Source organism: Falco peregrinus, chromosome 20, assembly GCF_023634155.1.
Source record: "Falco peregrinus isolate bFalPer1 chromosome 20, bFalPer1.pri, whole genome shotgun sequence".
NCBI lineage: Eukaryota > Metazoa > Chordata > Aves > Falconiformes > Falconidae > Falco > Falco peregrinus.
The window spans coordinates 1-142,293 of record NC_073741.1 but is presented as its reverse complement, the minus strand read 5'-3'; the positions used below and the strand labels follow the sequence as shown (position 1 = coordinate 142,293).

The 142,293-nt window shown below is 50.1% G+C and overlaps 2 protein-coding genes across 4 annotated transcripts; one reads left to right on the top strand and one right to left on the bottom strand.

The window, feature by feature from the left end:
* The first annotated feature begins 72,774 nt into the window (after positions 1-72,774).
* Positions 72,775-126,268, top strand: LOC101921310 (leucine-rich repeat and fibronectin type III domain-containing protein 1-like protein). Of its 3 annotated transcripts, XM_055792487.1 has the most exons (4): positions 72,775-72,957; positions 103,099-103,265; positions 114,520-115,914; positions 125,186-126,268. In XM_055792487.1, exons 3-4 carry the CDS (start codon positions 114,539-114,541, stop codon positions 125,694-125,696), a joined length of 1,887 nt encoding a protein of 628 aa, XP_055648462.1. In that variant the 5' UTR covers positions 72,775-72,957; positions 103,099-103,265; positions 114,520-114,538; the 3' UTR covers positions 125,697-126,268. The 3 variants fall into 3 exon arrangements, with proteins under 3 accessions (XP_055648462.1, XP_055648461.1, XP_055648463.1); XM_055792486.1 differs by lacking the exon at positions 103,099-103,265; XM_055792488.1 differs by lacking the exon at positions 103,099-103,265 and having other exon boundaries at positions 125,236-125,346.
* A 4,424-nt stretch (positions 126,269-130,692) lies between these two features.
* On the bottom strand, positions 130,693-142,072 carry PPP1R13L (protein phosphatase 1 regulatory subunit 13 like; the record flags this gene model as incomplete). The annotated part of the gene is given in 11 exon segments (XM_055792473.1): positions 130,693-130,993; positions 133,519-133,536; positions 133,538-133,651; positions 133,653-133,723; positions 136,952-137,081; positions 137,083-137,119; positions 137,798-137,922; positions 137,924-137,932; positions 139,597-139,734; positions 141,617-141,892; positions 141,894-142,072. Coding segments are annotated over 11 exon segments (1,136 nt in total), but the record flags the coding sequence as incomplete, so codon positions are not given.
* Positions 142,073-142,293: the final 221 nt, after the last annotated feature.

Here is a 142,293-nt window from a genome sequence, read left to right as displayed (position 1 = left end):
GGCAGCCAGGCGGGATGGGAGATGCTTCTGCCATGGCAACGGGCATCAGATGGGTTTGGCTTTGCTGTTTTCGGCTACAGGAGCCCCAGTTCTTTGCCCTCCCCAGTAGGTCGAGCGATGGAGGGTGATTTAAATCCCAGCTGATGTTTCTGGAAGCCAAATGTCTGCAACAGTCCGGCTCCACGTGCCTGAGATGCTCTGAAAATATATATATATTTTTTTTTTAACCCCCCCCGAAAGCTGGGCTTTGCTTTCCAGGATGCCAACGGCCGTTTGGTCCCCAGTTCCTGGGCCAGGGGGCTACTTCAGCTTCATTCTGGGCCACCTGACCCTACTAAATGCCACCCCCAACCCACCCGGACCCCCTCCTCCGGTTTCATTTAACCAAATTTAATATTCTCGCCTTTGTGAGAACCCAGCAGCAATAATCGTTGGGGATCGTAAAGCACAGACCTGCTCTGGCTGTTGACCACCCTCTTGGGAAAAAAAAAAACCCAAAAACAAAAACAAACAAAAAAACCACCCACAATTTAATTTTTTCCTTTAATGTAAAGCCTTATTGCTTTTAAACCGAGCTTGGAGCAAGTTTGCATAACAGAAAATGAAATAAGGTCGCCACGGCCATAAAAATGGGATTAATTTACTTGGGGGCCAGCTAATAAATGCTACAAATTCATCTAACATGAGAAAGAAGTTGGATTTTTAAAGGAATTTATCCATGTTTCCATCCCTGCGGTGGCCGTGGGCTGTTTGTGCCCTGGGGTTTGCTCCCAGGTGTTGTAAAACTGGAGGTTGGTGTAAGCGCAGGAGGGTCAGTCCTGGGGCTGATCCTCGTCAACGCCGTCGTTAACGACCTGGGTGACCTCATCAGGTGCTCCCAAGGAAAGCTTAATGCTTAAATAATTAAAAAAAACCCCCATAATTATATATATAATTAAAAAAAAGTATATAAAATAATAATAATAATTTTTTTTCCTTTACAAATGAGGGCTTCTTCCCAGCAACAGCGAGCAGAGAGTTGGGTGGTTTTTGGTTTTTGGAGTTTTTTTTGTTTTTTGTTTTTTTTTTTTTTTAAATTTAATCTCAATTTGCACACACTGAGCAATTACCCAGCCGCCCTCTTCAACCCTAGCGAACGGCCTAATTTGTCCTTGGCAGTTATTAATATTATTATTATTTATTTTCCCAGAGGTTGAGGTAAAACGCGTGAGCCTCTAGATGAAACCGATGGCGCGTTGTTTGGGAATAATTAATGTTAATTGTTCCAGAGGTCAAGAGCTCTTCACCGCGCGGTGATGCTCTCCGGTGCAGCTCCATCCCAGCAAACCTCCTCCTGCCTCGGCACGTTTTTTGATTCCTGAGGATCTGATTTATCGGGAAGAATCCCATTTTTTTCTCCAGCCTTGAAGTTCGTAGCCAGATTTATCAGCAGAAATCCATCTTTTCCAACCTTAACACTGATCTATTCGCCCCGCTGCCCTTTAGGTTGTGCACGCTGGGGAATCATATCCGTAATTAGGAAATAATTAACCACGGAGCCAGGGAGGAGTGGGAATGCTGACTCAGCATCCACTGGAGATCGGTGGTTGCACGGTAAGCCCAGCGTGGGATTTCTCCCCCTGGATCCAACGTGCAATCAACCTCAGGTGGAGTACTGAAAATGGAAAAAACCCTTTTCCAACTGAATTCCACCAGCTTTGTGCTGGAAAAAAGGATTTATTTTTTTTTTATTTTTAATTTTTTTCCCCCTCTTTTTTCCCCAAAGAAACGGGATTTTAACTCACGTGCCCATGGAAGATGCTCTTAATAGGAAACCTATTGAGAACCTATCCTATGAATAGGAACCTATCGTTCTTATACAATACTTGAAATTTATAAGGTGTGAGATGCGATTATAAGGGGGGGACAGGAGGCAAATAAATGTCGCGTCCATCCTGGACTTCTTGATGCCACCACCGTGGCAAAGGGGTGGTCCCAACCCCTCCCCCAAACATTCCAGACCCAGGAATCTTGCTGTTCCCACCACCCAAATCCACCATTTGATTTCTGTATTCCAATAGAGTTTCTGACTTTTGGAGTTTTTTGGGTCGTTGTTGATTAAAATATATACGATACTAAAAAAAAAAAATTAAAAAATTATTGATTAACCCCTCTTCTTGAGGGGTCGTTTGGATTGGGGCTTTTGGATGTTGTGTGAGATCCACGCCGAGCGTCTTGCAGCCTGCAGAGAGCAGCCTTTCCCTCCTCGAACGCTCCCAGCTCTCCGCTTTTTATTAAAATACTGAAAATTGGCCAAAGCCCGAGCATCCTGCTCCCTCCCGTCTGCTGTCACCCACGACGGCGAGATGAAGATCCCTAAAGGCTCCCCAAAAGTCCCAAGTTGCCTCACCAAGCAGGAGATGAGAATTTCCTTCTTTCTTCTTCGGATTCAAGTGTCACGTTGGGTGGGGTGGGAAGAAAAATCCAGGTTTTTAGGGGAAAGATGTTCATCTTCTCGTGTGAATGCAGAACTTGGGACTTTATGAAGCATCCTGAGACCTACAATAAAACGAGGTTTGGTTCCTGCTCGTGATCTGCACATCAAGACTTGCGTGAGTGAGCCAAAATTGGGTGAAACGCGGTGGTTTGAGGTATTTGTGCTACTTGCTCGCGAGCCGTTCCTGCTGCCGCTGCCTGGATAACTTTTCAGGATCATCTTCTGCTACTGGAGTCCTTCCTACCCCATCGACCCCACTGCGTCAACCACCAGCCACCTCCTCCCTGCCCGGCACCCTGCAGCCAACGCAGCATCGCGTGAGCAACCCCGATGATGGAAGAAGGCTCCGAGAAGCTGGATGAGGACAACGTGCTCACAAAGCTCGGAAAAGCAAATAGGAGGTGACCACAGCTACCTCCAAGGAGCTGAACTTACCCCAGCGCTAGGAGGACCACGAGTGACCTTCATCGTCATCAAATGGCTCTATCAGTTGAGTTGGCCAACTGGCCTTTCCTAAAATAAGCTGAAGAAAGAAAGAGCGCCCTGGTGTAACGTCACGGTGGAAGGTTACGTGTGGCTCTGCCCCACACAGAATATAAAAATTAATGAGTAAAATGAGCTTCAACCCAGGGCTGCCTCCCCGTTGACTTGGGACACCAACCTGGTGAGCATCCAGAAACGGGACTCGTGCTGCGGTTCAGCCAGATATTGCAATTGCAATATTATACTTGTGATTATTTTTTTTTTCCAGTCGGCTGCTGACTCGCTTTTCTAAACTGACCGCCCCCCCTGGTGATGTCAAATATTTTCAAATAAATAAATTTGGCTTAAAATATTAAACCCGCCTTGGGGGGAGTATCTAGAGGAACCCAGTTGAGGAGCTCTAGGCTTCGACAATGTGGTTGTTTGGCTCCAATCCCAGAAAATGAAGATCCTGGGCAGTTTGTGGTGGGGGTCCCCACGCTCCTGCCCATCCCTGCTCCAGGAACATCCCCCCCCCCCGCCAATCCCATTTCCCCCCCCCCCCGCGGTCCTGGCAAGTCATGCTGCTGGGGCTGGCGGGTGGCGAGGCGATGCCGGCGTGTCAGGTGGTAATTTTATTCCCATTTTTTTTTCTGCGTGACACAGACTGTCTGCCTCCTTGACAGCTCAGCTGTCTCCGAAGCGCCTGTTTATGCAGCTGGAGAAGGAAGGAAGACGGGCAGGTGGGGGAGCAGTGGCTGCTGGAGCCAGAAAGAGCCATATTTTATATATATATATATAAAATCTGTGCCTCTGTCCACGCAGACACCTTGTTGCATCCTCCAAAGGTTTTCCACTGGCTCCTAGCATCACCTTTGCAAAGCAAAAAAAAAATAATATCTGCTTGATCCCCACCCCCTGGCAAAAAAAAAAAAAAAAAAAAAAGGGTCTGGGTTTGCCAAAACATCTTGTCCCCAAACCCAGAAGTGCCACCTCCAAATTAATTGCTAATTACTCATTTGGTGGGTGGGCTGGACCTTTGGTTGATGGCCCTGCTCTGCGTACGGGGAGATGCAGGGATGGTGGGTAGAGGGAACAAAACCTTGACGGAGGACGTGGACATCCCGGAGGTCCCTGTCCCACCAGGGTGGGGATAATGTCATTTCTTGGGGGTGGCATCATCATCGAGCAATTATTTCCTCTGGGTGGGACGTTGAGGGGGGCTGGTGACCAGAGGGGACGAGGATGCTCCAGCCTGTATTTCATCCTGCACCCCAGCACGGGGCTGTGCAGCCACAGGACCCCTACCCTGAGCAAGGGAACCCCAGTTCCTCTGCTGACCATGAGCCGGAGGGGACCTGGGGGGCACCAAGGGTCTCGCTGGGATCATTTCCAGCTCTAGAGAGGAGCTTCTCCTATTCAAAGAGCTGGGATACAGCCAAGAATCAGCTTTACAAGCTCCAAACTGCTGCTGGAACCGAGTTTTCTTGTTTTTCCAAGATCCTTCACGGCTCGCTTGCTCCTCAAACCCCCTCTAGAAGCTGTTTTTTGGAAGGCTGGCTCCTGCTCTCTGCATCTCGCAGGATTTGCACTCCCCCCCGCCTTATGCCAGCTGCCTGTAACTCAGCGGAGAATCACTTCCCAGGTCAACACTGAACAATCGTGAAGCCTCGTTAGCTTTAATTTTCCTTCTCTTGATTTTGGGTCATTGTCCGGGTAGGAAACCAACACCTCCGGGTGATGGAGAGTCTCTGCATTCCCTCTCCGGACCAGGTTCAGCATCTCCCAAAGCAAAGTGGGTGGAGAGCATCCTTGGATGGAGGAGGCAGCACGAGAACATCCAGGAAGGTCATGAAGGACTCAGAAATTAATTAAAATGTGGCTCCCCAAAGCGTCGCAGCCTTGACGTGAGGCCGTTCTCCCGCATCGCATTGGCCGCTATGAGCCCTTTGCGTGCTTCCTCCTCTCCTGAAAACATTCCGAGCTTTCCTACGGGATAAATCAACCTGTGCTGGCTGGTTTCCCAAAGTTTTTAACCGGAGACAACCCAAGTGGCGTGGCTGCATAATTAATGCCACTAATGAATAATGGAGCGAGGCTAATGTTGCATGCATTTTTCATGCTGGTGGTCGGGGAGGTTGGCTTTGAAATGACTCCTCCGGCCAAGCAGCGGTCGGGGATCAACCGCGGGAGATGAAGGCTGCTAACGGCAGCAATGACCCTACGGATGCTCATCCCGGAGGAAAAATGGTTGGGAAAGATGGAGCTCGTTGGAAAAAAAAACACCCAACCAACCAAAAAACCCCACCTCCTGCAGATGAGCAGCCGGGCTGAAATGAGATTACTCGGAATTATGCTGTGGAAAACGAATTTTCTTCCTCTAGGTGATGGAGAGACACCAAACGGATGCTTCAGCCGGTGGATGTGCCGGCGGTTTTTGGTTTTATTTTTCTCTTTTCCCTTTTCCTTCCTATAATCCGTCCGCTCGATGCCTCGTCAGAGAGGAGCCTGCGGTATCGCGTGAACTTGGCCTGATGCGCCGTGTGGCCGGGCTTGCCAAGGCGATGGGGGCACCGGGGGGGGGGGGATGCTTCCTTGGGAAAAGCTCATGGATCTTGCTGGGAGAGCCTGGGGATGCTGCCACCCCTGCTCCTCTTGCTGCACCCTCTGCCCTCAATGCCCGGGGGTGTCCCCCTCCCTTGCTGTTGCACAGCACCCCTTCTTCTAAACCCTGCTTCGCCTCTTGCAGGTGCAAAACGCTTTTGCTGTCCCCTTTGCTGAGCCAAAGGGGCTCCGACGGTGCAAAATAATCCTGGGCATCCCCGATTATTATTTTCCTGACATTGCAGAATAAATAATTTTCTTCTGCCTTAGCCCCGCTCACCCAAAATGATGATTTTTACTGGTGCGTATCCTGTAGTTTGCAGGAGCACAACTCTTTTCCCAAGATGTGACCTTCTCCCTGCCCCCACAAGCTCCGGGCGATGTTTTCCTCCTCCCGACTCCGAGATGCGCCGCCGCTATCGATCGCGCCGCCTGCCTCGGGGATTTATTTTTGCAGCCTGGTGTCGGCGGGCGAATGTGATTGACGGGCTGGAGCTGGCTCCTCTGCGCTTACGAAGGAAAACAGAGGCAAACAGCGTTTTTCCCTTCCTCGGATTTCAAGGACAAGGAAATTTCCTCCTCCAAGGTGTCAAGGCTGCTCCTGGAGGAGAGGACGCAGATCCCAGGGCTCTCTCCATCACCTCACTCTGGGACAGTCAGGCTATTTACGGGTTCTTGGCACCATCCAGCCGCTTCCCCAGGAATTAAAGGAGGGGGAGGATGTAGTAGGGATGAAGGGATTGTCCTCAGGGTCGTGCTGGGTCCATGGAGGAAGGACTTTCTCATCACCCCCAAGAGCCCAGCAGGTCATCAGTAGGAGTCATTATCACTTTGATTCATGGACGTGAGATATTTGTGGACTTTCTTTACAAGATGTGCTGCTTCTCACTGCTCTCATCTAGTCCTCTTCTCTCTCTGATGGCCCCTCTCCTCTGCTCCATCCCCGTAGGGTGAGGGCAGTCCACCCATCTTCTCCTCTGCTCCATCTGTGCAGGATGAAGATGAGGATGAGGACAGACCACCCACGAGGATGAGGATGAGGATGAGGATGAGGATGAGGATGAGGATGAGGATGAGGATGAGGATGAGGGCAGCCCACCCACCTTCTCCTCGGCTCCATCTGTGTAGGATGAGGATGAGGATGAGGATGAGGATGAGGATGAGGATGAGGATGAGGATGAGGATGAGGATGAGGACAGCCCACCCACCTTCTCCTCGGCTCCATCTGTGTAGGATGAGGATGAGGATGAGGATGAGGATGAGGATGAGGATGAGGATGAGGATGAGGATGAGGATGAGGATGAGGACAGCCCACCCACCTTCTCCTCTGCTCCATCCACGTACAATGAGGTTGAGGACAGCCCACCCACCTTCTCCATCCATGTAGGATGAGGACAGCCCACCCACCTTCTCCTCTGCTTCATCCGTGTAGGATGAGGATGAGGATGAGGGCAGCCCACTCACCTTCTCCTCTGCTCCATCCATGTAGGATGAGGATGAGGACAGCCCACCCACCTTCTCCATCCGTGTAGGATGAGGACAGCCCACCCAGCAGACCAAACCCCAGGGTGGGGTGATCCTGCCGATCCTGCCTCATCTATTCCATTTGTATTCTCCTGATGGTTTCGTGGAGCCTGGCCGCTGTCTGAATTTCCATGACGGTGGAAATAAGGTAAGAGGAGGAACCAAGCCTGGGCTCCGAGCCACCAAGAGCAGGCAGAGATTTTTCATCTCTCTGAATTTTGTATTTGTGGGTTGGTTTTTTTTTTTTGGAGGCAAAACCAGGAGAGCTCACACACAGCAGCAGCCACCAGGCTTTTCCCTACCTTTCATCAAAAACCTCTTTTTAAAATTTTTAAATTTTTTTTTATCCTTCCCCCAGCTTAACAAAAGCACCTTCTCCTACAAAAGGTCACGTAGCTTCTGCAGCTGGGCACCACCACGGCGCAAGGCGCATGAGAGCAATCCAGTTTTCCCTGCCACACGTACAAAGCCAGGGTTGACGGCCTCCTCCGTGAGCTCTGCGGCATTTCTGCTCCTCTCCTTCTAGTGCTTTTGCACCTCAAACCCATCCAGCTCAGGGAGGTGACCCAGGACAACAAATCCCTGGCTCGGGCATTTATCTGTTTGCACAGCAGAGTCAAGCATCATCCTGCTCCAGTAAAAGGTCAAATACCAAGATTAAAATCCTACAGTCTTATTTTTTTTCCCACTAAAACCGCAAAAATCAAGTTCTTCGGGTCCTTTTACATCCCGTTTCTTTGGGAGAAACTCCTCTCCACCTCCTCCTCAGTGTTATTACACCAGGAAGGTGATACGGCAGGATTGTGTGCCACAGATACAGCCGACGAGAACATCAAGTTGAAAACTGGATGTGAACCTCACGTGGTTCAACAAGGAGAAGTGCAAAGTCCTGTCCTTAGGGAGAAAGAACCCCATAGCACCAGTCTACGCTGGGGGCCACCTGGCCGGAAAGCAGCTTGGCAGAGAAGGACCTGGGGGTGCTGGTGGACACCAAGTTGACCATGAGCCAATGACGTGCCCCTGGGGTGTGTTAGGCAAAGTATTGGCAGAAGGTCAAGGGAGGTGGTTCTTCTCTGTTCAGCACTGGTGAGGGCACGTCTGGAGTACCGCGTCCAGTTCTGGGCTCCCCAGTAGGAGAGATATGGGCATGCTGGAGAGTCTGGAGTACCGTGTCCAGTTCTGGGCTCCCCAGTAGGAGAGATATGGGCATACTGGAGAGTCTGGAGTACCGTGTCCAGTTCTGGGCTCCCCAGTAGGAGAGATATGGGCATGCTGGAGAGTCTGGAGTACCGTGTCCAGTTCTGGGCTCCCCAGTAGGAGAGATATGGGCATACTGGAGAGTCTGGAGTACCGTGTCCAGTTCTGGGCTCCCCAGTAGGAGAGATATGGGCATACTGGAGAGAGTCCAACAAGGGGCCATGGAGGTGATGAAGGGACTGGAGCATCTCTCCTGTGAGGAGCAGGGACTGTCCATCCTGGAGAAGGGATGATCTCATCAATGTATATAAACCTCCCGGTGGTGCCCAGTGATGGTCCCAGCGATGGGACCAAGAGCTGATGTCCAAACTAAAACACAGGATGTTCCCTCTGAACATCAAGAAACACTTTTTTTTTTTTACTGTGAGGGTGACCAAGCCCTGGCACAGGTTGCCCAAAGAGGTGGTGGACTCTCCATCCTTGGAGACATCCATCTGGACACGGTCCTGGGAACCAACTCTAGGTGGCCCTGGTTGAACCAGGTGTCCTCCAGAGGTCCCTTCCCACCTCAACCATGTCCTAATTTTGGATATAGCGGGCAGATTTTCAGAGGACCAAGGGTCATATGCGACCCACCATGCGAGACCAGAGATCTTGCACCTCCTGCACAGCACCAACCTTGGCTCCAAAGCTCCTCTTAATAAAACCTGAGCATCCTCTAAGTCTGACCTCAAAAAAACCCCCAAACCCACCCAAGGTCATCTCCAGCAGCGCTGTAGCTCACGGCTGGTGGATTGTTCTGTTCAGGAGGAAGAGACAGGGCATCATTAACCACCTTCCACCTCAACGCCGAGGAGGAAATATATGTCTTGACGTATGGCAGGCCATAAATTCGGCGGTGCGGCTCTGTTGTGATATACATCACCTCCTCCAGAGACCATCAGTCACCCTCTGCTGGCGCGTTTCTTTTTATTAGGTGACCAAAAAAAAAAAAAAAAAACCAAGCAAAAACGTTGGGTTGGTAAAACCCAATGTCTTCACCCCTCGTTGACCTCCAGCATCCGAGTGACCTAACGCGATTATTACTGCAGCTGCACCGACATTTTTGGGATAACGCTTACAGTTCCCCCCTGTAATTGAAAGCTCCACATGTCTGAAATAATTTTTTTTTTTTTTTTCTGGACTAAATAAGTCATCCAGCAGCAGGCAGGGGTGTCTTTTCATGTCATATACTGCTGAGACCCAAAAAATGCATGTAAAAAATCTGATGTCATCATAGAGATGACGTGATTGCTGTTACCGTTCCCCAAACCGTCACCTTCTTAGGGGCTCGCTGCACCTCCTGCAACACGGTGAAGGCTGCCCACCTGCAAGCAGAAGCCTTTGGTCTTCAGACAGTGCTTCCACACCAGGAACCACTCTCTTATGTTTTTTAAAAATGCACCTATATTCGTAATTAGGTGCCCAAGCGCGCAAATACCACCTGCAGAAGCTGCCCCAAAGAACCTTCTCCATCCTCAACGGAGTATGAGGGATCAAAGCCATAGGAGAAAGCTGACTGTGATCCCTCAGGATCCCAGAGAAAGGTTTCCTTGGTGGGTTGGGGCACCAGGATGTCTATTTTCTTTGGAGCAAACCTTCTGAGCTCACCTGCAATGAACTGGGGGGAATGGGCTTGGGTTTGGGTCATGCTGAGTTGTGTTTGCTCAGTAGCCAGGACCCTTGGCTCAGGATTCATGTCTGAGAGCTCAGGGAAGGTCCCAACCTCAAAAATATCTCATCATTCACATAAATATAATTTAATTGGCTTCTTGGATGAGTTGGAAAGTGCCGTCCTCCTGCAGCCGGTGGAGGTAAGCAAGAGAGGTGCTGAGCAGACCCTGGTTCCACCCTTCCGTGTCCCCAGGGCAGATGGGAGGAAAAAAAAAAAAAAAAGGGATGGGAAAAGTTTACGTTTGGCCTGGATCAGCTGTTTTCCTAGTGGATCTGTTGATAAAAACAGGAGCACCCCCCTGGAAAATGCCCGGGCGGGGGGTTTCTCCAGCCAGCCAAGGGCTGCGGGAGAGACTCCGCGCTCTCCATCACCCACGAGGGACGTCGCTGGCTTTTTCTACCCTGTGTAAGCAAACCAGCAGCCAGAGAGGAGCTTATTTAAATAGACGAAGCATCACATTTATCTTGTTGCTCGGCTCTCTGCCGGCGGCTTAATTGAAAGGGCTTTGCAGAGCTGAAAGCGTCTTAAGCGGTCGGAGAAGGGGTTTGTTACGCCGAGTGAAGCGTGGAAAGGAAAAGCAACCGTGCATCTGTCTTTTAATGAGAGAAGAAAAAAAAAAAAAAGTCCAAAACCAATTCCCAGTGAGAGCTGGGGGCTGCTTGGCAAAAACCTCACCTGGATTTTTGAAGGGTTCACGGGCGCAATCCCAACGCAGTTGCCTCAACTCAACCGCGCCAGCGCCGCCGGCTTTGCAACGCCGTTCCGTTCCTGATTTGCTTTGAACCCCCGCTCCCCCTTGGAGATGGATTCCCTGAAAAATGTCACTCGGGCTACGGCAGATTCCTGCCTGCAGCTGTGAGGCAGCTGCTGAGCATCACCAAACCCAGGGCTGCGCTCCACCGTGCTGCGCGAGACGGGGATGGAGATTCCTCCCATTGTCACCCCGTGCGCCGCGAGGCGCCTGCAAAAACCTGTTTCGGGTCAGGCTTTTCATCTGGCGTGACTTCCCCATCCTCAGCCATTGGGAGAGCCTGTAATTACGTGACCCGTTGGCTCAAGGCTCCCCAGAGCTTCTCGTCTTCCCCCCAACGCCGGGGACCACCCTGACATGAACGTTTCACGCGAACATGCAGCACTTCTTCACCCTGATGGCAGCAATTTGTCCTGATGATTTATCACCCGAGCTGGGAAGGACCGAGGGTAGGAAAAGCCACTGGCAGGTTTGTACCTACGTCCCCCCAAAGCATCCAGCACCACCAGAGCAAGCCAAGCCACCAACGCCTTTTGTTCATCACCCTCTCTCACGCAACAATTACCATGGGTGCTTTGCTCCCCGATTTTTTGCAAAAGCCCTCCCTCCCCCCCCTATGCCTTGCACCCCATGGGCACGAAAAGCCCCACGGGTTGGACCAAACGGAAGATCAGAGGTGGTTTCCATCCGGAGATGTCACTGTAGGGTCTTCTCTGCCCTGTGCAAGGCGAGAGCTGAGAAGAAGTGTGATGGAGCTGGGGGGCAGGGGCAGGGATGGGGGAGCCTCCTCGGTGGGAACATGCAGGAGCATCCAAAACCCTGTGGAAAAGCACGTGTCCTTGCTCACACACCCTTCCCGCTTCGGGACAGGTACGTTCTCTCCCTCCCTGTACTTGGAAGTTGATCAGAATGGCTTGGGAATAATTGCAATTAGTAATAAACCAGGGTTTTTTCCTCCCCGTCTTCCTGGATTTGGGGCTAAAATCCACCAACCTCCGCATGGCCCTGCCCGTTTGCTTTGCCTGGTGCTCCTCAGGTGTCTGCAGGCGCAGACCTGTCTGGGGCTTTGCAAGCACCTTCCCTCCAGCTCCGTTCGCCTCAACGGCCCAGAGGGTTTTGTGGCGTCAGGTCGTGTTTTGCAGCTTAGGAATCGATTAGATACACAAGACAGGCTGAGATCTCCATCAAAACCACCCTGCGGACGCTCCTCCAGCAGCCTCGTAGGAGGATGATGGATACCCACCAAGACAGGTAATAAAGCTGGGGTTTCACTGAACTTTTCTTCCACGGTGACTGCTACTTGGTGGATGCTTCAGGAGGCAGCAAGAGATGGAACTTGAAGCAAAGAGATGGAAATGAAGCTTCTTGCTTGGAGGGGCCAAGTCATCTCCTGGGATTTCCCAATCCAGAAGGGAGAAACTTCTTGCAATTTCTTCTTGCAGTTTCTTCTCGCAAAAGCCAACATCCCAGCCGATAAACCTGGACAACCTCCCTGCGGTGCAGAACACGAAGCACAACATTTTGCTAACAAAAAACCCACAACCTTCCTTAGATCCCAGCTATTTTCCAGAGGGTGAAAAAGTGCAATTAGAAACCACCCTGGGGCAAACACCCCTGGTACTTAGACGTGATGGGACGATAGATTTTAGCTAACAAGTGCGTAAGGATATGGCTTTTTGCTAATGAGTACATGAAATTAGAGTTTTTTAGCTAAAAGCAGCCATCTCCCCGACTCTACGGTCTTTCCCAATCCACGGAGAGCAGGGATATTTTTCCAGGACCTCCGCTTCTTGTTACCGATTTACTCCGATCCCATCACACTGATGGGGAAAAAAATACTAAAAATTATGATGATTTAGGGGAAAAAAATAAAAAATCAATAGGCAGCCGGATAATCCTCCCATAAATACATCCTCATCCAATCTTCCCGTCCCCTCGATAAGGCAACAGGATTTGATCTGGGCAGCGCAAGCAGAATGACAAAGCAAAAGAAAGAGCAAATCCCTCAGGTAGGTGAAGACCACAAGCAAAGAAACGAAAAAAAACCCCCTCCAACAACCTGGGGCAGACACGTGTGGTCAGAACAGATGGAGCGTCACCACCTTGCTCTGAGCCATTGTGCAATTTTTGTTTCTTTTTTTCCATTTCATGCAGGTATGCAGGGTTAATTACCTATCTGCAGAGCCCTTGCCCTTAATGAGGGTATTTAAAATGCACAGAAAGGGGAGATGAGTCCTTCTGTTCTCAGATACTTTCTTTCCTAAGGAAAGAGGATGGATCAGTGAGCTGGCGCAGCCAGATCAAAAACTAGCCTTGCCCCTCAAAAACATCATGTGGTATGAAAGAAGAACACAACTGGCATCCCAAAAACACCGTTTTCCATCCCAAACACACACAGCCAGTGCCCCTACTGCCTCTGGCTTGCAAGATCAGGCTTTCCTCCCATGCATCAGGGTCCTGCAACCAACTGGAGGCTTCAAAGATGCAATGAAAAGCCCCAGGTGGAAAATAGGACGAGTTTTGTCCTGGTCAGCTCAAGCCAACATGAGTTTTGGAAATGACAGTTGGTCCTACAGCCAACTGGAGGCCTTGAAGATGCAATGAAAAGCTCCAGGTTGGGAAATAGGACGAGTTTTGTCCTGGTCAGCTCAAGCCTACAAGGGTTTTGGAAATGACTGGGTTTTAATGGGGCAAAAGCAGACGAAGGAGCGACGCGACCAGCTGTAGTCACCTACAGCCACTTCACAAGGGCTTGGGCACCCCAAAAGCATCACTACTGGATGCACAAACAAAACACTTGGCTCTTCTCTATCCCCTTCTTTTTGAGGAGCCCAAAGTGCTTTTTAGTGCCAACCCAAGGTTGACGGGACAGCTGGCAGTGGTGTAGACCCTGATGGGGGTGGCATTGGCCCCTGATGGGGTGGCATTGGCACCTGACGGGACAGCTTGCAGTGGTGTAGACCCTGATGGGGTGGCATTGGCCCCTGATGGGGTGGCATTGGCACCTGACGGGACAGCTTGCAGTGGTGTAGACCCTGATGGGGTGGCATTGGCACCTGATGGGTGGCATTGGCACCTGATGGGACAGCTGGAAGTGATGTAGACCCTGGAACTCAAGAGATGGAAGAGTACAATGGGAAGAGAGCACCAGGATCCCAAAGGACGCTCATTCACAGCACGGTGGAGGTGGAGGTCATCTGGTCCAACCAGGGCCACCTATGGCTGGCTGCCCAGGACCACATCCAGATGGCTTTTGGATGTTTGGATGGAGACTCTACTCAGCTCTTTGCTTCAACCACTGGGCTGGACCCACTGGAACGAAGAATCAAACCCCCAACGTGGAGTCAGACCCCTCTGCTCTTTGCCAAGATGCTCATTGCTCTGGACCAGATTCTTGTGGGATGTGGTATTTTTTGAAGCATCCCAGGCTTGTAGGGCCTCTATCCGTGTGGATTTCTGGGTACCGCGCAGAAACGCTGCTTCGGGAAAAAAAAAAAAAAAAAAAAAAAGTAATTAGATATTCTGCAGCCTGCCCTGAAGGTCAATAACTCAGTCTGTTTATGTCTTAAAAAAAAAAAAACAACCACCCACAAACCCACAGCCCACCCCTCTATCATCTCCTAACGTGAAAGATGAGGCTGCTCCCTCTGCCACGTGGTAATTTATAGCTCCTGGCCCGCACCCTCCGCGGCTTCTCCAACCCTGTTTACTTTACGTCTTCAGAAGACAAATTGGAAATCTGCTCCAAATTAAAGATCAATGAAGAATTTAACTCCTTCCCCCCACCCCAGTTCTTGTTCTGTTCGGTTCTATTCTTTTTATTTTTTAATTTTTTTTTTTTTTGAAGCTGAGCACGAATTAAAAAAGGTGGGGGGAAAAAAAAAAGCTTTCTGTTTTGTTTTTCCCCCCCCCCCCCCCAGGAATATCAGCGTTTTCAGGTGTTGGGAATTATCAGAATTTTGGAATTCATTATCTGACACCCCACAAGCAGCCCCTAAATCCCCCCTGTCGCAAAACCTGCCCCCCCCCCCCCCCCCCCCCCCCCCAGGGATAATAGGGGGAACAAACCCCCTGCTGCCACGCAGCATCGCTCCGCTCCAGCCCGTTCCCCACAGGCAGCGGTGAGAGGAGCATCAGGAGACGAAAGGGATGGGGAGGGAGGTCCTTTTAAGGGTCACTGCACCCATAAATCAAGTTTTTTCTTCCCTGTCGCTCCAGCGGCGTCTTTGGTCCGAAAGTCCTGGCGCTGGCGCATCTGACGGATGTTGGCGGTGTGGGTGTTTGGGGGTCTTTGCTGGGTGGTCCTTGGTGGTGTCAAGTATTTCTGGGTGTAGAACAGATAGAAAAAAGCCTCTATAAATGAATAAATAAATAAACAAACAAACAAACAAATAAATAAATAACTGACTGAAAAAAAATTGTTATTATGGGTGTAGAACAGATAGAAAAAAGCCTTTATAAATATATTATAATAATAAAATTCTGGGTGTAGAACAGTAGTATTTAATAATGATAATAATGATAAAGATAATGATAATAATGATAAAGATAATGATAATAATAATGATAATAATGATGATTAATAATAATAATAATAATAATAATAATAATAATAATAATTCTGGGTGTAGAACAGATAGAAAAAAGCCTTTATAAATATTTAATAATAACAACAACAACATTAATAATAACAATAACAATAGCAATAATAATGATGATGATGATGATGATGATAACCATGATGATAATAACCATGGTGTTAATAATAACGCTGTTGTTGTCAGCGCTGATGCTAATAACAGCAACTACAATTACAATAGCAATAATTTTTAAGCGATCATAAAAATCAAATAACACTAATAATAATAAAAATTCCCAGTTGGGCCCCCAAAGCCCTTTTTCTTCCTTCCGAAGGTCTCACCTTTTCCACTTTATGGAGCACCTCCACTCTCAGCGGGGCCGCTCATTAACCCGAGCATAAAAATATAATAATTATTGGAGCTCTTTAACACGTGCGTCCATAAAACTCCACACTAAAAGCCACAGCTCTGCCTGTAATGCCAAAGCCATTATCTTTTATTATCCGTTTAAACAGCCCCACAGCTTCGACGCTCTGCATCTGTCGTCTCGTTAAGAGGCGAGAAGACAGGGAAGGCAACGAGGAGAGGTTCTGGGGGGGTGGGGGATGGGTTTCTGCAGTCCCCCATCAACTATTTAGCGCGGGAAGGACATCAAACCTAGAACGCTTAATGAACTTGACAATAAGAAAGTGTAATCCTGAGAACAGTGCTTCTAAAAACCAGGGATGTCCAGTTTCATTAGCTTTGCCCGGATGGTTGCAGAGCATGAGAGGAGGGAAAGGGCTGTAGCCTGGGGCTTTGTCTCCACTTGGGTTAATTTGTATTAAAAGTGTGTGTGGGGTCGTTTTAAGGAACTTCACTATTTCTAAACAGTGTCCAAAATTGAAATGATTCAGGAAAAGCTGCTCTGGAAAGAAAAAAACCCAAAGCTCCTGCCTGGACCATCCTGTGCTGCTGCTGATGGATGAGGAGAAACATCTCCAGAACCTGCCACGACAGAGCTCCGAGCCCCGAGATGCTCCTCTGGGAGAACAGCCACAGACGGGATTTAGGGATGTGGCCTGGAAAAGGTGGTTTTTGGATCTGGAGCAGATCCTGCTCCAGAAGCCGCTGGGAATTGCGTGATCCTTTATACAAGAGCTTTTCCAAACGTACCCGGTTAAAACTCTGACAGAGCCTGGAGGGTCATTTTTATCCCTCTGCATCTTGTGAGCTACGTGCAGCACTTAAATATTTATAGTTATGTATGTTTAAATGTTAAGAGATACAAAAATAAATATATACGGGTGTATATATATATATATTTATATATACACACACCTATGGCTTTCCTGCTTCCCTCCATTCACAAACCTGCGAACCCATCACCACCCACCTGGTCTCACCATCCAAACCGTGGGTAAACGAGGGTGAGGGGGGAGTAAATTTGAGGTGTCGAAGGTAAATGCTCAACCTCGGTGCTGGTACGCAGGTGACAGCAGCGGAAGGCTTCGAAGTGGCTCCATGGACTGTATTTACCGCGGGGCGATGATCACCCGCCCACACCGATGGATGCAGCTACATCCCTCCATCGGGTGACCTTGGTGTCATGCTGTAACCGCTGTGCAAGCAAAAAAGGAGAGGTGGCTTCTGCAGGGGGCAACGGGAGCCTGCTGGGGGAAAAATATTAAAAATAATAATAATAATAAATCACACGCAAAAGAACACTGCCAATACCAGCATCTCCATGAACCCGAGGGCAAGCCTTGGGAGAGACGTGCTTGGCGTGAAGATCCCAAACCCATGTCAAGGTGCCCAGATCCACCAGGGATTTTGCAATTAGTATTGATTTTGCGGGCTCTGGCTGCTCTGGCGATAGGCAGCTGCATAAAATCTCGACGCTGATTGACACGCAGCTCGTTAGGTTGGTGATGAGTCCTGGATCATCCTGCTTAACCTCCTGGGTGTTGCATGGAAGAGCATCTCACCCATTTACCACCAGACTTAGGAGCTCAGACTAATTTTGAGGTAAGCTTCGCTACAAGCTCAACTAAAGGGAAGATTTAGAGCTTTGGGGGCAGCCATGATTCTCCATAATTCCTGGCAGCTAACCAATTCTGAAGTTAATTAACCAATTCCACTCAAGAATTCTCAAGAAACCACCCAGCTCCTCCTGGAGAGGTTCAACCAACCATCTGAAGGGTCAAGACAAGGAGGAGTCAACTGGGGCATCTTGCACCCAAATTTTCTCATCGTTAAAGACCAACTCAGGAGAACATGGAAGGGCGATGGGCAACCAGCCTGGGAAGCTGTAGGTGAGACCAGCCAGGCTTCAGGAATGGCTGATGCTCACGGTGTGGTCGAGGGACCTGCAGAGCACCCCTGAAAAATCAGATCCTGCCGCTCCAAGGAGCACGATTTGCTCTTGAGATTCAGACTTCGTGTTTTCCAGGTTTCTTAGGTGCTTCTCAAGCCATCCATAGTTCAGCCAAAGGCCTGGAAACAGATGAGTGACAGCCTGGTGTCCTCTGAAGGGCGAGGAATTAACTCTGCAGGAAGAAAGAACACAGTTTAGCAGCAAACATCTTATTAAAAGCCATCCAAGAAAAGCATCGTATAATTCCCAGCACCGCAGGAAACGCCGGGCGAGGTGTCACAGCCCCAGGTTTGCAGGGAGATCTTCACAACCATGCCACGGGCAGGAAAAAAGCAGGTGGGACTGCTTTTCCGATGGCTCTTTGCAGTAAAATATAAGACCACGTTCAACAGCGGATCCACGAAGCATCTTCCTAGCTGGAGGACCAACACCAGGCTGAGCATTTTCATACCAATGCTGGTGATCTCGCTTGTGCACGTTGGATTTTAGGTCCCACCGGTCCAGCTGGACACACCACCTACTCTTGCAGCCTTGGCGTGGACCGTTGGCGCAGCTACCTCAAGAAAAGCAGATTAACTCAACATCTGGAAATGCAACGTGAAAGCTGGTGGAAACCAACCCTCGGAGCGATGAACGGTTGGGTGTTTTGTCATCCTTCCAGCAGCTCTTTGCTAAAAAGATCTCCGGATTTCTAAAGGTTACAAAGGCCAAGAGGAACCCATGTGCGTTGTGGGCGTTGAGGACGTTGAGGATGGGGATGCACGTGCGTCAAAAAAATGTGTGTGTTTGATTCTTCAGCATCTTGGTCCCCTTTCTCTGGCAAGTTCAAGGATGAAAACCACGGGAGGCTCCTCATAGATGCCTCCTGCCCTTTGCTGTCAACCCCCTGCATGGGGCGATGACAAATTGTTGCTAATGAGCGCATCCTCGTACAGGCTCTGAAAACTGGCTCTAGACCTTGAATTTCTAAGCATCTTCATGCTTTCCATGATTCCTTTCCCCCTCCCCCCCAGTCTTTATTATCCTTCTTGGCATCTGGCCATCAACTTTTCCATGTGGCGCCCCAGCTTCGGCTTTTGCTGCTCAGGTCTCATCCTGCTTCGCACTAATTTAGCGTCGACGGGAGGAGCACAGCGATGCCCACGTGCGCTGGGAAGAGGAGTGAAGGGAAACTCAAGGTTTCTACTCCAGCTGGGAGTAAAAAACCCACCCTGGGAGATGCTGGGGTTAAAAAGGGTGGTTGGAAGGATGGACTCAACTTGGGAAAGCCATAGTGGGGGGGGGGGGGAAAGAAAATTCCAGGGAAATTTCAACTTTGAGGAGGGGAACCTGGTGGCCTCCCGGGGAGCTGAGCTGGGTTCAGCATCCCAGCCCTTTTCTTAGCAAGGAGACAGACAAGGACCACAAGGAGTAGAGCATCACAGCTTGTCCAGATCCCATTGCCGCAGAGACTCTGATGGATGCACCCACTTACTTTTTTCCCCCCCCCTCATTCTTCCGCAATGCTATTTTCTCCTCCCTCTCTCTCCACCTAACCCTTTCTACTCCTTTAATGGTCTTTTAAATACTTTATAGCGCATTTAATGACCCATTTAGCTTATACACAGCTGATCTTTTCATCAGATGATAAAGGAGCTTTTACCTCTGGAGATCAAGGGCTAGAAACGCACGATATTTTCCCTTCGCTGTAGCTATTAATTGCGCCTTTTCGTTTCAAAGGTATGATAAATCAGCCAAGTTACAGCTGCCCAGAGAAATGTTTTTCTCGATACCTTGCCTGGCACAGCCCATTCTGCAGAAAACCACCCAGCCCAGGCTAGGGAAGAAGGAGCCCAGGCCTGAAGACAGGGGAAAAAAAAAAACCAACCCAAAAACGCACCAGCATGGCAGATTTCTACTAAACAGCCTGAAAAATGAGATTTTCTTTCTGCTGCCAGTTGTTCCCAGGATGCCACTAAATCTTCCAGGTCCAAAATTAGGGAGCGTGCGGACAACAGGAGCTTTGCAAAAGCCAGGAGGACCCAGACTGCTGGATGACACGTGGGTTTTTCTTGCTGAGCTGTTTCTGCTTTTATAATAATAATAAATCTCCTTTACTGAAGCAAGGGCAGGGCAGGACTCCCACCTCCCCATCCAGCATCCTTTCGGCTCACCGTAACTCCGGGGGCTGCTCCTTCACCTGGGGTGAAACCCCCCAAGCCCCTAGAACACCGATGCAGTGGGTGCGTGCTGGCTGAGCACCACCTTTTTTTTTAAAAAAAAATAAATATTTTTTAGTGTGTTTCACCCCCTCCCCAGCATTGCTGGAGGTCTTCAGGAAGCCTAACCCACAGGCGCCGTGGATTTGAGGTAATTAACGCTAAAACCACGGCTCTTCGCTAAGCACAGAAGAGCCTCGTGCATAATTAAGCGAGCAATAATCAAATCTGGTATGAGAGAAGTAAAAACGACCCTCCCTGTCATTTTTTTTTTTTTTTTTGCAAGTCGTCCTTGCAAGTCATCCACATGTACCACTGGTGGGGGGTTCAAGCTGTGGACGCTTAATTAGTGATGCTCAGTGATCATTTGTGGCGCCGGTGTGACCAGCCTGGTTTAGCTGAAGCCACCCTGGCTCCCCCACACAGACAGGAGACGCTGATGGGATGGGGAGGGTGAGCATCACCCACAAATCTCCTGGAACTGGGGGAAAAAAAGGTGGGTTTTGGGTCTTTTTGGTTTTTTTAAAAAGTTTTTTTTTTTAATCCCTATCTTGCCCTATGCTTTAGAGGAAAGAAATGTGCATTTCAGAGTTGAAACTGCGAATTTTCAGGTGTGCTGCCAGCAATTTAAGACTATATGGACAAAAAAAAAATTAAAAATTAAACAATAACGACACCGAGGGGAGGACAACACGCCCCCTGCTCCCGTGTCCCACTTTCCCAGCTTTCACACAGCCTTCATGCACTTCTTTTGCAAAAAACATAACGCTAAAAATTGATATTAAACTTTGCAAGCAGACCAGAAACAGCAGCGACGCCGAGGGGAGGTGGAAGGGACGTGGTGGGCTTCATCCTGGAGCACTGTCTTGCATTGCCCGGGGCGCGGCACTTGCTTTACTTTGCAAATTATTTTTTTTTTTTTTGTGTGCAATTATGTGAAAATATAAATGGCACAAATTTAAATTGCGCCATGCAAAATCCTCCTCGCGGGCCGTTTTTCAGGCGTGTTTTACATCAGGTGTTGTGGCAAGGGAAGACACAGAGGCCATTTCTTTTTTTTTTATTATTTATTTTTTTTGTCCCCCTATTTTTCTTGTAATATTGATGCAAGGCCAGGCAGGAGATGCTACATCAGTGGGGTGAAGGAACAAGAAACATCTACCTGCATTTGATGCTAAATTCACTATTTTAGCCTAACCAGCTGGTAAAACCAGTCTAAACACGTGGCTTGAGCTGGAAAATCCCCTCTTTTCCCACTGCCAAGACAAAACGCTCTGACCAGAGCTCAAGCCCCCTTTGCTGCTTCTCCAATTCATTAAAAACTAATTTTTCAGGTATCTGAGAGCTTTTCAAGGTCTCGGTTCAAGGAACAGCCTCCCAGAAGCCTGGCTCGTCCTTTACTTAGATTTATTTACTTCAATTTATTACTTAAATCTGCTTTTAAGAGCGGTGGTGCTGGGCAAGGAGCAGAATGGCGCTTGCCAACAGCAGAAAGGGAAATTCCTGGAGAAAAAAAAGAATAAAAAAATTAAAATTAAAGATTACTGGAGGTGAATTTTCTACTGGTATTGTGGCTGAAGAAATAAGGTATGTAGAAGGGATTCTCAACCGGCACGTGAAAAACTCTGATAGAGAAATATGAGGGATCTGAATGATCCCACATCTCTAATTTTTTTTATTTACTTTATTTTTGGGCACCAAAATCTGCGACAGAAGAACTTAGTCAGGGGAGAGGAGCGTACGGGGAGTAAAAAGGGAAGGAAAACTCCCCCCAAACCAGTGCTTCGTGGTGCTGGTTTGCCTGGAAGAAGTGGGTTGAGCCAGGAATTTTTTTGGGTTGGGTTTTTAAGGAAAAATTAAAGCCAGCAAGGTACGGATAAGGCGCATTGTCCGGGGTGGATGGGGGGAAAAGGGGATTCAGGTCTGCTGGGAATCATCCGCTGCGTGGAAACTCTGAATTTCTACTTTTAAACCCTCATCCAGCTGTAATTCTTTATATTTTACTGACAGCACCTTCCAGACACTGGGGGTTGTATGTTCTTTTTATCATTTTTTTTTTTTTTTTATGGGAGGGTGTGCACGTGTTTCTTTGGTTAGTTTGTTTGGGTTTTGTGGTTTTTTTGATTATTTTTTTCTCAGAAAACCTTCCTGCACAGACATTTCTTTTCTGCTGTCCCAGCTGCAGCACCCTGGGCAATTCACACCGATTTTTAATTATTTTTTTTTTCTTTTTTCCCTCCACCGCTTTGAAGTTTAGCACCAGCCATGATTCTGCAAAGTTATAAACCCAACTTGTTACGGCTGGGTTAGAAAACCCGTTTTCTAAACTGAATGACCCAGAAAACATAACGTTTGGTGAGAACAACTGGAACATCAAATAATAATGGAAATTCACACGCCCAGGGAAAGGCAGCGCCAGGTGGGGAGGTTTCAAATGCAATTCCCACCTTGCTAAAGCCTCAACTCTCAAAAAAAGCAGCAAGACCACCAGAATACGCAAATACAAAAATTTATAAATTTTTTTAAAAATAAAATAAAATACATGCTGCTCTTGAGTTCACTCATTTCTCCAGTTTTTCACCCCAGAATGCATTTCTGGTGGACATGCAGGACCTCAAAGCGTGCGGCGGATGCAACGCGATGAGGGCAAGGGGAAGGAGCGTCTGCAAGACAATCACGCTTGGAGTTGCATGAAAATTTACCGTTTTCAGAATGTTTTCTGAAATTTTCAGAATGATGGGCAGTTTGAAGAACAGCTTCATTCCAGTTTTAAGCCTGTGCAGAATGGGATGTTCACCACATCACTCCGGTTGTTCCCTTAGATCGCACAGGAGCAAGCGATGCAACAGATGCAGCAGGTTCATTATTGCCCTTCTCCATGCAAACTGGAAAAAAAAAAAAAAAGAATTTGAGGGATAGAGGCACCCAAGAGACGGCTGGTATCTCATAGCCGAGCGGATAAGAGTGGAACAAGACGAGTTGTTGGAGATACAAAGCAGATAGACCCACACATGAGGTGACAAAGTGACGAGCGCAATCAAGCCAGAGTCACTTTGAACTGGTGCAGGCGGCGGCGAGCGCGTCAGGGCGCGTCACGGCACAGAAGCCCTTGTCGGATTTCTGACGGGATTTCAATAAAACATGAAAAGAATCATTTTTAACATGTTTTTTTTTCAAAGCAATCCTTGTACCCAACCCAGATCTGTCCTTTTAACAGCTCTCACACCGTAAAAGGTCCTGAGTCATTCCTCGTTTTTAAGTAATTCCTTGAAAATGGCAAAAGCGTGGAAGGAATGTGGAGGGCTGGAAATGACACATATCCAACTTCAAAAAAAAAAAAAAAATTGAAATAAATTATTTCAATTAGGAAAGGTACAGGGGGAAAAAGAAGAGCACCCCAAACCATTCACAATATCCCAGCATATTATCATTATATATATATATATGTAATGATAATGTACTGGGATATTGTGAATTATATTTTAATATCTTTATATATATATATAAAGATATAATTTTTATATATATAATTGTGAATTATATATAATGATATTATATAATCATTATATATATATAATCATTATATATATATATATATATATATATAATGATGATATTATCATATCATCATTACAATATCCCACAATATATTCCCAGCATGCGGATGAGGGAAAAGTGTCTTTTTTCTACTTCATTGCCTTGCCTGGGTTTCCTTAGTTTGAGCAGTAAAATTGGGAGAACATGTGGGGCGTGCGCCAATTCTATCCCGTTGGACGGAATTAAGAGCCTAAATCAATTTCCCTCCCCCCCCCCCCCCCGCTTTCCTTTGACCCAGAGCTCCTCCTGAACAAAACCCTGCATTTAACGTGGTTCAAATCCCAGTTACCCCAGCGAGAGCCACCGGCCAGACGCTGCGGTGGGCAGTGGAAGGGGGGAGCTCAGCCTGTGGTGAGAGCACCGTTACTTGGAGAACACGTTTGCTCACGTCTTCTTGACGTTTTGAGTGTAATTTGGGGGGATTTCAGGTCTTTCGTGCTCTGCCACGGAGCTACAGCTTGGGCTACAGCCCAGCTGAAGGAGCTGCAGAGATCTGCACCACGTTTTTAGTTCCTCCCATCGCTCCCCAATTAATACCCGGCTCCAGCCCCGCGATTAACCACAGGCACCATATTTCTGCTCACTCTCAGCATTTGCATGCGCGGCGCTTCACCTGCCATTTCTTGAGGAGATTTTTTTTTTTTTTTTTTTTCCCTCCCCACCTTCAACCTCTCATTAATGTGTCTTTGCAGGGTTAGCAGAAAGGTCATGTTTATTACCATCTCCTCGCTGACTTTCCCTAGAGAAAGCGCCAGCGGGCGCGCAACCTCGTGAATGTATCTGCCCACTTTAGCAGATCACCCCTGCCAGAGCCATTACCATGCGCCCCGTCGTTATCCTGCAGCCCGAATCATTTGACCGATTCATCTGCAGAAGGTAAATAAAGAGCGTGAGACAGATGTTTCCATTTTGTCTCTGCTGCGGCTGGGAACGGCCAGCAAAATTGCAAGCTCAGGTGGCGACTGCCGCGTAAGTTTGCAGCCCTACGCTACTTTGCATAATTATTTTCTTTTGCTTTTTTTTTTTTTTTCATTTAAGAAATTTAAGCAATAATAAAATAAAATACTTTGCATAACTTATATGCATTTAAGCAAGTTCACGGGCTAACGCTACCTCTTACAGACTCAGTTTGCTTTTATTTGGACAAATGTCCTCTCCTTTCATGACTTTTCTTGCATCACCCCTTTATTTTCTCTCTGGGAAGAGCAGGAGGCACACAATTAACCCAGGCTTTCCTTCCGAAATAAAGCAAAAAACAAACAAACCAAACCCGGAGCGGATTTATGCATTATTTGTGCAGTTTTGTTTGTTTTTTGTTTGTTTTTTTTTTTTTAAAGTAAACAAAACGAGCAGCCTGTGAGGTTGTGTGATCACCAACATGTGTCTACAACCGACTTTGCAGCTGGCTGGGCACCCTCCAGCCCCGCATGTCATGGACGAGCAGTGGTCCCAGCAGTTTGCTTGAGGTGACCAAGAGAATTGGGTCTGAGAAGAAGACAGACCTGATTCAGAATCGCACGGTAATTGGGTTTTTCCCCTCCCTGCGCTCAAGCAAAAGGCTGCAAAGCCCCAGAGCCGCGCTCACGCTTGCAATCCATCCTTGGGAGACGACAGATGGATTAGTGCAATCGCGCTCATCACGCGGCCGGCAACACCGTGCCCCACAGACATCCTCGTTCCCACCAGCGCATCCCATTCCAAATCCCTTATGCAACCCAGCTTCTTCCCGTGCAACCGGGCATCCATGACTGGTACCCAGTGGCAGGTGACAGCATCCGCATCTGCATCATGGCATCTGAAGGACGCAGTCAGCATCGGACGACGCGTGCACGGTGTCCTGCGAACAGCAGCTCAGCAGGGAGGGCCAAGCAGTAAGTTATTACTGGTGGCACCACCAGTCTGCGGTTTAACCGGAGCCTCATTAAGACTAGACAGGACCCAGAGTCATAGGATCATTTGGGTTGGAAAAGACCTTTAAGACCACCAAGTCCAACCATTAACCCAAGTCCACCATGTCTCTAAGTGCCGTGTCTACGTGTCTTTTGTAAGTATTTCCAGGGACGGGGACACCACCGCTTCCCTGGGCAGCATGTTCCAGACCACCAAGTCCAACCATTAACCCAAGTCCACTGTGTCTCTAAGTGCCAAGTCTACGTGTCTTTTGTAAGTATTTCCAGGGATGGGGACACCACCACTTCCCTGGGCAGCCTGTTCCAGTGCTTGGCAACCCTTTGGGTGAAGAAGTTTTTCCTAATCTTCGATCTAAACCTCCTCTGGTGAAACTTGAGGCCATTTCCTCTTCTCCTATCGTTGGTTAATTGGGAAAAGAGACCGACCCCACCTGCCCACGACCTCCTTTCAGGTATTTGCAGGGAGGGAGAAGGTCCCTCCTGAGCCTCCTTTTCTCCAGACAACCACAGTTCCCTCGGCCGCTCCTCATCAGACGTTCTCTAGATCCTGGAAAAAGGTTCTTTAGACCATGGAAAACCAGCCATGTGCAATTACCACTGACAGAGGAGCTCGGAAAACTCAAACTGCAGGTTGCATCTCAGCAAAAGGGTCTCAAAAGGATTTGTTCCTCTCCTTTTCCCCAGGAAAGCAGGAACAGAGGAAAATCCTATTTATACGTTGCTTCTGAGGCAGCGATAGCTGCCCAAGAAAATAGAAATCTCACTCTAGCTCGTTAAAACACCACGAGCAATTACTGTCTCAGCGGGTGTGATTCTGTAGTAAGGCACATTCAAATCGAAATATAATATAATGTTCTCAGCTTTCACATCGAAGGGCTTTTTTTTGCCGTTAAGAGTCTCACGCAGGCATGAGCTACAACCTGAGCCAAGGGGGAAAACAAACAGTTGGTTTGGGGGAAAACAAGGGGATTCTGCAGAAGAGCAAGGATCAACGTTGCAGAAAGCAGGCGGAGTGTGGAGGATTCTTCTCAGAAATACAGCACTGGCCTTCAAATTAAATCTTCCAAACCCCAGGCAAAAAAACCCACCAAACCAACAAAAAAACAACAACAAAAAAATTAACCAAAATTTATGAAAATCATGGGATGAGTCAACGATTTAGGTTGGAGGTGCCCAACTCAACCTCGAAGCGGGGCCAGATCCAAAGGCGGAGCTGGTAGCCCTGTTGCATCGGGCTCTGCATCAATGCTATGATAACTCCATGTCCTGGCCCTAAAAACTTCTCCAGGACAGACTGCCTTGGGCTGATGAAGTGCACAGGCTCGTCCTGGAAAAAAAAACAATACAAAAAACCCCCCAAAAACCAAATGGGAGCGTGTTGCAAAGACATTAATCCCTTTCCTGCCCCTTCGCTTGACAGCTGCGAGTAGCCCTGGGCTTACACAGGCTAAACGTGTCCTTTAATAAAAATTTATAAAGGAAAAAGCTTTGTCTGGACGTTGTCTGAAGTGCTTGGATCTCCTTACTCATCACCCGCGATCCGCAGCATCCAACTCATCCCCCTTAATTCCCATATGTATGAGAGCCGCCTGTATCTGACGGATTATTTTTTATTATGCATCATTAGCTACGGTATTTACAGAAGAGCCAAAGTGACAATGAAGATCATTGTTTGAAACACCCAAATCCTGCAGAGAGAGCGAGCATCTTTTGTTTGCTCCTGGCGTAGCCGCGATAATTGAAACGCAAGCAGCCCGGGAACGTAACGCCGTCGGGGAACGCGGCTCGCAGCCTTGCAGACGTCGTTCCTTAGGGTGATGCCAGAGCTGGAAATGGTAGAGCCGCTCCTCACCCCAGCTTTCCTGGCTGGACCATCGCTTTGAGTGGGGCAAGGGGAGGATGAAGTCCATTAGGATGAGGTTTGAAGGGATGATGACGGATTCCCTGCTGAGCTCTTGACGGCTTCACGGGGGAGCGGAGCATGGCTGCCTATCACGGTGGCCTCAGCAAGGCTGAGAGCATCTTGAGGGCATCGAGCCCTGGTTTAACTGGGGAGAACATCTATGGGGAGATAAGGTGCCAAAGGTCTTATCCATGCCTGGGCCAGCAGGAGCATCCCCTGGGACAACAACCAGTGCCCATCCCCCTCGATTCCCGCTCACCCATCAGCTCAGCCAAGGCACGCGGGAGATTTGCTGAGCCGCACACCACGGGCAGAGCAGCTTTTATAGGGCAGAGGGTTGGGAAAAAAACAGAAAGAGGGGCAACCCCCCCTTGCAAGCACTCGGCATCCCCCCCACCCCCTCTTCCAGCTTTCTTCCCCACCCCCACCCGCTCCGAAAGGGAGCGTTTCCACATATGCTGTGGTCTGGCAGCCGCCCAACGGTGCTCATTGAGCAAGAGCTACGGCTCCCATAAATCAAGGAGCTGGCAGCTTGTTCAGTGCAGGGAGCTGGGCTATGTTTAGCTGTCGAGCTCCCAGAAATAGCATCTGTTCCCAGGTACGGACCGCGGGCTCGGAGGCTGCCTCTTTGGGAGATGCCTGCAGGACCAACAGCATCCTCTCGGGCTGGATTCTCCCCCTCCCGCAGTCCTCAAAATCACATTCATCGCAGGCTCAGCCATGGGCATCGCGCTGCAAAAACCTTGAGGGGGCCACGGAGGCGGCCGGCTGTGACAAAAAGCTGCCCGTTACAGCAGAACGGTTTTCCAGCGTCATCCAAACTCCCGCTTTTGGGCTCAACGCTTCCTGCTCCTGCAGGAGGAAATAAAAAAATAATAACCATAAAAAGTCCATGTACTGAGATGGGGGGGGGGGGGCGCGGAATAAATCCCTACCAAAGCAAAACACCGCTACGCGTCGCCCCTGGGGGAGGCAACAAGAGAGCAAACAAACATCGTGCAGCACACGGCTTGCTGTCGTGGGAAGGGGCTCAAAGCCACAAAGAACGGCATTGCCAAGCCAGGAATGTCGCTTTATTTATTTATTTATTTATTTATTTATTTATTTATTTATTTATTTATTTATTTATTTATTTATTCTGAGCTGCATTTCTGTCCCGAACCACGAACACGGCAAGGACCTCCATAACAAAACGGTGACCCAGATTCCCAGCACACTCCTGCTCCTTGCAGGCAGGAGAGGCGAGGTGACACCCAACGGTGCAGAAATCCAGGGGTTCGGGGTCTTTTCCCCCCCCTGTTTCTCAGCAAAGCTTCAGGAAACGCGGAAAGCCGTTGTTGCAGATCCCAGTGCCGTACCAGCCATTGCAATTATTGCTTTCTTTCCTGGGTTAGTTACCCAACTCCAACGATTCAGAGCAGTGTTCCCCTTCAAGACGGCGAGGTATTTCACGCCCTAGGTGCACAGATGCAGAAAGGCCGGGTGATGCTTCCAGCAAAGCAGCCCGGTGGTTTGCTCAGCGCACCGGAAAGCTCCTCAAATCGCTGAACCCTTTTTATTTCTGAAATACCGAGAGGGAAGGTAAAACCACCTGGGCTATGGTTAACCCCGGGCGGTTTCTGCTTGCTCAGCGTTTCTCTCAGCTGTGCCGTGCCCTCCAGGAGCTTCTGGGCTCAGCACCAGAAAAATGTGCGGACAAGCCCCCCTGCTTTTCTGCTAATGAGGCAAGACACATGCAAGCAGGTAAATTTAGCAGCACGGGTCAGCGGGATTTGCCTTCTTTTCCTTAATAAACACACTTCTGGCAAAGAGCACAGCCTGTGCTTAAAAGCACGATGCAGCAGGTAAGATGGTGGCCAAAGAAAGGACCAAGCAGCGGGGGAGAACATGCCCTACACTTTTGTAGCTTGAAAGCCTGACCGCAGAGTGGCTGGAAGCAGTTTTTCCATAAACCTCCTAATTTCAGTGCAGGGTGATGCCAAATCTGAGGGCACAGACCCGTGCTAGCCTGCAGCTGTGGTGTCATGTCCAAAAATTTAGTTCTGCTGCTCTTCATGCACAGATGCTGCAGCAGATTTAGGGTTTGGGCTCCTCGTCCACCAAGCCTGACCTGCGCCGACCGCTCCTTCACAATTGGGGATGCACTGCCGCTGCATCAGCAGGCAAGAAGGATGCAAAGATGGGAAACGTCTCTGCTGAGGATGCGTCCACCCCTGAGGTCCTTGCTGGGGTTTGTGCTTGGTGAGATGTCGGTGAGATGATGGGTCTGGCATCTTTTTTCAATGCATCTCTCAGTCTTCCCCAGTGCTGACTGAGAAATGCCTCCGACTGCAGCTGGGAAGGGCAGGATCTCCTCCAAAAACCACTGTGGGGGGCCAATCAAGTGGGAGCTCCAGCTTGGAGATGAGAGGAGAACGCCTGGCCAGCATGGCAGCCATCCAGAGCTGCTCCACACCACCAGCCCCACCAGAGGTCACGCTCTGGGGGACGTTCCGATGCTCGTAGGGTATCCCAAAAGCATCCCAGGGTGCAACAGCTCCTGTGCTGCTGACAACTCCCGGAGCCCCAAGGTGGTCCAGGACACGATAGGTCAAGCACGACACCTGGAGTTTAACACAAGACCTAAAACTCTTCAGACCCAAATTCTAGCGTTTTCCTCCTCTCCTCAGCGGAGCGTTAAGGGATGCTGCTGAATTAGCAAAGGCTGTTATCTCCACGGATTTGGATGCTCTGTGCTCCTCACAGCTCCTGTCACCTCCTCCAGACAGGACAAACGCGCTGAAGCATAAACCAGCGACGAGGATTAACCGTCAAGCAAAGGCAAAAGCTTCCAGCAAGGGAGGAGAGGGAAAAACTCGAACAAGATGCCAACTCCTCCAGCACCGCGACACCATCCAGCATCTTTCCCTCCCTGCTGCCAGATGGTTTTTGGCCAGGTTGGCACCACGCTCCAGAAGCCTGATTTGCATCGGCTGATCCACCTCCCTGCTCCCATCTGCGCAAAGCCCCGGGAACCAGACCGGGTTTGCTGCACCGCGAGTCCCCTCCTAGACCAGCAAGATGTTTGCCAACCGAAATAGAATTTATTTAAGCCAAATTACCTTGAAAACACACGGATCCCCAGCCCAGCCAGTGCTGCAGGATCTTGAACCTGGCAGGTCCTCCTCCTCGCACAGCTGAGCACCGTTGGTGGAGGTCCTCTAGGCATTTCTCTTCATAATCCAAATAATTTATTTCTTCCAAGAGCATGAGCTTTTGGCAGCCAAGGAGCGAGCGTGGGAACAGGACAGAAAGGTCAAAGCATTTTAAAATCAATGAATAAACAAAATGTCAGGGCAGAAACAGGAGTTGTGGTCTTGGCTTCCCCAGGTTGGCGTGCGTCTCCCTAACCTTGAGCATCCGGGTCTGCTTGTCCAGCACAGTTTGCTCTCCATTAACGACATCCTCACTCCTGTCACTAATTACTTACAGCCTCAAAGCTGCAGACCCCATAACCGCAACCGGAGCTCGATAGTCACCTCTGCCACCACTTAACGCAGCCCAGGATCTCACCCGGCTCCAAGATGTGGTTCACCAGCGGGTGGATGAGACAACACGGAGCCATCAGGCTCCCATGGGATCATCCCCCACCTCCCAGTGGCACCAGCCCAGCCCAACGAAGCATGCCGTCCCCCCCCAGCTCCGCGCAAGCTGAATGTCTCCACTGCCACAGAGCATCCCGTATGTCAAGCGGGAGGGCAAGGGATCCAGGTTCAGCTAACAAAGAAGGATGAGTTATTACTGGCATGCACCCTGATAAAAAAGAAAGCAAATAGAGCAGAAACAAGCCAGCTCACTTAGGGAATGGAAAATTCACAGGGCAATGCTTCCATTTAAGTTTTCAATTTAGGATTTAATTTGCTTCTCGTACACGGGAGCGGCAAATTAGTTGCTGTGATGGAAAATTTGCTTATAGCAACAAACCGTGCGGTCTTATTTCCCTCCTAAACATCTTACTAAAAGGGATGATTGACTTGGACATTTCTCCATCTGAAGCCTGCCTGCACCTGAGTCACTTTTGCATATATGGTGGGGTGGGGATGAAATTTTAAGATATAACAGGTGGTTTGTTGCTCTGGCAGGTGAGGTTGTGCCATTCCCAACCTCACCCCCCCACCACCACTACCACAGCAAGCAGCCCGAGACCTAAAAACTCAATTCAGCGTTGCCCAACGTGGCAAGCAACGAGCTCCATGTGCTCACCCAAAACTAACACGCAGCTTAGAAGGGGCTCCACAACCAACTGGCTTTATTAATTATTTAATTATTAGCTAGCCCATGCTGCCGTTGCCACCTGCTAGCCTGGGACTCTGCTCAGCCCAGCCAGGTTGGGTTTTAGCACCGGTAGCGGTACGTGATGTCAGCCTACAGCACGGCATTTTTAAAAACACATGCCTCCGAAGCGTAGGCTGCAACCAAAACCATCCCCCTCATCCATAAGACGTTCCTATGCAACCTGTGAAGTCCATCTAAGCAAGCCCAGGGATAAGGTTCCTGCTCTCCTTGCCCCTAAACCCCTCTCACCATGGGGTGAAGTCCACATGGCTGGCAAAGAGCTGCCTGTGAGCGCGTCCCAAAGCACCTACAAGAGGTTCCCGTCTCACCGCAGCATGAGACAAGGATCTCTCCATCTCTTCTTCTGGCTGAGCCGAAAGCGGAGCATGAGGTCTGCAGCCCCGCGCTGGACCCAGAGACATCCCAGTATCCAGAAGGGATGGCAACAAGAGCAGGAATGCCAAGAACATCCACCAAAGTCTCTATCCAGGATTGATCCCCAAAGAGAAATCTTCTCCAGCGCAGCTCTTCTAAGGCAACTACAAGAGTCATGGAAAAGTCTTCTTCATCCTCCTTTTGTGCTGTGCCTGCAAGCGTCCCATCACTCAGGCAATGACAATTCAAGGGGACCCCAAGGACACGGTTTTTAAGCAACACACCTCCCCCTGAAGCTGCCCACAGTATCTCCTAGACCTTCACCAGTCCTTAGAGCAGCTGCGGACACCGGTAGCGCCTTCCAGGTGATGGAAACAAGGAGGAGAGCACGGGAACCCTTGCACGCTTGTGTACCGCCGCTGCTAATTGCTTCGTTAAATGCAAGTGAAACCACAATTATAGCTCCTGGTATTCCTGCAAGTCCAGCCCTCGAATCCATAATCACCTGTCAGCTTCCAGAACAAAATCCTGGATTTTTTTTTCCCTCCCAATACAAAATAACGTTTCATTATTTCACTGAAAGGGTTTTAATTTCTTATAATAATCGCTGCAGCAATCCAGCCAAGAATTTTTCCCCTTTTTCTGTAACCTGAGCTGATGGAAAATTGCTTTCATTTAATTTAATTACAGCTGTGGAATAACGCATTAAATATGCGCTCCCTTTGTGTTTACTCTTACATTCAAGAGCTAGAATTAATTAGTCCTTAACTTTGAAAAATATCTGCAGCTAGCCACTATGTAAACAGCACAAACACTTCAGCAACGACGTGTTGAGGGCTCAACCAGCCACAATTTTTCCTCCTCTTGACTCCAAGGGAGAAAGAAATAATATCGTCAAAGTATTCTGCCTCAGAAACCATCGCGTCAAACACGGGCAGTGCAATAGCACAGGCCCACAGATGCTCTCCTCCAGCCCACTGACTGAAATCATACAATAATAATTAAAAAATCATGGGCTGAATACAGAAAAAGGAGGTTTTCCAGCTTTTCGAACGGATGTTTGCGGGTCCTTTGATTACCAACGAGACCGAAGAATTTTCCACTTGCGTTACGCTAGCACCTGGTAAGAGGTAGACATTGCACATGCAACATCATCAAAAAAAACCACCCCAGGACCAGTTGTCAAGGTCAGAGGCAGCTTTTGATGGAGACACCAACTCAACCCTAGGCACTGTGCTGCTGCTCTGCACCGAGCGTTGGGTTGCTGAAGTTGCTGTGCTACAAAAAAGCCAAGAAGATGCCACCAAGAAGGTGGCCAACCCGTGACCTTTCCTGCTGGGAAATTGGGGTTTTGGAGGGTGTGGAGATGACCAAGTGGCTCAGAGAGACTCAGCTCCTACGTCGGTATTAATGGGGCAACAAGTCCAATGTTGGGCTTGGACAACCCGTGCTCACCGAGCTACATCTGGCATGCGCGCAAGACGGCACGAGACCGTCTAACCTCTCCTAGAGCTTTGATGATTGACAGCACCGCAGCTATTGGATTAATTAATGCAATTAATTTTCCATTTCCTCAGCGCCGTGCCCAAAGGCATGTACTTGGATGTCTTCTAGAAGATACTTTGTTGGATCTCTCAAGCTCCTGAGCTTTTCAAACCGAGCTGGCTGTCCCTTTGGGCAGTCCCAGCTCCATTAAAAAACACCTTTTTCCTTTCAAAATTGTCTTTATTTATTTTCCAAACTGTCAGATCCTGCTGTGCTTTACTACAGTGGGTCAGAGGGCTTTTTATACAATATTTCCCCACCTTCAACTTCAAGCCATCGTGTATTTTTCTTTCTTTTTTTTTTTTTTTTTGATTAAACAGATGGCATTTCTCCAGTCCGTCTCTCCAGCCATTTCTGAAAGCCACCATGTCATTCTGGTGTTTCTTCCTCGCACCGCTTCCAATTTTTCCCCAGTTTTGTTCTAAAAAACGTCACTTACTGCCCTTCTTCCAGCACAAGAGGAGGAGAAAGGAGAAAGCCAGTCTAGGAAAAATCTGGTTTTGGTAGAAATCGACCCTACTTCAAATTCTCTACCTTAGCACATGCCAGGAACATGGAAGGCAGTCATACATTATTGCTTAATTACTTACAAATGTCTGCAGATACTTTCTATTAACTCCCTGCACAATTTAGCCAAAGGCAATAAGATTTTGAAGGCAGGCAAGATACTAAACTCTTCCAATTAAAACCATCCTTTAGCAAAGCCCCAAAAAACTTTGTAATTTGGATACCGCTCTACTATTACTAGATACGACCTACTGGCCGCTAAAAGAGGGAGGAAATAAAACACTTTTTTTTTTTTTTTAAATGCATACTATATTAACTCAGCCCACAGACAATTTTTTTCCCTTCACCAGCAATTTGCAGATGAAACAGCAGCTAGCAGGGGGTTTATTGCGCAAGAACTGCATACGCGGCGGCTCATTAATCTAATCAAAAGAGGAAACAGCAAAATATCTACTCGAATGCATCTGGAAAAATAAAAAATAAAGTGGTCCAACAAGCCCCAAAAGGCTGAATACACCAGAGTAATTCTGCAGTGCTCAAAGCCGCGTTGGGTTCACTGCTCTAAGCTACCAGGAGGCAACCTCTTGGCCCTGTGGCAACATGATGATATTTTAAGTGCTTCTAATTGTGGCTTTGCAGAGGCTGCTAATTCAGTTGACTTCTGGGGCACTCTCAACCAGGCTCGGTTTCAAAGTCAGACTCAGAATTTTCCCCTTAGCCGACGTGATGACGCGCTGTGTCTACATTGGCAAGTCGATAGGAGCAAGTCTGTAGAGCAAGATACACCCAACGCTGCACCATTGACTACGCCAATCCCATCTGGATCCATGAACTTGATGTCCACCAGCACTGAGGAGTGCATCTTGTGTTCTAGTTTCACCTTGAAGGACCCTTTCCTCCTGCACTAGGAAAAGACACAAACCCAAGGATGCACCTCTGGTTTCTCAGACTTTCCCCATTCACTCTTAAAACAGGACGAGAAAGACCAAGTAATGGGTCTGTTGTGGTAGAAGCAGCTCTTGGCACAGCAAAGGCATCGCTGCTACGTTTATCAAACTCACGACCACAGCAACGTGGCCGCTGCTTGAAGTTCATGGCAGCAAGAAGTTTACTGCCCAAAGACAGTGGGTCCTCACCCAAAGACAGTGGGTCCTCACCCAAAGGCGGTGGGTCCTTGCCCAAAGATGATGGGTCCTCGCCCAAAGATGGTGAGTCCTCACCCAAAGATGGTGGGTCCTTGTCCAAAGATGGTGCATTCTTGCCCAAAGATGATGGGTCCTTGCCCAAAGACAGTGGGTCCTTGTCCAAAGATGGTGCATTCTTGCCCAAAGATGATGGGTCCTTGCCCAAAGACAGTGGGTCCTCGCCCAAAGACAGTGGGTCCTCGCCCAAAGACGGTGGGTCCTCGCCCAAAGATGGTGAGTCCTCACCCAAAGACGGTTGGTCCTTGCCCAAAGATGGTGGGTCCTTGCCCAAAGATGGTGTGTTCTTGCCCAAAGACGGTGGGTCCTCGCCCAAAGACGGTGGGTCCTCGCCCAAAGATGGTGAGTCCTCACCCAAAGACGGTTGGTCCTCGCCCAAAGATGGTGGGTCCTTGTCCAAAGATGGTGCATTCTTGCCCAAAGATGATGGGTCCTTGCCCAAAGACAGTGGGTCCTTGTCCAAAGATGGTGCATTCTTGCCCAAAGATGATGGGTCCTTGCCCAAAGACGGTGGGTCCTTGCCCAAAGACGGTGCATTCTTGCCCAAAGATGATGGGTCCTTGCCCAAAGACAGTGGGTCCTTGTCCAAAGATGGTGCATTCTTGCCCAAAGATGATGGGTCCTTGCCCAAAGACGGTGGGTCCTTGTCCAAAGATGGTGCATTCTTGCCCAAAGATGATGGGTCCTTGCCCAAAGACAGTGGGTCCTCGCCCAAAGACAGTGGGTCCTCGCCCAAAGACGGTGGGTCCTCGCCCAAAGATGGCGAGTCCTCACCCAAAGACGGTGGGTCCTTGCCCAAAGATGGTGGGTCCTTGTCCAAAGATGGTGCATTCTTGCCCAAAGATGATGGGTCCTTGCCCAAAGACGGTGGGTTCTTGCCCAAAGACGGTGGGTCCTTGCCCAAAGACAGTGGGTCCTCGCCCAAAGATGGTGGGTCCTTGCCCAAAGACAGTGGGTCCTCGCCCAAAGATGGTGAGTCCTCACCCAAAGACGGTTGGTCCTTGCCCAAAGATGGTGGGTCCTTGCCCAAAGATGGTGGGTCCTTGCCCAAAGATGGCGGGTCCTCATCCGAAGTTGATGGGTCCTTACCCTTGACCCCTCCTTGGGGGTCACCTTGCAGGTTCTGTGGCATTGCAGCCTTCACCCTGAAGGTCTGATGTTAGCGTGGCATTCGCAGCCATGTCTTTCCAACCCTTTGTGGCTGGTGGGGACAGGGGGCAACAGGTGGGTCACCTAAAACAGTTGTGGGACGCGGTGGCGACAGGGAGAGAAGCTAGCGCTCCCCAGGATACCGCCAGAACCCTAACGAGAGGGCATATAATTAGCCCACTTGGAAGAAGTTCAGTTGGGAGGATGAGACGCCGAAGGACGAAATTAATTGCTTCGAGATCAAACAGAAAGGAGCCGGGATGGGAAGGCATCAGGCGCATTCGAATGAGTTTGAGGTCAGCAGCACGTACCCTGGAGAGCGCGGGAGCTGCGCGTTGGCTGAGAGAAGCTTGCGTGCCAAGAACAAACACGAAGCAGGCCTCCACCTCTAGCTGTCCCCTGGGAGAGGATCCTCGATGCTGCCGGCGATCTGGCGGAGGCTGCGCAGCGGTGGGAAGAAGGAGGAAAGGCTCTGCAGCGGAGCTGGTAAACATCCCCCCGTGTCCCACAGCACCCGAGTTCAAGGGGAGAACCGGCCACCCGGTCACTGAGATGATGTGCCTGCACACGGCAGAGCTTCAACCCCCTCCCCAAAGCATTTTTTTTTTTTTTTTTTAATTCTGCTTTCCATAATATTTTATTCTGCTTGTTGGTTCCAAAGAAACTGCTCGACAAAGCCAAAGAACAGAAAAAAAAATCAGTGGCCCATAGCACAGATGCTCACAGATGCAAATCCAGGGAGCAAAATCCATCCCAAACGCAGGGGACGGCTCCTGGCATCTTTTCCCAAGGCTGGTGTACCCCCTTGACCCCAGCCAAGCCCAGGCGTGTCCACAGAGGATGGGAGAAAGAAACCCACCCAATCTATATCCGTTTTTTTTTTTGTTTTTTGGGGTTTTTTTTGGTTTTTTGGGGGGTTTTTTTTGGTTTTTTGTATTTTTTTGTTTTTTTGTTTTTTTAATTTTTATTTTTTGCTTTGCAAATAGGCTTTTGTCTTGCATCCCAGAGGTGGCCGGCCGAGCAGGAAATGTCTTTGTCCACTCACAGAACCCTGCCCAGCCTGGCACCCTTAGCACTATGGGGTGTTGAGTTTTATACCCCAAATTCAACCACAGCTCTCCCTAAAGCATGGGAAAAAAAAGGATTAAAATGTAAAGGTCTGCAGCTTCCTTGGAGGAAGAAGAGAATCTACACGTGCACATCCAGTTCAGGGCACGCTACCCAAAACGTGGAGCTAGGCGAGCCAGAATTCATCTCAGACACGTCAGAAGACGACCTTTCTTCACCTTCCTCATGCCGTTGTGTCTTCAGGCAGCAAAGCCTGAAGCGGAGCTACGCTTTGTGCTGGAGCAAACCTTCAAGAGATCCACCAGCCATCAACACTGGAGCTGCTGGGGAGGACGATACAACTTGTATCATTCAAGGGAGCTGCAAGTACATCCAGCTTCTTGCAAACCGTTACGCTCCCTTCGTGGATGCTAGAAAAGTCCTTGGGTCAAGGTCAGGGTGCGCTAAGACGCAGGTTCTAAAGAGGCAGCGTTTATAGGACTGCCTGAAATGCCATTGCAATAAGCGATCACCTTCAAGGCAATTAACCACGAGGTGACCCTTGGGATAACAGCTGAGACTTGATGAACACGGAGTTGCATGGAACAGCGATGCTGATTTTCTTGAAACCGGTTAGGCTGCAACTCCTTGTGCTGACGCACGATTTGTTGTCGCCTTAAAAATCAACGATGACAACAAAGAGAACACCTCAAATAAGAGAAGCAAATACGTGCTTAGAAATTCCAGCCCTTTTTGGCACGACTTCACCCAAGGTCCTCATCACCTTGAGGGAACACAGGACCAGACAATGAATAAGCAGAAAGGGTTGGTTGTTTTTTATTTTGGATGGGTTTTTTTGTTTTTTTTTTTTTTCCCTCCAGCCACTTTCCTGTGTGCCTTGAAATGCCCACAAAAATACAGATTGATTCCATTTCTGGCTGCAGCTCACCTATTCCTGGCTGATTTCAAGATGAAAGGTAACATCTCAGAGGGGAAAAAAACAACATCAACAACAACAACAAAAAAAAAATAGAAGAAGAAAAAAAATCGATGAGGACCACAGCAGGTACAAGAGGCAGCCTTGCAGCTTCGGAGCAGATTCGGGCAGAATGAAGCTTTTTCATTACCTGATTGACACACACTGAGTGGTGCCATAGGCCAACAAACTGATTTATTTTCAGTGGCTTGGAGCACCCAGATGGCAAGAGGCAGCTTCTCATCCCAAGGGAAAAAAAATCGAGCGCTACCGTCATCCCCTCTCCGTCGCACCCACCACCGCCAATGAAGACGTGGCATGTCCTGGTGCAAGCTGGTGTAATTTTGCACAGCTGTGTTGGTGCAAAATGCCTTTCTACCACATGCAGATCAGGAACCTGCCCCCCCGGGACCTCTGTGTTGCACTTGCACGGAGCTGGTGTAAATTGCGTACGGAGCCAAGAGGGTGGTGGATATTACCCTATAAACACCAGGCGAAGCAGCACGTAAAGAAGCGATTTGGAGGAGGCACGATGCTGAGCTCTTATCTAGATGCCATTTCCTTTGATGATCAGGATTTTACTCTCTTGGTATCACCTTGCACTTGCAAGAGTCCCCAGGCTCTCGGTAGAGTTTTGCTAAGCGCATCGCCGTGCTTCCTTGGGAGCAATAAAAGCGGCACAGCGCGTGCCTAGAAAAAATGAAAACCTTCCCATTAAATTATGAAAAACATACTGTTTGGACCCCCCCCCCAAAAAAAGAACAAACTACCCTGTGATGCTGACAGACGCATTGTTAACCTCGTTTTACAGCTTGGGAGCAGGAGCAGAAAGCAAACCCAGGACTCCCAAAATCCCCAGCGTGTTCAAAAGCTTCGAGGAATTATTTTGGAGAGCCTGGGTCTTTGAACTGCCAGTGGCAACAGACAGTCTGACACGCAAAACACTAGAAAAGCCTCCTTCAAAACATCTCTCTGCTTTGATACCCCCCCAAAAAAACCCCACCTTGCCCCCCATCTGGGCCCTCCTATAGCAACTCCTATAGCTAAAGGGTTGGGGAGGTGGACAGACCCTCCAGAACACCTTCAAGGAGGGGTCTGGAAAGATCATCACCCAGCCCAGGCTGCCAACGGCTTCTGCACAATCTGCTGTTAATACAGTCTCGCCTTTCATATGCTAGCTAAAATGCTGGCTTTTTTCTTTTCTTTTCTTTTTTTTTTTTTTAAATCTACCCATTAAAATGGTGTAACAAACAGGCACTGAAGACCAGAAAATTATATCAGCGTCTCTGCTGAGCCTTGTTATAATCGTTCCTTCTTTAAATGTGCTCCTGAGGACAATATTTATTTTGAATTAAAAGCCAGCAGTACATATTTCTCAGGGCTTTTTTTTTATTATTATTATTATTATTATTTTTTTGCAGTATTGATTCAAGGCCTGTGTTTAAGCTGAAATGGGAGGGGTACCACCTTCTGCAGGCAAAAGCACCAAACTCCATTAGCACCAGTAGAAATGAAGCAACTTGGAGACTCCAAGACGTCTCCCAACACATAACAAGCGTGGCATTTCTCATCCCAGCAGCTCACCTCGAAGCTGGCACAGAGTGGTCAAGGTGGGACGGGACCTCTGGACCTCATCTGGTCCAACCCCTGGTTGCCCAGGACCATGTCCAGGCACTTTGAATGTTCTCCAAGGCTGGAGACTCCACAACCTCAGCACTGGCCTTACTGGTGTTGGAAAGGACAACTTCAACCTGCCAGCAACACCCCTAATAGCCCAGTTGTCCTTCAAAGCAGGGACACCTTCGTGGCTCATGGTCAACTTGGTGTCCACCAGGACCTTTCCTTGAAAGCTGCTTTCCAGCTGGTCGCCCCCAGCACATCCTGGTGCGTGGGGCTGTTCCTCCCCGGATGGAAGAGGAGGAACGTCTTCATAACATTTGACTTTCGTCCCAAATGGAATTCACCACAGCAGCTTTTCCACAAGCCTGGTTCTGAGAACCTCAGAGAAGGTGATTTAATCCTTTTTAATTTTTTTTTTCCCTCTAACCCTGTGGGAGTTCATCATTGTTTACAATAGATTCTCTACATTAAAGATTATTTTAATCTGAATCTTAGAAAGAACAATAAAAAAGGCTGTTAGAACCCCACCAGAAATTTAGAGATGCATTTAATTAATTTGTTGGGAGTGAGTACTGTCACCGTGTCAAGAGGCGGACTTGGCGATGCTAGGCTGACGGCTGGACTCGCCGATCCTGAAAGTCTTTTCCAACCTAAATGATTCCATGACTCTCTAATTCCAAGTACGATCAGTGTTCTGCAGAAATACGCACAGAACTTGCTGGAAACACTCCAGAGGAGATTTAAAATCAGATTTAAAACAAATACATCAGCACTAAAAGCTGAAGAAACCGTTGTAAGCACAGCTTTCCCCTCCTGCAGACCAACTCTGTAAACCTCACACAGTCGTGTTGCCTTCCGACAAAAACTCTGCCTGTGGAAGATACCCTCCTGGCTTTTGGGGGAGGAAATAATGTCCCCTCAAAGCACTGAACAGGTGGGGTGGTCCCACCAGGAGGGTGAATCTGAAGTCTTTCTTGCTTCCACTTGGTTCTTACGTTTCCAGGAGCATCGACTGGTTTACGACTCCTTGCTGTCTTTTGGAAATGTTGCCGGCGGGCACGCTCAGTGCCTTCATGTATTTGTTATTGGTCTTGCTCTGTTCCTCACCTCTCCTGGATAAATGCAGGAGAGCAGGGAAGGCAGAGCATTAGGCAAATGGACCAGCTGCTAAAGGGTGTCGAGCTCTGTTTGGGTTTAATTACCGTGATTCTGCATGCAAATTCTGGCGCGCTGCGGGTAGGTCTGCAGTTTGCACAGCCCAGAGAGGGAAGGTGGCGAAGGGCAAGGGTGGGAGCACCTGCTTTTGGAAGAAAGCCTTGCATGCAAAAGGTACTGGTGTTATTCAGCATGCATACCCAACAAGCACTCGGCAGAAAAAAAAAAACAAGTGAGCCACGGGTCACGCTTTGATAATTCTCGCTCTCCTTTCTGCTGTACCGTGTTGCCTCCAGCCCTCAGCAATAAGCGAACACATAGAGTTGTTAAGAGTGAAAAGCCCATTACCTGCTCTATCGGTAGCAGCTATAATAAGCAACTAGAGATCCATGGCAACCAAATATCCAAAAAACTCAGTGTCACGCACGTAGGTGCTGTCATTACCAGACAGCACCCACAGCTGCAAACAAGCGGCGTGACTCACGTGCGAGTGGATGCGTTCATCAAGGTTGCCACGCATCGTTTTCAACAGTGACCTACATATGCCCTGAACTTGGGCAAAACCATCCTGCTCCCTGAGGGATTTTGGGAAGCGTGACATGCCATGCCTGTTTCGCAGTGGGTGGGTCTCCCAGGTACTGCAGTCCTGGCAGAGACACAACCCACCTGTGCATCCAGCACGCGTTTCCAGCGGCCCCCCACCCCCCAGACCCCAGCGCCTGCTCATCCATCTGTCCTCTGCCAATTTATTTCAGACAACTCACCGTTCATTTTGTCCCGTCTGCGTTGCAGCAGGTTGTCAGCTCCACCTTTGCAAGAAGATCTCGTTTAGGCATCCAAAAAACTCCCAGAACTTCTTCTACGTTCAAAAATACATCGAGGAGGCATCCAGTGTCCTTCGCTAAAGGACCCAGTTTGATTGCACTGGGAAGTTGGAACAAAACCCAACAGCAACACTCGCCCCATAGCAAGAGAAGAGTTTTGGGTAGCTCCAGTCCTGGAATTTTTAAAAAGCCATGACCACACAAACAATTCTTCTCATTGAATCTCCGAGCAGAAAGGCTTGGACATAGCCCACGTCCACCTTTAGAGGCGAGGGCGGGCATCACAAGAAGCCATGCAAATCTGCGGCATCGCGAGTGCCAAGGTGACTTCCAGTCTCACCGGGCAGGGCGAGTGTCCTGCAGCATCCAGACTGTGACAGCCAGCTCCACGCTTAATGAAGATAAATGACATTATTAATTTAAAGTGCACGAATGGGATGCATCTGCAGTTTGATTCAACCGAATAGGTCTCCTGTCACAGTCAGTATGAATCCTTCTCTAAATGATTCTGTAGTTTCACATACAGAATGATTCATTTTATTTTTTTTTTTAAAAAAAAAAACAACAAACCAACCCACAACACCCAAGACTTGGCAATTAGCATTGTCTCCTTGTCTGGAAGAAGGCTTTACTTGGTAGAAGCAAGCAGACTAGAGAAACACAGGAAAGTCTTTAACCCAGGTGCCTGAGCAAAAACAAGAGCTTACCTGAAGCACTGCAGCGTCGTGGATGCTCAAGCTGTAGCATCAGACCTCGAGGGTCTGATTCACCAAGAAAATTAAAATTCCAAGATAAGGCAAAGCAAAGAAGGTTATTTACACTCATGACGCCAAAGGTACGACAAGCAGCACAGGAAAACCAAAGAACAGTTAGACCTGACCACCGTCTACCACGCTGGATGCACCTACAACCCAAGCCACCCCAGATGCACCCTCCCAACCCACCCTAATGTTTAGATGAGCAGAAGATGACCCAGACCAAGGGTGCAGCTCCAGCACCTCCTGTACGACACGGCCACACAGCAGCAGGCAGAAGGGTCAGCAGGTTTTTTATTTGAGAGGTACCTACCAACACCCACAGGTCATCAGCGGGTGATGAACCTCACCATCCATCAGCAGAAGATGTTGAGAAGCGACACGAGGAGCCAGGGCCAGTGTTTCTCTTGGCCCCCATCAAGGAGAGGACTAGGAGAGCTTGTAGTCACCAAAAGGCACAGTCAAAGAGGCAGCCTCCACCTTCGTTAGTATTCCAGGTGCACGCTTGCACTGTTTATACTAAACACTAATTATTTCATTTATTCGAGGATGGCTGTGTAATTAATAGGGAAAGGATGGGCTCGAGAGAAAGGTAGCAGGGAGAGCTGGCACAATGATAAGATGAAGAACAAGCAGCACGTACTGACCCCGACCTTCTTAGCCCGAAACGGGGCACCCAGGAAGAGCAGCAGATGAACGCAGCACACCAGGCTATGGGAATCGGCGGCCAGAAGAAGACACATCACACCTATGTGGAGGCAGAAAGGGAACAGACAGCCATCCCCGGACCATGTCCCTAAGGACACATCTGACACCTGGTTCGTGGTCAAAGGAGCTGAATGGCAACCTTCTCTCCTTCCATGACCCTACAGACCCCTGGAAAACCAGTTAGGGAGGTCTCCACCTGCTTGATGGCCAAGCATCCTGAACTTCAGCAGCCCTCAGGATCCAGCTGGCCTTTCAGCTGGGCAAGTCATCCTGGAAACCAGATGAACCTGATGGCCATGCTCTTGCTAGACCAATGCAAAGCCCAAACTGCTGCACTTGCACCACTTGCTGCTGCCCTCCTGCCCCCAGGGCTGGTAACGGGCACTGCGGAGGGCACGGTGCAAGGCTGGTAGTGCCACCACCATCCCTGAGTATCTGTTGGGGCTTCTTGGTCTTGCACTGTGGCAGGTGCTTGGCTTCACCATGCGTTAAAGGGGGAGGAGAGGCTGCTGCTTGCTTGCTGTTCGCTGCTCTGACTGCATTGGCTCTTGCAACTAAAAATGGTCAGGAAATGGGAGATGAGGAGAAAGTGGCTTCAAGGTAGGCTGGAGGGGGAAAAAAACCAAGCCGACCCATCCATCAGGCAACAAAAATGCGGGTGGAACGATATAACTCCCTTTATTCCCAGCCCTTTTTGCATATCTAACACCAAATCAGTCACCTCACCCACGAGCGCTTCTGCAACAGCAGATGTGGCTCCTTTTAAGATCTGCAAGCAGAGGGGAAAGTAGGTCAGCGTTACTTGAAGCTCCATCCCCAGCTGCATCGCTCGCGATTGCGGAGACATAGGGATTTGTTAGCATTCCTGTTTTACGCACCCGAAACATGAAAGCCTGATGCTGCTCGTTACAGAGCAAGTCGGAGGCTGATGCTGCTCAGCACGGCTCAGGAGAAAACCACGTTTCCAGCGGAGATAAACTGCAGTCTAGTGCCCCAAGGAACGGAAACAACGTGATAAAGTCTCCAATAACATCGGTGTGGGTGAACACTGGCTCTTTATGCTTCTTACCGGCCACGGTGAAGCCCTTGACCCACGCGAGTCAACTGACGGTCAGGTTTATTCCCATTGCCAATGCCGGCAGTAGCCACAGCAAGAGCTCGGGGTTTCAAACCGGCCATAAACACCCAAACAACACCCAGGAGCTTTGGGTTTTAAATTAGCTTCTTCCTCATGTTTAAAGGATGTGCTGGGGTGGCTGAACGAGTAATCTTTCCTATATCCCTGCATAGGGGAACTCTGCAGAGAGGGCAAACACTCCAGTTGTTGCAGCTCTTCCAGCAGCTGGTGGAAGTCCAGTTCAGGTTCTGCCCGGGTCAAGGATGAACCTTTCCTGCACATTCCCTAATTCCCAGGGTGCTCGCAGCAAGCCTGCTGCTTTCTCCGACTTTTTCCCCATTTACACTTTACCCAAGTGCCTTCTCCCTTCTCTCTCCTTTGTCCCTGCAAGACCCCTGTGCCTGTGGCAAAAAAAAACCCAAAAAACCCACCTCCTCTGCACTTTTCAGGCAGAAAAAGGTGAAAGAGCACCTGAAAACCACACACCCAAGAGATCTGATTTATAGCCATGGTTATCAGAGCAGAAGGTGCAGCCAGGTGGAAAAAAAGGAAGAAAAAGTAAAAGCACTTGGCAAAGCAGGTTCAAGAAGTCTGGAAGTTACCCTGTAACTTTTTTTACACCGCAGGTTGGGAGGGAAAGGTCTGATTTTGCAGAGGGAGCGAGGAGGAAGGCAGAGTGGCCAAGATCCCCGTAACACCCCCATAAACATCTGGAAATCTCCAAGAAGTGATTCCAGGTTTTGACCTGGTCTGCAGTGCAGAGCTGCGCAAGGAAAGACAACCTCCATGTAAATAATCCAAACGCAAATCAACCAAGATGAACTAATTCAATTGTCAAAAAAAAAAGAAAAAAAGTTTTTTCTGGAATGTCACGAGCTCTCAGCAGGAAGGTAGCAGAAAAAAAGGACCAGCCGGTGGAAAAAAAATGCACCAACCCACCCAACCCCAAAATCGCAACAAAACCAAAAAAGATGCTGCCAGTGAAGCACCGATCTGAGAGAAATAAGATTCCCCAAATTTATAGGTGTATGAGTGCCGCTATATGTACCACGCCGAGCCCAGATTGCACGAATGCGCTGCAGGCACCGCTGGAATTGCATGTGTGCAACGCAACCTGATGGACTATGGACAGGGTGTAAGGTGGACATCATGGTGGACAGGCTAAGGAGGCAACCTAAGCTCCTTTGGAAAGCCCCGAGCCCCGAACCATGCCCTCATCAATGATGGATGTGTAAGCAGAAGGACACTGAGGAAGGACCATCGTGGAGATGACCAAGGCCAACCCAGCACCTCTTCTAGCACGCACGGGCAGAAGCTCAGAGCACCACATGAGAGACGTGACAAAGTTCTTTTGCTCCATCACAGCACCGAGGTGAAGCCCCAGGAAATGCATAGATATATTAGGGGCCCATTGAAAGGGTCAACCAGTCAAAAAAATGGACAAAATATATACCAGAAGTAGCCAGAATTGGGGGCAGAGGGTCAGGACTTCCTCCATGAAATGGCTCATTGCTGCCTTCTCCTGCTCTGGAGGGTCAAGGTAGGGTTTGGGGTAGTGGGGATTCCTCAAATCTCTTTTGTGGCAGAGGGTCTGCATCCATGGAAGACGCCCTGAAGGAAAAAAAGAAGGAAAAAGAAAAAAGAAAAGAAAAAAAAAAAAGGAAAAAAAGAGAAAAGAAAAAAATAAGAAAAAAAGAAAAGAAAAAAGAAAAAAGAAGAAAGGAAAAAGAAAAAAGAAAAGAAAAAAAAGAAAAAAGAAAAGAAAAAAAAGAAAAAAGAAAAGAAAAATGTTAAGGAAAAAAAAAAGTATTTAATTTGAAAATTGGAGCTTTATGGGGAGGACAAAATCCTGCTTCAGACCCACGTTCAGTTCTTTCTCCGCTGAGCATGATTGCTGGGCTGAGTTCTCGTTCCAAAGGCATTACCGAAATAGTAACGCCTCTTCGGGTTGTATCTCAGCTTTCCCCTTCCTCGGCGGAGTAAAGCCAGCGTAACGCTGAGAATTTGACCTACCATAGCAGAGAGCCTAGCGAGGGGCTTTAGCTTCTGCTGTGAACTTGCTGTGCTAATTTTAGCACAGGATCCAGGAGGGGGAAAAAAAAAATTAAATTAAAAAAAAAATAATAATCAATGAACTTGAGCCAAACGCGTACTTCTGGGCAAACTGCTCTGTGTTGTGAAGTCACCACCGAGTTGCAAATATCACTGCCTGGCATGGAGGTACCGCCATCTGCCACTTTGCTGAGGAGGACCCTTTGCTGAACGCGGGGAGGGAGGCGGCGCAGGAACGTGCCTACTCACCCATGAGCGCGAGGACCATGCCAGCGCGGCAGGAGGCAAGCTCCAGACTGACAGCCAGCTCCAAGAGACATTTAATAGCCTGGCCTCCCTTGCTGGAAAGCGACCACCCGGTCTCAGCGCATCTCCCTGTTCACCCCGAGGTGCCGATGAAAGAATTAAAGGTTCGCGAGATGAGCACCAAGGTCAACAGCGAGAGCGGTCGTGTTGAAGCACGCATATAACGACGTTGTCCTCAGGCCTTTTTTTTAAGAAACCAGTGATTAAGCCAAGCGGCAATTCCTCGTCACTGCCAAGCATGCCTCACTGCAGCGAGAGCCGTGACAAACACCAACACGTGCACGGGGAACAAACAGATGGCAGCGTCCCAAGGAACAGCAGCCCACGATGAACGTTGGAGTGCACCAACACGGATGAGGATCATCACACAGGGGCCGGACGGAGTTTTTCCCACTTTGCTACAGCCCCAGGGTTGTTCATGGGATGTTGTTCAAAGTTCATGGGATGGTTGAGGTTGGAAGGGACCTCTGGGGGTCACCTGGTCCAAACACCCTGCTGAGGCACTGCCACCCTAAGCCAGTTGGCCGGGACCATGTCTGGACAGCTTTTGAGTATCTCCAAGGACGGAGACCACCCCCCAACCTCTTTGCAAAAGCTCAGGTCAACAGGGCTGGGGTCAGCACCTACAGATGGGTCCGGTGCTGGAAAACAAGAGCCCAGTTACATTAATTTAATTCCCATCCACTGTCACTATTATGAGATGCATCCTCAACACCTTGCACATCATCTTGCTGTCCCAAAAGCCAGGAGAAGTGCATTACCACCCTCCCCAGCTCCTTCACGTGTTCGTTAGGTGCCAGGTTTGCTCGATACGGCTCCGCTGCTCTGGCCGTACCAATGTCACACCAGCACCTCGTGCCACCAGCTCACCTCAGAACTGTCCTGCACCCTCCACTGCCTTCTCCTGTCCCCACTCCAAAGCCTCCCAGCAAAACCACCTCCACCAGCTACCCACTCCGTCGCATCATTTTCTGACACCAAATGCTGCAGCAGATCCCTCCGTGGGAACCTTCTCCCAAGGAGGTCCCCACAGCACGCTACCCGTCACAACCCGATGTTCTCCCCACCCCATCACCCAAGGGAGGACACCTCCTTGGCTTCCCCCACCTCGATCAACACCGTCTGCTTGCTAAATATGAGTCGGGTGGACTCAAAATTGGGGATCCCCTTGGACATCGTGGCTTGGGACAGGTTTTGGGTGAGCTGCCGGATGACTAAGACCAAAAAAATCCAAGGAAGAAGACCAAATTTCTCCTGGTACATTAGGAAACCACAGGATTACTTATCTGTTCATGCAGCCATGGGACGAGCATCTCAGTCTCTGTTGAGCTACTTCAGATTCACGCTATACGTCACCCCTATACGCTTTACGTCGTGAGGAACTGCACCCTGGGACTAGAAGTTCAGCATCTACATAGGAGGGACATATAGACCAACAGCTGCTTTTTGAGGGGAGGGAAGCTGAAGCACCACGGTGGTGCCCCGACTGCGGAGAGGCGGCTGGAGGCAAATGAAAATTTCACAGGTACCCACGACATGACCGATGTTTTTTTTCCCCCAAAGTTAATGCAATTTTTCTCTTGAAGCTTCAGATGAAAGCAGGCTTTCCTTGCCTCGGGCAGAAGCCGGTCAGGTGGAAACAGACAGCGGGAACAAACCGATAGAGCAGAACAGGGTTTGGAAAGAAGTTCAGGATTTGGAATATGGAAAGAAAACAGAAAAAAAAGTTTCTTCTCACTGACAGCAGACAGATACAAGCTGTTAGGCTTGCTGTGCTAGCCCAGCCCTGCAGAAAAGTCCTCCTCGCCCGCGCATTTGGCCTCGTGTTTATCAAAGATATCAAAAAAGACAGGATGTGAGAGCTTAGTCCTCTTGCCCATCCAAGCAGGCAATGCCTGCTTTGCCCTACAATTCACCAAAGCCAAGCCCCACACACATAAACTTTCTATCGCTCAAGTCACTTCTACGAGCTGGGGACCATGAGCCAAAGCAGCAGAAAGAATCTTCTTCATGAATCCCGCACGCAAGGGTGACTTCAGAGGAACGGTTGCATTTGAGATGGCTGTTGGTCAGGCTGGTGGAAACCTCAGCTTCTAGAGCAGTTCCGCAGTGCAACTAGCATCAAGCAGAGCCACAAGCTCGCCTGTGCCAGTTACACCCTGGTATCCCAACCACTGGTACGGTTGACCCTCAAGGAGAAGAGATGGTGATCAACCTTCTTTCGGTCTTGCTAACCGGCTTTGGCCAACGTGCTTGAAGACCGTGGTCAACATAGTCTTCCTAGACCAAATCCCACCCCTGGAAACATTCAGGGTTGGGTTGGACGGGGCTCTGAGCAACCTCATCTGGTGGAAGACATCTCTGCTCATGGCGGGGAGGTTGGACTAGACCTTTGAAGGTCCATTCCAGTCCAAACCATTCTGTGGTTAGACATCGTCTCCAGCTTACACCTAAAACATTGCAGCTGGAACAACCGAAAGCTGAGAACCAGTAAATAAAACGGAGAATGGAGGAGGGGGAAAAGGGAGGAAGACACACCAAGGGACATTAGTGAAAGACATATTGCTAGTTAGTAGGAACAGCAGTAACAACTTGCCTATGCCATCATTCATGTTTCAGAGTTCTAGCCTTCTCTTGAAATTTTTTTAATTAAAAGTGTGACTAAGTCCCTAGCTGCTACAAAAAAAAAAAAAAAAAAAAAAAAAAAAAGTAATAAAAAAATAAGGCTGTTGCTGGTAAATATGATTCTATGAGATGCTACAGCAAGCAGGAGTTGCTGTGAGGTCCTGTGACCTCCAGCAGGTAAAGGTGGGGATCACCGTGATGCTGCTGCCCTGAAATACACCCACAGAGTTACGAACACCGCTCATTTTCCCTTTTCTTCCTTTTCTCCTTCCTCCTGGTCAGCTACATTTGTTCAGCAGCAGCTGAGCCCACTGCCCTGCAACAACCCCACCCCACCCCGGCAGCTTTCCTCCCCCCCGTCTCCGGCTTCCAAGTCCCTCCTCCGAGAAGAGGGAAAAATCCTTTCGTGGCCAAGGAAAATCATCCCCAAAGCTCGTTGCAGGCTGGCAGGGAGCAGATGAATCATGCAAGGGGCCCCGAGCAACGACAGCAGGAGCCAGCTAGTGTTTGAGAAAAGAGTGCTGCGGGGCCACGGCCACTTCGCACAGCGAGTGCATCTCATGTGGCTCTGGCACCAAGTCCTTCTCATTCCAAAAAAGAATTTTTTTTTTTTTTTTTTTTTTTTTTTTTACACAAAATACTCCTAAAAACAAACATCTCGTTACTAAAGTAGATGATGGGTGGCTCTCCAGAAAGCTTCTCTGTACCACAGGCATGTTTTAGTGAAAACTCCGTAGCTCCATAAAACGCGATGTTATAAAAGCGCCATCTGTTTCTTTACATTTTCCTTCCATCTGGGTATTTTATAGAGATTTTATAGTCTTTTGCACTTTTATATACCTCTTTCCCCCCAAAAAATAAATGCTAAATGGGCAGGGTATCCATTCAGAGCTAGGGGTGGGAAGGTGGGGAGCATGAGAAGGGATAAAGAACTTGAAGGATATCCTCGAGAGATTTCAATTAACAAAGATCTACACTCCAGCGGTGCTGGATTCCTTCTTTTTTTTTTTCTTTTTTTTTTTTTTTTTTTTTTTTAAATTTAACTTTTTCTTTTTTGCAAATGGCAGGTGACTTTCCAATGAAATACAATTTGTTCCTTCTGTTTAATACACCGTCTCCCTCCAGCTGGGAGAAAGAAGTAATAAAAGAAGAGGAGGCTGTTTAGGATTTAAAGGAGCATTTGAAAACTCGGAAGCCTGCCAGAGAGGGCAGAGAGGGGCTCTCGTTTCACGGCGCAGCAAGAGCACCACAACTACGACATTCTTCCCACCACCAGACCAAAAGATGAAATCATAAACAAGACAAAAGGACAGCAAGTCTTCTTTGTACCGACATTGCGCTGTGCCGGCGCACCTCCAGAAAAGATTATGGGCTTGCAATGCAGTCGTACTCATTTTTTTTTCCTGGAATTTTTCTCTATTTCTTCCTGGAATTGCAAGAGAGAGAGAAAAAAAAATTAAAAAAAAAAAAAAAATCACTGCATGTTATTTAAATCCTTAATATCGCAAGTGCTCCAGGGCAGGCACCGTTAATGTCACGACGAGACGCAGAGGAAACCATCCTACTGCTCTTCCCCATGTGCAAAATAAAACTTCACGTAACTATTTCAAAGTTGACCACCCCCCTCCCCAGCTCGTACAAGGATTCGTTAAAAGAACTCGGTCCTTCGGTGAGCTGCACACACAGGTATCAGCAATAAATGATGCCTCTCGTTTCGGTCCCCGCGCTGGCGTCGTGATCAATATTCCAGGCGTCGTGTTCCTAGTCCGTGCTCAGACGCATGAAATCCTTGATGCAGAGGCTTTTCTCCCATGTTCCTTCTGGTTGGAAATAGAAAATAGGGGGCAACAGCTGGAAATAGGGGGGCAACAGCTGAGAACTGGGGGCGACATCTGAGAACTGGGTGAAACTGCTGGAAATTGGGGGCAACAGATGAGAACTGGGGGCAACAGCTGGAAATAGGGGGCAACAGCTGAGAACTGGGGGCGACATCTGAGAACTGGGGGAAACTGCTGGAAATTGGGGGCAACAGCTGAGAATTGGGGGCAACAGCTGGAAACGGGGCAATAGCTGAGAATTGGGGGCAACAGATGAGAACTGGGGGCAACAGCTGGAAATGGGGGGCAAAAGCTGAGAACTGGGGGCAACAGCTGAGAATTGGGGGCAACAGCTGGAAGCAGGGGGCAATAGCTGAGAATTGTGGGCAACAGATGAGAACTGGAGGCAACGGCTGAGAACTGGGGGCAACGGCTGAGATCTGGGGGCAATGGCTGGGAATTGGGGGCAAGAGCTGAAAACTGGAGGTAACAGCTGGAAACAGGGGGCAACAGCTAAAAACAGGAGACAACAGCTAAAAATAGGGGGAAACAGCTGAGAATGGGGGGCGACAGCTGGAAATAGGGGGCAACAGCTGAAAACTGGGGGCAACAGCTAAAAATAGGGGGCAACAGCTGAGAATGGGGGGCAACAGGTGAAAATGGGGGTCGACAGCTGAAAATGGGGGGCAACAACTGAAAACTGGGGGCAACAGCTGAAAACTGGGGGCAACAGCTGAAAACAGGGGGCAACAGCTGGAAACAGGGTGCAACAGCTGGAAACAGGGGGCAACAGCTGAGAATTGGGGGCAACGGCTGAGAAATGGGGGCAACGGCTGAGAAATGGGGGAAACAGCTGGAAATAGGGGGCAACAGCTGGAAACAGGGTGCAACAGCTGGAAACAGGGGGCAACGGCTGAGAATTGGGGGCAACGGCTGAGAAATGGGGGCAACGGCTGAGAAATGGGGGAAACAGCTGGAAATAGGGGGCAACAGCTGGAAATAGGGGGCAACGGCTGGAAACAGGGGGCAACGGCTGGAAATGCCACAAGATATTACACAAGGAAGAAGTTGTCTTAAGGCAACGTGGGGCTGGATCCCAAGAGACAGCAACAGCAGGATGGGGCGTCAATGATTGACAGCTGTCACTATGAGCGGCAGGATTTCCTGCAGGACAACACTACAAAAAACAGCTAAAAAAAAAAAAAGAAAAAAGAAAAAACAAGCACTTCTTCAAAAGCTGAGTCCTGGCTTCCCAGCAGGGTCTATAGAGCTTTTTTTTTTTTTTTAATTATTAATTTTTTTATTAATTTTTTTTAGGTTCCCGTCTACGGTATACCTATACCTAAGCAAAGCCAACATCCAGGTGGAGCATCCCGCTCGTGGCACACGGGGAGAGGGGCTGACGAGGGGGAATAAAGCCACATCTACATACCAGCCGTACGGAAAGCCTTTTGCACCGGGATGCGAAGAACATCACCTGCACCATTTATCATACAGACAACCCGGAGACGACTTGATTACAGCACATCATATCTTAAAGAGGAGAAAATACCAGGTTTTAAAGGATCTTTAAAACCAGAGGAAGGAGCTGTATTGCAAATCAATGGCTAGGAGCTGCAGTCGGCAATTCAAATTAGTACCAAAGCTCACACTCTTAACAGTAAGTAGGATTGAGCTTTGAAGAAAAACCACCGTGGGAGGTAGAGGATTTGCCACTTGTGTCTTGATACCAAGACTGGATATTTCTGGAAGAGATACTGTACTCCCATTTATTTTTTTTACTTTTTTTTTTTATTTTTTTGCAGAGGCAACTGGCTGTCGATTAACTCTTACGGGAACAGAAACCACAACCCAGCAGCATCTCCCCCTCACGCCGAGGGTCGCTGCTGGATCCTGTCAAAATTTAAATACGCTTGGGCAAAATGTAAATCCTTGGTTTTAAAGGGTGAGCACAACATAAAGGAGCCATTTAATAAAAACAGTTGTATGAGAGATCACTTGAATGCAAAGAAATACCGCGTAGAGCGAAGCAAAGCCCTTACCTGGTTCAGGTGGGAGCTGACTCCGCACGCAACACAAAAAAGGGGGGTTTACCATCAAAAAAAACGGAGTTCCAACTGAAACAGTAGGCAGGACGACCTGGAAGACTGACCACAGGTAGTAATGCAGATTCACCCACTCTTAAATCCCCAAAAGGAATTTTGCTCGTGAGGTTAGTGACCTAGGAGGGAGAACTTTTGGCTTTTGCAGTCGTTAATATGGCAGATACATCAGCTGGTTTTAATTATCCTCAGGGAAAAGTTAAATCAACTTATAGCAAGTGGGACCATATGGTCTTTCCTTGTCCTGTAAGTACACTTAATTAAATCCCATTAAAGTTATCAACAAACAATCGCATTTTAACATGTGAATTCACATTCACCCTCCAAGTCAAGACCCGGTCAAGCCAATTCCCATTGACACCATGAATATTTTATGGATGCTTAAATGCAGCGTAGCACGCAGGGCAAAGCACGTGCAAACTCCTCTGTAACTAATGGTTCAGGCTTGAATTGCATCCTTAAAACTCTTCTTTTTTATTATTTTTAACTATTAACACTGTACCGAGGTGGCCGTTGCCTTCAACAGCATCTACACGAAGCTATTTGAGCGGTGAGCCACCACAGCCCTACGTGGTAAGAGCTTTTGGATAAGAAAGAAATATACGTATCTGTGCTTTATCCTCAAGTTTGGAAGTTCATTTCCTTTGAACGCTACAACAGCCAGAAAACAGTTGATTTAGGGGGGGATGAAAATATGGATTTTCAGCTCCGCGTTTGCTGTTTGCACATGTCCTGGGCTTAATTCAGCCACGCGTAGATGCTCTGCCCAGGAATTAAACTGAAGCAAAACAGCTATTTAATACAGAATGTAATTTTACTACTTAGTCTGTAAAATTGCTTATTTCCCAGGTAGACCGAAGGCTTTTTATGCCATAAACAGGCCAAAATGCTTCGGGATCACATTTCTGGTCATCGCTTGCACAGGAATCCAAACTGCGTTACGATGCGACAAGACCAAATCTTAAGCAGACGAAAGCCCAGAAGTCAAGTATTTTGATGAAAAGCAGCTAAGGGCAAAAACACAGTGGGATACTCACAGCTCCATCCATCAGTTTCGCAACATTTTTCCGTTCCAAAAAAATATAACTGATTTTGGTGCCTTCTACGGAGACGGCCACCACCAGCACCGCATCTACAGCCGTTTCCCAAAGTCAACGAAGACCAACACCCACCCCTAAATTCCTATTTCCACTCAGCATGAATATTCATGGAACAGCTGATTTTTCGGCTGGTGGGGAGCCTCAACTCCAGCCAGGGACTTTGCGCACGCTGAAAAATTAATTAGATTTTCTACTGGTTCATTTGAGGGTTTTAGTTTCATAAAAGGCTTTTTGATAGGAAAACACATGCGTTTAACTCCTGTCACGTGGGGGGAAAAGCCATAATTATTCGGAGCTACCATACACTGTTCAACCCTTTGCAAAATCCTCTGCAGAGGATTTCTTAGCCTTTAAAATAATTCGTGATTCATCACAGCATGGAAGAGCATAAGGTCCAGTATACAAAGTTAAGCTGAGTAATAATATAAAGGAAATACAGTGGAGGTCAGAATTAGTTTAGACAGTGAAAATGTCAGGAAGGTGGAAAAAAAACCTTCAGAAAAGGTCAATAGGTTCCCTCAAAAAAAAAAAAAAAAAAAAAAAAAAAAAGATCCTGTTATCCAAGCAGCCTGACCCTTCTGTTGGTGTTTGGGAAGAAAATTGAAGCCAAAAAGAAAAAGTCCGTATCACTATTTAATGAGGACGAGCCCTAAGCTTTTAAATATTGACAGTACAAGTTCAGAAATGAAATTAAAAATGTATTTTGCAAGCAGGGCGAGGAAGAGGGGGGACGGAGATAAACACTTCCACTTGCAAACGTAGCAGCAGCCCCAATCCCTTGAAGTAAAGAACGTCGTCCAGGTCCCTCACCGGCTTCGCTCATGCACCTTGGTGGGTTTGGAGGATGTGGATAAGAGCAGAGGACCAGGAGAAGGTCCTTCAGCCTTGACCCCTGGAGAGAACATCATCCTCACCCATACAAACACATGACTTTAAGCCCCATTATGAAATTTAAGTGAATTAGATAAAAATCCGTAGCTGTTGCAAGCGGGATGTGCGGGCTCTCGGGTTTCCAGAAGCACCTGGGTTTGTTGGGGATTTGCTGTCAAAAGCAAATTCGGTCTTGTAGGCAGGACCTTGGCCAGACCTGGTGACTCTTCCAGCCCTGCCCATCTCCCACAGCAAGGTGCTCGATCCCTCAGGATGAAAAACTAATTAATCAAGTTGGTCATATCCCGAAAACACGACATGGAACCCCCTTTCCAGCAGCACTTCTAACCCCAGCTGCAAATCTAACTTGACTTAAACCCTCCAATGGATTGTGCTGCCAGAAATAAAGCAAGGCGGCCACGTAAGTCACGCTGGGTTGATGCAACTATCTAATTAATCTAAGTAATAAGCAATTGCTGTGAAGCTGCCCCTTTGAAATATTTTTTTAATTAAAAAACAAGATTTTTAAAATTTTTTTCAGTTCCTACTAAAATTAAGTTTATGCAACGCAAAACAAAGGGGGTTTTGCCCTGCACTGGTGTGCGGGGAGGATGCGCTAAGCAGGCATCTTCTGTGCATGTCGGAAAGGGGATTAATTTACAAAAAAAACACTTTTCCCAGCCTGTCCCTGCCACCCTTCAGCTCAGGACAGGGCATTTGCACCGATCATAAGATGCTTCACCATATCCAAGTGGAAAAACCCACCAAAAAACCAAAAAACCTGAGCAAAGATATTCTGTGAAAGTGGGTGGATGTAGCGGGAACGAGGGTTGGGATGCTTAACACGGCTTCTCCAGAAGCAGGGCACAACAACAAAAAAATAATTTTTCTGATTATTGACAGGAGTTTTACATAGGTTTGGCCACCTCATTTCTTCGGGCTACGCTGTCGAGCAGTGTTAGGATCCGAGCTGTTGGTACGGGCTCTTCCCAAACTAGACCAGACCATCCAGTCTTTGTAGGACACTGAAGGAGGGGGAAAGAAAAACAACAAAAAAACCAACGAAACCACCGCAGGAAAACACAGATTCTGCTCACCCCCCTCCATGCCAGTGTCTCAAAGCCGCTCAGAAGCCAACGCCGCATTTTTTGAGTGAGCAACTCACCAGAGATGGGCACTTGCTATGCCTTGCCCTAGTTTTCATTCCCTTTACGTTCCGTGGCTGCGAACAACGCAAAAAGGTTTTTGGCACTGACGTGCTCTCCGTAAAGCAGCAAGCAGAGCCCCTGACCCCCTCCCCTCGAGGCAGAGCATCTCTCTCCCTTGGCAAGAGCGGCGTTAAACCCAACATGAAACCTTGCATCAGCAAACTAAACGCAAGGGTTTGTTGGTTTTGGAGATTTTTTTGGAGTGATTTGTTTTTTGGGGTTTTTTTGGTTTGTTTTTTTTTTGCTCATGCTCCCCTAGCAGGAGCTGCCCTCCTCCTCCTCCTCCTCCCCGCCACGGTTATCTCGGATGAGTTACCAAGTGGTAAGATGGAAACACGAAGCAAAACCCTTGCAAGGAGCCAGCTTGTTGGAAATGGATGACAGGCAGCGTAAATATTCGGAAAAGAACTGTAACTGCTGTCAAAATAACATACATTAAGAAATAGAGCCTGGTCCGGGGTATGAATTGCCCCTGTAAGGTTGTTTGTTTTTTTTAAAGCTTTCCTTTTAATTGACATTTGGAAGCAAATAGTTTGTACTTTATGGAACTTACCTCTCCTTATATGAAAAAAAAAAAAAAAAAAGTGCAGCAGCAGGGTGTTAAAAATAGAATAACCTTCAGCATCAGAGCGAACGCCTGCTGCATACAAATCGAGTCGGAAGAGGCAGATTAAAAAATGGTTTGTGTATACTTCATTTATCAGGAATCTCTTCCTAAAGCTACGGCCTATGCAAGTGCTGTAAATTTTCTTTTAGACTCATTTCCTTTAGAGGGAAACTTCATGTTTACCGGCTGAAAAATGAAAAACAAACCTCACACACCACTATTTTTTTTTTTATCATCCTGATTCCACGCAGACCATAATTAATCCAGGGGAGAAAAAAAAAAAAAAAAAAAAAGGCTTACAGTTGTATCGCATCACTCAGCAAACCTGTTAAGTCAGCAAAAGCATCTATTACTTCCCATGCAAAAAAAAAAAAAAAAAAAAAAGTGTGATTTGGACCAGGGACAAATTCAGTGTTCTGGGTCATGTCCTAAGACCATTGTACTTTTTATTTTAAACGAATTTTATTTTAAACCTTAGCTTTCGTTGGGATGCTGATCTGAGTTTTATGTGCAGATACCCCTCCAATTCAAAATTCAAAATTAAAAAAAATAATTAAAAAATTAAATTCCTACCCTGCGATTACACAGGACACCGAAAGGCAACGTGCCGGCTCCCCCAAAAGTGGTGTAAAAATTAAAACCTAAGAAGAGAGTCACAAATAGATTTCTTCCCATCCTGACCTTACTATTGGATTATTTTTTTTTCCCCCTCCTCACTTGATTGATGGCTTTGGCGTCCTACCTCCAGCCTGCGCACGTGCATGGCGTTCCCCGACTTTAAATGAAGATCCCTGCCACGGAATTAATGCAAACATCTGCAGCTCTGCAGGTTTGCATCGTCTACATTTCCAGGAGCGACGCCAGGAACGCTGTTCTGGTTACGTGGAATTTTCTCCCCTCAACTGCCCGAATAAAAGGACATTTCTTCCACGTTTTCAGGGGCAAAGGTGAACATCTGACCCCAAGGTTGAAGCATTCTCTCTTTTGTGTCCGCAGAGAACGGAATGCATTATTTTTTCATTGCTGCAGAAGGCACCCCCCACCCCCCCTTCCCTGGGTTTTCTCCTTCATTAACATCAAAGAAAGGACCTTGTAGCCCAGATATAATCCAGACATGGGGCCAACATATTAATGAGACGTTCCACGGTTCAGGAAGATTTATTGATTTTGCTCTCTGACTCAAGAAAAAAAGAAAAAAAAGAGCACGTGTGTGGGAACTGATATGCATGTTCACTCCCATTGTGACAAGCTTGGGAAAGCCACCCTGAAGAACACCTACCAACAAGCAAGCCGAAGATTCCTGGACCACTCCGTACCACCTGGATGCTTCCCCAGAGCAGTTCCCGTAACATTGGATGCCAGGAGGACACTCGAGAGCCAAACGCATCAGCCAAAGTGACAAATCCGTGCTTGAGGCTAGTGACCTACAGAACCTGCTCTGCACGATGTGGAACGTGAAGCCCAGGGAGAGTGGGTCTCCATCAGAATCTGCATCTGGACCAGCTTCCACCATCGGGCACCATGAACGTGTTCAGCAGACGCCCAAGCCGACCCTGCAGGCGCTGCCTGCTGTTGTAACTCAAGAGGTTCTTTACGAAAGACAATTTTTTGCACTAGCGGACTCGACTAGGGCTCTTGGCCAGGAGAAGTTCTCACCACCCTCAAAGAAGCTTCTTCCAGAACGTCACCATGCACCTCTTCCATGGTGGAGCGAGCCTGTCCCTTCCTCCCGTGGGCACAGGAATACTGCAGAAGGAAGCCTCTTCCAGAACATCACCATGCACCCCTTCCATGGTGGAGCGAGCCTGTCTGTTCCTCCCGTGGGCACAGGAATACTGCAGAAGGAAGCCTCTTCCAGAACACCACCATGCACCTCTTCCATCGTGGAGTGAGCCTGTCCCTTCCTCCCCGTGGGCACGGGAATATTGCAGACCTGTAGTCACGCCGCAGGCAGTCTAGCTGTCTGGATCCCCTTCTCCTTGGGTTATTTTGGAGACATCCATTTATTTTCGCCTTCAGAAGGGCGGGCAGTACATCCTTCCTTCGCAAGGTATACGGTCCCTGCTTTGCATAAGCTGCTATTACCAACTATTATACAAATTACTTAAGCTGCGGTTATTAGACTAAAAATACCAGATGATCCTAGCTATAACGATAAAAGAGCAAAGAAAATATCTCTAGGGCATCAGGCGGTCTCATGAAAGGAAGGCTTTACAACTCCATTTTCCATTGCTCCTTCAACTAATGCTCATAATTAAGTAAAAAGGGGGAAAGTCTTTCTGCTCCGCATCTCGCTCGTTATCCCACCCCCTCCTTCCCCTAAATTATTCCGTGAATCAAATTGCTTTCAGAGTCAAACTACATCAAACAGCCTCCTGTAGGAAACGCGCGCCCCGTTACTAGTCCTTGAGTTCACCGTACTTACGTGGTAACTAACCAAAAAGCAGCGCGTAAAGAGTGAGTTGCACACACGTTTAACGTGAGCCTGGTCCTCACCTGCTTAAGGACCTGCTGATAAATGCTGGTGGAGGGTAGAGCAGCCCCAAGTCCGAGTGCAAGAGGAGCCAGAAGTCTAATTTGGGTTAGTTTCACATTATTCTGGCAGCGTAGAAAGTAACTAAACCATTGCGCGTTACTCATTGGAAAGGGGAGAGCAGCAAAAAGTCATCTCCACGTCCAGATTCCAGCATCCCTACGCCCACCAGGAACTCGAGGAAAACACACGATTTCCTACAGAAAATTTCCCCTCCCTGCTTCTCAGGACTCTCCCTTGGGCTTCCCTTTTGCAGCTACAACCAGCATTTTACGTCGGGGTCCCACACCTTGCTGAGTAATCTGCTACGAAAATCTAATTTTTTCAGGAAGATGAAACGGTTCTTCTCGCTCCCAGACTTGCAGGTGAGTGACTAAATGGAACAGGAGCCAAACTACCAATATTTCTATCGGTGAAATAAAAAAAAAAAGCGCTTTAAGCTCACACTGGAGGGTCTTACACCTCGTTACTGTGAATATTCCATGAAAACTAATTAACAGAGGTCATGTCGCTGCTGCGGCAGCCAAGTGAGATGGAACCATCATCCTGTCCCAGAATGGTCTGTAGGGACTTGCAGGTGGGGGTCTCTGGCCACCCCCAGCTCACTTTGACCTTAACCCAACCGGCGTTGGTGTTACTGAGCACCAGGGGAAGGGACGGGTGGGGGGAGGTGGCTTTTCTTCATCTGCTCTTGAGCTCACGAGACCAGAAAAGCCACGTTGGCTGCAGGGCTGCGTCCCACCCTTCCCTGGCATCACGGCTCACGCTGCGATGCCCATTCCCAAGCAGATGGGTAGCGAGATCATCAACAGGAGAAAAAGATTTCCACAAAGCACCATTGTCACCGCTGCCTTTTCTCCTTACCTCCTCCAATCTTAACAGTTGTACAGGTTTTCCTTCGTTTTCTACTGATCATCACTGTTTCTTCTCAACAGCAGCCCCAGAAAAGTCATTCTCCAAGACCATCCCCCTAGTCCAGTCACTGCGTGGCTTTGGGACCTGCAATAATATGAAAACTAAGGATTTTCCTTCTCCCCAGCTGCCGTTTTTCATCGATGCGTTGGATGAAAGAGAGGGTGGAGAGCGTTAAGAGGTGAGGAGGCACCGCACACACTCATGGGGAACCCTAAAGCCTTCGACACCACCAGGACCACCACCTTCCACTTGCAAAGGAACTCAAGTTTGCTCCCAAATTCTCTTTTTTTTGGGGTGTTAACTTCACACTGAAATAAAAAACCAAAAAAAACCAAACCCACCCTGCCACTGAAGCAAGCCATACTGTATTTCATGGAAGAAAGCTCTGGGGTTTTCTTCCACCTCTCTACAGCAAACTGACGGACCGTATTATTAAATGATATTGCGTTACAGAACCTTGAAACCGAACGAGTTGAACATTATTTCAACCCCTCCTCAGTATCCACCCACCTGTCGCTTCCATTTGGGTGACGTTTTCGAGCTGGTTTAATTATTAAAAAGTCATTTTTTCGGTGCTTTGTTAAAACGTGGCATTTAGAGGTGACGACTGAGGCAGCAAGAAAAGCAGGCAAGAGGTGAGGTGCAACCAAGCGACCAAAAAATAAAATGAAAGAGAAGCATCCAGGGAAGGAAGGTAGTGGAACCATGGGTTTAGTCAGAAAAAAAAAAAGCAAATTAAGCTCAGCAAATGGCCCCGCAATTTCACTCGACGTAACTTGCCAATAATGAGAACAAGCTGATCCTTGAAATACCAACAAAAACCCCCAAGTTAAAGCTGTAGCCCACCACCCTTTCTAAGCTTTTCTTGGTGGGTTGCCTTTCTGTCCAGTTTGTCTTCTAGCCCCAGCCACCAACAAGACAAAAATTACAAGCCCACCTTTCCAGACCTATTCGGTATCTTGCAAATTTATTTTTTTTCCTCTTCAGGATTTTATTTCTTTTTTTTCAGGAATGGTCCCCATCTCCTGATCGTGGAAGATAACATCCAGAAATACTCAGCTGCTCGCTGGAGCGCATCTGTCCATCCCGCTGTCCTCAGGCAAGTCCTACCCTGTTCAAAAATAATAACCAGGACCGAATTAATGATTTTCTCCAATTATTCCAGCATATTACTCTTAAGAATGAGAACAGTAGCACAATGCGTGCAGCAGTTAATACCTTAAACGCTTACTTGATTGGAATTGCTGGCACAAGCAGTGTTTGCAATTACTTTCCCTGAGTGTTACTTAAATACTGAAGCCACAATATGCCACCACCAGGCCCCCAACCTCGCTTCCTGAAAGAAAAATTAAAACAGCTTCCATTGAGACAGAAGATTATCACTTCAAAAATCCCATTTCAAGACAATTTCGCCTGCTCCAGGGTTGACGCATGAGCCTGTAAATCCTTTCTGACCGCTTCAGGGCAGCATTAGAGGGAAAATTCCAACGCACAACCGAATTTATTTTGAGCAGCACATCTGATAATCAAGACAAACGCCACGATACGGCAAATAAAAGCCATGAGAGGCAGTGAAGACGGTGCTGCCTGTGCGGGAGCCCATGTTGCTTCATCCCCCGGCTTTAACACGGTGACTCAGCAGCGGGGGAATAGGTTGCTTCTGCCTTAGCCACTGCAGAGGGGACAGAGGGAAGCATCCCCAGGCATATTTCTAAAATCCCTAATCTAAAAATTTTGTACACATACGGCAGAGCCTGACGCCTCAAGACTTGCCCATCAGCACAACCGTTGCGCCCTCCGCGGAGAAGCATTAGATGAGTTTCCACTTCTCAGCTATTTCGCTGCAGCAGAACAGAGCTCCCAAACATCGTGTCTGCTGCTTCCCCTGCTCCCTTTGAAATCAAAATCTTGCTGCCAGCCACGATGCACTAAACTTTTACCGGGTCCTCCGAGGCCACCGCAGCACGGAGTGATGCCACACGTCCAAAGTCACCTCCGAAACATGAGCAGGTTTTGGAGAAGGACGTAATGGGGCTAGCGAATTTAAATATTAATGTTGGGGATGTAAAGGCTGCCGGTAACAGTGCTACTGCCTTTCTTTATTACAGCCTGGGGAAAATAAACCTGTTAATAGCGGTACAGCTCAGGTATTTTGGAGGGTAGTCGTAGTCAGCAGCAGCCTGGATGAACATTAAGGAACAGCTGTTAGGGAAGAAGCAGGAGCAGCACAATCCTGTACCGACACAGTTCCTATTAAAGAGCGCCTTTAGTCACCAGGTATGATTTTATTACGAAGGACAGGTCTTACAAAATTCAGCCGAGTCGTTCGTCAAGTCAACCGGAGCAGGCAGCACGTAGCGGTGCAGGCAGCAAAGAGCTCAGCCGGCTTTCAAGGGAATTAAAAACTCAACTTGATGGAAAAAGTGCCAAAAACCTCAGCTTCTGGCCAGGGTCAACCCACAACTTGTTATTGCCTTTCAACAGCAAAAGGTCAGAGAACTTAGTCCCGTCACAGGGAGAAGTGTTATTCATCATGTGCGGACTTCACGGCTGTATGCTGGGCTATAAGCAATAATGCGAGATTAATCTTGATGCTGCCCATGCAGGTGGAAGTGGCTGGGCTGGGCACTGCTGGAATTTAATAGGGAAAAGTTCAGTCAACTCCTCTCTTGAATTATTTCGTGACTTTAGAGGAGAGTTAACTAGCAAATTTCCAGCTGTGAGACAAGAAATCCCTGTCACCACGATTGCAGATGTTTGCTTTGTTGCCTACAAACCACACAGGCATCGGTACCCGAGCAGGGAAGATGTGACAGATCGCGTCTGAGCAAACACAGAAGGAAAATGAACTCAGTTTTCGAGCAGCAGCCAAATTTAAAACATGGGTTAAATTGGGGGGGGTTTCTTTTGTCTCCGCGTTCTGGATTTCAAGTGTTTGGAGCAGGCTGGACTGGATAAGCCGTTGAGTGTCAATTATTATGTCAGTAATCACGCTGGAAGCAAGGACCACAGCAAGATGAATCGTGGAGAAAGACACCGGGTATTTGCCCTTAAGTTTCCCTAAGTGATGTTCCTCGGGTGCATCTTCCCATCCAAGGCCAGAAGCCAAGCCAAGAGAAGAAGCATTTCATTAGCAGACTTACCCAGGGCTTCTCCAGCTCCGACATCTCCATCCCATCCTCGGTTTGTTTTGCTTCTGCCATATTCGACACGTTGGGGCGCGCCAGAAAGCCAAACGCGACATTCTTGGCAGTGCTTGCATATACTGCTCGACACATTAAACTGAGGGAGATGATGAATTCAACGGCGCTAACAAAGCATGTTGAGTACTTTCTGCTCCTCCTGCCTTCTCAGCATCGTTGCCATCACCTTGGTGCTGGTTACCCGGTCAAAGCCTTTGCCATCAACGGGCAAACCAACCAGCCCCTGCAAATGGGTTTGATACGGAGATGTCACAGACTGGACGCTCTTCCCGTTGTGGTAGGTGGTACTCCTCTACCTCAGATATCGCTCAGAAGACTCTAAGAGACCTAATTTGACTTCTGGAACAAAACCAAAGCCTGATATTTCCCCAGCAGGTCTCCTTCCTGCTGTCCCAGCAAAACACAGGCAGCCACAGCGAAGAGGAAACACCCAAGAGCTAATTAAAAAATAAAATAAAATCTGCAGCACTGCTGGCACACAGTTAAAATGCTTCCAGGGGGAATTAAAAAAACCCAAGCATCCCCATGAGACAACCTAAGGGTGAAAGCGGTGGGTCTTCTCAGGAGAACCCCGCTGTCACAAACAGCTCTACATAAATAAATCCCTGGCAAAGCAATTCAAGTCTCATCTAAGCCACGCGAGACACTGTTCAACGCCTTGGGTCCATACTGGACCCGATTTACCTGCATCACTACCAGCATCAGCTGGTCTAGAAGAGGCGTGGAGAAAGAGGATCACGTGTGCATGCAGAGACTTTGCCGATTTGGTCTTCATGTGGCATCGCCTTCCCTCCTGGTGACCGCTGCAGTCCCCTGCAAAGAAACACAGCGGAGAAGCGATGCAGCTCAACGGCTGGATACAGAAGCAATCCTCCGTGAACATCCCAACATCCCCAGGCTCGATACAATGGCAGGGTGTTGGCAAGCGAGATCAATGGACTTCACGTACCTACCTTCTCTCCTTTCAATAAAAAAAAAAAAAAAAAAAAAAGGATCATTCCAAGGTTGACATGGTAACCAACTGCAGCCCCCGCGCGCCGAGCGTGCAGCAGGACGGTGCTAACTGGTAGCATCTTGAAAGTAGAAATTTTAATTTATTTTTTTTTTAAGTCTAAGATCAGTTCTGGTATTTTTCTTGCAAAGCCTTATCCTCCAAAATATCAAAAAAACGCATTCGAAAACACCGCCTTGAAACCGAATGGCTGGAAAGCCTCTAACAAATCTCAGTATGAGAGAAACAAAGAAGAAAAATAAAGAATAAAGGAAAAAGGGCATCCCAAGAGCATGGAACGGGTTGGAGAGAGTGCCAGCAGCAAAGCAAGGACTACAGAGAAGGTTAGAACAACAGGAACAGTCTGGGCGGGGGTCTAAAGTGGTTGGACCGCCTTAGTGACCTCGTGGTGCCTCTGCTGCACGCTCCCATTAGCAGGGCAGGGACCAGTTCTGGGATGCAAGAGCTGCCATTTCGTTGGGATGCCAAGAAGGAGAAAATATTTCTTGGAAAATTTTCTTGGAAGAAAACAGCCCAGCGCAACTGGAGGAGGTAGCGCCGCTTTGGGAAGGCGATGCTCCAGCAGCTCTTGGGGACCCTCGGAGCGGACTGGGAAGCCCGAGCATCCATTGGGTTGTTGCTGGAGACCAGTCCACATCAAAACTCAATTCCAGCAGGATTGACTCGCTGGAGAGAAAAAGAACAGGCTCCGGAGATGCTGGGCAAGGGAAGGCATTCTCTGCTAACATTTATTTCTTGACGTGGATAATGCCGACCTCAGCCCAGACAGCAAATCTTCATTAGCGCGTTGCAAAATAACCCGAGATCCTCCACAGAAGGAACAATGTAATCTTTTATGATTGTTTCAACGGTCACCTGGTAATTTTTTCCAATACACTGGGAACCTTTTCCAACATCTTCTTGGAAAACAGCAATGAAGAAGAATTGCTGGCTACAGCAGAGACTCCTCCAGACCAACTGAATTATTAGACTGGGCTGATAAGAGTCAACATTTCTAAAAGCAAAGTGATGCCCTCACTTAAAAGAAATGCTTAGTGTGGACGTGACATTCTTGAACCAGCCCCAACCCAACCCTTGCCTCCTCCTAGGAGGAAATAAAGCATCGGCATAGGCAGAGAAGGCCTCTCATTGAAAGCAGAGAGGTTTTGCTGAGGCCAGGAGAGGCAGATGCGGTCAGAAAAGAGGACCAGAAGGTATTTCTTGACCTCCTTATGTTCCTAAAGAGCCACCAAAGGAAAAAAAGGAGTAGGGAACGCTTGGCAACCGATTCGTTCGGCATCATCCTGCCTTAGGAACAGCGTAAGCATCCCAGGGCTCAAGGTAAGAAGGGATTAAGTGGAAACTCAGGGGACCAGATCAGGTCCTGGGCAGGCGCTTTAGAAGAACCCTCAGACTCCCCCTCTGGCATGCAAACCTGCAATGTTTCAAAGCTGGGAAGGGTGCTGTGATCGGCGGTGATCCATGGCATGCAGGAAGACGGAGACGATACCCAGCCCCCTCTAGACGGAGGTGTCACAACGCATTTCCAAAAAGCCACTCTCATTCTGATAGTAGCTGAAGGAGGCAGCCCTGTGGGCACGGCAATAGTATTTTTTTTCTGAAAAGACTCGCTAAATCTTCTTTCCCCGAGCTTTCGGGGAGTGAGCAGGCAACTGATTATCGCAGTGACACTTGAGGCTTGATGGAGAGCGGGCGCCGAGGGGCTGAGTTAAACCTGGTACCCAGACCTGGCTGTTCCATCTGGACCAGCGTCCCCTCACGCCGCAGGAGGAGGGGTACGGCCCCCAAAAGCAGCCGCCTGAAGCCCCTCTTGCTTTATTTCAGGGATGCAGGGCAGAGTTTAAACCAGCTCATGCTCAGGGATTAAAGGAACAAAGGCACTCGCAGTGCCACGCTTCGGAGCATGCCTCCGAGGGTCAGACGCAACCAGATATTGAAACAAGACCTCTGAAAAATGGAAGGCACTTACACCCACTCAAAAGCCTTGGAAAAAAAAACACACACACACACAAAACAAACAAACAAGAAAAAAAAACAACAAAACCTAACAAAACCCAACAAACCCAAGGAAAAAAAAAATAATGTTGCTTTTATTGCAGGTATTCTGAGCTGTGGAATTTCCTCCTTTGTAGCAAGAACGCTGATGTGCTTTTACCTCCCCAGGTCTCTCCAGCAGGGCGTCTGTTTTGTTTTGAGCGTTTACAGCAAGAATACCTTGCCTAGCCGCTCCTCCATCAAAGGTTTGTTTATTAAACCAAGGGGCCTAATTTGCAGTTTTTCCACAGGCAAGAACCAAGCTGACGAGTATTTAAGGTTTACGTTGGGTACCTCTCCCGCACCGATGCCAACAGAACGTTTTGGCACGAACAAGGCATTTGAAAATCCTGCACTGCCTTCCTCCTGTGCAGCTAAAATCCCACCTTCTCTGCTGCCGCTGAGCCCCAAATCCGTTAATATATAGGAACTGCAACCCTGCAGTCTCTGCTCTCCTCCGACAAGCCAGACGCCAATAACAGCTTCTAATTTTGAAGTCATCAGTGATGCAAATAAATTCAAGATTGCAGCTCTAAGAAAGATGGACGGTTCTTCCCGGTTTCAGATACCTCCAAGCCTACAGACATTAACGGAGACGTATTTTCTTGGTCTTATTCCAGGGCAACACACAACTGGAGGGGGGAAAGAGGTGTCCACACTCCCATCGGACGGCGCCCGTGAAACCGGATCCTGGCTTCACCCGTTGCAAAGCGGGTCCGCTGGGCTGAGGGAACCACGGAGGAGCGAGGCAAGGGGCAAAGCCCGATCTCAAAGCACCCCCAGCACCTCAAAGCCGGTGTCTAACTCTGTTACCTTCAGCTTTAAAGGCGATCCGATGCCACAAAAAGCTGGTTTGGGTTCAACGGAGAGGTTGGCTGTGTGATTTACAAAGAAGATCAGCAAGGAAGTATTGCTCCTCAGCCTGTAGTAATCAAAGATTTCTAAAAATAAGATAAAATAATATTTATGTATTTTTTTTTTAATTTAAAAAGATAGTCAGGAGCTATAAACTGCACTTGGATAGCCATTTGTCTGTGCAATTCCCAAGTTGTCTTCTTGCACCCACGCTCCATCGTGCCTAGAAGTTGCTCCCATTCCCTTCCCTTGGCATTTTTCCTACCTGGAGGCTCATCACGCAGATGTTTGTGCCGCCTGCTGCCAAGGCCCTGGATTTGCCACACACTCGCTTTCATCCCCAAATCCACATGGTTACGCCATGGCCGGGCAGCAATTGCCGCTGAAATTCCCGGCGAGAAGCCAGCCGGGTGGCAAAGGCAGCCGCAAGCACCTCGTGGTAAGAACATCACACCTTCCCCTACTATTCCAGGGGTCAGATCAGCGGCCGCCCTTCCTCGCCGTGCAATTCTGTACACGTTGCCCGAGAAATGGTCTCAGCTGGAGATGAGCTCTTGGAACCAAGGCGAACCGAGCAGGGTGGAAATTTGCTGCGTGCAATGAAAAAGCCAAATTGCTCCGACAAACCACACTCTCCAAGGCATCCATATGTACTCAGAGGCAGGTGGTGAACGTTGTTTATCTATACAATTACATGACAGGTGATTTATGGGCGATAGGCCAGCTCTCTCCTAGCACAGATGCCCAGCAGGTAGAAGCCCTTCATGGCAGGATCAGCCTAGAGCTGAATATGCAGCTGCATCAGGGTCACGCACCGCAGTTTTGGGGATGAGCTCCACGCCGGGACCACACTGAGCTCCGGGATCCCACCAGAACCGTGCGCACCCGGCTCACGGTGACCGTGCTGATCCCACACTCCATGGGGACCATGCAGGCTGGTCCCAAGGCAATTCAGCAACAGCTTTCTGGTCCAGCATCCACCCCCAGTGTGGGTCCACCACCACCTGGTGTGGGTCCACCATCACCCAGCATGGGTCCACCACCCCCCAGCACCTCCGTTCCAAGCACAGACTCATCCTGGCATGAGCAAAGCACAACCACAAGCTGCCCCTGCAGCTCACAATCAGCCACTTCCCGAGGAAGACCAGTGTCCTCGAAAGGAAAAACTGGGGCACCAGGAGCCCTTATTTGCAGCAAGATATTTGCAGTTGATTACTATCATTTCTGCAATAAAGCCCCTTAAATTCGGAATGCGCCATCAAACGCAAGTGCCCCCAACGGGGCTCCCCCAGATAACTTTTTCTTGTGATTTTGAGGGTTCTTGTGAGGTTTGAGTCACTTCCACCGTGTGCCCCCTTCAAACAGCGATGTAGGACCACACCACCTCACATATCCACACGTGGAGCGTTATATACTGTGGAATTCTTAATTTTCTTACTTAAAAGTAACTGCTTTTCAGCAGCATTTATTCTCCACGCAGCATTTAACGATGCTCCCCCTGCACGCTCGGGTCACAAACATGGAGGTGTGTGTAGACACATCTACAGGTCAGAAAAGCCTCAAGAAAAGGGCTCAAATTCTCTGCAGAATAATTTCCAGAAGTATGAGAAATAGGAACTGGGTGGAGAACATGATCAGAGCTAATCCCGGGTACTGGAATGCTGGGAAGCTCAAAACCATTCCCAAGGGTCCCCTCCAGGAAGCGCCACCTCGGGTGGTCACCAACTCACATTGCTCCTCACCCAACAATGCGGAGAAGGCGGCGAGCAAGGGCCACTGCAGGTCAACTCCACACGCGCTGGAAACCTTCCGCTTCCAGAACAGGTCAGGAAGAAAATTCGTAGGGTACAAATGATTCTGACTGTCCCCCAGCCCCTTCCCATTATGAAGATATGCCTTATATCTCCACTGCCACGCCTGCTGTCGTAATCTGGATTTCCACCCGAGGAACGGGTTGCTCCGTCGAGACAGAACACCTGGTGGTCCTGACCTCAGGAAGGGTTCACCAAACTCTAACTGCCTGGTCCTTTCCGCTGAGAGGCTGGAAACCAGCCCCCTTCCCTCCTTATCCGATTCCCCCAGCCCTCCAGAAAGATGGGTTTTGCGGCTCCTCAACAGGCAGCGCACTCATTTTCTCTGGCATTTGTATTTGTTATCCCAGCTGACATCATTTAGTTTGTCAGGTCCTGCAGAGAGTGACAGAGCCAATGGAAATCGCTCTGGCGTTAATTACGCGCGGGGTCCTCCACCGCAGCTACTCCTCATGATGAGATGCCCCAGCATGGCAGATACACCGCCAATTTAGTGAAAAGTTGGAAAACTAGAGCAAAGTACTTAAAAAAAAGGGAGGGCAACCAAGAGCCCTGGGTGGCAGCCAAGCTGTTGTTGCCCCATACCGGTGTTTCAAGCTGTAGATTAACAGCAAACAGAAATTCCTTGTCCCAGAGCTGCTGCACGATTGTGCACAGCCCTCCTCATGAAAATTTTGGGAGAAACCACCTTGGCTCCTGATGCTTATACCTGATGCAAACCAAGACTGAGCATCCCTGGCCTGGATTCCCATGGGATGGCCAAGGGTAGAGTCGTGAAAACCACCTCAGCCTTGGGAGCATGCGATGCCTCATGTAAAATTCCCCTCCTGGGAACGAGAAGATAGGTAGAGCAGCGGCTGAGGAGCATCTTTAAAGGATGCCCAGTTAAGTGCACTGCTCTAGCATCGATTCTGGTCCATGGAGGCGAAAATACTCGTACCCAGGTGGGCTACAAAGTCCCTGAGACAGCTGGAGATGGAGCAGGAGAAGTTCCCTGAGCATCAGAGGGAGACAGAGGAAAGGGAAGGCTCCTTACCCCTTGTTAACACACGAATAACGCGCAGAGTGGTGGGCTATTCCCAGAGAAGCCAGAATGTGATCCTAATGCCATCGTTAAAAGACAACAACATAAATAAATAATAATAATAATAATTAAAAGATTGTCAGGCTGCAGAAGTCTAGTAACCCAGAAGTCTCTTACTGGATGGGAAAAATTTATCAAGAGAGGGGAAACAAAACCCAACAATTTCAACTTCTTGACCCACCCGCTGTACCCTCACCTCCCCACTGGCAAATTCCTTCAGGATTTATTAAAGAATTGCTAAAAGAGCCTGTAAAGCGGCTTAAAACTCACTGTAAAATGCTGGATGGAGGCGATCAGTGGAGGGTCGCTGCAGGAAGGAGGAGACGGAGGCACAAGCCCCTTCGTGCTCTGGAATCTTCAACACAGAAACTAGAAAAATCACTTGCTGCCACGACTTAATCAGATACAACACGCGTTCTCCAAACAGGAGAAGACTCAGACCCAGTTTTTCTCCATGCATGCCGGGGGACTTCTCATCTCAGCCCGAAGCTGCATCCCCTGCGCAGTTATTAACATCATGCATACACAGATTAGAGTCATTAGCATCTCTACGTGGAAAAAAAACCCGTTGATGTGCGAGCACACAGCTACCTCTCATCGCAAAGGGGAAGATGCTACTCATTGTAAATACAATAGCCTGCCCTACTCCGGCCTCCTCAGGAGCGTGAATCACATCTCCAGATTTATTTTTATTTTTTTTTGTATTGGGTATTATCAAGACGTGAGTCATGGGAGAGCAGCGAGACAGCAATGGTTTCATTCCCCAAACCGTCTACAGGGCAGCGATGGAGTCGTTCCACCGCCGGTTGGATTCCTCTAATGAAGTTATTTAGTAAATGAGCCACAGGCCACGCCAGCGGACAAGGTGCTACCATAAAACAAAGAAAAAAAACCCAAAACACGGTCTCCCCGTCCATCACGCTTCAAAATCCTGTGGGGTGAAGTAAGGATTTGGAGAGTTTGTTGTTGTTTTGGCTAAACATTCCACGAGGGAAGGATTTTGCAAGGTTTTCTTTTCTTTTTTTTTCCCTCCCCCTTTTTTTCCTTGCTTCCATGGATTTCACTGCCTATGCCCACATTTTACACCCGTGAGGATGGGAGGTGATTTCTCGCTACCAGAGGCTGAGCAGAAGAGCAGCGACGCTGCACACCGGGGGGGGTCCACTCAGCATCGTGCTGCCAGCCCTATGGACCACCTGGCCGCATCCACGCACTCCTCAACTTCCATAAACCACAAACCACACCAGGACGCTCCAACCAGCCCACCGTGACCTAATGCAAGGTGTAAATCACAGCCTGAGCCAGTTTGGCCCTTTGAAGCCCATGAGATGATCTGGGGGGGGTCTCAGGTCTGGACCAGACGAGGAAATTAGGAGCGTTTGGGTTGGAAAAGACCTTTAAGGTCCCCAAGCCCAACCCTTAACCCAATTCTGCCACATCTACCACTAAAGCGCATCCCTTAACGCCGCATCTATATATTTTTAAATCCCTGCCCGGGATGGGGACCCCCCCATTCCCCTGGGCAGCCAGTTCCAGTGCTCAAAACCCCTTTTTTTTTTTCAGATTTTTTTCCTAATATCCCACCTAATCCTCCTCTGGTGCAGTCTGAGGCTGTTCCCCCTCGGATCCCTCTGGAAAAAAGACCGACCTCTGCCCCCCCACTCCCCCCCAGCCTCACCCAGGCATCACCGGTACCAAAGGAAGGCACTTAACCCCGCTTTGAGCTTTTATTTCCTTTTTTTTTTTTTTTTTTTTTTTTTTTTTTTGTATTTAAATACCCGCACCGGCCAGCACCTTGTAATTAACAAGCAATTAACGCACAACTCTAATCCCTCAGCTGCAGGCTGCGCACCCCCGGGGGATGCAGCTCCGCGCCACCGGCCGGAAAGGGATGCTCGGGGGTACCAGTGGGTACCACTCCCCCCCTCCCCGGTCCCACCCCCCCGGTACTGAGCGGGAGGGGCTGCAGCCGCACAGGGGCTGCGCCCGTGGGGCGGGGCCGCCTCCCCCCCGCCCCCCCCCCCCGCTTCCTCCTCCTCCTCCTCCTCCTCCTCCGCTGCCGCCGCTGCGCGGAGCCGGGGCGGGGCGGCCCCTGCGGCAGCGGCTCTGCCCGGCTCCGCCGGCTCCGCGGGTGGCTCCGCGGGCGCGGTTGCTCCGCCGGGGGACGGCGGAGCGGGGGCGGCCCCGGCCATGGGCGGCGGGGGCTCGGCCGGAGCGCGGCGGGGCGCGCCGCCCCTCTAGGCTCGCCGGGGGAGAGGTGAGATGGGGGGGGTCGCGGGGGGAGGGGGGTTTGGGGGGGTCGCCGCGGTGCGAAGGGGGGGATCGATGGGGAGAGGAGGGCGCCGGCTCCCCCGCGCTCCCCTGGCGTCCCGCTGCATCCCAGCATCCCCCCAGCAGCATCTCAGCGTCCCCCCAGTATCCCACCAAAAGCATCTCCCCCCCAGCATCCCCCCAGCAGCATCCCAGCATCACCCCAACAGCATCCCAGCATCACCGGCCCCAACGTCCCCTCAGCAGCATCCCAGCATCACCGGCCCCACCATGCCCCCAGGATCCCCCCAGCATCCCCCCAGCAGCATCCCAGCATCACCGGCGCCCTGATGTCCTGCGGCCAGCGCCGGGCAGGGCGAGACCCAGGTGGTGGCAACCGGCCCGCAGCTGTGCTTTCATCGCTTATTATTATAATTATTATTATTATTATTTTTTCTCCTCCTCCTCCCCGTTTGATAAATTGCAGTGTCATCGTCGGATGCGCCTTCCGCAGCCGCGTTGGGGTTGTCGCGCTTCGCCCCACGGAGGGGGAGAGGGGGAGGTGGGCGCCAGCCCCCCGCGGTACCCGCATCCATCCCCGGCATCTGCGGCACGCCTGGCTGGAGCGGGTTTTTCCAGGGCACGGGCTTCCTCGCGGGGAGTTGGGAGGCATTGAAATAATGGTCACCGATGCTTTCACCTCGCTCTTCGTCGGTGTTTAATTTTATTTTTTTTTAATTTTCCTTCCCCTTCTTCACTGCTGGAAGGGGGTGCCTGGATGGCACCGTCCCGCTGCTGGGGTGGCCACCCGTTTTTTTCTCAGGGTGCTGAGCACGGTGTGCCCTTTCAGAGGGGTGCAAAGGCTGCGGCGAGCTGGCGACGGCAACCGGTGTTAACCCCCCAACGTGTGTTCCACCCTTCCACCCCAACCCTCCAGGCTCCTTGGCTCTGGCAGGGCGCGACGGGCGCTGCCGTCGCGTGTAGCGTCCCCGGCAAGGGTGACAGTGTTGTCATTGACCGAGGTGACTCTCTGCCACCGAAAAAGCTGCGCCGAGCTGGGCTGAGTTTGCTGGAGCAAGGTGGGGGGGGCATCTCCTCCGGGCTGGGGGCCTCGCTACACAGAAAATTTGCAAATGGGGTTGTGTTTTAGCAAAGGGGTTTGCTCTAAAAGAGCCCCCACATCTCCTATGGTAGCTGGATTTATACATATATTTATATTTCTTCTGCTGCTACGGTAAAAACTCTCACTGTGAAGCACGCAGAGTGCTTACTCTCTTTTGAAACCTTAAAAATACCTTCTGTAGTTCATTGTTTGTTTGGTTTTGGTTTTTTTAATATATATATAAAGATAAAGCAGCAGTAGAGAGAGGTTGCACTCAACACTCTGCTTTTTAGTGTGCCTGGATGATGATGATGATAATTAACGGGCAGATGGCCATTATCCCCCCCCCCCCCGCCCTTTTACATGATTTAAGAAGAGATTATATTTTTTTCAACCTTCTGTATGATTTTCCAGGTTGGTAACCCAGGCGACTCTGAGCTCGCCTGCCTCGCCACAGGCAGTGCAGCATTTTCTCTCCGCTGCCTGCCGGCTTGTCTGATGCTGGAGGATTTTTTCTCCGATGCGCTGCCGCGAGAGGGCTCGTTCTGCGCCTGCTTTCCGCCATGCGCACGTGGGAATGGAGATGCTGCACACTGGACCCACGCTTTCCCGGGGGGAATAAATCTTATTCCTTACCTGGTTTTTATGCTGGTGCTGCTGGGGCTGGTAAATCTGAGCTGCCAGGATGTTTGTGGGTTTTTGGGGTTTTTTTTGTTTTGTTTTTTTTTTAACCAGCAGCCACATTATTGTTATAACCCAAGGCTTGCAGCGGTGCAAGGGACGGCTGAAGAAAGCCCCCCATCGCTGTAGCTGGGGTCGCCGATGCTTTTGTTCGAAATCTTCCATCGGAAATAAGTGGAGCATTGAGGACGGGAGGTAACGTCCTACTTGGAGGTGGCAGGTGTGGGCTTAATGAGTTACGGGCATCGTTAGGGCGGCGGCGCTGCCAGTGGGTTGTCTCACACTGTTTGCACGTGCAGGTCGGGGCGGGTGGTCGTGCGCTGCAGAGTTCTTGGTGTTGCTTCAAATGTGGGGTGGTTGCTGTTGTTGTTGGGGGAAATGGTTAGGTTGGTTAGCAGCATGTTAACCCTCCAGCTGGCCTGAAAAACAAACCCTTTTTTTTTCTTTTTTTTTCCAAAATGGAATTTACCAAAAAAATCTCCCTGTCCTAACACCTGCATTTTTTAAAAAATTTTTTTCTTTCAGGCAAAAGCTTCTTTTTCATGAGAAGGTGCCAAAAAAATAACCCAACAACTAGGTAGGGAACTTCTAGTTTTCCCATCTCTTTCAACCAGTTTCTACTCACCAGTTCTGGTGGTGGGCGTTTGGAGTGGGTTTTCCTGCAGACTGTCAATGAAATGGCACGGTGACAGCTTCTTGGCCCGTCGGTACAATTGGGCTGATCAGGTTACTCCCTCCTTTGTGAAAAAAAAATTATATATATATATACAGTCTACTTGAAATAATTAGGTATTCAATGACTGGAGAGAGATACATTATTTTTTCCCCCAATAATTTCTGTGCACCCAGGTTGAGGATGCTGCAAGGAGCCACTGGACGCTCCGATGAGGGTGATGCAGGTGGCTTTTAGGGTTGGCACCTTGTTTGGTTGGAGTCTTGGGATGTTGTAGGAGGTGGGTGGACAAAAGCTGAACCTTTCTTACTACATCTGCAAGATATGAAAGCGCGAGATCTTAACTGACCCCTCACCGCAGAGGAGTTTTAGGTGATGATGTTTGAAACGAACCTGTGGGCCAAGGAGTGTTTTATTCCCTGCTTGAGCATCGCTTGGTTGCAACTGGATTGCCCCTCGTTGCTCCTGCTGCTGCAGTTGCCCTCTCTTCTGGGACGGGCTCCTTGTTGCTTGTCCTGTCGAGGGAGTTAAAAAAAAAAAACAAACAGATTTTTGATAGATCGTTGCAAAGTGAGCGCCTGCCCTTGGGTTTCATGGTTTGGCTTTAGCTACGCTGTGCGCCGATCCCAAATCGGGATATCAGGATTCCCCGCCAAGTGTTGGTTGCCAGCCTGGGGCAGAGAGACGTGACAGATGTTCCTCATGGAACTTATTTTAGAAAATGTGTGTGTGGGTGGGATCATTGTCACCTGCATGAAAGATTTTTTCACTCACGTAACAGAGGGAACGTTTCTATGGATTGAATAAAGGGAATTTTCTTGCAGTACGAAATACCGGACAAAGGAAAATTCTTTGTAATTTCAAAAGAGAAGCTACACTGATTTTTTATTTTTTTTTATTTTTTTTTTTGATGACAAAGAGGATCTCCACTTCTCTGATCCAATGCTAAGCTCTGCATCCTTTTTGAGGAGGGCAATTAGTCTGGGAAAACTGGCGACACTTAGCTGCAAAGTGACAGGAGTTTGCCGTGAAGCGGAGCGTCTTTGAAATACGTGCATATTCTTTTCTAATCGGTAACAATCGCGCTTCCAGACAAATTTCAAGGATCACTGAACCTCTGCTGAGCCCTGTCACATGCACTGAGTGCAATCCGGCAACGAGCAAGCCTCCCCTCCTTTCGCGGCCGCTGGTGCTTTCGCTTACTCAAAGCTGAATTATTAATATCCTTATGGATGCTCGGTGATATCCAGCTGGCTTCAGCCAGGCTTTTGTAGCAGGAAAGTGGGAAGCTTGACAAAAACTTGTCTTGCCCAGCGTTAGCAGCTTGTTATTGTCTCGGCTCGCACGCGTGGCGTCTTGAAAGGAGGGTTTTTGCGCTGCCTTCGCGTGCTCCTTACCTTTATCACGACAATTGTACCTGAATTCGTGACTCTCCTCTGTGCTGGAGATCTCAGTGGTTTCTGAGTGGGTTCTGGTCCTTGTGCACATCACGAATTTGGTATTTCTAAGGGTGCGGGTAGCATTGACCTTAGCGCTTGTCTTTGGACTTCGGGAAGTTCTGGAGGTGCGGGGAGGAGGGGAAGCAATAGGAGGTGGGAGGGAGGGAGAGAGGCAGCGTATAAAAAAAGATTTTAAATTGCTAGACTAAAAGAGTTAATAGCTTGTGCCCATGTTGCTGACGTGGGTTTTTGGATATATATTTTTTTTTAAATATTTTTTTTAATCTAATGGGAGGTGGAATCAACCCTTAGATGGCTACGCTTTGTATTTTGGAAGCGTATTTGCCTATTTATTTTCTGAGATGAACGCTAAGAGCCCTGGCTGTGATGAAAATAATGTGTATTGATCGGAAAATATCTTCCGGGGCCCGTTTTTCGCCAAGTCAGCAACTTGATTTCAAGCGCAGGCGAATCTCTCTCAGCACGGTGGGCAAACAGTACGCGGAGCACGCGTCGGAGCGGAGACACGCGTCTCGAGATGCATCAGGGAGGAAGGTTTGTGTGGGAATTGGTGTCTTTCTGTTCGTAGTGCCTGGAAAACATCTTCTGTATGAGCCAGCAAAATGGTGATGCAAATTTTGCTTTGGCTTGTGTGTGTATGTATATATAGATATATATAGATGTAAGATAGAGCTGGAAGGTGCAGGGTGGCTTTCATACTGGGAGATGACCTTCCATGTCCACGCTGAGGTCTCTCTGTTGCTGGCTTGCTTACATTCTCTTGCCAGATGACCTTTATGTTCAGAAAGGGCTTTTTTTTTTTTTTTTATTTCTCATTTTACCATCTTTGAAAATGGTTTGGACTTAGCCTACCGCTTCAGGTCACGAAGCCAAGGGAGAAGCACGATTCGGGGGTTGGACTAGGTGACCTTTGGAGGTCCCGTTCCAACCAAAGTGATTCTGAGGATTCAGGGTATATGACAGCTGTGAAAACAGCAGTGTTTTACTTCTGCATCATAAATAATGATGAGAAACGGTGTTTTTTGCAGCGCGTTTGCCTGTCCGTGCTGGTCACCAGCCAAGTCTGGACGGGAGGTCGTGTCACTACATGACCATCAGCTCAACCTGGTGTGACGGTGTCCCCAAGCAGGGCGCTGGATGGGGCTAGGGCTGCCCCAACCACAGCTGGTGGGTCCTGCTGGGAAGCTGGGTCATGTCCTTGAGATGTGCGATACGGGGAGTGTGAGCCCCGACCTGTCGGCGGAACACCACATGTAGGCGTACGTAAAACTCAGCTTGCTCTGAGCACCAGCCCTGCCCCGTGTATTTATTAAACCTGAAAAAAAAAAAAAAAAAAAAAAAAGCTGAGAAAATTGCATTTGGCACCAGCTAGTTATCCCCTGCAAGCCTTGAATCTGCTGCCTGGTTGTGCCTGGAAGCAACGCCAGTTGTTCTCCTGGAGAAGACCCTGCGAGGAAAAGCCACCGCGACTTGGCAGGAGGTCCGGGGTGGTTGCAAAGCAGCTGAGCATCCCTTGGGAGCCTCCCTCCACTGGGGGCTTTACAGGGATTTCCTTGCTGGGAAAAACAGCGGACTCAAACAACCGCGTATCCCCTTTTCTTTGTGGTTGTAAACCACGGACCTGTTCCTTTCTGCTCCCTCCACCCCACCACCACAAAAGACTTGAGATATGGAATCGTTCTTCTCTTCCAGCTGGGAAGAAACACAGCTCCTGGCATGGATGCCCCGGGTGATGTTCTTACGGGTTTGGAAATAGCCATGCTGGAGCTGCCGTCTGTCCTGCTCAAACACATCAACGTGTGGAAAAAAACCTGGGTGTGAAGAGGGCACGGCTTCCCCTCGTGATCAACGTGCTGGAAACAGCAGGGGTGTTGTGAGGGGTTCTGGTGGCATGTCAGGGACGCTTTATTATTAGACAAATGTTCTTGGAGCAGCATGACTTCCATATTTTTTAATATTTTTTAATATTTTGATTTTTTTAAGCTGAACAATGAGATGCGTAGGATGAGCGGTGGTACGTAGAGCTCCACGCTACCCATCAAAGGGACCATGGGTCATGCTGTCTTGAGGAAGGCTGTTCCACCTACCTGAGGCTGATTATTTTTGTTGCTTCTAATGATCCATTAAATCAGGAATTAATTTAAGAGTTTGTTTGGGGGGTTTTGGGTGGGTGTGGTGGGTTTGGTGGATTTTTTTCTCTCTTTTTGGTGCTAGTGAGAGCATGCTTGAGGGTCGACGTCCACGTGAAACACCAAGATTCATGCATGCTTCATGCAAAGCAGGTTACAAATGCTTTCAGCCTTCAACATCTACTGTATAAAATCACTAGATAATTCAGAAGAGCATCGCTTTCTCCTCCTCTCCCACGAAACAAGCTGTAAGTGTGAGGAGGACAAGGTGGGCGCGTTGTTTGGCCGTGTCCTTTCAAACCCACCAGGCACATGGCAGCCTTTGGATGTGCGCGGCGCCTCTTAGCGCTTGCAAAAGCAGCCAGATTATTTAGCTTTTTTCCTTTTTTTTTTTTTCCCTCCCCTCTACAGCTCTTCCTTTTCTAACTGTAATTAGAAGCCATTTCTGTGTCTGAAATTACAGGCTCTTAAATTCACCTGAGAGCAGATCCCTTTCGCTGAATTCCCCAGTACTATTTATGCCATCGGCAACAGAGAGAAATCCTGGAATAGCGTTATTGCGTGGCACTCTGAGATTATTATAGAGCGAGCAATTCTGCTGCGGTGGCACATTTTTTTCTCCTTATTTTTCTGTCGAGAAATGCAACGTGCGTAAGCAACGCTAAACCAGGTCATCGGCAGTAAGTTGTGCTTGTGCCTGCTTAGTGCCGGCTTTCTGTATTCTATTAAGCCCAAAATGTGTGTTTTTAGTGTAATATGATTTGGTTTGGGATTTTTTAAATTTTTTTTTGTATCAAAGGTGTGGTCTAGGGTGGGTAAATTACCCTGATTTAAGGTGAATTTGGGGTAGGTGGATATAGAGGTTGAATTTGTGGATGTTTTCTTAGCAAGCTGAACGGCCAGCGCACCGATGAGCAAATAAATGGTAAGATTATTTTTTTTTCTTTTTTTTTTAGGGCCAGTGCTTCTAAAACAGAGCTCTGTAATCCTTTGAATTCCCTTGAATAGCTGGATGCCCTGGAGCTGGATGTCTAGCTACAAGGGCTCCCCTTGGTTTTGTATTTCCAAGGGATATTTGCATGAGAATGAGTAAGAGCAGAGGATTTCTCTGTCGGGATGCAATGAATGGGCCTTATCCATGAATCCCTGGAATGAATGGGAAGGCAGAGGAGGTGGTGGCTGCTTAAGACGTGGCGTGACTATTTCCTGACCGTGGTCTTGACCCATCGTTGGTTGCGATATGTAGGAGAGGGACCTTTGCCCACCGCTGCTGTGCAACACCGGGAAAGCCGTTGCCTTTTCTTGCAGCTTCTTTATCTTCTGGCTTTCCTTCGCCTTTTTCTTTTTTTTTTTTTTTTTTTTGGCGGGGGTGGGGAGGGGGGGAAGTAAGCCTTTAAAACCCCCCGTTCTCTCGCTGACCGGCCACACGTAAAGATTTGGGGGTGTTCCAAAAAACTCGGTTTTGTCTTGGTGCTTCATCAAACGCTCAGGGCTGCCACAGCACCGGCCTGAGTGTTTGTCTTCAGGCCAGGTTTTACCCCTGAAATATTTTTTTTTAAATTTATTTTTATTATAAAATAATTTTGTAATTTATTTAAATAAATAATTTAATAATTTAAGTTTAAGTATTTTTATTATATTTATTTATTACAAAAATTTATATTTTAGTGTGGCTGATGTCAGCGGCGTGCAGTTTGTTGGATTTTGCTTCTTTTTTTACGGACCTCTGCCTAGGTCAGAGGGTTGCTAGGCTGGGTATGTTGCCCAGAAATTATCTGTATTAAAGAGAGGGGAGGGGGGGAATACAAATTAAAAAAATACAATTAAAAGGCTTGGCAAGGCTTTGGTCCTTCATGACACCGCTCCTATTTCACGGTGCCTGAAGGATCTCAACCTGCAGCATGCAGAGGCTTGATTCACCCTCATTTTGAAGCCTTGGATTTGTTTCTTTCCTCCAATTCTGCTGCTTTTTTTTTTTTTTTTTTTTTTTAATGAAAATATTCTTCCTTGAGTCACCGTAACTAAGATCTGAATTGCAAATTATGTTCCATCAGAGAAAAAGAGGGGATTCCCCAATCCCCTGACTAATCATACCCAGGCAGTGGAAATCAGTGGTGCTATTAAAAAAGCCAGGATGGGAAAACCAAATGAAATCGGGTGCTTTTCCTGCATTAACGTGCCGGCGGATCGACGCTTAGCTCGTTTTTCCCTGAAATAAAATGCCTCTTCTAGGAATATTTCTATAATAGCGCTGGGCTGCCTGCAGTTTCCGAGCTCATTCCTGTTGGCTAATTTCATAATTTCTTCCCCCCTGAACTTCCAATTTAGCACCCACACCTTACTAATTAGCAGAGCTATGAGCGCTGACAGGGAGTTCTTTGGCAAACTTACAGATCTCAGGCAAGTATTTGGCTGAGATGGGCGGAAAAGTGGAGGATGCAAAAGACGGAGGCACCGCGAATTGTTCCAGTGGCATTTAGGGGTCCTATTCCTCCTCCTCCTCCATTTAACTAGAAATTTCATTTAACTAAAGATGTGTTTCATGCCAGAGATGTTACGTATATTACTTTGTGTGTGTAGATGCACATACATTTAGATGTAACGCCGCCAAAGCGGTACCTTTCTATGCCGCTACGCTACCTGTCGCTTAGCAAAACCACCTTGGTTATTATTTTGCAGCAAGAGAAAAATACCTAAAAATGAGCTAGAGGTGACGAGGAGGGCTCTGGAAGTTGGAGGGGGGAATTCAGACTGGTTTATTTAGGTGAGGATGGGAATAGTGGGAGCTGGATGCAGGGCACGGAGAGGAGAAGATGCAGGGCACGGAGGGGAGAAGATGCAGGGCACGGAGGGGAGAAGATGCAGGGCACGGAGGGGAGAAGATGCAGGGCAGGGCACGGAGGGGAGAAGATGCAGGGCAGGGCACGGAGGAGAAAAGCCTGTTGGGAATATCTGCAAGAATCAGTGGCTTGATCTGTTTGAAGTTTTTGCTTTAAAATGTAGATCAGCCCCATCTGTGAAGAGTGACAAGCACAGTCCTTGGCATGCTTCGGATTTGCTGGTTTGGGGGAGGAGGTGTCCTTTTTCCTTTTTTTTTTTTTTTTATTTTTTTTTTATTTTCTTCCTTTGGGGGGATGTGGTTGTGTGTGTGGTGGGGTTGGGGTTGGGTTTTGCTGGGGTTTTTTGGTTGGAGGATATGTGGGGTGTGTTTTGGGGTGGTGGTGTGTGTGGTTTTTTGCTTGTTTGGGGGTTTTTTAGCTGTATCTGCAGCTGTCCTACATAAGCTGCTGAACTTAGCAGCTCTGGCAGTCAGAGGGTGGGCAGCATCTTTCCCTGGAGGGGTCTGGAAGCTGCCTACAGTGGGCAGCATCTTTCCCTGGAGGGGTCTGGAAACTTCCTACATCCAGGCACTTCTCCTTTCCCTTGAGGAGGAAGGCGCCGAGGTTGGCTTTAACAGTTCACGTGCCCCCAAAGCCAACGGAGCTGGTTGCATTGCACCGCAGAACCCTCGGAGTTATTCCCGACGTCAAGTTCAGCTGTGTCAGCATGCCGCTGGAGGTGAATCAGCCCCGACAGAGCCAGAACTAATTAACCTTGGGTGCAGAGCGCTGCTCATGCCGCTGCACTTCAGCGCGTTGCAGCGTGAGCAGCTCTGTGCCTGGAGTAGATGTTTTCCAGCTCGCTCAGAAACCGTTTGGGCTTCTCTGATGGTGGGGCTGTGCCGATGCAGGAGCGTTCCCAGCCTCTGATAACATGGGGTCCTGCAGGAGACCCTATTCCCACCCCAGTTTGCAAGGAATTAATGCTGCTTGGATGTCCTCGTGTCCTTTGGAAAAGCCTCTGTGCTCCGGCACATGCTGGGAATTACTTGGCCCGTTGTTCCAAGTCGATGGATGGAGGAGAAGGAGGATGTGGAAGTCACTGGTGTGATGGTCTCCATGCATGGGATTGCTGTAGATGGACACATGAGACCCTGCAAACTCGTGTGGGACCTGGGTGGCTTCTACACTTGCTGCGGTGCCAGGAGGACGTGTCGCCTACGGAGCATCAAGGCAGATCTTTGGAGCTTCATACGTTTATCTGGAGACCTTGGAGCATCCGTGCTTCGCTTCACGGATGTGGCAGGGCAATGGCATGGGTCACACGGGTGACTGGCAGCACTGGGAGGCATATGGGAATGACCTCCCTTGCTGCCACGAGGCTAAACGAAGGAGATAGCGCTAAATTTACAGGGAAAGCCCTTGTGGTTGTCTTCACACCGCTCCATGGGAGCAGAGCGTGGTCTGAAAATGATGGTGTCCATTATTCTGCTGTCTGAAAATGGCTAGAGCAAGCGAAAGATCATCACATTTCATTTTCTCAGCAAAATTTGATATCAAATAAGGATTTATTAGAAGGTAAGCAGCTCTGGGACCGTGCGGTCAGAGACCCAGAGCCACCAGGGGAGATAAAAACGGGCACCAGCAGACACGGTCACTTTATAACTAGATACATTAAATATTTTGCACTCTGGAAGCCTGGTGATGTTTCTGCTGCGGTGTCTTCATCACGGCTTTTTTGCAGGGGCAGTGGCGTAGGGGGGGGGAGGTGGACCTGGGTCTGGTGTCACACACAAGGATGCGTAGACTTGGAGACCAAAAGGACACGCGTGTCGGTGGCCCAGGGAGCATCCCACTGAGGTGTGCTATGTAAATATGCAATAAACACGCAAATGGCTTGCGTGGGTGGTGGGGGGAAGGGCAGGTGGAGATGTGGATAGTTCAAGTGTTTTTTGCTGTGGTTACACAGCGTGTAGCTGGGAAAAAGGTTTATTTTAGATGAATAGGCGTTGGCCTGGTATAGATGTGGGTCTGGTTGCTGCTTTGTGCCTGCTCCCGGCATAGTTAGCGGGTTTTTGTGGTTCCCCAGGGTCTGCAAGGACATCTCCAGGGGGAGTGCACTGGGTAGAATTATTTCCCAAAGGAATACACCCCTCCCCTGGAAAGGACGTGGGGTGAATCCTACACAGCAGACATGAGCACATCAGGGCTTTCTACTGTTTTGCAGGAATGCTTCTGGAAGAATCCGCCCTGGTGGCAGAGGCACGGGGAAGGGATGGGGGATGGGATGTTTGTGAGATGCTGGTGCGCCTTTCTCCCCTGTCCTGTGACTCCGTGCAACATAAATCCGTGCAAAATAAATCCAAGCGCTAATAAGGTGATGACACTTTTAACACTTATTAAATATTAAGGGTGGCCTCTCCTGGAGGTGGCGTCTCTTGGAGGTGGCATCCCTTGGAGGTGGCATCTCCTGAGGTGGCCTCCCTTGGAGGTGGCCTCTCCTGGAGGTGGCCTCTCTTGGAGATGGCATCTCCTGGAGGCGGCATCTCTCGGAGGTGGCCTCTCTTGGAGGTTGCATCTCCTGAAGTGGTGTCCCTTGGAGGTGGCCCCCCTTGGAGGTGGCCTCTCCTGGAGGTGGCCTCTCTTGGAGATGGCATCTCCTGGAGGTGGCATCCCTCGGAGGTGGCCTCTCTTGGAGATTGCATCTCCTGAAGTGGTGTCCCTTGGAGGTGGCCTCTCCTGGAGGTGGCCCCCTTGGAGGTGGCCTCTCCTGGAGGTGGCATCCCTTGGAGGTGGCCCCTCCTGGAGGTGGCCTGGTCAACCGGGGTTGAGGCTTGGGGAAGCCTGCCTGTGCTTCCTTGCGTTTCCAGTCCCTCTGGGCCAACTGCTTCAGCTCCTTGGCTTTGCTCACAAGACTTCCCAAAGGCAGGAAAAGTGGAAGATGCCACGTTGCTTGGCCAAGGTGGCGACCGGGACCCGGGAAGGGTTATTGATAACAGGAAAATCAAGATTAATAATTCTAAAAGTAGCGTAGGGAAGGAGTAAAGCAACAGGGCAGTGCTAGGACCAAATAAATCCAATCGGGTCCTCACCGTGTCAGCGTGCAGCCCCCGAATGCCGCAGAGGGAATTTCCCACACGCAACCCTCAACCCGCTGGAAAAGCAGCATAATTTTGCTTTTCCTCTATTTTTTGGGTTTTTTCTCCCTTCTTTTTCCTGGCTTGGCACAAGGCTCACCAACCACCATCTCAGGGAGGCTGTCACTTTGAGAATAAGGTTGGTTCAAGAGGATGCCGGGTGTTGAGATGCAGCTAATTCGGTCAGACGCGGCAACCGGGGGGGTATCGAGAAGCTTGTGCAAATACTCCGTGTCGCCGTCGTCATTACGCTTTACTTGCTGGAGTATAATCCTCCCCTAAAACGCTCAGAGAGATAAGATCATGCCTTATCTTTCGGGTTTGCTTTTCCATTTCCATTTTCTTTGCCTTTGTCTGGGAGCTTTTGCACAAAAAAAAAAAAAAAAAAAAAAAAAAAAAAATATTCTGCATCTCAAAGCATGTTTGAATTTAGCAAGAGGCTGGTAATGCCTTCCCGGATAGATGCTGCAGATTTTTCTTGCATGTCTAATAGTCATTATTCCTCGATCTCATTTTCTTTCTTTTTTTTTTTTAATTTCGTTTTTTTTTCTTTTCAGCAGTTTGCAAAGTTTTTTACAAAAGGCGATTTGCTGGCAACCGCCGTGGAATACAATTGTTGCTGCCTTTTAGGTGGTGTTAAAACGAACCTTTAAAATCATCCCTGTAAAACATCAATTTATCAAATAATCCTGAAAAAGAGACTGGAAAAGGAGTTTTTTTGGATTTTTTTTTTTATGTGTTTATTTATTACTACTAAAAGCTCGCAGAATAAGATGTTTGTGCTGGGTGGTTCTGTTTTGCACCTGCATCCCTCCGTAAAACCACTGAGGGAATTAGAGGGATTAAATTTTTTTTCTTTTTTTTTCTCCTTTGCAAATATTCTCCCCCTCCCCCTCTGTGGGGTTTTGGTAGGGGGCTGGGTTTGTTTGGGTTTTTTTTTTCGGTGTTTTTTTGGGGAGGGGTTGGGGTGGGGGGGGGTGGGGGGTTTGGGGGGGGTGATTGTTTTGGGGGGAGTATTGGGCTTTTGGGGGGGGTTAGGGTTTTTTTGGGTGAGAGTTGGGGGATTTTGGGGGGGTGGGGGGGGTGGTTTTTTTTGGGGGGAATGGGGTTGTTGTTTATTGGGGTTTTTTGTGGGGTAGGGGTTTTTGTTTTTTTTGGGGGGGTGGGGTTTGGAGGGGGTTGGGGTTTTTTTTGAGTTTGGGGTTTTTTTTGGGGGGTGGTTTTTTGGGAGAGTTTTGGGTGGTTTCTTTGGGAGAGTTTTGGCGTTTGGGGTTTTTTTGTTTGTTTTGGAGGAGGAGTTTTGGGTTTTGGGGGGGTTGAGGTTTTGGAGGGGTTTGGTGGTTTGGGTTTTTTGGGGGGGCGTGAGGTTTTTGAGAGTTTTGGGGGGGGTTGAGGGGTTTGAGGGTTGTTTTTGGAGGGTGGTTTTTTTGGCGTTTTGGGGGGGTTGTTTGGGTTTTTTTGGTGGGTTTTGGGGGGTTTTTTTGGGGGGGGAGGGTGTTTGGGGTGGGTTTTTTTGGGGTTTTTTTGTTGGTTTTTTTTTCCCAATGTGTTCTCTAATGGCATCTGTGTGGCTATTGCTGCAAAATGTCAGCGCCGGCATCCCTCTCTCTGTGTGTTCGTTCACCTTGGGAGCAGGATGAATTCAAAGGTCGAGTGGGGGAGGGGTGGGGGAGTGGAAATCACCTCCTGGGACCCAAAGAGCCCATCGTCAGCGGCAGAAGCTGCTGGAACTTGGCACGAACTGGGCTTTGTTGGCAAATGTGCCGCTTTCCCCTAGTAGAAGGGGAGGGAGCAAACAATGACGCCTTGCAGTGGCACGGCGCAATGCGCCTCCTCCAAATATTTGGGAGGTCAGTGTGGTAAGTCAAAAAGCATCTCTTGGACCCCCTGGAAAGGCAAAAAGGAGGTAAAGTAGTTGATGGTAATGGTAGAGTTGCCCCATGCCTTCCTTCAGGAGAGGTTTTACGATGAAGGATGCATAAGGAACCATCATGAGTTCCCAAAATACGTGGGGGAGCGAGAACTTGAGCTGTGAGAACATCCTGAGGCTGGTAGGAGCCTCATGGACCTGGTGGTCTCCCGTGAACCTGGTCAAGGGTTTGAGATGTCACCCCCTTTGTGGTCTTCCATTGAGATGCGTGGAGCAAGAGGGGAGATTTTGCTTCCCGAAGTGTCAGAGCCAGCTTTCCTGGCTGCCGGCACAACGGCTCGGTGTCACACCACGATGCCCAGGTGGCCACGTCGGATTTTCATGGGGTAGATGGGAATAGGGGAAAAAATATGGGATTTTCATGGGGTAGATGGGAATGGGGGGGGGGGGGGGGGGGGGGGGAATATGGGATTTTCATGGGATAGATGCGAAAAAATATGGGATTTTCATTGGGTACATGGGAATGGGGGGAAAAAATATGGGATTTTCATGGAGTAGGTGGGAATACAGGGATAAACTGGGTTCATGTGTCAAAGCCATGAACATATTCCGAATCCCTGGCACAAGTGGTGATGGTTGCTGCTCCGGACACAAGCTTGTCCCGCTTTGCAGCGTCAGCTTTCACAGCCAGGCAAACCACAGCAATTCCCACAGAGATCCTTTTCCTTGGTCACCTTTTTTCTTTTTTTTTTTTTTTTTTTCTTCATTTTAAGCCAACAGCTTTGTGGCATTAACTAATTGGCTTTAACTTTGTGGGAATTAAAGCAAAATAAATCCCCAGGTGGATGATTTTGTTGGGAATTAAAATGCAGCCGGTCGTCGTAGATGACTGGAGTCGGCTAATCCTGATTTGCAGCCGTTGAAACCGGGATTAGAAGCGGTCACACGAAGATTAAGTGCAGTCTGAATAATCTACGAGGAATGTAATTCAGATTAAATAGCTTGTGTTCTTGTCAAGGCAGCATGTTTGGCATCTCCGCGTGGTGTGCCCTTCCCTCGCCTTTCTTAGAATGAAAAGAAAACTGCTGCCTTGAGTCACAAATTTTCCCCAGCAGCTTTTTGTCTTTTTTTTTTTTTTTTTTTTTTAAAAAATTCCTTTTGTATTGTGCTTGGTGAACAGATATTCACATTCCACATTTCCCCACACCGTAAAAATGTGACGTTTATAAAGAAAATAGTTAAATTATTAACCAAAAATCCAGCCTTGGATAGGGGAAACAAAGTAAATCAGGGGGAAAAATTATTTATTTGTTCTATGTGCTAGAAATTGTGTTGTCCCATGGTGGGGTGTTGCTCACCCACAGAAGTGGAGCAAGATGAGCAAAGCGAGTGTTTTGGGCCTGAGCAGAGACAGAATCGCTGAAGATGCTCTCGGTGGGTTTGCTGGGAATTCAGAGTGGGAGGACCTCGTTGTCCTAGCTGGAGCAGTATCATCCTGCTGGCTCCAGGATGAATGTCCTACAGGGGTGTTGACTTCCATAGGTGCCTTCTTTTTCTTTTTTCCTTCCCTCTCTTCACGCAGTGGCTTTTCCCGCTCTCCAGGGCTCCTCTCCCCCGTTCCACATGGAGGGATGCTGCGGCTGCTGATGCTGACACATAAGCCGAGAGCCCAGACTTACCTTGGCACACGTCTGGTTACGCTCGGGCAGCCTCCTGGATCATCTTCTGATTCACTTCCCACTTAAAATGTGCTGGTTTTAAACCGCTTGGGGCTGTGCAGAACCAGGATAAACCACGATGCCCTGCAGCGATGCGCCAAGAGGCAGCCAGATGATGTGCCGGTTTGTCATCACCTTGATTCAGAAGAAGCTTGGTAGCTTGCCAGATTTGTGATGTTCATCAAAACCTCTCCGTTTTGAGACAGCCCGTTTGACCCCAGCGGGTAGTGCTTGGCAAAGACCTCAGTTGTACCGTGCCACCCCAGTGCAGGCTTCGTGGGGTGCCACGGAGGGGAGGGTGATGGTCAGGAACCTACGTGGCTCTCATCCATCGTCGTTGCAGGTGGTTTGATACACTCCCTTGTCCTCAAATGATGAAGGATTCAGGTTTACGCCGGTGCGCCGTCTTCTCTGCCTGGGAGAACAGAAGAATTTTGCTTCAAGGGTTTCATTAACACTTTTCCAGGTGATATAATCATTTATGTGAGAGCGGGAGAACTTGCTAAAGGGCTCTTAATGAGCCCTCTCCACTGTAATTTCATAGGATTGCAGCCTGGATAGTGCTTTTTCACATGTTAAAGCAGCACTTGCAACCCCAAATTAGCCCCCGGCTGCGAGCTGAGGGGTCATTTTCCACTAGAGAAGGAGCAGAGTAGCCCCCACCGCTTTCTGGTGGGCTCACCTGCTTGGCACAGGTCATGTCTGAGCCACCAGGTGCTGGTCTGCGACGCTCGCTCAGCATGCGGAGCCCTACAGCATCGTGCCCCTCTCTTCCCATTTAATGAGCATCCTTCAGCTGTAGCACCCTCCACGCGCTCTGGGGTTGTCGCTTTGGCCTCTTCGTGTGCTCGCATCCTTGCTCTCTTCAGCTGCAGTAATTATATGCCACAGATTGCAAATTGTGACCTCTCCGCCTGGCGTACATTTTCCTTGCGTCGGTCAAAAGATGTGACTTGGACGCTTCTCTGCGCAGAATTATGCGATAGACGCGCTCTGTCCCACTTTGGCCTTTGCACGATCCTCTGCTGCCAGGATCATGAACCCATTACAGTATTCAGATAATTCATCTTGCCCTCGGTAGTCTGATGCTTAACATGATGCTCTCAGAACTGGGGATGTGTAAGCGTCGCTCCACAGAGGGACAATTTCTTGGCCATCGCAAGAAAAATGCGGTGTGCGTGACATGCGGTGGGTCCAAGATGCAGCTTTAGGAGCAAAGCCACTCTGGTGCCTCCTTCCCAACGTCTGGCTTTTGCATTTTGGAGGCTTGATCCCAAGCGAGCCGTCTGGACGTACGGTCGCCTGTACATGGGAGAGGAGCCCTGTGCAAGCCATGTCTTGGACTTCACGGGGGGCATTTTGGCTACCAGGGTCCACCAGGGGTCTTGAGAGAGGGTGACTTCTTGTCTCTGCCAAGGCTGCGGTCCGTTCAGCGGTGGTTGCGGCTGCTTTTGCCTTTCGGAGCAATGCTTCTCCCCAGGTTTTTTGGACGTCTGTAGTTTGTGGAGTTGAGCTTAGGTCTGAGCTGTCATCTCCTCTGGCTCAGCCACAGGGAGTTACTCTTCTTATTGTGCCATGCGCTTTTTTTTTCTGTTGGTTGGGCTTTTTTGGTTTTGGGTTTGTTGTTTTTTTTTTGGCAAAGGATACTATTAGAAGATAAATGATGTTTAAGAGATAATCAGTACAATTAGAACAACAGCAGTAACGTAGATTTACTGGAGCAGTGCAGCTATTTATTAAGTCTAAGTGTGCAGGTCCTTAAATTCCAGTTGGGATTTTGTTTGTCTATTGTTCTGTTTGTACTCGGCATAATACCAGGGTTGGGTTCTCTGCCAGAAACAATTCGGAAGATAAACTGTTCCATCCATGAAAACTTCAAACAAAGGTGGTGGGTGGTTTTTTTTCGGGGTTTTTTTTTTTTTTCTTCCTTGAAGACAGAGTACTGGGTGAAACAGCCCCTGGTTTGTTTTTGGTTTTTTTTTCAAGCTGAGTTTGTGAGCATAAAGATGTGATGAAAAGGTCTGATCTGGCTTGATCTTAAAATTGCAGCTACCTTGTTTTTCCTCGTTGAGACATGAGCCTTCAGACTAATTTAGTGCCACTCGCTCCCTTAGCAAGCTCCGCTATTGTTACTTATTTTGATAGCGCCGTGAGGTTCTGCTTGCGTGTGCACAAAAGGCACAGAAGAGGCAGTTTTGCAGATAAAACAAGGTTACTGTAGCGCAGAAGGAGAACCTGGGTGGTTTTCCATCTGAGCAAGGAAGGGGAATAAATACCTTCCACATATGCAATATAAATATAATATAAAATACCACAGGCAGGATGCGAGCGCTGGAGCAGCCCTGCGGTCTGAGATCTCTAACCCCAATGCGAATTTCTACAGGTGCCACCCCGAAAATTTTAACTTGGGGTGTGTGGGCAACAGGGATGGTGAGAGATCCCCAGCAAACTCGCTAGCTGCAGAAGATTCAGGCTCCTAAAATTAAAATTTGCATTATTATTTCTTTAGCTGTCCCCTAATTTTATCCTTGCTTCTCAGGATCGTTGCTTTGACAGGTAGATGTTTTCCTCTACGTTTTAAAATTTGGAGAATTGCTGCTTACCAAAGTAGAATAATTAGAATCACTGAGGTTGGAAAAGACCTTTGAGATCATCAAGTCCAACCTTTAACCCAGGAGTGCAAAGTCCATGGACAAAGCACGCCCTGGAACGCTGCGCCCACACAACTCCAGGGACAAGTCTGGTGTCTCCACCACCTCCTTGGGCAACCTCTTCCCATGCTTGGCCACCCTTTTCCATGAAGAAATTTTCCCTAATATCCACTTTGAAACCTCCCCCGGTGTAGTTTGAGGCTGTTTCATCTTGGTTTGTTGCTTGTTCACTGGGAAAATAGATGGACCCCCACCCACCCCCAGCCTTCCTTCAGGACTTGTGTGGCTTTCCCTGCTTTTTTTTTTTAATTCTTCTAATAAAATTAGAGTCCATGTCCTTCAGCTCTACAGAACCTTATGAGCCCAGCAACCACGTTTATAACCCGCCTAAACAAACGCAAGTAGCAGCTAGCATAGACCAAATATTAATGGCAGGGTGTATTAAATAAATTAAAATATTAATGAAAATCAAATTTAATCATTTGAAAACTGGCGCAAGGAACATGCCGACCGCTTGCCGGTGGTCTCGGGAGTCCTAAGGACAACCTCCATTCCATTGGCTGGATGATAACTCTTTCCCTTGGATGTGACCTTAGCAATAACCGTCTTCTTGGAGAAGACTTGTTATCTTCTTTTTTTTGTTGTTGTTTTGGGGGGGCAACCAAACTTGTGGTTTTGGGGGGTTTGCATAGCTTGTTCACCAAGCAGGTTGGGAAATGCTACGCACCCGCCTCCACGAGCCGCTGAGATGCTGTGGCGCGGCTCTTCTCCAGCACCTTCATCCTTGGCAGGATGGAACCTCACGTCAGTCGCGTTGCCCACCATAGACATGAGGGAGTTGGTCTGCTGAAGGCATCCCAGCTCTTTGCTTTCTACATTATTTCCTTCCCTTTATTTCTAGTCATCAAACCAATGAGGAGGATGCCATCAATATATATATATATTTTTTTTTTTTTTAGGAGCCTGCCCTCCTCTTCTGTATTGTCATGGTCTTACTTGTTCTTCTGAATCTTGGGCTTTAAATTCTGCTGCTGCTCAGTCGTTCCCAGCTCGGTCCACCCACTGCAGTTACTGGCTTCCTTAGCAAGGCAATTAAACTGTCTATCAGGCTTCAAAAAGGCTTTTGCTGAGATTTCACCCCGTTCAGATCTGGCAGGAGTTTTGAAACAGACAGGTGTGTTTTGTTTTGGTGGGTTTTGGGGGGGGGGGGGGGGGGTTGTGGGTTTTTTTCTTTTCTTTTGAAATTCCTCATCCTTTCTTCACTTTCCTGTGCCAGCAGCTTATGTTGCCATCTCGCTGTTGACCCGTGATAACCCCTTCTGTGCCTGCTTAGCGGTGAACAGTCAAATCTATATTGCAATTTTTAAAAAAATTAAATAAATATATATATATATACACACACACACTGTGTTGGGGAGCTGCAGCATGGCCCAAAGTAAGGTAAAAATTGTGACTCGTCATGCGCCGGCAGTAACGATCCCCAGCAGCGGTGTCCTGACACTAATTAACCTTCCCTTGAACTCGCATTACTGGAAAAGCGAGAGATGAAGGGCACAGAATCCCCAACGCCGAGCCGCTGCAGGAGGCTGGCAGCAGCTTTTTAGGATGGAGATGTCTTCTTTTTCATCTTGGGGTGGCTTTAGTGGCCCAGATTCCACCTCCCAGGGCAAACAGCTGGGAACGATGCGGTCGTGCACTTTCCTGAATCCTGGAAGACGTGCATGACCCGACCCTGCAGCCCTTAAGGGTCGCGATGATCTTTGGGGGTTGATCCTGCTTTTGGATAACCACACAGATTTGGGTTCTGTAAGAGACTGCAGATGTTTGGAACCAAGAATTCCACCACCCTCCTCCCGTCACGACCAACTCCTGGAGTTTTTCTTCATTATTTCTGGCGCATCCGTGTTCTCCTGGAGAACTCTCCATTTCTCTAGTAGCCTAAAACTAACAAAAGCCACCTGCTAAATTCCCGGAGTTATATGCAAAACAGGATAAGCAGGTAGGAAAGTAGTAGGAAAGAAACTTCCACAGTCCATAAATAAGAGGGAAACCTCTCTTGACGTGTTGTGATGTGGCGCCGTGCGCTGGTGGCCAGGGCAAGCTTCTGTTGCCAGTGGCGAGCACTAAAACCTCATCTTTGAGATCTTTCTTCAGCATTGATTTTAAAAGCAGCACTCAGCAAGCATCAAATTATTAATCCAACTAGTAACTCCCCCGTTTATACCTCTTCAGGTGTTTTATTTTTATTTTTTTATGTTGCCCTACAAAGACACGTGATGTGAAAATGAATAAAGCAGAGGGGCGAGCCCTGGGTTGTGTTTTTTTTAATTACTGCAAGGGGAATGGGAAGGAGGAGCTGGAAAGGTGGGGAAGAAATGGGGAAGCTGTTGCAAGGCTGTGCGTAGCCCCCAGAATCTGAGTTGCCACCAGGTCCAGTTTGGCCACTCACCGTCTGTCGCTTGAGGGGCGGGAGAAGGGTCGGGCTGGTTTGCAGAGTTGCAGCTAAATGAGGAAAATTCCCACCTCAGGGGCCGCTGCTTCGTTGGAAACTGACCTCGTAGGAATCTCGAGGAGGATTTCATTTCCGTCAAATAGGTACGGCGTTTTAACTAGGACAGTACTCGTGGATGTGTGTGTGTGTGTGGGTCTTGGTCCAGTTCAGTTGCCGAGCAGGATGCGCCGCTTCCACGTGATGCCTGGTGGGATGCAGGATTTCAGAGCAGAGAGGCTCCAGCGTTTCCCAGGGGCTCGCTTTGATGGATCCTTGAGGGAAACGTCCGCGTACTGCTTGATTTGAAATATAGTCAATATAATGTGCTTTTGCACAGGCAGGATAAATAATATAATTCCTGCTAATGGAACCTATTAATAGCCTGGCATTTGGAGATAGCTTATGAGCCCTGGGTTGCGTGGTGTGGTAGATCTAAATTAATTTTATTTCCTGAGCTTTCTCCTTGGGCACTTGGGACATGCTGCCTTGTTTTATGCAGTAAACTGTGGAATCACGGAATAGTTTGGGTGGGAAGGGACCTTTCAAGGTCATCTAGTCCAACCCCCTCCGTAAGCAGGAACATCTTCACCCAGAGGGGGTTGCTCGGAGCCCTGTCCAACGTGACCTTGAACGTTTTCGGGGATGGGGCATCCACCACCTCTCCGGGCCACCCGTGCCAGTGTCCCACCACCCTCATCATACAAAAATTTCCTCCCTACGTGTAGTCTAGATGTTTGAGCCTGTGTTGCTTGTCTGCAGCTTTTAATTTCTGGAGGAAAAGAGTCTCTTAACAATTTTTGGCCAGTTTAGAAGAAGAGCTTCTGTGAAGATTATGTTGAGATTGGCTGCCCTTTCTGCTTTGCCATGCCATTCAATGTTCAATCGCTGCAGCTGCTGCCTCTGCCGCGATATTGTCACTCCTAATTCTTCTGATGAAGTGCAATTCTGGAAGAGAACATAACCTCTTAATTTCAGGACAGATGGCCGCTTCAGGTTGTCCACATCACTGCACTGTGAATCCCAAGGGAGAATCCATTCCCCCATGGGCTCCCTCTAATGAACGCGCAGGAGGTTCCCAAAAAGCAGCGCAGGGTGGTGCAGGTTTGATGCTCAGCTCAAAGGTCACTGTTCTACCTTCAGCTTAAGCTCCTCCCGTTTTCCACCAGGACAGAGACCCTTTTGTATTCCATTAAGGCGCTAAGAGCGATGTCCTTGTATTTGGTCATCCATGGAAATTAAAATAACAGCCAAATCCCCCCTAAAAAAAAAGCGGTGGCCGAGCATTTTTGCCCTGCTACCACCTCTTCACTTTCCAGAGATGGCCATTTCAGAATGAAGTTCATCTGAAAGAAAATTTTTCTTCCTTTAGAGCAAGAAAGCAATTTTTGGAGAACACAGGGCATTGACCCAAACAGCAATGGGAATGCGTGAAGCGCTGTGGTTAGAAAAGGCAATGGTCACACAGCCAGGGTGAGCAGTCCTCTAGTCTAACGCGTTAAGGTTAGACGTAACCTGTGTTAAGGTCACCTACACCTGCTTTGTTTGCCATCAAGTAATTAGATTTGATATTTTGTGTTTTGATATTTTTCTGTGCTCGCAGCTTGGTTTGGCACCATAGGTTTTTGGGAAGTTATCAGTAGGTTTTATGATTCAGAAAATTACTTTAAACCCCTGTCTGTGTTCTCAGGCAGATTTGTTGGGCACATCTTGCCCCGTGCGTGCGGGTCTCTGTGGGAAGCATCACTTAGGGGGTGAGCACACCGGCACAGGTGCAAGGGCGCTTGGTCAGCAGCAACATGATGCTGCGTTTGTGTGTTGTCCTGCACGCCTCACCTCCAGGCATTCCTCACCTCCAGGTATTCTTCAAGGAAGATGCTCCAGGGTGCTGGAGGTGGACAGCAGAACTGCTGAGGTCAACCACCACAAGCTGGGGCTGGGCTGGGAAAAGCTGGTGCATCCAGTGGCTGGAAGCTGGGGTTGATACTGGGGCTCTTCCCCGCCTCCTGGTTTTACTTGCATTGCTGAGTTACTTGCATTTACTTGCATTTCTGAGTTATTTGCGTTTACTTGCATTTCTGAGTTCTGATTTACACGTTTCTCCTGCACGCTCACCGAAACCTGGGAGGGTGTACGCCTTAGATACTGCAAAGGAATTGAATCTTGAATAGTCCAGTTTATTATTAATAGCTTACTCCAGTTTGGGATAATTAACTCACTGGAATGGAGTTAATTGTATAGATTGTTTCAGTAGAACACCAGAGTTACTATCTCAGTGCAGCCTCTGAACATTCTTGTTAAAAATATGGAGTCTTACCGAATGTGGAGCATCCTACGGAGCGTTCGTGGAAGAGGCGTTTACACGTGCTTCGTGGCTCTGGTGGGATGTGGTACCTGCAGGTCAATTATCCCATCAGTGATTAAAACACCTACTAGTTTCACACCGGCGGTTGTCGTGAAGGTGCTGTGCAGTTCTTCAGACTTTTCATTTCAGAGCAAGACGGATCGAGGAAAAATGGATTAAATGAGACAAAAAGATAGAAAAGACTTTGTTAGGCTTGTTCCCAAACGAGTGCCCGGCAATTAACTGCGCTTGGCTTGTTAACTTTGCTGCCGCTGCTTTTCTGACCCTTTGGGAGTGTGTGTTGCTTCAGTTCCTGGTTCTTTCTCTGGTTAGATCTGGCAATTCTGCATTTCTTTGTCACTTTTAATGCATTTATTATTTTTTTATTATTATTTCTGCTCTGCAGGGAGGGTTAGACGTGGTTTTAGGGAAGGCATGTAGCCTCCATGACCCTTTTATTAATTTTTTTCCATTAATGCATCCATTGCTATTTTCTCAGCCAAAACCAAGGCTAACGTTAGGACGTTTAGTTAGCAACCTGTGAAAAAAAAAAAAAAAAGTTTTGAGGTCACCGAGGTAAGGACAGCGTTGGACACGCTTTTATTTCTAACGTCTGCTCAACTGGGGTTAGCTGGAGTAGCACAACATAATTTTATGCAAATATAGCAAAAAAGGGGCTGGAGCTTTGCAATGGTTATCTCCCAGCAGCGAGCCGCCAGATTTCCGTAACGCTTTGCACAAAGTGGAACATCTTGTAGTGCTTTTGCAAAGCGTTTAATTACTGGTAATGCTGATGCTTGTGTTTCTCAGGCCTCACGTTGAAGGCGGCAGACAACGATATTCTTTACGTTTTAAAAACCTTGGAGAGCAACGCTAAGCTTCTGGAAGGTCAGGAAAAAAAAAATCCCAGGGGCATCCGCAGTGGAGTTCAACCGTACCCTTGTGTTCCTCAGCCTGCAGAAGTTATTTTCATAATATTTTAATAATAACTTTATTATTAAAAAGGAAGGCTATGATCAAGTAGGCTTTTAACAGCCAGGCTCTGAGGTGCTCAAACATTTCCACGGGGGAGGGGTCTGTGTTGTGTCAGTTTTTCCCTTTTAAGCTTTCCAGGGTGAGGATTAAAAAAAAAAAAAAAAAAAAAAGCGGTGGTGTAAGCATAGCAGTGGTGTAAATGTAGCGGTGGTGTAAACGTGGTGGTGGGTTTTTGCTCCAGAAGACCCTGTGCAAAGTGCCGTGCTTTAAAGCCTGGTTCCATGGGAAGTTTGGATCGTAGAAACCTCACGCAACCAGTTGGGGTTGGGAAGGACCTTCCAAGGTCGTCTGGTCCCAACCCCCCTGCAACAAGCAGGGACACCTTCTCCTGGAGTGGGTTGCTCAGAGCCCCATCCAACCTGGCCTTGGATGTTTCCAGAGATGGGGCATCTCCCACCACTCTGGGCAACACGTGCCAGTGTCCCACCACTCAACCACCCTGGTTCCCCCAGCCTGGCCCCACAGCAGAGATGCTGCAGCCCTCGGATCATCTTCGTGGTCCCCTCTGGACCCATTCAGGTGGGTCCGTGTCTCTCCCATGCAGAGATCCTGCTCAACTCCATGCAGAACGTAGCCAAGAGAGGTTGAACATCCCACTGGAGATGAAAACCAACGCGCGTCAGGAATGGTTCAGGCGTGGTTGATCCTTCCCATGCATAAAACAAGACCTTGTCAGTTAAATTGAATATTTACAGGGGAAGGGAGACGACTTACAAATACCATGAGAATCGTACCGCGGCGTACTCAACGGGCAAGAGGCACGACGTACCTGCTGCGTGTTGTATGAAGGGCAAAAAAAAATGTTTCCCCAACCAATTCCAGTTTCTACGTGTAGGGTAATTGTGCGAAATAACAATACCTGTGGAGCTGGGCTCCCTTGTGCTTGCCAGATGCTAAGGAAAAAAAATTAAAAAAGTTAAAAATGGAGCTTTCTGGTGCTTGTGTAGTGCCAGACAATTCCAAACACTCTTCAATTTTTCATACAAATTCACGTAGTGTGGAGCCTTCTGGGAGGATGAGAGTGGCGAGACCCTTATTCAATATTTATAGCGGTGCTTGCTCTTGCCCTGGAACACCAGCTCGTTTTCCTCTTGAGTTAGGTAAGTTCTTAGCGCTGGAAGTCGTTGCGTAATGTTATTATTAATTTTTGAATGTTGTGGATTTTTATTTTTTTTTTGGTGGTGGTGTCGGCTATCTCTTCCGATTTAACTGGAATAAGGTGTTTAAAGGAGATGGCTTGTTTTAAAATTATTATTTTTATTTAAAAATAATTTATTTAAAAATAAATGATGTTTAAAGGAGATGTACTTATGCAGAACATAAGCAGCCTGAAGGTGCAGCTACGTGTAGCGTGTAGAACCAGGTGGGGCATGGTACGAGCTGGTGATGTTTAACATCAAGAGGCACTCCCCGCCTCCTTTTCTACTCACAGGCTTGACCTCCAAGAGAAGAAATAAGTATTTAAAAAAAAACAACACAAAAATCCCCAAATCCCCAACCAACCACACGTGGCTACAAACATTTTTAAATATTCAGCCAAGCTGAGCACTGTAAAACACTCCTAAAGATGTTCAGCCCCCATGCTTCCCCGTTTTTATATATATATATATATAAAATATATACAAATATATATATCATATATATATATATAAAATATCTACTATATTCAATATATTATTTAATATATATATAATATATATTTTTTTAAAAGAAAATATATAAATACTTTGCCTCCAAACGCTGTCATTTAAGGAATTTCTCCGATGGCGGTGGGTGGGTGGGGGATAAATAAATAAATAAATCCTTTTTACTCCACCTGAGCCCTGCAGAAGCAGCCACCGTGGAGGATGGGTGATTAATTAATTGCTGAATCCCCCCCCTCCCCCCCCCCCTTGGTCTCCTGCTGGGGGTCACGATCCCCCCGTTAGAGCAAACGCGATTCAGCCGGTGTGTCTTAGCCCGGTCTGAAATGGAAAACTTTTTATTTGTTTGTTATTGCCCGGGTCGTAAAGACCAAGCATGTCATCACAAAGAGGCTGCCAAAATTAAGACAAGCTACAAAGCCGGAGTTAATTGCCCCTCGTAAATATTCTGCCTCCGCTGACAGCTCCTGCGGGATGCGTTGCGCCTTTCGCGGTTTTCAAATCCCATTCACAATTGTTAAAAAAAACAAAAACAACAAAAACAGACATGCACAACCCCCCAAAAAAACCCACCCAAACCTAAAACACAGGCTTGGTTTTGTTTGGGTTATTTATTTTATTTTTTAAAGCCTTCTCCCCATCCTTCACCAGGTTTAATTCTAGCAATAAGCAAAGCTCTAGAGGCTCAGGCTCCCGGCGTCGGTTTGTCTCCTTAGGTGACCTTTTTTCTCCTGCAAGATTTAAAACCAACACCTTATCAGTCCTTTTTGGCTGCTCTGGAGTAAATTTTGCATTTTAGTGGGTTGGTTTTTTGGGTTTTTTTTCAATTTTTGATTATTTTTTTAATATTATTATCATTACTACTTTCCCCACCCCCCTCTGTTTTTTGATGTTGTTTGTAGGACTCCGTTGTCTCACTGCATTTGCAGGATGCCAATGAGCTCACCCTCCGGCTATCTCAGCTTTTCCATCCTCTCCTTCTTTCTGGGAGGACGATGAGCATCCCGCAGATGAGGTGCTCTCTGGAGGCCAAGAGTTGAGTGGCTTTTGGGTTTCGCCTCCTTTATAGCAGATGCTTGTGTGATTATAGAGATTTATTCCCTTTCTTTTGCGGATTTTACGTCTATCCATCTGTCCTGCTGGAGCACTTGAGCCTCCCTGTGTAGAAAGACCACAAAAAAAAAAAAAAAAAGGAAAAAAAAACCCGAAACTCTTTAATTCTCCTCTTCAACTACAAAGCCCAGATCAGTCTCGTATCTGAGGGATGCTTAGTGGTCAGGAATTAATTGCGATACAGAAATATCGTCTCTTGTGGCGGAGGGGCCCCTTGCACGGGATTCATGTTTCAGAAGGGAAGAGTAGCCTTTTAAGCATTGTGTGGCAGATTATGGCCTAATTAAATATTTAACATTTAGTTCTGAAGGGAATGGTGGTAATTTTTGATGCTCAATTTGCTGCAGCCTTTGAGGAGCTCGATTTTTTAAATTTTTTTTTTTTTTCCTTCCCCCAAACGCTTCTGAATCCTTTATCTACAAAGGTCAAAGTGACACTTCAACATGCTCGTTTCTTTTATTTCCCCAGCCCGCCGCCTCTTTTGTGTTTAGAATAAAAATGTCAATCTAGATTAACCTTTGGCATCCTCTTTGTCCTTCAAAGGCAGCGTATCAGCTTTTCTACATGCCCTGGCCGGTGACAAATGCAGCGTAAACTGGAATAAAACTCACGCACACCATCACGTGGCGGCACGCTAGCTACCTTCACACAGTGATTTTTGGTTTGCATGGGTGCCTGAAGTGTGTATTAATTGTTTTGATGAATTTTTAAATTTTTTTTTAAATTAATGTGCCATCTTAGAATATACGCTCAGCAAGCTCCGTTGGATGGAATTGCTTCTCCGTGCGTCTTTGCCTTGCTACAAGATTTTTTTTTTCTATCTGCAGCACAAATAGGCTTCTGGAATGCCATCCCACTAATTAAGGCAAATTAAGAGTGATGGCAGATCTTGTTGGGGAAGTTCCACGTGTAGCGTGACCCATCAGGAAGAAGCACACTGGGTTGCGAACACTCTTGATGGCTTTATGTTAGTAAAGGGAAACCCTCCGCCGCCCCTCGCACCGGTGGGATGCTCTTATAGGCAGCGGTCCTGACGGGCGCGTCAGTGCCCGGCAGGTCTGAGGTGGAGAGAGGAGCTGGGATGGAGGAGAACCCAAGAAGTGGCGTCTTGGCAGCATCAGGACCATCGCTAGGAGCTGTTTGCCGCCCCTCCCCTGCATCTCTGGGCTGTGATGCTGAACGATTTGGAGAAAACAGACGAGTTGTCCATGAGCACAAAGGTTCAGGGATACCTCATGCTTGTAAATTTGCAATTTTGTCCCTTTGAGTAGGGCGCAGGGATGTGCCAGTCTTTACATCTGCCATATATACGTGTTTAACGGGCTTGTTTCTTATTGATTGATCTCAGCGAGGTTTGTTTTGGGTTTTTTTTTTTTTTCTTTTTCCCCTACAAACTTCTGATGTCATGGCACCTATAGCTTCCAGATTTTCTGCATTCATCAGGGAGGGCGGTTGGGACTGATCCTGCTTCAGGCTGATAGAAGAAATTGCGAGCCAGGAGGAAAGGAGCTCACAGTAAGCTTTGGAAAATAGTTCTGAACAATTGCAATTAAAAAAAAAAAAAAAGTTGTTAATCTTGATGCCGGGGGGTTTATAAGTCTCTTTGGAAACGGCTCCATGCTGGGCAGGAATACATGGCTTTGTGGTAGGGTTTCATTATTTCATGAGGCATGCAACAGAGACTGGCTTTTTTTTTTTTTTTTTTCCTCCTTCTTCCCAGCTCTGCGGTGGATTTAAGTCCCAGCAGAAGGTCGAGGCGATGGGGAACCACTGAATAAAACCTGAGTGTTGCAAAAGCAGAGCCCTGCCACATGTAGGTTGCATTTTGTTGGTGGTTCTCCATCCTGCTTCACTTGCCGTGCTGCCTGCGGGCAGTGGATGCTCTTTGCAATGGCAGTCGAGCTTGTGGGGCTACCAAAATTAGTTGGAATTCGGGGTCCTGCTTTGATAGATTATGATTTTTCTAGAAACAGGCAAGGAACGTGTCGAGTGGCACAAACCAAGGAGTTTTCTGCTTATCTCAGAACCTCAGCTTGCCTCTGGGCTGGTGGTGGCTGAGCCCTGCCCCGAAGCCACACGTGCATCCAACATTCCGAGGATGCTCAGCTCCCACCTGACAGCCCTTGCAGCCCAGCATGGCTGGTCCTTTGTAGGTGCCGCTGCTTTAGAAACGCTTGGAGCTGTCAGAGATAAAGGCAGTCGCGTGCTCTCGAGAGACGTAAATGGTGATGGAGAGGGAGAGCGAGGAAGTATCGCTGCCGGTTTTCGGCGCAAAAGGCTTCCTGGTGGCTAACGAAATGGCTTTCAGTGATGCCTCGCAGAGCTCAGCTGCTAAAGCACACTTTGTTGGGTTACAGAAGAGTCTTGCCATCCCGTGCTTGATGGATGATTGCCATCCATGATTTTGCTCAAGCATACCTCCGTTAGTGCCAAATGCAGTCGTTCAAATGCATTAATCCTAAACTAACCCCAGTGTTCCCGTTAATTCCTCAAATGCAAATGAGTGGGACCGCAGTTTAAGCGCGAAGAGTCTTTCCTTTTAAGCAAAGACATTTATTTAAAGTCTGAAACGGTTCGAAACAGCCTCCTCGTTACTCAGGATTAGATTTTGGGCATCCACAGAGGGGTAACTCGATTTATTTTGCACCGTGCAAAGACAAAAGCAATTGTGAAAAGGGAAAAGAAATAAATCGTAACATCCTGATGTTCTGTTGATCTCCGCTCCCCGGTACAGAGTGGGGAAGGAGAGCAATTAGCTTGACAAAAGTTGCGCGGAATTGTGTTGCTCGGGGGCTAATCTCCAGTGCGCTAACCCGAACAACCGGGAGGAAAGGAAGCTGGAGAAGCACGAGATGTTTCTGTAGAAAGGGAGACCTGTTTTTCTCTGCAACCCGCTTTCTTCATATTGAACCAAAGGTGATTTTCATCTGAATATTATTCTTTTGTTAACGTACTGTCTACAAATACTATCATTTCTTTGTCAGCGTAATGACATACTTGCCTGTGTACATACCGAGCATGCAATTTTATGCTTGTTAGACTCTGAATGGTGGGAACGGTGGTGGCATGGGATTTGTAATGAAATTATTGTCTGCCAGCCTTGTTATAAGTGTCATTAGCTGTCACCAATTGTAAAACATTTTTGGCTGGTGAACAGGTGGAAACAGCAGAGTTGGTAACACTTAGTGTTGAACATCTCCTCCGAACAAACGCCCGATAGTAGTAGGTGATCACTTCATGACTCTATGTTTCGTGCCATAAAAATCCCACTTTTCCCTCTTCCAGCCATGCAAGATAGAAGAGCTGATGCATAATGATTTCTTTGTAAGGCGGCGGCTCTGCGATGCCTAGTATCACAACCCGACGTTGATTCAACAGTGACTCAAAGCGGAGAACGCTCCAACCTGAGTCATCAGCAGCATCTCCTGCAGCTGGTCCTTATGTTCATCCCGGTGGGTTCCCGTGCTGCGGGCAGCGCTGTTGGGTTTGAGGTCGCGATTCACGTGGGATGGGCGCCGGGATGACATTTTAAGAGGATGCCAGGAATTGCTGAGAGATGCTTTCTCGGTAGGGGCAGCGGGTGGCACCGGGGGAAGCAGCTGCTCTTCTCGTCACGGCAGCAACAGCAGTCTATAGCGTCCGCGATGCGCAACGTGACGTGGTGTAGCGGTGGGCTCGGCAGCATTCGGTTTAGGGTTGGACTCGATGGTCCATCCTTAAAGGTCTTTTCCAACCTGGGTGATGCCGTGATTCTGGATTTTTATCGCCGCTGAAGGAGCCTGCAAGCGAGGTCAATGGTTTTTTTATCTTATTGTTCCCTGCTCAGTCTCTCTCAGTGCAGTGCAGCGTGCCAGTCCTCCACAGATCACCCCATGCTTAATGTCGCAGCTGAATATATTTCCAGATAATATCAATTACTTCATCGATTCATCAGACTAATCAATAATCAAATAATATAAATTAACCAGAGTGCGGTCTGGCGAGTGTGAATTAATATTCTGTCATGATGACGAGAAAGGGAAAGCCTGCAGAAGTGGTTTCAGAAGGCAGTATTAGGTGGAATTATTAGTACTTATTATTATTTATTAGTAGTATTTATTAGTCATATTTATTATTAGTAGTAGAGAAGCTGCTGTAGCGTGTGCGGCAGGTTCTGGTGGGTTTTGTTCAGTTTGCATTTTGACGGTGGGATGTTACGAGCCAGTAAATCCCAGCTGCTGATATTTCTTCTGCTTTATCCTGAAGAAGTCCCCAACTGGGGACTGCGCGCGTGTGGTTTTGTTGTAAAACCGGAGACACACACCCCAGATCTCATTTTCCAGCCTTGTAACGGTGACCCAAGCGCACGGGCGCAGCGCTGGCACTTCCAATTGTGATGCTAAAGCTCCTTCCTATGCAGGAGGTTTTATTAATTCATAGCGAGATAATTCTGCAGAACTCCAGATTCTCCTCCGCAGAGAAAACTCTGCCGTTCTCCAGGTACTTCCCGAACATTTGCCTTCCAGCTTGGAACATCAGGAAAATTTTCACAGCCCCATTAGGAAAGCTCACGTAGCAGTGGTGGAACTGGGGGGGGGTGGGGGGGTGGGGGGGTGGTGGCCATTGCAGGTGGATCCCTGGCTGATAGCAACTGGGATTCTGCTCTGGGAGGCACTGGGAAAGGGCAGCGTTGTCCCTTTCTGCCAACAGCGAACGCTTCTCTCTAAGGTTTATAAATCCGTGGCAAATGTGCTGGAGCTTGTGGAAGGGAATGATGATTAACAGAGGACTCGGCGCGATGAAATCGGTCCTTCTGAACAGCCTGACCGCTACCGAGTCCCACGATTAATGATGTTAATTCTTTTTGCACGTGGTAAAATCGTTGGTTGTTTTTTTTTTTTCCATTTGCTTTGCAGAGATAGCAGGCGAGTACTTGCGGTATGAAGAATCGTTTCGCATTCAAAGACTTAAGTCATAGGTTTCTAACGGGGGGTGGGGTGGGGTGAGTTCCCCTTCCTCACATCTGACCTTCTCTTACCCTCCTGCCGCTGCTTGTTGTCACTCTTCCATTAAGACGGCTCGAAGAGAATCCGTGAGTCTTTTTTTCTTTTTTTCATGGTGTAACAGAGCTGTCCCAACGTATTTCCTCATAGAGATGGAATGTTCCATAGTGATGGAACGCGTGTAGCTTTCCAGTGGTGATACAACAATTCCTTCGCAGTTCCTGTGCAGCAGGAAAATGCTGCTCCGACAGCCTTGACCGATAAGGCGAGATCATCCAAGAGGTGCCGTGAAACCTGGGACATGCTGGGACGATTTCTTCTTGCAAGGCAGGCTGGAGGCAGATAAGCTTGGAATCCTGGGCTGTAAATCTTCATCGTCCTTAGGTTTGTTCGGCACGGAGGGCTGCAGGGGGTTGTTGCTCCCCAGGTGCAAGGCTTTGCACTTCTTCCCCTTGTAGGACTTAATAAGAGCTGTCAGCTTCTTTCTGCAGCCTGTCGAGATAAGCAGCTAGTTGCGCTGAATTCATCGGCAGAAATGCCAGAACTCGCTGGTGTTCTGTAATCATCGCTCGGAATAGAGCCGCTAATCTCACGAAGGGAAAAATCATAAATTTGTTAATTATTTTTGGGAGACGCTACGGTCGCTAGTTCAGTGAGCGCAGGGTGAATCATCCTTGCTGATGCTTGTGCGAGTGGTTTTACTGGAAAACACATGAACGTGGGGCTGGGGTGGGCTGTGGACATCCCCCGGTGTCAGGTCACGGAGCGTTGCGAGTGCGATTTGTAAACCCAAATGTGGACGGTGGTGGGAGGATCTGGGGGAAGTTTGGTGCAGGGTTGGCTGAAGTGATCCCGAGGTGGCTGGAACCCCCTGCAAGGGTCGCACGCCCCTCTCCAAAGGTGCCGTGCGATGGAAGAAAGTGGCCATCGCCTCCGTGTTACACCAGCACGAGTAGGATCCTAGAATCATCATAGAAGAGTTTGGGTTGGAAAGGACATTTCAAGGTCAGGGACATCTGCACCCAGAGCAGTTTGCTCGGAGGCCCCGTCCAACCTGACCTTGAACACTTCCAACGATGGGGCGTCTCCCACGACCCTGGGCAACCCGTGCCGATGTCCCACCACCCTTGTAAAACAACTTCTTCCTTATGTCTAAGCCCGAATCTCCCCTTTTCGATGTAAAACCATTCCCCCTTGTCCTGTTGCAACAGGCCCTGCTAAAAAGTCCATCCCCATCTTTCTTACAAGCCCCCTTGAAGTATGGAAAGGTTCCATAAGGTCTCTCCAGAGCCTTTTCTTCTCCAGGCTGAACAACCCCAGCTCCCCCAGCCTGTCCTCATAGCAGGGCTGCTCCAGCCCCCTGCCCATCTCGGCAGTCCCCCTGGACCGTGTCTCTCCTGTGCTGAGGACCCCAGAGCTGGGGGCAGAATCATCTCCCTTGACCTGCTGGCCAAAGGTAGGAAATGCAAACACGGTGCTAAAAATTCTGTTGCAAAGTTCTGTGCCTGAGGGCTGCCACCAAGCTGGTTGTGTTTCGTGCAGCTGGTGCACGAGTTGGTTGTGTTTCATGCAGCTTCTGCACGAGTTGGTTGTGTTTCATGCAGCTGGTGCATGAGTTGGTTGCGTTTCATGCAGCTGGTGCATGAGTTGGTTGCTTTTGATGCAGCTGGTACATGAGTTGGTTGTGTTTCATGCAGCTGGTGCATGAGTTGGTTGCTTTTGATGCAGCTGGTGCACGAGTTGGTTGTGTTTCATGCAGCTTCTGCACGAGTTGGTTGTGTTTCATGCAGCTGGTGCATGAGTTGGTTGCGTTTCATGCAGCTGGTGCATGAGTTGGTTGCTTTTGATGCAGCTGGTGCATGAGTTGGTTGTGTTTCATGCAGCTGGTGCACGAGTTGGTTGCGTTTCATGCAGCTGGTGCATGAGTTGGTTGCTTTTGATGCAGCTGGTGCATGAGTTGGTTGTGTTTCATGCAGCTGGTGCACGAGTTGGTTGCGTTTCATGCAGCTGGTGCATGAGTTGGTTGCTTTTGATGCAGCTGGTGCATGAGTTGGTTGTGTTTCATGCAGCTGGTGCATGAGTTGGTTGCTTTTGATGCAGCTTCTGCACGAGTTGGTTGTGTTTCATGCAGCTGCTGCATGAGTTGGTTGTGTTTCATGCAGCTTCTGCACGAGTTGGTTGCTTTTGATGCAGCTGGTGCACGAGTTGGTTGTGTTTCATGCAGCTTCTGCACGAGTTGGTTGCGTTTCATGCAGCTGGTGCACGAGTTGGTTGCTTTTGATGCAGCTGGTGCATGAGTTGGTTGTGTTTCATGCAGCTGCTGCATGAGTTGGTTGCTTTTGATGGAGCTGCTGCATGAGTTGGTTGCTTTTGATGCAGCTGCTGCACGAGTTGGTTGCTTTTGATGCAGCTGGTGCATGAGTTGGTTGCTTTTGATGGAGCTGCTGCATGAGCATCGCTCCGCTGGAAGTCAGAAAACCCCACTGCTTGTTAAGGAAAGCAGCCTGAAGCCTGCAGGGACATGTGCCACCTCTCACAGGTATGCTTATCGGGATGCCGCGGCTCCTGGCACCGCAGCACTTCGGCAGCGTGCCATTCGTAATTGGCCCCTTTTTGCTATTTTTAGCACCGGTGCCTTAGATCGCTGGCTTCTAACGCGGAGGCTTGTGGAGCTTTGGGCAGCCCCTTCTCCCTCTGTTTTAGCAGCAAGTGCATTAACAGAACATTGTGAAGAGGGTTTTACACGGGCATGCAAGTCTGCATACCTTTTTTTCTCCTTTTTTTCTTTTTGTTCTCCCTCTCTGTCTTTTCCCCTTCCTTTTTTCTTCCCCCCCCCCCCCCTTTTTCTTTTTCTTTTTTTTCCTTCTCTTTTTCTCTCTGGCAGAAGAAGAGTTAATGGCTGGTTGCAGCAAGCTGTCCTTTAGGAAGGGAGCGAGCAGCAGGCAATGCGATACCTGCTTGGGATGAGTTTTATTCTATATGTTCCATCTCTCTCTGTATCCATACTGCAAAGCCTTGATGAAATTCACGGGTTTGTGGACTTCCCACCCTTAGCGATCTAAATCACTGCAGATCAGAGGGCAGAAAGTGCTGTGGTTCACTAAGGTTTTGTGCTTCCAGAAGCTTCCCCATGCAGTATGCACCCCTGAGGCTGATACTTGCATGAGCTTGGAGGCTGGTGTGCGGTGAGACGTGAAACCAGGGGAACCAAGGGGCTGACAGGGGGCTGCAGGTTGGTGAGGAGCTGGTGGAGGTGGATCACCTGCTGAATGTGAGCAGGGGGAGAGCAGGAGCTGCAACAGCATCTGCTGAGCGTGGTCTGCAAGGAGGAAGGTGGAATATCCATCTACCCACCACCTCCCAGCGCATCTTCCGCCATTCGATACCTCTCAAAGCAATTTGTGGTTTCCCGCGTGTGGCAGGATGCTGGAAGGGGGTTCGGAAGGAGGAGAGGTCAGAACTAGACCTCTGGTGTGTTTTATGCTGGTCCAAGCAATGAAGGGTTTATGTGAGGCGTGGCGTGGCAGCCCACAGCTTCCAGGTTGGTTGGAAAGCTCTTCTAGAAGGCGTCACAGTTCGTTGCGACAACAGGAGACTAAATTAACTGTAGAAATTAGGACCGTGCTCAAGTGACCAGGGAAGGCTGCAGAGCGTGCAGGGACGGGTCTTTGTCTATCTGAATGCTCAGTGTTAAACATCTGAAGGGCAATTAACCATGCCGCAGTTATTATCTGTCCGTATCAGAATGAAGTCCTACGTGATGGAGGCTGAAGACCCTTGACTCACCTTCCCATCCTCTCCACCCGGAGAAGGATGTTTTATGGCATTTTAATGTTGCGGAGGTTCAAGTATGTCTAGAAGCTATCCACGAAAGGTCTGCTCAGGCCCTTCTAACAAGATTTCAGTTTAAGCAGCAAAAGTTCCCCTTTTCGGTGTCATAAAGAGCCGTTTGTGTTTTTATAGTCTTGTAAAATGTGTCACCAGATTGCTTCAAGACTATCCTAAAATAAAAATTCCAAGAACATCTTTGGGGAGTTGAGAGAGTCTAAAAGCTGTGGCTGCAGTTTGGTACACGGTGTTTGCAGAGAAGAGTCCTCCACTTCCATCATGCCTTTCTTCCTAAATTTCCAGGTGCTTAAAGACCATTTTTTTTGCTTTGATATAAGGCCACGATGTTTCCATCCTCCTGGTGGGAAGTTCTAACCAGGACCCGTTTTCTAATACCAAGCTACAAACTTTGGGGGTTTCTGCTGGCATTGATCCACCATACCCAACGGGGGCCAAGGACCTGTTCCATCAGGGATCTAATTTGCCTTTCCTGAGTAAGAAGGTGTGATCTAAACTCTACAGCATTTTCCTACTGGGATCATCACGCCTTTCCCTTGAAGGAATGTTTTTGAGCATCGTAACAAATCAAAGAATCAACCTCCGAGAAAAACGCGCGTTCATCTTAAATTCACCGTCCCATCGGAACAATGTGCTTTATGTGTTTCCTTTTTTTGTTTTTTTTTTTTTAATGTGTCAAAGGGGGGATGTTAAGGGTTGGATAATCCCCAACAGTCCTTGCACAAGTGGGAATTCTCTGCAATTTCCCGGATGCTGGAAGAGCATCACCTGCAGCGTGAAGTTCAGATCGGCCAACGGCGCAACTCTTTTGTGCACCCCGGTACAAGAAGCAGCAGGCGGTGAAACCAGCAAGGTAAAACCGATGTGTAAAATCAGTGGGACTCAGTAGTGAGGTGTGTTGCAATTCATAATAGATCTTCCAATCAAGAATGAATGCTTCTAATTACTAATATTGGCTTGTGTTTGAGCGTAGCCTCCATGAAGGATACACAGCATCGCTAAGAATAGATCATTTATCGGTGCGGTAGCTCTGAAGCAGCATTACCTCCAGGCTGCCTGCACCAGAAGCTGCTCTGTCCTTAAATAAAAAATGTCAATATATATAATTCCCCCTCTGCTTTTCGTCAAGTACATCTTCAGGAGACCTTGGACCATTCATCAAAACCCACAGGAGCTATTTCAGTTTCCTCATTTCTATCGGCGTCCTGGCTGCCTCGACCGTAGATTAAATGGCTCCAGCTCAGGATTTTCCGTGGGGGGATAAAAGATCAGCAGAGCTCATCATGACCCTCGGAGGAAGGAAGGAGATGGAGGGAGGGAGTGCAGGTAGTCACACGATAAATCCACGAAGCGTTTAACCTTTTGGTGGTAATTCCTTCTGTACCTTCCTCGGGATACGGTACGGACTAAAGCTTAGGAAACGGAACAGAATCCAGCTTTGGTTTGGGATTTTTTTTTTTTTTGCGGGGGGACAAACCCAAGGGCAATGAAACAGCCCAACAACAAAACAAACAAACAAACAAAAATTATTTTGGGGCCTGCTGATACAGATGGCTGAAATAAGTGAGACAAAAAAAAGAAAGAGGTGAAAGTTCTTGCGGTGCTTTTACTTCTGGTTTTCCTGTTCCGCACCACTGCAGTGCGAGTTAGAAATGTGATTTTTTATGTGTTATAAATATAATTCCCCGGTGCCATCGACTGGAGGAGGGGTAGGCAACAACCATGCGCAGGTGGGTATTGTTTGTGCCACCTTACGATGAGAAAGGAAAAGGCAAACACGTTCCCTGCATAGCTGACGTGTCTGAGAAATAACGTGAAATAATGAGAAAAAAAGAAAAAAGAATAAATATTCTATGTTTCGTTATATTTAATAGTCAATGGTTTGATTTTCCTGTTAACGCTGTGAACTAAATTAGGAAAAAAAAATGAAAAAAAATGACCACCAAACCCTGCTAATATTAATTATCGTGGTGATTTGGGCGAGCAGATTTGCAGCTCCTCTGCTTTATGTCCAAGCGTATCCAGAGAGGTATTTCTTGGAAATTTAAAAATTTTAATTTTAAATTAAAAAAAAAAAGGGGGGGGGGGATTAGCAAGGCACTTCTTGGACAGTTGTTGGATGTGTTTCTTTTTCTTGCTCATTTACAGGTGGGGCAAGCATCCCCAAATTAAGTGCATTATGACTTGCTGGTGAATTAAATAGACTTTATTTCCAACGTGGTGGTTAATTCTGGATCAGAAAAGGGCAACGATAAAGCCTCCCTCAAGAAAAAGCTGCTTTTTTTGGTGGTTTTTTTTTTCCTTCTACTGATGCAGATGGCGAGCACCTGCCTCGTGTGATGAGCAGGTTGTCACGGCAGTACGACAATCAAAAGAACCATGGAAAAATGTGGAAAACCAGCAGGAGGGCACATCTTGGAAGAGGCAGAGATGGAGGGGGTGGCTGCGTTAGCCACGCCACATCTGGGTGTGGAGTGGTTGGGGGCTGCGCTCTACACGGGAGTCAGGAACCCCATTCGGTGGGGGACGAGCCGAAAAAACACAGAGGTAGCTGCATCCCTGAAACACCACGGAACGATGCAGGTGGATGCCGAATAGACGCAGCGTAAACGGGGATAGGCTGGAAACCACGGACCCGAGTATATTTCGCTAGTAACGGCAGTCAGATGAATAGCGGGGTGCAAGGGAAGGAAGCGGGTTACGCTGAAATAAATGTGTTGCATCGAAGAAAGGCGCCGTTCCCTTGCAAAGGCACTTGATAAAGGACCAGGTTTTTTGGGTTTTTTTTGAAGATGGAATTTCTTCCTTAAAGCTGGTGAAATAGTATCTTTACGCATCATTGTTCACACCGTGTTTGTGTTTTGCAGAGGGTAAAAAATCTCTATACCGTGGTACCGACTTAAAGCTGTCAAAAATCTGTTCTATCTACAGCAGAGGCAACTGGAACTCTTCCCAGCGGAACACCATTAACAGGCCAGGAGCTGGGAATAGTTGGGACTCAATATCCTTTCCTTTAAATATCATTTCAACTACAAATGGCAACCGGTGGTAACCTAGTAGTAGGAAAATAGCAAAGCCCCCTGTGTCTCTGCACGCACCTTGAACCTGACCCCCTGTTGTAGGTCCCTTCCAACTGGAACTGTTCCATTCTGTAGGTCTTGATTACTTTGGAATTAAATGCCTTCCTCAACTGATGATTTTTTTGTGCAAACTTCAAGCTGCGGATGGTAATTGAGGAGATGAGTCAAGAAGCAACAGTTCAGAGAAGTTTCCCCACCCCCATGTCCTACATCTGTGTCTTTTAAGTGTGAAATACATTTCTTTGACTGCCTTCTGTTGAGGTGGCGGGTATTAAACTGTCTTTAAAAATATTGCTGTATTATCAGGCCATCAGGTGTGTTCCTGACGTGGTTTTTAGGCTTTTAACATGAATCCAGAGCAGTGGCGGTTAACTCCCTTGCACGCGGCTTTTCTTTACGAGTCACAATTTCCTTGCAACGCGTCGCGTAGTTTGTAAGAGCAATCGCACCCTGGTCATGGTTGGCTGTAAAATCATTAATTTTAGTGCCGTGGTTTCACGTTAGTAGCATTTAATTATTTTTTAACGGAGTAATGTTTTAAGGGAAGTGGGTTTGTACTGGTTTCTTACAGCCCAGGTGGCAGTTAATCCACTAAAATGGTATTAATATTTGCTAATGACAAAATGAAGGAATTGCAATGTTGCACAGCAGCCTGGTTTCAGATAATTGCACATCCCTTAATCGTTTGTACCTAACAGGAGTGAAGAGATGGACGCATTAGAAGCGAGAAGGGTTTGGAGTGCAGGATGGAGTGATGGCAGAGATGGGTTTCTTTCAAAAAGGCGAATATTTGAAAGATGAAGCTTGTAGTGGACCATATTAAATATTATGAAAAATGATCAGGAAGCGAGAAATTACTAAGGGGATGCTCGTTAGGAAAAATCATAAGCATAAAGTGAACTAGCTTTGTGCAAAACTCTACCATAGGACCCTCACACCGTGCTCTAACCATTCAGAAGTTTTGGAGAGGGTTTGGTTGATGGCTTTTTCATTATTTTTTTTAAAATTTTCTCTTTTTTTTTCTCTTTTTTTCATTTATTTTTTACAAAATTCTTTGCAGTCACTTGATCAGAATTGCATTCAAGATTGACCTCTAATAAGACAACGCGTAGCACTGGTTAAAAGGTTTAGACAGAGTTTCGTGCTCTGTGAATTGAAATAATAATAATGTGTAAGCAGTGGGTTGATTTAAATAACCTTTTTCCCCTTCTGTGGAGCTCTAAATTTGATCTAACCAAACTAATTTCCAGGCTCTGCAACTGTCATGCCGCAATTCTGGATCTTAAAGATCCGTCAGCCTGTAAAAGAGCTCTGGCTCGTGGAAATCATTAAAGTAAAACAAAACAACAACAACAAAAAAAAACCAAAACAAACAAACAAACAAAAAAAAAACCCCACAAAACAACCCACAAACCTACCGTAAGGATCTTTTGCACCCCTGTAATCAAAGGTTTCGGTGGTCTCTTTTACAAATAGCTGACTCAGCAGATTTTGCCGTTGACCCTTGCTTTGTGCTACACCCAGAACCTCACCTTATGCCATGTTTCTTGCTCTCAGGGGTGGTGGTTGACTGGTTTTGCACCGTGTTTACGTGCTGTATGAAGGAATTATGACATCAAAGTCACCAGCTGTGATCTCTCGTGCGCTGCAGCTTGCGCGTGATGCGAAGCCACGTGTGCTTGCCTGCAGAAACACCACACCCCTTTAGTTAGGAGTAGGATTGGCCAGCTGAAGTTTGGAAATACCAGGACACTCACACGGAACACATAGTTTCCGTATGTTGTAGACTGGGAGGTTTACCTTTCCTGGTTGCTCAAGTCGCCACGCTTCAAGCTTAGCAATTTTCCAGCCAGCTGGAGGTAAAATAAGAATGAAAATCTACCCTTGGTATAGCAGGCAAGCATTTCCGAGACAATGGGAAAGAACTTGGCATAGGCAAGATTTCACAGAGGTAATTTCATTGACCAAAGCCATGTGCAATTATGAAATTTATTTTTCTGAAGCTGCTACCTGTGCCACACAGAAAAAAAAAAAAAAAAAAGAAAAAAACAATATATACCTGCTTCTCTGAGCGTGGCTTTGCTTTTCAAAAATGCCTTTGAAGGTATTTCTCCTCCTTATTAGAAGTTTTAGATCTTTGCCACCTCCTGAGAAAAAAAACCCAAACCTTGTCCTTATTAACACCCATTTCTGCAAAGAGCTCAGTCCTCGGAGGGGCACAGTGAGCTGGAGAGGTATGCCAAAAAAGCTGTTGGACATCAGTAATGGCAAAAATAATAATGAGGGGAGCATAATCACGAAGTAATGGAGCGATGCGCTGGGTGAAATAAGGTTCTGGCCCCAGCGAACAGTAAGATCTGCCTAGAGAAAGTGACGTAGACTGTGCTTTTAACCTAAAAAATCTTGTATATTTATTTGCTTTCCCCACCCCCGTCGCATTCCTCTCACTAAGTAGCGGCTTCACGTCTTGCTTCGTTCCACCCAGTCGGTTGTGAAGAGCCGCCAGGAGGTAGCGGTAACCCCGTCATCGCATCCCAGAGCAGCAGCAGTGATGGAGCCGTGCCTCACAGTCCGAAGGGATGCTGTGGGCGGGGGCGAGCAGAGCCAAACCAGCGCAGGACGCAAAGCTCTTAGCTCTAAACCCATCCAAATTAACTTCAGTCATTTCCTTGTGTTTCCACAGGTGGACTCATAATGAAAACTTCAATGTAAACCTATTTCTAACACCGAATCAAAATATATTTACATGGATTTCTTCTTTTTTTTTTTTTTTTTTTCTTCCTCCCCCCCTCCTTTAGGTCTGTTATTTTTCTTACGATGGAAAGGCTGGTTGTCTATCTACTGGTAATTAGCACAGCTGTGAAGGCCATGATGTGTCCCAAAAGATGCATGTGTCAAAACCTGTCTCCATCCTTCACAATTCTCTGTACGAAGACGGGGCTCCTCTTTGTGCCCCCCAGTATCGACAGGAGAACGGCAGAGCTAAGGTTGATGGATAACTTTATCACGACGCTTAGGAGGAAAGATTTTGCAAATATGACGAATCTAATTCATTTGACGCTGTCAAGGAATACAATAAGTCAAATCATGCCTTATGCATTTTTTGATCTTAAAGGTCTTCACGCCTTGCACTTGGATAGTAATAGGCTGACTTACATCAACGAAGACCATTTCAAAGGTTTAATTAACCTCCGGCATTTAATACTCAGTAACAATCAATTAAACTATATTTCTCCCGGGTCATTGGACGACTTCATTGAGACAATTGAAGATTTGGACCTGTCCTACAACAACCTCGTGAATGTTCCTTGGGAAACAATTGCCAAACTTTCTAACGTCAATACGGTCAGTTTGGATCATAATCTCATCGAGTTTGTGCCGGAGGGAATCTTCTCAAACCTTCACAAGCTTGCCCGTCTGGACATGACCTCCAACAAGCTGAAAAAGATCCCTCCCGATCCTTTGTTTTCCAGAATACCGGTGTACGCCAAGTCCAAAGGGTCGCCGCTGTCGTCCCTGGTGCTGAGCTTCGGGGGGAACCCTTTGCACTGCAACTGCGAACTGGTGTGGCTGAGGCGTCTCACCAGAGAAGATGACCTAGAGACCTGCGCCTCCCCGCCAGAACTGATGGGCAAATACTTCTGGTCAATTAAAGAGGAGGAATTTGTCTGCGAACCCCCGATGATAACACACCGAACCCCCAAACTCACGGCGACGGAAGGCCAAAGCATCTCGTTGAAGTGTAAAGCGGTTGGAGATCCGGATCCCTACGTCCGATGGATCTCACCCGACGGGAAGCTGGTCTCTAACACATCTAGGACGGTTTCTTATGAGAACGGTACTCTGGATATTTTGGTGACTTCTTTGACCGACAAGGGCACGTTTACCTGCATAGCATCGAATGCTGCGGGAGAGTCGACGGCGCCGGTCGAGCTCCTCGTTACCCCATACCCTAACCTCGCCAACAGCACCAACTGCGACAAAGACGCGGAGCCTGGCCCTTCAGATATCCTCATCTCTGCCAAGTCCAGCTTTCCAAACGAAACGAAGGCTCAGCAAGAGAAGGCGGTCGTGGTGGCTGAGCTGACGTCGTCCTCCGCCCTCATCCAGTGGCCTTCTCAGCATCACCTCCCTGGGATCCGAATGTACCAGATCCAGTATAACAGCTCTGCCGATGACATCCTAGTGTACAGGTAACGCTGCTCGTGTACCTGCGCTCGTGCCCCTCTGAAGTAGCTGGTGGAAGTAAAGGAGAAAGGGTAGCATCGCTTGATATCCTCCGCGTAACGGAGGGGATGAGGGAGCAGTCGTTGCCGGAGACTTTGCTTGTTCAACTCCCCTTGTTGAGGAGTTACGCCGTTAAAACTAATAACTGCGCTGCCTCTTGAGGGTCTCTAAACTCTTTACAGATGTAATTAAGTTTCATAGTCCGGTTTAATGGACCAAGTGAAGCTGATGAGCAATCTCTTAGTTGTTAACATGGAAGGAAATTGAGATGGAGATTTTAGTTACCTTTTATGCTGATTGAGAGTAATTATTTTGCTTTAAAAATATGGGGAAGAGAGAAAAAAAGTCAGGATGCCCAAAGTTACGAGGTGCCCAAAGCAACAGGGACACGGCCGTACGGCGTCCTACTGACCCTTTGCCCCCACATGCCTCCTTTTCCCCGTTTTTGTGGTGTCCTGAGGATAAAACTCACCGGTGTGAGCTGGACACCGCACAGAAAGCTTTAGGTTATGCAATTTGTGCGTGTTTCGCATTTAATTGGTAAAATTTACTTGGGGGATAACTCTTGGATAGCAAGTCTCAATGGACAGCATGCAGATTTATAGCCATTTATAGCCGTTTATAGTGATTTATAGCATTTTATAGCCGCTGCCCTGCGCAGGGGTGGCTGAGTTCTTGATTATCTGCCTTTCTGTTTCTAGGCTTTGATTAGTGATTAACAGGGGGGTAGAAGGGATAGGGATGGGCGGAATGACTTTAAAGCAGGAGCAAGCATTTGATTCAGATGAAATGTTTCATGGTTGTGTGCTTCAGGAGGATGATAACCTCTCCAAGCTGAGTGATGATAATTTTTTTTTTTTTTTTTTTTTTTTTAACGTAATGCCATTGTTGGCACTGAAGCTTGGAGCAAGCGAAAGGAGAATGATACTTGATAACTAAAGAAATACACCTAAAAGCCAGGGTTGAAACATACCGCTTTAGTAAGCAGCCCCCTAAGGAAAGGGACGCAGGATAGTTGTTCTGCTGGGGTTCCTGTTTCAAATGCCCACCACTACGAGCAAATTCTTGTAAATAATTTTTTTTAAAAAAGTAAATAAATAAAAAAAAATGGAACCGGGTATGAAAATTGTGTGAAGTCCTGGAAATAGACATTTCGCTTCCCAGTCACTTGGGATTTTCGGGAGCCTTATGTTAAAACGCCCATCCCCAGAGTCTCTCTGAGGAAGGATGCCATCCATCCTCCCGTTGTCACGGCTACGAGCTAGCGAGGAAGCAGGAGGACCGGGCGAGGGTAAGCAAGGGTCTCTTAAGGAGGGGGTGGGAGGATGCCTTGTTGGTATCTGATGGGGCTGGTGAGGAGCTGGCTGGAAGATGAGGCCTCGTTTCGTTGTCAGCTGCGAGAACATTTGTGACATCGCTGTTTGGAAGGAGTGCAGAGTTGTGAAACGAAGGGAAACATGAAGCAGAGACGTCTCTGTCACTGTGGCTGGGGTTTCTAGAGGGATTTTATCCCATTTTCCCACTAGGAAGTAAAGCAAAGCAAGCCAGGAGAAGCAGCTAGAGCCAGTGGGTGCATTGCAGGCATGGCCAGTAGTGCAAGAGAGTTCTTTAATGGGATTTTTCACCCTCTGCCGTAACAGCTGGTCAGCCGACTTGGCAGCCTTCGTGCAATTGCAGCAATTCATTCTCCATGAGTTTTAAACTTTCCAGAGCCTCTAAAAATAAATGAGTGACTCATGTGGTGGCTGGTTAATAAATCTGTACAGAATTGAGTCAACTGCTGCTGCTTCTGCTGAATGGCCTTGCTCCCGAAGAAGAGCTATGGGGAAAAAAATGGGGACAAATACTCCGTCTGCATGCCCCTTTCTTGGCTTAACCGAGAGGCTCAGGTTGGTAGCAAAACCCTAAAATACTTCATGTTTCAAATCACCGAGCAGCGATTTCAAATAATGCAGTGTAGTAGGATAACGAGCCTCTCAAAGATGAAAATTCATGGTTCTTGTTCAGTTCCCACCAGCAGGTAATCATCAAATACAGATCCTTAATGGAGGCTCTGCGCTATAGCGAGAGGAATGATAATTGGGCAGCAATTATGCGTTTGGGGTTATCTGAACGACTGCTACCGCTGTCAATGTTGGAGTGGCTGGAGCACTCCTGGTGAACCAGGAGCCCCCAGATGTGTTTGCCGACCCTTGGCATGGTCCAGAGCCCCCCTCGGCCCCCGTGGTTCTGGTTGTGGCCCATGAACATCTGTATCACGGAGTCAGCCTGTTGATACGTGCAGATGTAAATAGATGCGTCGCAGCATCCCCAGTGGTGGCAGCGCTTTGGTGCTGCCAAAGGAGTTTTACAGAAGGTGAAAAGCTTCCTGCTACCCGGAGCACGCTGCACAATTTATTTCTGGCAGATGATAGCTCGCTGCCTGGGAAAAGTACGAAGCGGTGCGGGATGCATCAGAAACCTGTCGCTTCTGTCAAGTTGAGTGGTACCATGGCAAGAGCAGTTGCTATGGCAACTCCGCTTTATCTTGAGGATTTAAGTTCCTCCTTTGACTCCTTTATTTTTCCTCACCTTTCCATTTCCCTCACCCCCTGGATAGGTTGTTGTAGGTAAGTGCACTGTAATCGAAGCCCTAAACAGGGGGGAGATAATCTTCCTCCTTGTTTTCCCTTTGGACTGTGATCAAATTATCCATCCGTGTACACGAGAGCAACGTATGCGCCCTGCACACGGCAGTGCCGTCGGCATACGCCGGCGCATAAGTGCACCAGCATCGCTCCTCGTGTTCCCACTTTGGGACAGCCACAACACGCAGCCACACGGCATTTTTTCCGGTGGTGAATATGGAAAAAGGAAAGCAGGAGCTGCGCTCCTGGCTCCGCCAGTTATTGCAGCCTCAGGGGGAGTCACATCACTCCTCTCTTTCTGTGAAATGGAAACTATCGCACTGACCCATCTCCTGGGAGGGAGGTGAGCAAAACCAAAGGCAGACATTAGTTGTGGAGAAAACCAATTGCAGGAGAGCGAAGTGTCTGGCAAGACGAGTAGCAGCAAGCCAGGATCGGCGTGTTAAGGTGCAGGTAGCAATTTGCGGCGAGCATCAATATTGAAAGCAAGAGCCTTGTTTGTTTTCAGAAGCGAGGTCGGAAACCCTTCTTGTACAGCCACGTATAGAAGCGAGTCGAGAATCATAATAGCCACTCCGTGCCGCTTTTCACTCTCTGAGATATAAATGGATCTGTATTCTTTAAACAGCTTACGGTCTCGACGCTGATTACGGTTCCTGTGCAATCTGGACTTCGCAATGCTGTAATTTTCATTTAACTCTTGTCGCTCAAGTGTCCTGCCCAGGTTTCTAGTGCTAGTCTCAGGGAAGAGAGATCAGCAGGACTGACCTTTTGGTACTAAAATCGCAGTGACAAAATATTATACGAGCTTCAAAAGCAATAATTAATCAGGGAGAGCAGCCACGCGATTTTATTGCTGCTTTGTCACAATGCCCGCGCACGTACGTAGGGATGAAAATGCAGCTCTTTTTGTATGCTGATGTAGTCCATATGTATATTTATGAAAAGGGCTCCTGGCTTTAGGTTACGCAGTAAAAGGTTCATCAAAGGACCCTGGGCCACCTTTCCCTTGTAGCCTCCCTCTGTGCAAGAGAGAAGTGGGGCAGCCACCGATGCTCAAAATCCCCAGGAGGGAAGTGCAGATGCTCCTGTTCTGTCCGCTGATGCTTCTTCAAATAGCCAACAAATCACAAAAAAAAAAAAAAAAAAAAAAAAAAAAAAAAAAGGGGGGGTGGGGGGGGGTGGGGGATGGAGATTCTGTATGTCTGAGCTAGGCTGGATAAGCTTCAATTTTGTTTGTACCGCAGTTGATATAAGCAGCAGATTACTAATGCTTCATAACAACCCGCTTGATGCCCTCGTCAATTAGAAGCTGGATCCCATAACATCAAAGGCAACAGTCTCCTAAGCATCGAATTTAGTCTTTCATAGCTAGCGATCATCTAACTTTAATTAGCTGCAACTACACGCTATAAATTAGAAGATGAGTATTTAATAGTGATGCTTCTCTATAGATAATTGAGAGACTATATATCGCATAAAACTGCTGATAATACGTCCTTGTTTTTGCCATGTTGAGAAAAAAACTCCGCAATTGAGAGGCAGCCGGCTTTTGCGGCGGAGCACAAAGTACCGTTGTTTAAAGGCCAGAGCTGTCACTCTTGGGGAAAAGGTGATATATTTGCCAGATCAATATAGCAATGATTGCATCTGTTGCGTGAAAAAGCAGTTGGAATCAGCCACGCTACGTCTGCTCAAAAATTCTTAAATTAGCGCAGTGCAGCGCAACGGAAAGCCTCAGCACCGCGCTAGATTGCAAACGGTGAGGTTTGCATGAGGTTTTGTAGCTCCTCACCTGTCAGGCACGTGCCGTTAAGACTTTCTGGGTTCCCTTTCGGGGTGCCCTGGAGACACCGGACCCCCCCTCCCCACGTGCAGTCTGGGGTCCTGTGGGCGGTGCGACACGCCGCTCAACTGATGGAGGCGCCGCAGCAGCCGCGGTGGTTTGGGAGGACGTCGGGATTGCCACGGTTATCCAGGCGGTCTGGACAATGGCCATGTCGGCGTTTCCTAGCGTCCCCCCCAAAAAGGAGGATATGCCGGTGGAAGTCCAATAACGCGGGAGCCATCCAACACCTGGAAATAGAAGGGAACAAGTGACTCGTCACTCTTTGGCTTGAATTTTGGTAGCTTTTTCCCTTTACCTGGCAGCGTCGCGGTTGTCACGGCAGTTTCCAGGCTCCTTCAGGGAGCTTCTCCTTGGAAACCTCTTCTTCAGGTTTCCCTTTATGGGGAAAAGCCTTATGTTCTTCTCATGGTTGGCTCCGTGCTGAGGTAATCGGGATTACCCTCACAAAGCCAGGCTCCTCCGCTATCGTTCCCCTCCTCCCTGTCATCTCCGCTAACGCTGCTGCCCACCTGACGGCTGCTGCAGCTGCGTCGCGGCTTGTAGAAATGAGACCTTGCAGCTGCAAACGATGGATGGGAGCAGTCGCATCATGGAAAGATCATTCAAACGTGAAGCATCTGTCTCTTGCTTCCCAAACGTTTCAAGATGCTGTGCTTTTTTTGGAGGAGGAAAGCATCCCCGCTTCCTTTTTTACTCTTGATGCAGAAGTATGATTTTTTTTTTTTTTTTTTTTTTTTTTTTGTAGTATGAATGAGAATCAATAGCTGTCATTGCTCCCATCAAAAATTTTGGCAGGGTTTGTCTGAAAGCTGTATAAATAAGCAACCTGCCATCAGTGCTTCATGACTGTCTGTATCTTCTGGTGCGTGGTCATTTCATTTCCAGGCTGTAGCATCAACCATGTAAAAATAATTATTTGGAAAAACGCAGCCAGCAGCCTGAGCTCAGTAATGGCTTAGGATTTGATGCTTAGAATGGTCTTTGTTGTTGTTGTTGTTGTTGTTGTTGTTGATTTTACCTCCACAGATGCCACAGATCATCCTTGGGTCTCTCTCTGTGAAAAGAACAGACTCTACCGATGGCTTTTTAATCCCTTTAATCAGCACAGGGGTTTGTGGACAGGATCTGTGCCAAAAGACCTCCTGCCCCAGGGGTCCCCCCAACGCCTCGAACTCCCCATCCCTCCCTCTGCCCCCAACTCTTCTCCTCCCAGTTGAAATGGCAGAAAAGAAATTCTCTTTCTCAAACCGTCAGAATGGTGGCGTGGGATTGGGGGCAGAGGAGTTGGCCAAAGTAAAAGCCATTAATTTGAGCCCGTCTGGCCGCAGTATTACGTTGTCCTCTGGGCAGCATCGTTATCAATTAGAGTCCAGACAAAAGACTCCGTCTCTGTTTTGAGCGGCTCGGTTTATTGTGTCGTCGTTGACAACGTTGCTAGGAAATATTTCCAATCTCACAAAAGGATGTTTTGTCAGAAGTTTTCGTGAGCAGATTTCACAGTTGGGTTTTCACCAAGGGGCTTTGCTTGGCGCTGGCTGCCTGCAGATGGCACGGGTTATGGTTGAGGGGTGTCTACTCCAAAACCAGTCACGTTAGCGCCGTTGGTTTAAATCTGACAGTTACCATTCTGGTATCGAGCCCTTTGAATGATGGTGGTCACGGGCCAACGCCAAGCACATGGAGACCCGGTGACTTTAGGGGTGTAAGGGAAGAGGCGGTGGGCTTTCAGCTACTAAAAGATTTGTTGGAATTGTGCCTAAAATCCACGCTTTCCGTAGCTTTTATAGGTAATAAGAAACCAGCTCCTGATGAAACTAATGTAAACTAAGAGGGCTTTTTCAGAAAAAAAAAAAAACAAAACAAAACCTGCTGGGCAGTTCTTGTGAAATTTTCAAGAAACAACATTTCTTGAAAAATTTTAAAAAGACCAAAAGCCCCCAAAAGAATAACAAAGAAAAAAGGGTTTTGCATCCCCGGAGATCTGGGAATCTCCTGGCAGACATGGTTTTATGGTCTCTGTACCGCTATTGTGAAATGTCTTCCATGCAAACTAATTATTTAAGTAAATGACTTTGATTGCTGCAAGCTCCGAGATGAAATAATCCCACTGAGGGGCTGATAAGCTTTACCCTGCTTAGGATCAGGGTGCCCCCGTATCCTGGCCACTTGGGGCTGTCAGGGATCATAAGGCATCCCGAAGGCATTCCGTAACAAACCTAGGATCTAGTAAATGGCGCTTAAACCATTCCTAGGTCACGCTGAGCACTGGTGGAGACGTTTGGTCTGAAGGTGCCGTTCTCTAAGCGTCGAGGTAAGGAAGCCCGTATACGCCGTTCTTGGGCTACGGGAGCCACCACTCAATGATTGCTCTTACTGGTCACCTCATTATGAGACACTGAGCATCACGGAGCTGTTAGCAGATGGAAATCAGGTTGATTTGTAGTTCCAAAAGGTCTGAATTTGCCTTTTTCCCCTTCATCTTCCAAATGCGCTTCCCGCGGGTGTAAAATTACTACAACGCATTTTTAAAGCATTTAGTTTTATCCTGTGGGTTCTGGCAGAACGATGGAGCTTTCCAATGATCCACTTGCACCCCACGTCTGTCTGCGTGCCTTCTGGCCTTCCCTACGCATCCTCCTCGCCGCTCACCCCTAAAGACCTGCCTTTCTTACAACTGCTGCAACTCCAGCTTGCGCTAATTGGTGGAGTTGATTGGATTTAACCGCTATTGGGTCATTCACGGCATCGCTGAAATAAAGTAAATAAGGGATAGGGAAGACTCCGCTGTAGAAGCAAATGTTCCGTAGGCACGAGAGAGAAGACACGCAGAGGTTAACTACTGCCACGGCTATAGGCAGATTGCCTACTCGGTGGTGAGCTGTCCCTACTCATCCGCAGAGGTTTCCTTGAAACTTCCTAAATATGCCACCACAGCTACCTTTTTCCCGGGAGACACGTCTGTGAGTAACTGCTTAGGCAGCGAGGAAACCTTATCTCCTGCCTTATCAAGCCTCGGCGCTTCTCCTTATTCACAGAGCTGAAAATAGCCGCCTATTACCAGAAGAGCTGATAGAAATCAAACATCTATTTGGTCTCCCTGAACACTTGCACAGAAGATTTGCACGGGGGATGGGAAAAGCCTTCGTTTAGAACCTCCTCTTCTGGATGACAGCTACTGTAAAAATATTTCAGCAATAGCTGGGAATACAGCATATGCCGTTCATGATAATTTAGTCAAATTTCAGGACCGAACTCTCCGTTGAATAATCCTGACAATCACGCGACGCGGAAAGCTGTTCGGAAGAAGAACGGTGAGCATCAAAGGCTGCTGAATAAGGCAAATAATACGGCCGTTCAGCTAGGCAAATGAATCTTTGTGTAGTTTCCTCTCCAAAGCCTGTTTTTCCTGCAGTAAAAATCACGTTAGCCTCCAAACCCAGCACGCAGCCACATTCCGGGGTGGGGGGTCATGATGCTGCTGTTATAAATTGAGGCTGGGGCAATGGTTTAGGAAATTCAGATGGGTCATTCGGGGACAAATATCTACTGGGAGGGTCATTTACTGCTGGGGGTCTCCTCCTTCAGTGGTTCTATGAACCTGTGATGATGCCGTACATCAGCAAGGGAGCGGTTTTGTTTTTTCACGGCCACAGACATTCAGTTGTTATAAATGAAGTGGTAGCAGCTGTGTGTTTGGAGGACTTTTGTTTGAAGGCGTAGCTCTTCTTTCCAGTCTGGGCATCGTATAGCCCTTAGTCCCATGGATGGCTGCTCCAAAAAGTGGTACGACAAGGGGTTGGCCTTCACCACCACCCCACCATCACCTTTGTGGCCCAGAGAAGGCCACATGCCCACCACTATAAATAGATGCAGTTGCACTAACTCCTCTGCGATGGTGCTACTTTACTCCAGTGAGGAATCCAAGCCCAACGTACGGAGAGCAGGTCTGCAAGGAGGCGGGGTGATCCGTACGGTCCTGTCTGTGGGAATCTGTAACACAGCCCATAGCTCTCCTTTTGGGATCCTTCTCATCTGTTGGTGTAGTACCGGTGCTACTTTGTGATACAGGAGTATTTGGCATTGACAGGGAGCAATCGCAGCGTTAGGGTCACATCGAGGTAAGGAAGCCCGTATACGCCGTTATTGGGCTACGGAAGGGACCACTCGGTGATTGCTCTTACTGGTCACCTCATTATGAGACACTGAGCATCACGGAGCTGTTAGAAGATGGAAATCAGGTTAATCTGTAGATCAAAAGGTCTGAATTTGCCTTTTTCCCCTTTGTCTTCTAAATGCGCTTCCCGTGGGTGTAAAATTACTCAAATGCCTTTTTAAAGTGTTTAGTTTTATGCTGTTCTGCCATTTAAGTTCTTAAGCATGTTGCTTCGGTTCCTTGATGGAAAGGCTGACCGTATTCCATTCTGCACGGGGCATGCGATGCCCTTTTATGCTGGAACTTACACGGAGGTTTAAGGCAACGCAGATAAAAACAGTAGATGAGGTGCAATCGTCCCCACGCTGGCCATCGGTGAGCGTGCGCGCTCTAGTCCGCGTTTGTCAGTAATGGCCAGAGGTACTGCCGTGGGTAAAATACTTCCAGCCCTCCCAAGGAACCGAGGGAACGCTAGCGTTTCTCCGCTTGTTCTGGTTGCCGCGTTCACCACCTGCTCCGTTATGTTTCCTTACGGTGGCGGCGCTAGTCAAGAGCTCTCCTTAGGCTCGGTCAACTCGGATGCTCACTGTGCTCATTTTCTCTTCCAGGATGATTCCAGCTGCTAGTAAATCCTTCTTCTTGACTGATCTGGTTGCAGGACGTGAGTACGACCTCTGTGTCCTTGCTGTTTATGACGATGGATTGACGTCTCTGACGGCAACCAGAGTGATCGGGTGCGTGCAGTTCACAACGCAGGAGGAATACAAACAGTGCCGATCCCTTCACGCGCAGTTCCTGGGAGGAACCATGATCATCATTATCGGGGGAATCATTGTGGCCTCAGTTCTTGTTTTCATCTTCATCCTCCTCATGAAATACAAAGTCTACAACAACCACCACAAAAACAAAACGACAAAAGTGAACAATGTCTGCTCTCAAACCAACGGGAGCCAGAGTGGCTCGATGGCTCGATCCACTTCGAAACTTGCAGAGAGACGGGAAAGTTTGCACCAGGAATGCTCGGGCTCTTCCGTCAAAGGCAAAACTGTTGTAGATTTGGATTGTGAAAAAGTGACTCCAACCAACACAACCTTTTTAACAACTGATGCGTTATCTTAATGGCCATTTGATGGAACAGGACACACCAAGGTGGTATTGCTTGAAACATTTTAATGCGAGTGGTTGTATTTTAAGCTTCACTACTATTGTCTATTTTTAAGATCAGATGGTTTAAAAAATATTTTTTTAATCTGTATACAGTTCTTGCATTCTTAACTATTTTGTTTCAATATATTAAATATGAGTGTGTGATTTACAAGATTTTTTTACTGGTTCTTTTATAGCATACACCTCTGGTATCAAGGCAGCAGCATAGCTAAATTCTACTGGGTTTGTCTTTGGTGAAATGCACTATTTTTTTCCTTTGGTTTCCAACCAGCAGCAAAATTGTACTCTCAGGATCCTCAGACTTCCTTTCTCACGGCAGAGTCACTCAGCGGCTTAAACCACTCACCTCTCCAAGGAATGATTTGTCGTCAGAAGTTACTAGTTTCTCACTAACTGAGTTTGGGGGTTTTCTTGCCATAGGTATGTCGTGTACACGCTTCTCAAAAAAGAAGTAAAATTAGCAGAGGTTCCCCATAGAGAAAGAAAAAACAAAGATACTCTTCAAAAAAAAAAAAAAAAAAAAAAGGGGGAGAGAAAATTGAAATAGTTTAGCGTATTCTCTCGGTTATTCAGCAGCACAGAAATATGAACTGGCGGCGTTTGCTTTGCAACGGCTGTTGTAAGTTGAGCCTGTGCCTTTGAGAAACCTCCTCTTGTTCTCGGCGGTCGGATTTTGGCTGGGGAGGAAGAATGCCGGGGTTTGTTCTTTCGAAATTGTAAAACTTCACAAACAGAATGTGTTTCACCACGCGCGTTTCTGCTGTGCCGAAAACCATTGCCTCCCCTCCGCCAGCGTACCGCTGAAGGGTTGGTTTTGTTGGTTGGTTTTGGGTTTTGGGTTGGTTTTTTTGTTGTTGTTGTTGTTAAATTTGTCGATGGAGGACCCACAGATTAAAGCTTCCGTGTCCTGGAGCACATTGCACTATCTCACTGTGACCCTGCATCTTCAGATGGCTTTTATATCCTGGTCTCTTAATTCCTGTAATAATGCATGAAGTGTAATGTAAGTGGCTGACCGATGAAATGATGTGAATGTGTCTGGTCGAGTAATTTTAACGCATCATATCACATTAACGAAATGTTCCTTTCGTTCCAAGGGATACTGCCAGATCAAGATGGGCTCAAAGTTTAGCTTTTGAAATAATGTTTTTACCTACGAGGAGCTAGTGGCCTCGACTAAACAAAATGTCCCCTTTGCTATCCTCCTTGCCTGGTGATGATTTTTTTTTTTTTTTTTTTTTTTTTTGCGTTGCTACTTGGCTTCGAAATTTAAACGAGAGAAAACAGGAATACCTTTTCTTAAACCTCAAGCAATGGAACGTGAAAGCGGTTGACCCTGCAAGCCAAGCAACCAGCTTGTGCCTTTTTAAAAGGTGACCGCGTCACGACTTAGCAATTAACAGAAGGAAAAAAAAATTTTCCTAAGCTTGTCCCTCTGACGGAGTCAAAATGTTTCTCTTCCTGTTTGGATATGGATGGACGGACCAAGTTGCCTGGCGGTGAGCCAAAAGCTGTTGGAACGACGCAGCAGTTGAGCGCTGTCTTTTAATAGAGTGGCTTTTACTAATTGCTGAGGTACGAGGCGGGTTTTTTTGGATGTTTCTGAAATGCGCAGATTGGCCGAGTCCTCTGTTCTGTCATGGTTTTCCAACATAAACGGAGGAAAAAGTAAATTAAGGGATTTCATTCCCAGGTATATTGGTGGCGGTGAGGTAAGACTATGCAACTATGCTCGTGTTTGCTTAAAAAAAAAAAAAAAAAAAAATCTGCGCGTGCCGCTGTGCAAATGGATGCTCGGTGTTCCATAGGTGATGGTGATGGGGGTCTGCGCTTCCCGAGATTTTCCTCTGGCTTCTGTCTGCCTTCCAGGGATGCAGATAGCGCTGCCATTCCTCAGGTACAACCTCCCGCGGTCACGGATTCAGGATCCTCTTGTCACCGCCGCTTCTTCCAGAAAAGCCAATTAATCCATTTTTCAGCCTGCCACAAAATCCAAGGCTGGAATTTGAAGGTGGTTTTCCTAACGAGCGCAGCCCGATTGCTACAAGCAGCTCGACCCACCTGTAAAATGTTGTAAAAATCCGTTGATTAGTAATAAACCCAAACTGGTCGGTTTGCTGCTTCATGGCAGTCACGTGCCCAAGGCGGGTATGGCCACCTCCGCTGGGGGCCCTGGGCCTACAGGCCGCAGCGGTGCCTTGGTCCGCTCTGCAGCTGCCGTCCTGTCGCCTTCTGGGCTTCTCCATCTTTCCGTGAGGGGAAAAGCGTTGATGAACCGGCATGAGCAGCACCGGTGGCATCCCTGCCTGCGCGTCAGGGCAGCGGATCGAAGTGTTTCACCCTTGGAAATGGAACGGGGGCCTAGCACGGCCCTCCATGTTGCTTCAGGAGGTTGAACGTGGCGGAGAACGAGGGTTAAATCCCGATGTCGCCGTTCCGAGTTCCTAGAAGCATAAAATGGTGGAAAGCAGCCGGCCGACGCTTCTGAGGTGTTTATTCCTTCAGGAAGATGATGGAGGGGGGGAAATGAGGGAGCAGCAGCCGGGCAGGGGGGCGAGGGCTGCGCTCGGCCTCTGTGAGGTGAAGATGGCGCCCAGCGGGGCCCAGCACGGCGCTGGGGGCACTGGGGACGTGCCAGCAGCCGTGGTGCCATGTCGACCCGTCGGAGCTAGTGCTGCTGGCTCAGCGTGGCCCCTCCGTGGAGGCAGCCCCCCCAAAGCCTGAGGGATGCTGGAGGAGCCCCCCACCCCACCCCGAGGGGCGCCATGGTGGCGTGGTCACCCTGGGGCACCTTCAGAGCTCTGGCTGGGGGGAACTGGGGGGCAGGACGGGGAGGAGGCGGGTAAGGACTAGCTGTCCTGGAAATTCGGGGTGGGGGTGACTCTCTTTTTGCCATGGGATCCCCTCAAGACTCACGTTGTCCCCCCCAGTCCCCTCAAGCCTGGAGCTCCCCGTGTGCCCACCACCCCTCTGCTGTCCTGGGGCTGCCTCAGCTTGCGCTGGTTGCGCCCCCAAGACCCCACAGATGTGCTCTAGGTGCCTCAGTTTACCTCCTGGTCCCCACAGCGCACCTCCACCGGGCTCCTTTCACCCTCAGGGACCATTGTGCACGCAAGCCCAGTTGGCCACCAGCCCAGTTGGCCACTGCTCTGGCCAGGGGAGGGTTCCAGGGCATGATCCGACTCCGAGATCCATCCATTTGTCCTGGAGCTGCCTTAGGCTCTCTCTGGTCCACTCGGGACCCCCCCCCACGAGGCTGTCATTGCACCCCAGACCCCTCTGCAGGGTTCTAGCACCCCAAGGCAACGTGACCCTGGAGCTGCATCCTTGCTCCCCGTCCTCAAGGAGCCCCCAAGGGCTCTGAGCCCCACATCCAGTGGGATGGAGGGTTCTCAGCAACATCAACCTGGAGCTGCATCCTTGCTCCCCATCCTCAAGGAACCCCCAAGGGCTCTCCTCACCCTCAAGGAGCCCCCCAAGGGCTCTCCCCACATCCAGGGTGATGGAGGGCTCTCGGCAACGTGACCCTGGAGCTGCATCCTTGCTCCGCATCCTCAAGGAACCCCCAAGGGCTCTCCTCACCCTCAAGGAGTCCCCCAAGGGCTCTCCCCACATCCAGGGGGTTCAGGGCTCTCGGCAACATGACCCTGGAGCTGCATCCTTGCTCCGCATCCTCAAGGAACCCCCAAGGGCTCTCCTCACCCTCAAGGAGCCCCCCAAGGGCTCTCCCCACATCCAGGGTGATGGAGGGCTCTCGGCAACGTGACCCTGGAGCTGCATCCTTGCTCCGCATCCTCAAGGAACCCCCAAGGGCTCTCCTCACCCTCAAGGAGTCCCCCAAGGGCTCTCCCCACATCCAGGGGGTTCAGGGCTCTCGGCAACATGACCCTGGAGCTGCATCCTTGCTCCGCATCCTCAAGGAACCCCCAAGGGCTCTCCTCACCCTCAAGGAGCCCCCCAAGGGCTCTCCCCACATCCAGGGTGATGGAGGGCTCCTCGGCAACGTGACCCTGGAGCTGCATCCTTGCTCCGCATCCTCAAGGGAACCCCCAAGGGCTCTCCTCACCCTCAAGGAGCCCCCAAGGGCTCTCCCCACATCCAGGGGGTTCAGGGCTCTCGGCAACATGGACCCTGGAGCTGCATCCTTGCTCCGCATCCTCAAGGAACCCCCCAAGGGCTCTCCTCACCCTCAAGGAGCCCCCAAGGGCTCTCCATTACCCTGCTCCCCACATCCAGTGGGATGGAGGGTTCTCAGCAACGTCAGCCTGGAGGGGGGCGTGCAGCCCAGCCGGCAGGGTAGGGGGCTGCGCCGCCAGCATGCTGGGGGGCAGGGGGTCCAACCAGGCTCTGTGCTGCTTGCTGGGCAGCTCCTGATGGACCGCAGCGAGGAGAAGCCGGCTGAGATCCGCAGCGGTGAGTGGGGAGCACGGACTGAAGGGGGTGCCTGGGGGGGGGGGGCGTGTCTCCGCAGGTGCGGGGGTTCATCCCGGCTCCGTTTCTTTCCTTCAGACCCCGGAGGACGCCAGCGGTGGCTCCATCCTGCTCAGCCCACCTCCATCCTGAGCACCCCCCAAGGATGCGGTGAGCGTGGCGACGCACCCCGCCATCACCCGGCAGAGGTGCAGCTCTCCTCCGGGAAAAGTCTGGAATTCCAGAAAGCTGGAAAAAGGAGCCTGAACCCAGGGGGTCCTTCATGAGCCGCGAGGAGAGGGGATGGGATGGGTGGTCCCAGCTCCAGCCTTCCCGCGGGTCCCCCATGATCCCGGTGGATGCACAAGCGCCAAGCGGAGCACAGAAGAGTTAAGGGGGCCAGAGGGACCCTGATCAGGGGCCCCCCATCCATGTCACCCCCCCGAGCCTGATCAGGGTGACCCCACCTGTGTCACACACAGCCCCCTCCCCCCCCACCCGTGCCACAGAGGATGGAGACCACCAGGCGTAGCCAAAGGCTCTTTACTCCCCAAAAAAGCCAACACCGTGGGGTGACACCCACCGTCACCAGGCGGGGGGAGGGGGGGGACAAGGGGACACGACACCGTGGGGTGGGGGGCACCCCAGTGCCTTGCTCGGACAAAGCGGGGGGCGGACGGGTGGGCAGCCGAGGAGGTGGCTTGCCAGCAAGGGGGACCCACACGTCCGAGCGGCTGGGGAGGGGGGAGGGGCAGTGCCAGCTCAGGGCCCCCCACATCTTCAGGGCCCCCCCCCCAGCCTCAGACCTTCTTCCGCTGTGGCCGCACCCTGGGGAAGAGCTGGGGGAGGGGGAAGAGTGTTAGAGGGAGGGGGTGGGGTGGGCCGTGGGTGCTGTGGGACCCCTCTGGGGCCCCAGATCCCCCTGCCACGGCCATGGGTTCTGTGGGTGCTCCCCTAGGTGGCTGCGGGACCCCCAGAGGGATGTGGGTGCTGGGGGGGGGGGGGGGCTGTGGGACCCCCTTGGGCTGTGGGGTGGCTGTGGGACCCCCCTGAGGGATGGGGTGCTGGGGGGGGGGGGCTGTGGGAGCTCTGGGACCCCCTTGGGCTGGGGGGGGGGGCTGTGGGACCCCCTGAGGGATGGGTGTGCTGGGAGTGCCCCCCTGGGGCTGTGGGGGGGCTGTGGGGGGCTGTGGGACCCCCTGAGGGATGGGGGTGCTAGGGGGGGGCTGTGGGAGCTGTGGGACCCCCCTTTAGCTGGGGGGGGGCTGTGGGATCTCCTGAGGGGATGGGGGTGCTGGGGGTGCCCCCCTGGGGCTGTGGGGGGGCTGTGGGACCCCCTGAGGGATGGGGGTGCTGGGGGTGCCCCCCGGGAGCTGTGGGGGGGCTGTGGGACCCCCTGAGGGATGGGGGTGCTAGGGGGGGGCTGTGGGAGCTGTGGGACCCCCTTTAGCTGGGGGGGGGGCTGTGGGATCTCCTGAGGGATGGGGGTGCTGGGGGTGCCCCCTGGGGCTGGGGGGGGGCTGTGGGACCCCCTGAGGGATGGGGGTGCTGGGGGGTGCCCCCCGGGAGCTTGTGGGGGGCTGTGGGACCCCCTGAGGGATGGGGGTGCTGGGGGGGGGGGCTGTGGGTGCTGTGGGACCCCCCTGGGGCTGTTGGGGGGCTCTGGGACCCCCTGAGGGATGGGGGGGCTGGGGGTTCCGCCCTGGGGCTGTGGGACCCCCCCCTGAGGGATGGGGGTGCTGGGGGTGCCCCCCTTGGGCTGTGGGGGGGGCTGTGGGGGCTGTGGGACCCCCAGAGGGATGTGGGTGCTGGGGGTGCCCCCCTGGGGCTGGGGAGGGGGGCTCTGGGTGCTGTGGGACCCCCCTGGGGCTGTGGGGGGGCTGTGGGACCCCCTGAGGGATGGGGGTGCTGGGGAGGGGGAGCTGTGGGTGATGTGGGACCCCCCTGGGGCTGTTGGGGGCTGTGGGACCCCCTGAGGGATGGGGGGGGCTGGGGGTTCCGCCCTGGGGCTGTGGGACCCCCCCCCTGAGGGATGGGGGTGCTGGGGGTGCCCCCCTTGGGCTGTGGGGGGGCTGTGGGTGCTGTGGGACCCCCCTGGGGACCATGGGCACTGTGGGACCCCCAGAGGGATGTGGGTGCTGGGGGTGCCCCCCTGGGGCTGGGGAGGGGGGCTCTGGGTGCTGTGGGACCCCCCTGGGGCTGTGGGGGGGCTGTGGGACCCCCCTGAGGGATGGGGGGTGCTGGGGGGGGGGAGCTGTGGGTGCTGTGGGACCCCCCCTGGGGCTGTTGGGGGGCTGTGGGACCCCCTGAGGGATGGGGGGTCTGGGGGTTCCGCCCTGGGGCTGTGGGACCCCCCCCCGGAGGGATGGGGGTGCTGTGGGCACCATAGGGTGGCTGTGGGACCCCCAGGGGGATGTGGGTGCTGGGGGTGCCCCCCTTGGGCTGTGGGGGGGCTGTGGATGCTGTGGGACCCCCCTGGGACCATGGGCACTGTGGGACCCCCAGAGGGATGTGGGTGCCGGGGGGTGCCCCCCCTGGGGCTGGGGAGGGGGGCTCTGGGTGCTGTGGGGACCCCCCTGGGGCTGTGGGGGGGCTGTGGGATCCCCTGGAGGGATGTGGGTGCTGGGGGTGCCCTCCTGGGGCTGGGGGGGCGGGCTGTGGGTGCTGTGGGACCCCCTAGGGCTGTGGGGTGGCTGTGGGACCCCCAGGGGGATGTGGGTGCTGGGGGTGCCCCCCTTGGGCTGTGGGGGGGTTGTGGGGACCCCCCTAAGTGATGGGGGTGCTGGGGAGGGGGGGGGCGCTGTGGGCACTGTGGGACCCCCCCTGGGGCTGTTGGGGGGCTGTGGGGGCTGTGGAACCCCCTGAGGGATGTGGGTGCTGTGGGTTGCCCCCCTGGGGATGGCAGGGGGGGGCTGTGGGTGCTGTGGGACCCCCCTGGGGCTGTGGGGGGGCTGTGGGACCCCCTGAGGGATGTGGGTGCTGGGGGTGCCCCCCTCGGGCTGTGGGGGGGCTGTGGAACCCCCTGAGGGATGTGGGTGCTGTGGGTGCCCCCCCTGGGGATGGCAGGGGGGGCTGTGGGTGCTGTGGGACCCCCCTGGGGCTGTGGGGGGGCTGTGGGACCCCCTGGAGGGATGTGGGTGCTGGAGTGTCCCCTTGGGGCTGAGGGGGGCTGTGGGGGCTGTGGGACCCCCCCTGAGGGATGTGGGTGCTGGGGGTGCCCCCCCTTGGGCTGGGGGGGGGGGCTGTGGGACCCCCAGAGGGATGTGGTTGCCGGGGGTGCCCCCCCCGGGGCCGTTGGGTGGCTGTGGGGGCTGTGGAACCCCCCCTGGGCCCCCGCCGGGCGCTGCGAGACCCCTCGACTCACCCCAAAATAGTTGCGGGGGGACGTAGCCCTCGTGGCCGTAGAGGGACCCCCTCCACCCAGTCGAGCTCCTCCTGGGGCTGGCCGGCGCAGCACGGTGACGGGCTCGCCCTCGACGGAAGGACAGCTCGTCCCCCGAACTCGGCGCTGTAGTCCCACAGCGCGTAGACCACCCCGCTGTTCAGCACCCCCATGCTCTGCTCCACCTCTGGGGGACGCGGGGGTCAGCACCCCGACCCCCCCCCGGCACCCCCCGGCCGGCCGCACCCCAAACCCTGAAACCCCCCAGCACCCAGTACACATAACCTGCCCGGTAACCCTCCCAGTACACGTATCTCCTCTCCCAGTACCCGTAACCTGCCCGGTAACCCCTCCCAGTACACGTATCTCCTCTCCAGTACCTGTAACCTGCCCGGTAACCCCCTCCCAGTACACATATCTCCTCTCCCAGTACACATAACCCGCCCAGTAACCCCTCCCAGTACACATAACCCGCCCAGTAACCCCTCCCAGTACCCCCTAACCTGCGCAGTAACCCCTCCCAGTACACGTATCTCCTCTCCCAGTACCCGTAACCTGCCCGGTAACCCCTCCCAGTACACATATCTCCTCTCCCAGTGACCCATAACCTGCGCAGTAACCCCTCCCAGTACCCATAACCCACCCAGTAACCCCTCCCAGTACACATATCTCCTCTCCCAGTACCCCTAACCTGTGCAGTAACCCCTCCCAGTACACATAGCTCCTCTCCCAGTTCCTGTAACCTGCCCGGTAACCCCTCCCCAGTACACATATCTCCTCTCCCAGTACACATAACCCGCCCAGTAACCCCTCCCAGTACACATAACCCGCCCAGTAAACCCCTCCCAGTCCACATAACCTGCGCAGTAACCCCTCCCAGTACACATATCTCCTCTCCCAGTACCCATAACCCACCCAGTAACCCCTCCCAGTACACATATCTCCTCTCCCAGTACCCGTAACCTGCCCGGTAACCCCTCCCAGTACACGTATCTCCTCTCCCAGTACCCATAACCTGCCCGGTAACCCCTCCCAGTACACGTATCTCCTCTCCCAGTACACATAACCCGCCCAGTAACCCCTCCCAGTACACATAACCCACCCAGTAACCCCTCCCAGTACACATAACCCGCCCAGTAACCCCTCCCAGTACACGTATCTCCTCTCCCAGTACCCATAACCTGCGCAGTAACCCCTCCCAGTACCCATAACCCACCCAGTAACCCCTCCCAGTACACATATCTCCTCTCCCAGTACCCCTAACCTGTGCAGTAACCCCTCCCAGTACACATAGCTCCTCTCCCAGTTCCTGTAACCTGCCCAGTAACCCCTCCCAGTACACGTATCTCCTCTCCCAGTACCCGTAACCTGCCCAGTAACCCCTCCCAGTACACGTATCTCCTCTCCCAGTACCCCATAACCTGCCCGGTAACCCCTCCCAGTACACGTATCTCCTCTCCCAGTACACATAACCCGCCCAGTAACCCCTCCCAGTACACATAACCCGCCAGTAACCCCTCCCAGTACACATAACCCGCTCAGTAACCCCTCCCAGTACACGTATCTCCTCTCCCAGTACCGTAACCTGCCCGGTAACCCCTCCCAGTACACGTATCTCCTCTCCCCAGTACCCGTAACCTGCCCGGTAACCCCTCCCAGTACACATAGCTCCTCTCCCAGTTCCTGTAACCTGCCCGGTAACCCCTCCCAGTACACGTATCTCCTCTCCCAGTACCCGTAACCTGCCCGGTAACCCCTCCCAGTACACATATCTCCTCTCCCAGTACCCATAACCTGCGCAGTAACCCCTCCCAGTACCCATAACCCACCCAGTACCCCTCCCAGTACACATATCTCCTCTCCCAGTACCCGTAACCTGCCCGGTAACCCCTCCCAGTACACATATCTCCTCTCCCAGTACCCCTAACCTGTGCAGTAACCCCTCCCAGTACACATAACCCGCCCAGTAACCCCTCCCAGTACACATAACCCGCCCAGTAACCCCTCCCAGTACACATAACCCGCCCAGTAACCCCTCCCAGTACACATATCTCCTCTCCCAGCACACATAACCCGCCCAGTAACCCCTCCCAGTACACATAACCCGCCCAGTAACCCCTCCCAGTACACATATCTCCTCTCCCAACACACATAACCCGCCCAGTAACCCCTCCCAGTACACATAACCCGCCCAGTAACCCCTCCCAGTACACATAACCCGCCCAGTAACCCCTCCCAGTACACATATCTCCTCTCCCAGTACACATAACCTGCCCAGTAACCCCTCCCAGTACACATATCTCCTCTCCCAGTACAGGCAACCCGCCCAGTAACCCCTCCCAGTACACATAACACACCTAGTAACCCCTCCCAGTACACATAACCCGCCCAGTAACCCCTCCCAGTACACATAACCTGCCCCAGTAACCCCTCCCAGCACCCACAACCCACCCAGTAACCCCTCCCAGCACCAACCCCTCTATTCCCAGCCCGCCCCCTCCACTGCCCCCATTGCTCCCAGTGCTCCCATTACCCCCATTGCCCCCAGTGCCCCCATTGCTCCCATTGCCCCCAGTGCCCCCATTGCCCCCAGTGCTCCCAGTGCTCCCATTGTTCCCAGTGCCCCCATTGCCCCCAGTGCCCCCATTGCTCCCATTGCTCCCAGTGCTCCCATTGCTCCCAGTGCCCCCATTGCCCCCAGTGCCCCCATTGCTCCCATTGCTCCCAGTGCTCCCATTGCTCCCAGTGCCCCCATTGCTCCCAGTGCCCCCATTGCCCCCAGTGCCCCCATTGCTCCCAGTGCCCCCATTGCCCCCAGTGCCCCCATTGCCCCCAGTGTCCCCATTGCTACCAATGCCCCCATTGCCCCCAGTGCTCCCATTGCCCCCAGTGCTCCCAGTGCTCCCATTGTTCCCAGTGCCCCCAGTGCCCCCATTGCTCCCAGTGCTCCCATTGCCCCCAATGCCCCCATTGCCCCCAGTGCCCCCATTGCTCCCAGTGCCCCCATTGCTCCCAGTGCCCCCAATGCCCTCATTGTCCCCATTGTCCCCAGTGCCCCCATTGTCCCCATTGCCCCCAGTGCCCCAGTGCTCCCATTACCCCCATTGCCCCCAGTGCCCCCATTGCTCCCAGTGCTCCCATTGTTCCCAGTGCCCCCATTGCCCCCAGTGCCCCCCATTGCTCCCAGTGCTCCCAATGCCCCCATTGTCCCCATTGTCCCCAGTGCCCCCATTGCCCCCAGTGCTCCCAGTGCTCCCATTGTTCCCAGTGCCCCCAGTGCCCCCATTGCTCCCATTGCTCCCAGTGCTCCCTTTGCTCCCAGTGCCCCCATTGCCCCCAGTGCCCCCATTGCCCCCAGTGCCCCCAGTGCCCCCAGTGCCCCCAGTGCCCCCATTGCTCCCAGTGCCCCCCGTACCGGTGAGGTAGTTGTAGCAGTCCGCGTAGCCCTGCCGGTAGGGGTCGCACTTCTCCACGGCCAGGCTGCCGTCGCTGGTGGTGGTGGCGAAGATGGCGGCACCGTGGCGCACGAGGGCCACGCACACCCCCCGTGTCGTTGCACGAGGCCGCGCAGTGCAGCGGGGTCCTGGGGGGGGGGGGAGGGGGAGGGGGGCTCCGCTGAGACACACACCCCCCTCCCCCACCCCAGTGATCGCTCCATGACAAGGGGGTGGGGTCCCCTGTGTCCCCCCATCCCCCATCGCTCAGGGCACTGGGGGGGTTACCGGGGTCCCCAGCCCCCCAGGGTGGGTGGGGGAGGGTCCCTGTCCCCATCCCACAGCTCTGGGGCCCCCCACCCCCTCTCATGGGGGTCCCCATCCCCGTCCCACCAGCTGTGGCCGTGGGGTCCCCACCCCCCCACCACACCCCCACCACACCCCCACCACCCCCCCCATTGGGGTCCCCATCCCCGTCCCACCAGCCGTGGCCGTGGGGTCCCCACCACCCCCACCCCCCCCATGGGGGTCCCCGTCCCACCAGCTGTGGCCCCCCGTCACCCCCACCCCCCCGGGGGTCCCCGTCCCACCAGCCGTGGCCATGGGGGTCCCCGCCACCCCCCACCCCCCCGTGGGGGTCCCCGTCCCCGTCCCACCAGCCGTGGCCGTGGGGTCCCCACCACCCCCACCCCCCCCATGGGGGTCCCCATCCCACCAGCTGTGGCCCCCCCGCCACCCCCACCCCCCCGGGGGTCCCCGTCCCACCAGCCGTGGCCGTGGGGTCCCCGCCACCCCCACCCCCCCGGGGGTCCCCGTCCCCGTCCCACCAGCCGTGGCTGTCGGGGGAGTTGACGTTGGCGCCGCTGGCGATGAGGAAGTCCACGATGGCGTAGTTGGCGCCGCAGATGGCGTTGTGCAGCGCGGTGATGCCCTCGTCGTTGGGCTGGCTGGGGGTCGTTCAGCTGGGGGGGGGGGGGGGACACGGGTCACCCCCCCGTCACCCCCCTGCCACCCCACTGCCACCCACTGCCATCCCAGTGCCACCCACTGCCACCCCCCTGCCATCCCACGTTACCCCACTGCCACCCCACTGCCACCCCCTGTCACCCCACTGCCACCCCCTGTCACCCCACTGCCACCCCCCTGCCATCCCACTACCACCCCGTCACCCCACTGCCACCCCACTGCCACCCCCTGCCACCCCCTGCCATCCCACGTCACCCCCACTGCCACCCCACTGCCACCCCCTGTCACCCCACTGCCACCCCGTCACCCCACTGCCACCCCCTGTCACCCCACTGCCACCCCCTGCCATCCCCACTACCACCCCCTGTCACCCCACTGCCACCCCACGTCACCCCACTGCCACCCCACTGCCACCCCACGTCACCCCACTGCCACCCCCTGTCACCCCACTGCCACCCCCTGCCACCCCACTGCCACCCCGTCACCCCACTGCCACCCCCTGTCACCCCACTGCCACCCCACTGCCACCCCACTGCCACCCCCTGTCACCCCACTGCCACCCCACTGCCATCCCCTGTCACCCCCCTGCCACCCCCTGCCATCCCAGTGCCACCCCCTGCCACCCACTGCCATCCCAGTGCCACCCACTGTCACCCCACTACCACCCCTTGTCACCCCCTGCCACCCCACTGCCATCCCCAAGCACATCGCTCTCCCTGTCCCCAGTGTCCCCAACGTCCCCCCTCGGCCAACCTGTCCCCAGTGTCCCCCCTCGGCCACCCTGTCCCCAACATCCCCCCTCGGCCACCCTGTCCCCAGTGTCCCCCCTCAGCCACCCTGTCCCCAACGTCCCACCTCGGCCACCCTGTCCCCAACGTCCCACCTCAGCCACCCTGTCCCCAATGTCACCAGCCCTTGTCCCTGCCACCCTGTCCCCAATGTCCCACCTCGGCCACCCTGTCCCCAACGTCCCACCTCGGCCACCCTGTCCCCAATGTCACCAGCCCTTGTCCCTGCCACCCTGTCCCCAATGTCCCTCCTCAGCCACCCTGTCCCCAATGTCCCCCCTCAGCCACCCTGTCCCCAATGTCCCACCTCGGCCACCCTGTCCCCAACGTCCCCCCTCAGCTACCCTGTCCCCATTGTCCCCAATGTCCCCCCTCAAGACACCCTGTCCCCCAATGTCACCAGCCCTCGTCCCTGCCACTCTGTCCCAAATGTCCCCAACATCCCACCTCAACCACCCTGTCCCCAACGTCCCACCCTCGGCCACCCTGTCCCAATGTCCCACCTCGGCCACCCTGTCCCCAATGTCCCCAGCCCTCATCCCTGCCACCCTGTCCCAAATGTCCCCAACATCCCACCTCGGCCACCCTATCCCCAATGTCCCCCCTCAGCCACCCTGTCCCCAATGTCCCCCCTCAGCCACCCTGTCCCCAATGTCGCCAGCCCTCGTCCCTGCCACCCTGTCCCCAATGTCCCCCCTCGGCCACCCTGTCCCCAATGTCCCCACCCTGTCCCCAGTGTCCCCCCTCGGCCACCCTGTCCCCAATGTCCCCCCTCGGCCACCCTGTCCCCAGTGTCGCCAATGCCCCATTGTCCCACCTTGGCCTCCCTGTCCCCAATGTCCCCAATGTCCCCAGTGTCCCCAGTGTCCCACCTCGGCCACCGCCTGCTGCACCACGTCCAGCTCCCCGGTCAGGGCCGCATCCAGCAGCAGCACCAGGGGGTTCAGGCGCACGCGGGCCCCGGGGCGTCTGCGGGGCGAGGAGGGGTCGCGCAGGGCCGAGCGACGCTCCTGCGGCAGCCAGGGCGTCAGGGGGACCTTGGGGACACCCCCTGGGGCACCCGGTGCTGGACGGCACCCAGGGGACCTTGGCGACATCGTTGGGGCACCCGGAGGACCTTGGGGACATCGCTATGGGGCACCCGAGGGACATTGGGGACACCATGGGGGCACCCGGGGGACCTTGGGGACATTGCCGTGGCACCCAGGGGACCCTGGGGACATAGCTGGGGGACACCAGGGACCATGTGGCACCCTGAGGGTCTCCAAGGGCCACCAGGCACCCTGTGGCACCTCGGGGGACACTGGGGGACACCAGCCACCCTGTGGCACCCTGGAGGGCTCCAAGGGCCACCAGCCACCCTGTGGCACCTCGGGGGACACTGGGGGACACCAGCCACCCTGTGGCACCCTGGAGGGCTCCAAGGGCCACCAGCCACCCTGTGGCACCTCGGGGGACACTGGGGGACACCAGCCACCCTGTGGCACCCTGGGGGGCTCCAAGGGCCACCAGACACCATGTGGCACCTCTGGGGGGTCTCCAGGGGCCACCAGGCACCCTGTGGCACCCTGGGGGGGGACACTGGGGGACACCAGGCACCATGTGGCACCCTGGGGTCTCCAAGGGCCACCAGCCACCCTGTGGCACCCTGGGGGGCTCCAAGGGCCACCAGCCACCCTGTGGCACCTCTGGGGGGTCTCCAAGGGCCACCAGCCACCCTGTGGCACCCTGGGGGGGGACACTGGGGGACACCAGGCACCATGTGGCACCCTGGGGTCTCCAAGGGCCACCAGGCACCCTGTGGCACCTCGGGGGACACTGGGGGACACCAGGCACCATGTGGCACCCTGGGGGTCTCCAAGGGCCACCAGCCACCCTGTGGCACCTCGGGGGACACTGGGGGGACACCAGCCACCCTGTGGCACCCTGGAGGGCTCCAAGGGCCACCAGCCACCCTGTGGCACCTCTGGGGACACCAGGAGACACCAAGCACCTTGTGGCACCCTAGGGGGCTCCAAGGGCCACCAGGCACCCTGTGACACCTCTGGGGACACCAGGCGACACCAAGCACCCTGTGGCACCTCTGGGGGTCTCCAAGGGCCACCAGCCACCCTGTGGCACCTCGGGGGACACTGGGGGACACCAGCCACCCTGTGGCACCCTGGGGGTCTCCAAGGGCCACCAGCCACCCTGTGGCACCTCTGGGGGTCTCCAAGGGCCACCAGCCACCCTGTGGCACCTCGGGGGACACTGGGGGACACCAGCCACCCTGTGGCACCCTGGGGGGCTCCAAGGGCCACCAGACACCATGTGGCACCTCTGGGGGGTCTCCAGGGGCCACCAGGCACCCTGTGGCACCCTGGGGGGGGGACACTGGGGGACACCAGGCACCATGTGGCACCCTGGGGTCTCCAAGGGCCACCAGCCACCCTGTGGCACCCTGGGGGGCTCCAAGGGCCACCAGCCACCCTGTGGCACCTCTGGGGGGTCTCCAAGGGCCACCAGGCACCCTGTGGCACCCTGGGGGGGGACACTGGGGGACACCAGGCACCATGTGGCACCCTGGGGTCTCCAAGGGCCACCAGGCACCCTGTGGCACCCTGGGGGGACACACTGGGGGACACCAGGCACCATGTGGCACCCTGGGGTCTCCAAGGGCCACCGGGCACCCTGTGGCACCTCTGGGGACACCACCCACCCTGTGGCGCCCTGGGGGTCCTCCAAGGGCCACCAGCCACCCTGTGGCACCCGAGGGGTCTCCAAGGGCCACCACCCACCCTGTGGTGCCCTGGGGGTCTCCAAGAGCCACTGGGCACCCTGTGGCATCTCTGGGGACACCACCCACCCTGTGACCCCCTGGGGGTCTCCAAGGGCCCCCAGCCCCCCCGTGACACTTCGTGTACTCACCGTGGCGGGCGGGGGGCTGCCGGGGGCCGGAGGTGGGGGGCTCTGAGGGTTCTCGGGGACCCCCGGGGCGGGAGGTGACATCTCGGGCGAGGCGGCGGCGGTGTCCCCCGGGAGGGGGGGTTCGTCGCGGCGGGGGGGGCGGTGGAGGAGGCGGGTGATGAGCTGCTGGTACTGGCGGGTGCGGGTGGGGGGCAGGGTGGGGGGGGGGCACTGCTCCATGGAGCCGCGGCGTTTGAGGGGTCGCGGCATCTCGGCCAGGACCCCGGGCCACCTCCTGGAACTCGGGGTCCCGTTGGGCTTCGGGGGGCAGGAGGGGCTGGAGGCGCGTGGGGCTGAGGGGGCGTTGCAGCCCCTCCCCCTCCCCCCCCTGCAGCAGCCCCTCCAGCTCCGGCTCCGGCTCCGCGGAGATGGGGTCCGGGGTGGGGGGGGGGCGGCCACATCCTACGGAAAGGGAGGGGGGGGGGTGGTTAGAGCACCGCGAGGTAACACCTGGGGGGGTCACCCAGAGAGCCCCACCCCCCCCCCCCCCAACCCCCGGCAGGCTGCAGCCCCCCCAAACCCACCCCCCCCAGCCCTCCCCATCACCCCTATGGTCGTCCCCCCACCCCCACTACGCTGCAGCCCCCCAAAACCCACCCCCCCAGCCCCCACATCACCCCTAG

Excerpts from the sequence above, each read along its gene's own strand:
- LOC101921310 (XM_055792486.1), top strand. The coding sequence starts at position 114,539 with ATGGAAAGGCTGGTTGTCTATCTACTGGTAATTAGCACAGCTGTGAAG. Across the intron at positions 115,915-125,185 it reads GATGACATCCTAGTGTACAG|GATGATTCCAGCTGCTAGTA; the intron begins GTAACGCTGCTC and ends TTTCTCTTCCAG.